This window comes from Acinonyx jubatus, chromosome C1 (assembly GCF_027475565.1).
Source record: "Acinonyx jubatus isolate Ajub_Pintada_27869175 chromosome C1, VMU_Ajub_asm_v1.0, whole genome shotgun sequence".
Lineage (NCBI taxonomy): Eukaryota > Metazoa > Chordata > Mammalia > Carnivora > Felidae > Acinonyx > Acinonyx jubatus.
This window is the reverse complement of record NC_069381.1, coordinates 13,281,006-13,422,037: the sequence shown is the minus strand read 5'-3', so window position 1 is coordinate 13,422,037 and position 141,032 is coordinate 13,281,006. Positions and strand designations below refer to the sequence as shown.

The window sequence follows — 141,032 nt, the reverse complement described above, 5'->3', positions numbered from 1 at the left end:
GTTCCTTCCCGGCTGCACGATCCTGGGAAAATCCCATCACCTCTGCAAGCCTGGGTTTTCTGATCTGTCAAATGGGGATCCAAACAGAACCCACCTCACGGTGTGGTCGTGCAGACGGCTTGACCCGGTGCTCCTTGCAAACTAAGATCTGGACTGATGTCTCTGGCTGGGTCGGTTTTCACTGTTTTTATCGAGCCTTGGAAGGGAACAAAGGATTGGGGATTGGTATGCACGAAGCAGCAGACCCACAGGAGGAAAGGGGCGGGAGGGAGAGCAAAGGCAGAGCCGTGAACGGGGCTGGTCATCGCCCTGGCCACCCAAGGGGGTTGGCACCCAGGTTGGGCTTGGTGTGGAGGGTGTGACCGGGCTGGGGGCAGATGAGGGCCAGGGAGACCCTGAAGGCCAGCAGCCCTGTCCCTTCTCCTGTCCCCATACCTGCCCCTCGGTACCCCTCTCATCCAGTCCAGTGCGCCTCTGGTTCCCGGGCCCTGCTGCGTCCCAGCCCACCATGGCCATGGCCATGGCCACGGCCACGCTGTGGAATTTCCAATTTTCAGCTAATGTGCGGGTCGTGACAGAGGCTCAGAGGCCCTGGTCGGACATAATGGCAGAAGAATTGTAAATGTCGCCCTGAGTGAATGGCAATGAGGACGGGCGGGGAGGGGACATTTTCCATCGGCCTCGTGGCAGAGCCCGGGAATACATTTTCTCTCGGAGTGTGTCGCATTAGATTTCCAGAGGTGCTCAGGCTCCAGGTACATGTCATTAGTAACAGTTTGGGCGATAATGAATCCTCTTATTTCTTTCCTCACAGCTCATGAATACATAACGAGGCCCCGCTCAGGCGCATCTGGCCTGGGCCCGAGCCTCCTGCCACCTAATCTCGTCCTGCTCCAATATCCAGGCGACCCAGCTGGGGCCTGCCTTAAAGGAGCCGCCTGCCCTTTCCTGCCTGGGGATTTGGGCCGGCCGTGGCTGCCGGCCGGGGGTCGGGCACCACTGAGACCCAGGACGTGAAGGGGTCCCCAGATCCCGACTCAGTGGTGAATACACACAGTGTATTCAGCAGGCGCTCAGCAGTGCAGCTTGGCGAACGGTGACGGCCTGGCAGGGGGAGGGCTGTGTGAAGGCTTTCCGAGACTACCTCGCTGAGTCTGGCCGGCCCCTCCATCAGGTGGGATTGTGAGGCAGTGACCCCATTTGACAGCAGAAGAGACTGGGGCCTAGACGTGTGGGGGCTTCGTCTCGGGCTCGGTAAGGCAGGCCGAGGCAGAACCCAGCTCCTCCCCGGCTGGCCGGCGCCTCGGGAGGCGGCCAGGAAGGACATTTTTCAAGTGGTTCTTGGCTTTACAAAATGTTTCCTCTGGAGAATTCAGTTTCTACCTTCACTGTGAATCTGTGCGCCTCTATTGTTTTACTGAGCAAATGCTTAGTGGAAGAACGGAGGGGTGAGTTTGTTTGTTTTAATGTTTTTTAATGTTTATCTATTATCGAGAGACAGCGAGAGACAGACCGTGAGCAGGAGAGGGGCAGAGAGAGAGGGAGACCCAGAATCCGAAGCAGGCTCCAGGCTCCGAGCCGTCAGCACAGAGCGCGACGCGGGGCTCGAACTCACGAACCGCGAGATCGTGACCTCAGCCGAAGTCGGACGCTTCACCGACTGAGCCACCCAGGCGCCCCACAGAGGGGTGAGTTTTTACAGATTGCTTTCCTAGATGTCTACCACCTTCCCTCCTTCCTCCTCACCCTTTTGACCCTCTTTATTTTTCTTTAGGTTCCTGCTGGGTCCTCCCGGCCTCGATTATATCTCACGTCAGGTTACAGTTGTTGACCGTCCGCCTGGGAGGTGAGCTCTGTCAGAGCAGGGACTTTGTTCTCGGCTGGATCTCCAGGGCCAGGGATGAGGCGGGTGGTCGGCAAGCAGGTGCGGAATGACGAAGAAGTTTCCTGGCAGGAGGAGTGAGGATTTCAGACACTGGGATGGCAGCCCCTTTGCTGATGGCCCGGGTCTCGACTCTCCGAGGGGGGTCTGCCCCAGCCGGGTGGCACCTGCCTCTCAGAGCCAAGGTCCTGGTATTGGAAGGCCACTCTGATGCTGGGACCAAGCCCGGGACGTCCCTATTGCATGCCTTGCCCTTCTCCGGGCAACACTACAAGCACATTAAAACATTTAAACAGTTAAACGTTAGGGGCGCCTCGGTGGCTCAGTCGGTTGAGCGGCCGACTTCGGCTCAGGTCACGATCTCGCGGTCCGTGAGTTCGAGCCCCGCGTCGGGCTCTGGGCTGGCGGCTCGGAGCCTGGAGCCCACTTCGGATTCTGGGTCTCCCTCTCTCTCTGCCCCTCCCCCGTTCATGCTCTCTCTCTCTCTCTCTCTCTCTCAAAAATAAATAAAAATGTTTAAAAAAAAGTTTTAAAAAGCATGATGGGGCTGGGGGTGGGACTCAGGTTAGGGCTCCGCCATGGCCTCATCATCACCTTTCATCACCTCTTACCCCCCACACTGTCCTCACCTGCACCACTCTCAAGGTCACCCCCACCCCCATCATTGTATTCTCTGTCCAGTCCCCAGGAAGCATAGACCTGGGACCCGATGCAGGGGCCTGGGATACCTACAGCCCCATCTGGCCGAGGCCATGGCCCATGCCTGCCTTGGATGTGCCGACCCCACTCCACGCCACCAGGAATGTCGAGCTGTGCGGGACTCAGGCTGGCTGGGGTCACCCACAGAGTTACATGCTCAATGGGGTCAGTCCCCAGGCGCTAACCTGATGATTATTGAATACCTACCGTGTGCCAAGTCCCAGGGCTAAGTACTTTGCATTTATTGCCTCATGTGATGCTTGCAAAAACCCTGAGAGGAAGGCCTCATTAGTCCTGATAATATAGACGAGGAAACTGGGGCCCAGAGAAGTTAAGTAACTTGCCCAAGATCACACAGCAGGTAGGAGGAGAGCCTGGACTCAAACCTGGGTCTGTCTGACCCCAAAGCCCATGATCTTAACCCCTGCCTTCCCTCCACCCGCCCACCACTGCCTCCTGTTTCTGGACTTCCACCGCAGCCAAGAAGCCTTCCGAGATTGAAGGACAGAGGAGGAATGAATGTTCCTTGTCCCCTGGCCATCATCCAAATCCAGTTGTTTGTGGTCCAAGGCGTGTCTTACATAGACTAGGTGCAAGGCTTATCTCGGGGGTGTGCCTTCGAGCTGCGTGCCTGGAGGGCGGGTGGGAGCTGAGTGTCAGTGCCTCCGTGTCCAGCCCCGCCCCCTGAGGCGCCAGCACCCTTGGCCTAGAACTCACCATCCCTGGCTTTGCAATCTGCACTGCGTGCTTTGGGGGAAGAGGCGTGATCCAGGGAAAGTGCACCCTTGAGGGAACAAAAAGGCCCTGATCCCAGCCCCCGCTCGGCCGCTTATTAGCTCTGCGACCTTCTGCGACTCAGTTTCCTCGTTTATAAAAAGGGCGTAATAATGCTGTTTTTTCCTGTGCTCAAAACCGTGCCGGACCCTGGAAAGTTCTCAGGAAGCATCAAGCTGGAAGTCTAATAAGGCTGATGGCATTCCCTTCTCCTCACGCCGTTGTCGGTCCTGTAGTCTATTCCCTCTGGGCCCTGCCAATATCGTCCTTGCTGCCTGCCTCGCTGTGTGTGCCCTTTTGTCTCTCTAGCCCGTTTGATGAGAGCCGCCCCGACGTTTCCTCTGATGGCACATCTCTGATCGTGTCAATGCTATCCCCAGGGACCTTCAATAGCTCCCTACTGCCTCCAAGACAAAGACCGAACCACTTGCCCTGGCATTCGAAGCCCTTCACAAACAGTCCTCAACCTCCCTGTGCGGTCTGGTTGGTACGTGGCCCTCCCCGCAAACCCTCCGCTCCCCTGCAGGCCCCCACGCCCACACGAGGGTGGGCCTGCCTGCTGGGTTTGCCCTTGCTTCTCCCCTGCCTGGAGTGCCTTCTCGACCTTTCTCAGCCTCACTTGTCTTCTAGTGTGAGTTTTGTCTCCTCCAGGAAGCGGGCCCTTTGTCTTCCCTCTCTGAGCCTCCGTTTCCTCATCTGTTTAGTGGACATTCACCGTGCCAGCTTTGTGGAGCCTCCATGAGAAAAGAATGTTCTCCGAGCACTTACGGGGGTCACCGTGGGATCTCTGCTCTCGGCCCGGCCCTCCCCCAGTGCCCCGGCACACATCAGGGTCTGCCGAACAGCAGCCTGAGCAGCAGTGGCGCCCCCGTGCTGAGAACCCCCACCCATGCCCTGCACAACCCCACCGGCCTCGCTGTTGAATTTGGCACTCGGCCCTCACCTGGGCTGCCGTGACCGGCCTGGAATTTCAAGCTGAATTTGATTTGACCTGTTCCGCGGGGCTGGCCCCTAAACCAAACCATATTCCCGCCGAGCCCTCGGTGCCCAGTATCCCCCTGAGACGAGGGGACGGAGCCTGGCTGGGCCACCGCCTGGGGCCACCTTCGCCAACCCTTGGCCAGCGCTGCCTCCTGAACTAATTCCCTAATCCCGCCTCCTGCCTGGCCCCCGGCGGCTCAGGAAGGGTTCTCAGGCCTGCTCTGATCCCACCTTCCTGCTGAGCGGGGACCTGCAGCCCCTCGGCCCCTCACCCCGCCACGCCAGGGCCCTGCTGAGGCTCTGAAACTCATTTAGGCCCTGTGCTGGGCTGCCTCGGCACCCCCCGCCCCCAGACCCCCAGCTAGGCCGTGTAACAGGATCCAGATGTTCCCTCCCTTGTCCCCAGGCGCCCTGGGATAATCCGTGACAGTTGGGGGGCCAGAGGGAGCAACAGAGCTGGAGGCACTGTTGGGGTAGAGGACGGGGAAGGGGCATGAGGCCCGGCGTGCAGGGTCAGTGGAGGGACGCCCGAACACGCTCCGGGGCGGGCTTCCCTGTCCGGGCAGCTCCACCCTCCCCCAGAGAGTCTCCCCAGGTGAGGGTGGAAGTTCCCGGGCTTGCTGGCTGTGTGACCTTGGGTGGACTGCGGGCCTCTCTGTGCTCATCTTCCTCCTCCGTTGAATCAGCTATAACCCCCTGGCATTTGCTCCAAGACCACGTAGGTGAAGGGCCGATTTGGCACAGGAGTCTGGCACATAGTAGGAGTTCACCAAAGAGTCTTGGATGAGTCATCCCATCCCTTGGACCGACAAAATGGAGATAGGAGTGCCTATCTTTCAGGGTTTCAGGGAGAACGGGCACATAGTAGGAGTTCAACTCCTGGCAGGTGCTTTTCTCCTGCCTTCCAGCGTCTCTGCCTGCACTTATGTGGCCGAAGGAGGGGTGATGAGCCTCCCGGAGCGTGCTTCGGAAGGCCTGAACCGGCTCGGGGAGCCCCTCAGCCCCTGGGGAACTCAGGACAGACACCGGGTGCACATCTAGGCCAGTCCCTTCTGCTGCTGGGCACCAGGTTTCCGTCTGAAACGTAAATCTCTTCCAACCTGAAACACAGTGGATGCTCAATAAATACCTGCTAAATGATACTCGGAGTGCCACCCCCCCTCCCGCCACCGTCTTCTTCCTTCCTTCCTCCCTTCCACGCTCTCTGGCCTCCTCCTTCCCCTTGCTCCTCCCCTGGTGCTCCTCCCCCACCCCAGATGGTGGAGGGCCCCTTGGGCTGACTCCTTCTCTCACAGGCACCCCCTTCAGTGCTGACACTCAGCAGAGGAGGGCCTGAGGACCAGGTGATGGCCGGAGGGAGGCCCCAAAAGAGCCGCCTGGCCTCCTGGGGGCCCTGCAGGTGTCGCTGGGGACACAGTGGAAGATGGTGAGCCTTGGTGTGGTGGGGGTCTCAAAAAGTCACCCAGCGTCTCTGCGTCTTAAATTCCTCCCTGGAAATAGGCTAAGACTAGCTACCAAGTGCTGCAAGCTTCACGGGGCATCAGGCTCCGGGTTAAGGTCTTTACTACAGCTTTCCTCCCTTAACCCCATCAGGGAATCTCAAAGCGGTCCCCAGGCGGCAGCTTGTTAGAAATGCAAATTATCCTGCTCCATCCGGGCCCTGCTGAAGCCGAAACTCTGGGGTCTGGGTCCAGGGTCTGTGTGGCCAGCCCTCCTGGTGATGTTGGGAACTCGAGCGTGAGAACCACAGCTCCTCATCCTCTTGACCCCAGGCCGCCGGAGACGGGCCCTGAGTGGGTCCCTTCCCCTCCCCCACGGGCCCCCAGGGAGCTCCCCCCACCCACCCCCCACCGCTTCCCAGTGTCCCCTTCCCTGGTCTGGAAGCAGCAGCTTTCTGCCAAACACCTGTGATGCCTGCCTGTCCCCTAGCACGTCACCGGGCCACGTGGACCCCAGTCCCTGTGACGCGTCAGGTGCCAGCCCAGCTCCTTTGTAAGTGGAGGAGCGCCTGGCAGCCATCCAGGACACTGTCCCGTGCCACCCTCTACTTAGTGACCGGGCGAAATGAGGTGATTTCAAGCACTGATAGCCTGGGTACGAGTCCTGAGTCTTCTACTTCCTGGCTGTGTGCCCTCAGATACGTTTCTTAACCTCTCTGTGCCTGTTTCTCATCTTTAGCACAGAGATAACAATTCTGTTCTGCACACAAATATTCTGATCCGTCCTCCAAGCCTTCAGTCTCGGGGTGCTCAAATGCCCGGTTGGACGTCTGCCTCCTCTCCGAGGGTGTCAGCTCCCTGAAAGCAGGGTCTGACTCTTATCTCCGTATCTTGGGTCTGGCTTTTGGTGGGTGCTTAATAAATGTTCACAGAGTTGAAATGAGGAGTGGATTATAAAAAAACAAAGGAATTAAAGTGACAGGGGCTGACAAAGATCTAGATACAGTGAGTAAAGCTTCGAAATGGCAGGAAAAATACACACGGTATGGTCCCAGGTACTCACCTCCCGTAAACTGCATCTCTGTATACATGTTGAACACATGGAAAGGAGTCTGGACATGTAAATGGCAAAGTGCTAGCAGGCATGGTCTTGGGTGGGGAGACTAATTTCAGTGGTAGCTGAGGACAGCCCTGTCACCTCGTTGAATTCTTACAAAGAGAATGAATCGAAGTGTTAGCTGTGTGTTAAAAACAAATAAAATGGTTCTCGTCCTCCTGTTAAAGGTTTGATATGGAACCCTTTCCTCACTGCTCCAGACTCACATAGAAAGTGTGTGTCCACCACAGGGCCTTTGCACTGACTGTTCTCCGTGTCCGAGTGCACAGAATTCCCCAGCTTCTAGGTGGCTGCTTCCTCCACACCGTTCAGGTTTCTACGTCAAGATAGCCTCCCGGAGGCATCTAACTTCAGCGCCATCACCCCGTGGCAGAGCCTCACTCCTGCTTAGCCCAACTGCCTTATTATTTTCAGTCTTTCTTTGTTCAGTTGCTTGCTCTGTCTCCCCTTCCCAGAGTGAGAGCACTCTGAAGTCAGGAACTGTGGCCATGTGGTTCCCTGCTGCACCCCAGTGCCCAACACAGCTCCGGCATCAGTAAGTGCTCATGTAATATTTGTTGAATGAATAAATTCCTATTTAACTGCCTTTTTTTCTTGTTCTTTTTTGGCCCAGTGTTCCTGAGCTTCTCTCTCTCTCTCTTTCTCTCTTTAGCTTCTCTAGTTTAAATCTTAAAAAAAATTTGTTTAATGTTTATTTCTTGAGAGAGAGAGAGCACGAGCAGGGGAGAAACAGAGAGAGAGAGGGAGACACAGAATCGGAAGCAGGCTCCAGGCTCCGAGCCGTCAGCACAGAGCCCGACGCGGGGCTCGAACTCCCAGACCGTGAGATCATGACCTGAGCCCAAGTCGGACGTTCAACCGACCGAGCCCCCCGGGGCTCTCCTGTAGTTTAGATCTTAGCCATCAAATACACCCCTGCCCTTGGAACCCTGTAGCTCTCCCTAACCCAGGCTCCCTTAAAAGAATTGTCTGATGGTGCAAAAGAGCTTCTCAGACGACAGACGAGAAAGGCAAGTCAAACCCTGTGAAACCCAAAAGCTACTCAGGAGAGGTGGCTCAGAGCTCGTGGCTGGGGATGGCCGCCTGCCTGCGCATGCTTTCAAGACCAGTGTTTTCTTTGTTTTCCCTTACATTTCAAAAGATGCAAAGTTTTGTTTATTTAACATCATAATCCATGTGATTCAGAATTCAAAGGACAAAGGCGGCTCTCTCTGCCCCGCTCTCTGGAGGTAACCAATGTAACCGGCTTCTCATACAGTCTGCAAAGGTTTTTCATGCCTATACAAGCAAATGCACGGCATATATCTTTTCCTCTTTAATACACAAATGTGGTCCACCATGCCCACAGTTCTGCACTTTATTACTATTTGTGTCACCTCCCTGGATATCTTGGAGATCTTTCCATGCTTTCTTTCCGTGCTTTCTTCCATGGAGTGCCTAGTGAGCTGTCCTTGGTGGTGGCGAAGGTCAGAGAAACCCAGGCTTGGATCCCCGGTTCCGCACTGGCCCCTGAGGGAGCCACTTAACCGGAAGAACCTCAGAGTGCACACCTCCAAAGGGGGACAGTCCCAGCCCCTGCCTCGTGAGCTGTCGCCAGGGTTAAATAACGTGACGCATGTTGGAGTCTCAGCTCTTTACATATGAGGCGCTCGATAAATGGTGGCCGCCATGGTGAGTATTTTAAATGATAAAAATAGGCATTATCGCTCAGTCCCTATGGCTCAGCCAGGTGAGGGTTGTGGGAGGCTATGACGCTAAATGTCCTGTTGACACTGGACCCTCTGTTTAGAATTAGCGGTAGTGATGGCTCGTCAATGGTGGGCTTGGCACGTTTGTGCAGAGAGGGGTAGGGGAGGCGGGGGTCGCCGAATGAACCCATGCACCCTCCCTGTGCACCGTGGGGACAGACGCAGGGAGAGCTTTTCTCTGCTGTGTGAGTCACTGGTTCTTAGTCACTGGACGCACTCAGGCTCGAAGCTTTGGGGATTTTGTTAAATTCCTCGCATCCCTTTCCTTTCTCTGGCCTGGGGCCATTTCTGCTTTCCTTGGACAGCCGTCATTAATAGAGGTGACGGCCAGCCCAGGCCATTTTCCGTCTCGTCTTCCTGCTCACGCTTATTCCTTGTCTGCCTCTACTGCCTGTGTTGGTTGGTTTTATGAATGGCTACTTATCGGAGTAATAGAGGGTTCTCTTGGAGCATTAAAGGAGAGTCAGGACAACGCCCTTCTCAGTGGTGGGCCCTTGAACGTTCACCCTGCCCCTTCTGGTCTACCTTCTGGGAATGCTAATGCGCTTGAGATCATATCACAAAGTCAGTTTTCCGTCCTAAGTTATTTGGGCCATCACTGGAGTATCAGCCTTCCCCTAGGTAGTGAAAGATGTTGTAAATGTCCATTAAAACGGCTGCAAAGCAGCTTATAGAGTGGAGATAACATATTCTCCTTAACCATCCCTCTGTCGTTGGACTTTGACTTGTTCTCATTTTATCTCACTCTCTGGGCATCCTCGTGGAGAGAGCTCTGCCCCCGTCAGAGGCTTTTCCCCTGAGGCTTGGATTCCCCAGACTAGAGAGCCTTGGCCAACAACTATGAAGATGTTTAAGGATCTCTATCCCCCCCCCCACCTGCCCCCATCACCGCCACTCAGCTTTGTTTTAATATGTGGCTTAGCAAATCTCCCTCTTCTGACAGCGTTCTGACACAATTTCATTAAAAAAAAATTTTTTTTTAACATTTATTCAGTCCTGAGAGACAAAGAGAGACAGAGCGTGAGCAGGGGAGGGGCAGAGAGAGAGGGAGACACAGAGTCCGAAGCAGGCTCCAGGCTCTGAGCTGTCAGCACAGAGTCTGACGTGGGGCTCGAACTCACAAACCGTGAGATCATGACCCGAGCCGAAGTTGGCTGCTCAACCAACTGTGCCACCCAAGCGCCCCTGACACAAATTTCACATTCCCCCTCTCCACCCCCCAAAGCATCTCTGAGGTTCCTGAAACCAAGGCCATCAGGACCTGGAACGAGCGACTTTCCAAGGCATCCAGGGTGGCCCTGCGAGGCTGTTGAAACGGCACCGCGGAGCCCGGAGAACCCTGCCACGTGCCACAGACCTGCTCTCAGCCGTTCCCATCCACCACTCTGTCCTTGTCGCTTTGTAGCTCTGTGACCTTTCAGAATATCTGAGGTGCTCTGAGCATCGGTGAGCTTTAAAAATAGGGCTAACCCTGCACTCATCTGAATGTTGGCTGATGGTTTCTGAAGCCTGGGACAGTAGACTATCCATTCACTCCCTCGTTTACAATAAGCATTTAATTAACGCAGTGTCCGGCTCTGGGTCCGATTCTTCCCTCTCTGTGATTCCATCCATACTCACTGGTGCAACAGAGTGAAGAGCTGGGGCCAGACAGTCATGGGCTAGAGCCCTGCCTCTCTCAGTCACGAGCAGTGGGAACTGGGCACGTCACTTGGGGATGTCAGCGCATCTATCCAAGCCTCTGTTTTCTCTTCTGTAGTTTAGGAACACGAACAGCAGCCCATAAGGTGCTTTGTGAAGCTTGAACCACATGGTGCACGTAGAATACTTAGTAAGCACTCAGCAAATGTTAGCTGTAATAATAATTCCATTACCTACAACGTCTTTATTTTTTTAAATTGTTTTTAATCTTTATTTATTTTTAAGAGTGAGAGAGTCACAGTGCAAGCAGGGGAGGAGCAGAGAGAGAGAGAGACACACAGAATCAGGAGCAGGCTCCAGGCTCCGAGCTGTCAGCACAGACCCCCCTGACACGGGGCTCCAACCCACGAACCACGAGATCATGACCTGAGCCCGAGTTGGATGCTTAACCAACTGAGCCCCCCAGGCGCCCCACATTACATACGACTTCTAAGGGGATCATTTTGCCCCCACTACCAGGATGACCAAATGCGTTCATTGCATTAAGTTGCAACGGCTGTGAAGGTAGGGGACAGGCTGATCTGCGTGCCTGCAGGAAGTTTCACGGGGCCCACTTGTGCTCCCAGGGGCAAGGAGGCCACCGGGGTCGGAGCACCTTTCTGCCCATGACTCAGAACCAGACACCGGGAACAGATGAACCGAACACTCGTGGTCCTTGAACGTTGGAGCGAGGCAGTGCCCAAGCGTTAGAATAATGTCATAATCAAGAGTGACGATGTCATACCGTTACGATGTTAAAACGATTCAGTGTTGGAATGTGTGGCTATTATAATAATAGAATGTGATACCCGAAGAACTTTGGCTTTGGGAGGGCAATTACAGAGGATGTGGTCTTGTGCTGAATCGGCAGGCGTGCAAGGCCACAGGAACAAAAACGTAGTAGAACATTCCTGGGGGTTGGCGATGGTGGTTTTCGACAGAATTCTAAGAGGGAAGATTCAGAGCTGAGCTGGCACCATTTTTATGTTATGTGTTTTATAATTGTAAATCTATAAATATGTTACAGATATGTAAATAGGTATATATTATGTAATTATGGCTTTTATAGGATAGCATGCACTTGGGAGCAGAATGTAAATTTAGGACGCATTTTGGAGAGAAGACGACGAAAGTCTGACGGTTTCAACGAATGTTGGTTTGGGGTGGGCCATTTGGGGTCATTTGCCCACCCGGAGAACCCCTGGGCATCGGCTCTCACAGGCCCCTTTCTCCTTCCTTGGGAGCCTCGTGGAAACATGTGCAGACTGCTGATTTCAGATAAGTCCCTTCATTCTATAGGTGAAGATGCTCAGGCCGGGGACAGCAAGTGATCTAACCAAGCCACGTGGGGGGCGTTGTGGAACCATGAGTGGGATCAGACCTCCTGACTATGACTTCCCCATCCCCTCTCCCACTAGAATTCATCAGTGAGTTCTGTTTGGGAGTAAAGCTAATTGTGTGCACATCATACTCAACCCATTAGCCATTGACACGCCTTTGGTTCCAAGGTTCTAGCTTATTTATGCCTTTTCACTGAGAAAATAAATAGTTGGGGGCAACCAAGTGGCTCAGTCGGTTGAGCATCTGACTTCAGCTCAGGCCATGATCTCACGGTTCCTGAGTTCAAGCCCCGACTCAGGCTCCCTGTTGTTAGCACGGAGCCCACTTTGGATCCTCTGCCGCCCCCCTCTCTCTGTTCCTCCCCTGCCCACTCTCTCCCCAGAATAAATAAACATTAAAAAAGAAAAGAAAAGAAATACTTAGGAAAAGGTGGTCCTCTGCTCTGCCTTGGACACTTAGCACAGTTTTTAAGGGCCAAGAAGCTTGGGTTCAAATCCCAGCTGTGTGATCTTGGGCCAATGACATAACTTCTCTGTGACTGGGTTCTTCCATTTGGTAAGTGGGGTTGATAGTAACCTTGTAATATTGTTGTGGAGATTACATGAGATAAAGACCCTTAGCACAATGCCTGTAACTGAGTAGGTGCTCATCAACACGATGTTTACAAGAGTACTTACTCTGTAGCAATAAACTCTCCTTCCTGCCTCCACTCCACTCTCTCCCTGGTTCCTCACACACGAATCTTTCAATACCCTGGAGTCTATGCCAGGCACAAAACTTGACTCACCCCCAAGTACCAACAATTTTCTTTTTTTCTTCCTTTTTTTTTTTTTAACGTTTATTCATTTATTTTTGAGAAAGAGAGAGAGAGAGAGGGAAAAAAGAAACCCAAGCAGACTCCATACTGTCAGCATAGAGCCTGATGTGGGCTCAAACTCACAAACTTTGAGATCAGAACCTGAGCCAAAATCACGAGCCAGGCACTGGGGCACCTGGGTGGCTCAGTCAGTTAAGCGTCCGACTTTGGCTCAGGTCCTGATCTCACGGTTTGTGGGTTCGAGCCCCACGTCGGGGTCTGTGCTGATGGCTCAGAGCCTGGAGCCTGCTTTGGATTCTGTGTCTCCTTCTCTCTCTGCCCCTCCGCCAACTTGTGCTCTGTCTCTCTCTGTCTCTCAAAAATAAATGTAAAAAAATTTTTTTTTAATAAAAAAAAAAATGAGTCAGACGCTTAACCAACTGAGCCACCCAGGCTCCCCACAACGATTTCCTAAGTGGTAGACATTTTGGAGCTTAGATTCTATTCTTGATGAACTAGAAAGATTTTTTTTTTTTAATATCTCAAAATCCCTTAGCAAGTTGGAGCCACAGCACAAGAGGGGGAAGTTCATAGCTGCTGAAGGCCTGCCCTGTGCTCTCAAAGTTAATTCTCACGGCTTCCATGCAGAAGTATCCTTATTTCCATCCTACAGATGAGAAATGAAGGCAGAGTCCAATCAGATCGGCCAAGGTCAGAGAGCAAAAAGGGTGGAGACGAGATTCTGCAACACCAAATGGTTGATCTTAAAACCCATTCTCTTTCCACCAATTCATCCGGTTTTGCTTTCGGAGCTGAAGAATGACCCAGTCTTCATCTGGCCCTGGGGTCAGGAAGGGGGTGGGAGGGCAGTGCATAAGGTAGGAGTGGTTCAAGTCCACAAAGGCCCGTGAAGCACCTTCCGCTGGTCTGGAATTGATGATGCCCTGCGTTGGTCTGGAATATCTGGTCACTTCCTCTGTAGAATGTTGAGTTTCTCCCTGGTGAGGGAGGTCCTCCGCACAAGGCAGCAGCAAGATGGGACTGAGCCAAAGCAGGTGGGAATGCTTCGACACAAAAGCCCACAGGCAAAGTATAAAGCAAGGGGCTCTGCATTCTGCTTTTTATCATATATTTTCTCCTTAGGCTTGGGAACATCTCAAAAAGAGAGTTGGGAGGGTGATCCTGCCGAACGGAAGAGGGACCTCTCAGCTAACCCAGGCCGGGCTGAGGGAGAGAAGTGGGACCACACAACAGAGTGGAACCAAGTCCCGAGGGTGGCAGTTGAGGAGGGCGTGGGGTAGGGGCCGGGAGAGGTGAAACCCGCCCAGGAAGCTCAGAATCAAGACCAAGAACCAAGAGGGAGGTCAAAGCTGCTTTTAGGTGGTCTGGATGTAGATTTAATGGCTCAAGAGGTCCACCCAAAGCTCAGAGCAAAGGGATGGGTCATTCATGATGGTGGGCTTACAGACACAGGGAAGAGACGGATTCGTCTAGGAACGACCTTCATCAAAGTCACCCAGCTTGGGCAGTGGGCAGAGACCCCCGCCCCGGGAGCTGAGACCCGCTGGCCACCTCCCCGGTCCACTCCTGCCGAACCTCAAAGTTTCTCATCCAGCCCACGGGGCCGGAGCGGGCCCCAGGCAACGCCTGCTCATCCTTCCATCTCCAGCCATAAAGAGACAACAGAATGGAAAAATAATTAAAAAATAAGAGTGGAGGGGGGGGGGCGTGTTGGTAGGGGGAGAGCGCTGGGGAAGCGATTTCCAGAGAAGAGACGGGTGGAGGGTTGGAGTGGCTGCCGTTGAGATAACCAACAGATGTGATTCTTCAGATAAGCGTAGCAATTTAGATAAATCTCGGGCTTTGGAGCTGGTCGCCTGCGTCCCTCTCCTCCGTCTGCCTTTTTTCAATTTTATCTCCGAGCCAAGGGAGGGGGTGGGGGAGGGCAGGGAGCTCCTAGGGGTGAGGAGATGGGAGGAGGGGAGGGCAGGGAGGGGGGCCAACTTCATCTTCGGAGACTTTGGCTTTTCTTTTTAATGTGTTTTTCCCAGAAGGTGGGAAATGCCAACACACACTCCGAGACCTAGAAGGCGGCCTATGTTTTTTAAAGAGCGGCGGACAAAAATCAAAATATTTGAAAATGTATTTCATGGTAATTATGTCATATTTCATGGGCTGGTGCCACTACTGAAAGAGAGGCTGAATGCCTTAATTTGTATAGAAATTGTAATCATTTGTTCATTTCAAGGTGAAAATTGCATTTTTTAATTTAAATTGTATCCTGCATGATAGTCTATTATCTAGTAAAATTGTCTCCATGTCTGAATGCCTTATATGCAGCTGCAATGCTTGTTACAAATCCACTTATATTCATAAAAGCAGGTGGACATCTCAGGAAATGGAAGCCGTCGTGTGTGCGTGCGTGTGCGTGCGTGTGGATGCGGGGACCCCTCTTACTCCCGCCTGCCGCCTGCCGCCCCCCGCCTCTGACTCTCATGTCAGCGTTCCAGACGTACTTAACAAATGATAATTAGTTGGAAGAAATGAGGAAGCTGTACAGTGTGGAAGAGGAAGCCCCGGACTGGGTCCTGGGTCCTGGGTCTGGGGTCCGGGGTCCGGGGCCCTGGGTCCGGGGTCCTGGGTCCGGGGCCCGGGCAGGACGTCCCTCCCCCTTGCTGGGTGTCCTTCCGCGGACAACTCGCCGCCTCCATCCCTACTGCTCGACTCTGAATCCTGGTTCTGCCCCTGCCTAGCTGTGGGGCCTTATACAGATCCCTAAACTGCTCTGGGACTTAATTTCTTCATCTTTAAAATGGGGTAACGACACAATCCACTTCTGGTTATCGTCAGCAAGCCACGGCCAACGGGCCAAATCCACCTGCCACTGTCTAAACAGTCTGCTGGCTGAGAGTGGCTTTTACGTTTCTTAATGGTTGAAATATAAATCAAAAGAAATTGTATGAGGGGCGCCTGGGAGGTTCCATCGGTTAAGCGGCTGACTTCGGCTCAGGTCGTGACCTCGCGGTTTGTGGGTTCGAGTCCCGCGTCGGGCTCTGTGCTGACAGCTCGGAGCCTGGATCCTGTTCCGGATTCGGTGTCTCCCTCTCTCTGACCCTCCCCCGTTCATGTTCTGTCTCTGTCTCTCAAAAAATGAATAAACGTTAAAGAAAAAAGAACTTATATGAAATCACATGAAATTCAAATTTCAGTGTTTATAAATAAAGTTTTAGTGGAACAGACAAGCTCATGTCTGCATACGTGTCTGCTCTCACACCACATCAGAGCTGAGTAGTTGTGACAGAGACCCTATGGCCCGCAAAGCAAAAAATATGTCTTTATAGACAAAGTTTGCCCATTCTCGAAATAACATAAGCGCTTAGCCCAGTGTCTGGCATGCCATAGACCTTCATCCTCTTTAGCAGTCACTGCAGGCGGGGGGACTTCAGGACGTTGGAGCATCCAGAAGGAAAGCATCCAAGGAGGGTTTCTGCGGCAACAGCTTATACCTGTTATGTGCTGGTCACAGATACAGAGTTTCTCCTTGCGGCAAAAACTAGAAATGGTGACCTTGCTTTCGCAGAGGAATTTCATCCAGAGTTTTCTCAACACTTCGATGACTTTTTAAAATTTTTATTTTTTTAATGTTTATTTATTTTTGAGAGAGAGAGACAGAGCGTGAGCAGGCGAGGGGCAGAGAGAGGGGGAGACACAGAATCCGAAGCAGGCTCCAGGCTCTGAGCTGTCAGCACAGAGCCCGACGTGGGGCTCGAACTCACAGACTGCGAGATCATGACCTGAGCCGAGTCACTTAACCGACTGAGCCACCCAGGTGCCCCTCTATGGCTTTTCTTAAACCCTGGGATGTCAGAAGGGGTTCTGGACCAACAGTTAGATACTCTATCCATCCACCTACTCTCGGGCTTAGTTTCTTCCCTGTAAAATGGGTCCCTTCCAGCGAAAGGGCCAGCTCCAAGTGACTCACGCCAGATGTAAAGGTCTAGCGTGTTCTTGGCAGCTGCCTGGATGATTCATTTCTTCCTCTCCTTTCACTGGGGTAGATTCCATAGTCCCTGCAGGACCCTGTTCAGGAGCACTGACTACACATCTTTTAGTCTGTCTGTCCATCCATCCATCCATCCATCTCTCTCGCTCTCAATTCCAGGCTCCCTAGAGCAAAGGAAAAAGGAAATCTGCATTTAAACACAAGCTGGGTGTCATTTGGTGAGTGACTTCATCTCTGAGCCTCATTTCCCCAGTCAGAAACTAGTTGCCCTCTCCGTCACAGCGTTATGGGGGAGTGTTCAGAGAGGGTGTCAGTCAAAATGCCTCGGAAGCTGTAGAGAGCCATGCAGTTGTTATTTAAGGATTTACCTTCCCCAGGAATCAGGTCGGGGATGACTTGCCCAAGGCCACACTGGAGAAGAAGGAACCCAGCTGAGTTGAAGGCCAGTGCTTGGTGTTACAGGTTGTTTATGTCCCACCCAGCCCCCCCCCCCCCGAGTTCTTATGTTGAAGCCCTAACCCCACTGTGATGGTATCTGGAGATGGAGACTTTGGGAGGTAATCCGGGTTAGATGGGGTTGTTAAGGGTGGGTCCCTCGTGATGGGATTAGTGCCCTTATAAGAAGTGAAAAGGCAGGGGCGCCTGGGTGGCGCAGTCGGTTAAGCGTCCGACTTCAGCCAGGTCACGATCTCGCGGTCCGTGAGTTCGAGCCCCGCGTCAGGCTCTGGGCTGATGGCTCAGAGCCTGGAGCCTGTTTCCGATTCTGTGTCTCCCTCTCTCTCTGCCCCTCCCCCGTTCATGCTCTGTCTCTCTCTGTCCCAAAAATAAATAAACGTTGAAAAAAAAAATTTAAAAAAAAAAAAAAAGAAGTGAAAAGACAGACGAGTCCTCTGGCTCTCTCCATACACACACTCCAGGGAAAGGCCACATGAGCACAGAGCAGGAAATAGCCATCATCTGCAAGCCAGGCCAAGGTGTTTGCACCAGAACCCCAGAGTGCTGGCACCCCGATCTTGGCCTTCCAGCCTCCAGGACTGGGAGACAGAATCATTTATGCTTTAAGGTAAAATCTGTTACAGAGCCCAAGCCGACTAAGATGCCCAGGTTCTTAGCCACCCAGTCTACTCCCTCCCTGGATGTATTTTACGAAGGGAAGAGAATGCCAGCCTTGTGGTAGCCCAGAGGAATCTGGGGTAGGAGAGAGTCAGGAATGAGGCTCTGGGGCCTCAGTTTCCCCACTGGTTGTCAATACCAGTTGTGCGACAGAATCAACCAGGGAGCTAAAATAATGTGACAATAAACATGCCTGATGCCCTTCTCAGAGGTTCTCCTCTACGGGTCTGGGAGGGGCCTGGACCTCAGTGTGTTTAGTCCCATGAGTCTGAGACCATCTCAGCCCTGCCTGTGAGCCCAAGGGTAGCGGACAGGAAGGGTTCACATGGTGTGTCCGCCCCTGCTTCATCCCCAGCCAGAATTCCTGCAGGGCTCCCAACATTCTACGTCAGCTCCGGAGAGAGTCTGAGAACATGGGGCTCATTCAGCCAGAATAGATCCTGGGGCTGGGGAGCTGGAACCTCCGGGGCCCCGAGTTTACAGGTCTTCCCTAGGAGCATTTGCACTGTTCCAGAACAGTCTGCAGGTGGGGAGTTTCCTGGCAACCTTCCAGGCACGGTTCAGCCTTCATAGTGACATTTACCACTTCCTGCGGATCTACTATGTTCTAGACGCTTGCCTCCGTCCCTTCACTGTCCCACCAGCCCCCACCCCTCCCCCCAGTCGCTCCCTCTTCCTGGCTTCCAGTGCTTGCCCAAGGCCACACTGGAGAAGAAGGAACCCAGTTGAGTTGAAGGCCGGTGCTTGTTCCCTCCTGACTTCCGGTGCCATGTTCCCTGCTTTCCTCTCGTCCCCTCCACTCCTTTGCATGTTCCTTCACTGGGTTCCCTTTAAACTCTGAAGCCTGGAGTGCCCGCGTGGCCCAGTCCTGGCTTGCTTTTTTTCTTCTGTCTCTACCTCACTCGCTCCCTAAGTGGTCCTCTCCTCCACGGTCCTCGGTCTCCAGGCGGTGCAGTCTCCACACGGGGCCCCGAGGCAGTTCTCAGCTCCCACGTGGCTGAACACACCTGCGGAACCCCTGCCCTGCCCTTGACTGGCTCCCCCCCAGCCTCCCCATCTCCTACCCCAAATGAATGACTGATTGGCTGCCTGAATGAGCAAACGGATGAATGAATATCCTGAGAAGAACCTGGGCCGAGCACTGAGAGGCATGAACACAAGCCACGGGTTCCTTCTGGAACTTTGGACAGTTCCCCCTGTCCTCTCTGGGCCTCGCTCTCAATATTTGTTGCAATAAATTCTCCTGTGAAGTGGGGTCTGTTACACCCATTTCATAGATGGAAAAGAGGGGTCTTGGAGGGGTTCAGTCCCATGCCACGGTCACCCGCTGGTAACTGACGGGTAGGATTGGAACATGGGTCCCTGTGGTTCCAAAGCCCACACGCTTCCCGCTGTGCTTCTGCTCTGATTTCGTCCATCCCCCTCCGCAGACTCCTCCCCTTGTCTCCAGGTTGGGGCCAGAGCCACATCCTGCTGCTGCTGGCCCTGCATTCTGCCTGGGCAGGGGAGCCCCTCACTCGGCACAACCGTGCATCCCCCAGGACCTGGCCACTCCCAGGCCTGCTGCACAGGCGTGGAGAGGACACTTCATAAACCATGTCCAGCTGTCTTCCGGAAAGACCAGCTCAAATGCGACTCTGGTGAAGGTGAAGAAAGTTCTGCTAACTTGGCGAGTCTGGAGGCAGCGGAGGCTGGCCGAGGCCTCTGTGCAACGGAGCTGAGCCCTCCTGATTATTTTCCAACCCAGAGTCTCTCGACCTCGGCACTGTTGACATTTCGGGTCAGATACCTCTTCGTCGGGGGCGGCCCTGTGCACTGTAGGAGTTTAGCAGCATCCCTGGCCCCTACTCACTAGGTGCCCGGAGCCAGCCACCCATCCAGTTGTGACAACCACAGCGATCGCCAGCCTGCCAAACCTCCTGGGGCACCAAACCGCCCCTGGTAGGGAAACACCACTCTAATCTTAGACGTAGCCTGGCCCCTCCCTGTGCCGGCTTACAAGATAGTACCCATTATCCTGGCTGGTACTTTGCCACGCGGCAGGCGTCTCACGCTGAGTGACTTATATCGAGCCCCTGCTCAGTGCCAGGCGTGAAACACCAACACAGACGAACTCACTCACTCCTCACGGCAGCCCTCTGCGGTAACTGTTATTATGACCCCATTTTACAGATGAAGAGCCGTAGGCACAGAGACACTGGCCGAGTCACCGACTGAGCTCGGATCCTGCAGACGCCGGGGGCCCACATCCACGTTCTCGCTCCATCCTGGCGCCCTGGCGACTCACGGTGTTTCTGTCGCTCAAATTCCAGAGGAGAAAACCTCAGGTCGTGTGGCTGCACCCCACGAGCTCACCTGGTGCCCCACAGCCACGGCATTTGGCTGAGTCGGAGCTTGGCCCCCAACCTTATGGTAAAGCCCATTGTCTTCCCACGGCTCCTGGCTGCCTTCTAGACTCCTAAACATGCTTCCAGCTTGACAGGCGCTTGGAGATCGTTCATTTATTCAACAGATACTTATTTTTTCCTTTTTTAAAAAAGCTTATTTATTTATTTCGAGAGAGGGAGAAAGAGAGTGCGAGCATGACGGAGGGAGGGGCAGAGAGAGAGTGGGAGAGAGAGAATCCCAAGAAGGCTCTCTGCCGTCCACACAGAGCCCAACGCGGGGCTTGAACCCACGAACCGTGAGATCGTGACCTGAGCTGAAATCAAGAGTCGGACACTCACTGGGCTGAGCCAGCCAGACGCCCCTCAACATGTATTGACATTGACTCCACACCAGGCCTAAGAATGTGGGTTCTTCCTTATCCTTTAGAGACACGTGCTGAAATTGCTAAGGATGAAATGACGTGGATCTGGAATTTTCTCCAAAGTAGCCCAGGATGTGCTGGGGAGGTTGCCGAGGGTATGGATGAAATGAGCTGGGTGGGGAGCTGATGATTAGTGCAGTGGGGATGGCCGTGTCTTGTGATCTGCTCTCATGGAATTTTCCGTCATATAATGCCTTTAGCAGTGTGGACGCTGATTCCCTCTTTGGGTTCAAATCCCAGTCTCACTACCTATGGGATAATCTTGGGTAATTCTTTTTTGCCTCTCTAGACCTCGGTTTCCTCACCTGTGAAGTGAGGGGACAATAATTTGGGGCTTGCAGGGTCTTGGTGAGGATTTTAAATGAGGTAACACAGGGGTGCCCGGGTAGCTTATTTGGTTAAGCATCTGACTCTTGATTTCGGCTCAGGTCATGATCTCACGGTTCATGGGATCGAGCCCTGAGTTGGGCTCCATGCTGACAGCATGGAACCTGCTTAGGGTTCTCTCTCTCCCTCTCTCTCTTCCCCTCCCCAGATCACGCTCTAAATAAATAAACATTAAAAAAAAACCAAACCCACAAGGTAACACAGAGCCTGCCTGCCAGCTTCTGCCCTGAGCAGGGTCCTGGTCAATAGCAGGGATCCCTGGGAGCCCCCCACTCACTGTCTTCAAGGGGACAGTGGAGAGCCAGTCCCATCACAGAGCTCATCCTAGTGGTGTCCTTGTCCCTCCACCAGCCTGGGTCACCAGGGAAGCCCCAAGCTCTGTGATGGCCCTGGAAGGACCGTACCCCCAGAGTTACCCAGAGAGTGAGGCAAAGACAAAGCTCCTAATCCCCTTGAAGAACCCTGACTCTGTGTAAGTCAGTCTCCTTTGGTCCCAGCATGAGGAAGCCTCATCTGGAATTCTTGGTGGCCCAGGTGTCACCCTGGCATCCATCCAGGCCTCTGCCCTTGCTTCCTCTGTCCTCCCTGGGGGCTGGCCTCCTTCCCTTGACAGCTCTCTGGGCTTCCTGGATTATCCCTGTGTTCCCAGACTCTCTGGAGTTGGCGTGGAGCACCGGGATTCCTCCAGGAATTCTGGCTGGGGCTGGGGCACGGGCAGGCACACCACGTGAATTGCTCCCCTCGGGGCCCGTCTGCCTCCCCTGCGGCCGGCCCATGCTTGTGGTGCTGCTGCTTGGGAAACGAGGCCCTCACCCAGCAAGTATTCATGAATTGCCTTACGTTTCCCAGAAGGCCTTGCACTAGTAAGTTGGAGCCCTGTGGCCAATTCCGTGCGAGAAAATGACAGCGCAACCTCTGTTTTTTTAAGTGACTTTTTTTTTTTAATTTTTTTTTTCAACTTTTTTTTTTATTTATTTTTGGGACAGAGAGAGACAGAGCATGAACGGGGGAGGGGCAGAGAGAGAGGGAGACACAGAATCGGAAACAGGCTCCAGGCTCCGAGCCATCAGCCCAGAGCCTGACGCGGGGCTGGAACTCACGGACCGCGAGATCATGACCTGGCTGAAGTCGGACACTTAACCGACTGCGCCACCCAGGCGCCCCTTTAAGTGACTTTTTAAAAAAGTGTTTATTTATTTATTTTGAGAGATGTGGGGAGAGGCAGAGAGAGAGGAGCGAGAGAATCCAGAGCAGGCTCTTGCTGTCAGCGTGGAGTGGATGTGGGGTTCGAACCTACCAACTGTGAGATCGTGACCTGAGCCGAAATCAAGAGTCAGACGCTTAACTGACTGAACCACTCAGGCGCCCCTATTTTTTAATTAAAAAAAAACTTTTTATTTATTTAAAAAAGCTTATTTATTTATTTGTGAGAGAGAGAGAGAGAGCAAGGGAGGGGATAAGAGAGAGGAGAGAGAGAATCCCAAGCAGGCTCCTCACTGTCAGCGCAGAGCCTGATGCGGGGCTCGATCTCGTGAAATCCAAGATTATGACCTGAGCCGAAATCAAGAGTGAGATGCTTAACCAATGGAGTCACCCAGGTGCCCCGGAAATGACCGTGTGACTTCTGAGCCCAGGCAGCTAAGACCAGTGTGCCCCAGCCACCCTTCTCTTCCCCAGCCATGCATTCCAAATCGTGTAGGAGCACAAAGGAGAAACCAAACCTTTACTGTGCCAGACCACCGAGATTCGGGGTTTGTCTGTCTCTGCAGCGGAGCCAAACCTCACCTGACTAACACAACACGGTCTTTAAAAGGGTCAGCGTCAGGGGCACCTGGGTGGGTCAGTCTGTTGAGCGTCCAACTTCAGCTCAGGTCACGATCTCACAGTTCGTGGTTTCGATCCCTGCGTCGGACTCTGTGCTGACAGCTCAGAGGCTGGAGCCTGATTCCGATTCTGTGTCTTCCTCTCTCTCTCTGCCCTTCCCCCTGCTTGCAACCTGCCTCTCTCTCTCTCTCTCTCTCTCTTTCAAAAATAAATAAACATTAAAAAAACTTAAAGGGGTCAGCCCCACCTCCAGAGGGTCTGGAGACTAAAAGTGAGCCACGTGGACAACCGGACATGTCTCCCCAATAAAATCTGTGCACACCGAGGTTCAGATGAGCTTTTCTGGCTAGCGATATTCTGTGTGCATTGGCACACCTCGTTGCCAACAGGAGTTATCGCTGGCTTTGACTCCACAGGGCCAGGGGCTCTGTGTTTGGAGCCTCCCAGGATTCCACCATACATGTCTTCCCAGGGCGGATTTCCTTCTGCATCCTTGTGCTGCCCTAAACCATTGCCCTGGGTATGACAGCTTTCAGTGAGCTCTGTGAGTCCTTCTAGCAAAGTAGCAAACCTGAGGGTGGTTTTGGGGACCGCCGAACCCTGAAAGAAAGGAGTGTCAGAAGTGAGGGTGGTCTTGGGGACCGCACCTCCCCCTCCGACGTCACACTGCCTTTGCCTTCTTCTGTCGTCAAAGAACTATACCCGAATGTGGCACCAGGTGAATGGACCTGTGTACCCCGGAGATGTGATTCACGGGCCAGTCTGTCTTCTGGGGACACAATCACAGGTGAGGAAAGTGGTGATGGAGGTCACCTCTCGGGAGCACGGTGTCATCCAACAGGGCCTGATGCCCTCACCGATGTCCCGCCCGTTGTGGGAGTGGAGACAGAGGCGACATCTGATGGAATGGTACATAGCGCACAGAGGTGATGCTCAAATATAGTCACATGGAGGAAGTTCAGCGCCACCTGAACACGAGAAGGAGCAGAAGCAAATCTACAGCACCAAGATTTTTATGGAAATTCATCACGCGCACACAGGTATTTTTCAGGAATCTGAGGATGTACATTCAACATGGAGGATGCTAATAGATAAAGATGATACACAAAGTAAGACCATGACAATTGCATTTTATTAGAGGTTACAGAGCTGCGGGAGGGCATCAGAGATTATAAAATTACTCGCAGAACTGGGCCCCCCTTGTCTTGTCTCTTTTGGGAGGCCTTTGCCTCGTGCTGTCCCCTTTTCTGGCCTTCACTTGGAGCCGCTTTACCTGCCAGCATTGATTTTGATGAACTTCCTTTTGTTTCTTGTGCCTCATGTCTCCCACATGCCTTCAGTACCCCACAAGCCCAGGTGGATGGGCAGATAGATCTTGACGCCTCCTTCCAGAGAGCCCAGGAGTCTCAGCCCTCATTGCAGCTTAGAATCACTTGGGATGCTTAAAAGATTACCCACACCCCCTGCGCCATGATGCTGGTTCAGTCGGCCGGGGTGGGGTCTGGTGTTGGCCCTTTAAGTGGCCCCGGATTGCGCCCATGGATGGTAACCACTGGGGCGGATGTCCCTCGTGCAAGCTTCCCTCTGTCCGAGCCTGCTCACATGCCACTGACATCATCCGCCTGACTCTCCCAGACTCAGCTCTTTCTAAAATACCTCGAACAGGACTTGGCACAGCCTGGCCTCTCAGAAGAATGTTTCTTTGAGATGAAGTGGTTTCAAACTGTTCAAACAGATGAGTCACACACGTTTTATTCCGTTCAGCCTGGTGCTGCAATCATAGGATGTTTTTCAGCTGCTCCCCAGTTCAGCCCCTAATTCCTACCTGGATCCTAGAACTCTCACTTACAGAGGAAAACATGGTCTTCTTTTTTTTATTTTTGAAGTTTTAAACAGCTGGGATCACCCCTTCCCAGTGGGCTCAACTGCTTTATCTGGAGCCCATGGGTTTGAGGCAGGAAGCCCAGCAAGTAAGGACAGGCTCTGGGGTCATTTGGGCCTGGGCTTGGTGCTGATCTACTACTCCCCTGGTGTGAGATCCAGAGCAGGATACCAACTGCTCGTCATAAAATGGGCTGACTTGAGAGTGGAGAGAGATTGTATATGCAGAATGCTTAGTGCACTGCCTAGCACCCATAAGATGTATCATTAATAGAAAACTATTCTTAGCATTTGCTTTGGGTGATGTTAAACACCTCTAAGCATTAAGGCCACCTGCAGAACCAGGGGCCCAAGAAGTCACAGAAGCTTGGGGCCAGTAGGCAGAGAGTTTATGGGTAACTCCAAGAGCCAGTGGTCATATGGAGCCCATTTACCTGCCGGTGGGACAGATCCAAAACCTTGTCTTTCTGGCCACAGGATCAGGGGAAAAGGTTCCTGTGAGCCAGAGAGTGTCGGAAATCTCTGGGATTTTAAAAATTGCTTTTTTAACCTCTGCCCTGCCCCCTGAGACCAACCACTGTGGTGGAGCTACACTGAGATGATGGCACTGGTGGTCACCGGGCATCTAGGAACCAGAGAAAAAACCTGTCCATCTGGATAGAAGAAGGGGCCCGATGCTTTGAAGAGTGTGGAAGAAGTTCCACAGTTGTTGTTGTTTTTTAAATATTTATTTCCTATGTCTTCTCCCTGAAGGCAGGTCCAGTCACACGCAGCTGTGACAGTCTGGGAACCTAAACACTAATAGAACCTTGTCTTTCTGGCCAGAAGGACCAGAAGTAGGGGCCCCTGGGAGCCAGGGGATATAGGGGAAATCTCCAAGAGGAAAGAGAGGGAGAAGAGGAATCCCTAATTCTTGCTTTGAATGGACACAAGTACTTATCTTCAGCCTGCGAGGCACAGAACACACATTAAAACACAGAATAAGATGTAGCAAAGGTTTTGAGGGCTGAAAGATACTCTAAACCACTGCCCGAGTCCCAGACCCACACTTAAGTGGCAGATGAGTGCCACAGACCCAAACACCAGAGCAAAGTCTTTGAAAACTGGACTGAAGTTGAAATTCTTGTTCCCGAAGGCAAGTCAGACCTCGAGATCTGAACTCAAATGGGTTGATTGTCTGCTAAATTTAAACAGCAGCAAAATAAACAAAACCCCCATTCTCCAAAGGATTTTAACAGGACCTAGAGTCTAACAACATGATGTTTTAAAAGCCCCAAATTACTTGGTGTATCGAGAACCAGCAAACTCAACCAATTCTCAAGGGAAAAAGCAATCAATAGATGCTAACCCTGAAATGACCCCTGTATTGGAATTCCTAAAGATTTTAATGTGGCTTTTAGAACTACACTCCATGAGGTAGGTTGAACAGTCTTGAAATAAATGGAATTATAGAAATTCACGACAGTGAAATAGAAACTACAAAAAAGAACTAAATAAACATTTTATAAGTGAAGCATACAATATCAGAAAAATTATAAAAATCATAGGTGTGTTTAATAGCAAGATGGGGATAACAGAGAAAATAGTCACTGAATTTGAGAACAGAGCAATAAAAATTATTCAATTTGAAGAACAGAGAAAAAAAAGATTGAAAAAACATGAACAGAGCTTCAGAGACTGTGGGACAATAATAAAAGATCTAACATTTCTATCATTGAAATCCCTGAATAAGGGGAGTAAGAGATAGATACAGGAAAAAAAATATTAAATAAAAAATTATGGCTGAAGATGTCCCAAATGTAAGTGAAAAAAACCATAAGTGAACAGATTCAAGAGGTCAGTGAGTCCCAAAGAGGATAAGCGCAAAGAAAACTATGCCTAAATGTAATCTAATCAAACTTCTGCAAATAAAAGATAAAGAAAAGGCTTTAAAGCAGTCAGATAGAAACTACATGTACACAAAAGAGAGCAACAGTTCAAGTAACTGTGGACGTTTCATCAGCAACCTTTGGGGCCAGAAGACACTGGAACGTCTCTTGTGGAAGAAAATAAACCATAGACTCAGAATTCCATACCTAGCAAAAAAAAAAAATCCTTTTGAAGGCTAAGAGAATTCTTAACCAGCAGACATCTCTAAAAGAAAGGGCAAAAGAAGTTCTGGCTGAAGGTATCAGCTCTGAACTGATACCAGAGGCAACTTTGGAACTTCGGGAATAGAGAAAAGGCAACAGAAGTGAGAGATATCTGGGAAAATATAACAGACGATTTTTCTCCCCTTAAGATCTTTAAAATATATGATTGTTCAAAGGAAAAAATATAATATTATTTGGGAGTGTTCAATGTATGTACATGTATACTTATGTCAGCTATAATATCAAGGGTTTTAAGCCTTCTGTATTTTATTTGAAACTGTAAAATATTAACTTAAGTAGAATGGTAGGTATATAATAATCTCTAGACCAATCACAGAAAAATAATATAAAAATATATGCCAAAAGGCCAACAGATAAACTCAAATGAAATAGATTAAAACAATCCAAAAGAAGGCAACAAGAAAGAAAAGAGAAATTTAAAAAGGAGGTTACAAAGAAATAATGATACAGTAGACCTAAATCCAATTACATCAATCATTATATTAAATGCAAAAGGTCTAAACATAGATCTTAAGGACAGAGATTGTCAGACTTCCACAATGCCATCTATAAGAAACATGATTCAGCATCTATATAATCATACTCTGAAAATTCTCCAGGATGTTTATTGCCCAGTTATTTTCCATTTAATATTTATCAAAAGTTCCATTGGGAAAAAAGTCATGTGAAGTGTGATTTTTTTTGATAGGCTTACTCTTCCTCTTTAGATATTCCAAAAATGATCTTGGATCAAGTGCAGTCATCAGGGAACCCAGTATCTAGATCATATCCTGTTCTTATCTCTCCCCACCTCCCACCAGGGTTATTTTTACTGAATTACTAACAACCTGTATTGAATAACTTTATAAGAATTATCCCTTGCAGCACATCTTTATATATTTCAGGAGTTTATTCTTGAGTTTGTATGTATTACATAATATGGTCCTATTCAGGAAGACACCAGGGAGAACCATCCTTTAGCAAGTTTCTTATTTTCTCATTGACATAAGTACTCGGTAACTCATTGGTTTTCTTATTTTCCATTGGCTGCTAGGAAACTCCAGGCATCTCTCTATAATGTTAATAAGGATTCTTACAACAAAAGACCTGGGGCACCTAGGTGGCTATGTCAGTTAAGTGTCCAACTCTTGATTTAGGCTTTGGTAATGATCTCATGATTCATGGGATTGAGCCCTGCATAGGGCTTTGTGCTGATAGCATAGAGCCTGCTTGAGATTGTCTCTCTCCCTCTCTCTCTTCACCTCCTTCTCTTTCTCTCAAAACAAATAAACTTAAAAAATTAAAAAAAAATAGCTCCCACTCCCCCAAATTATTCCCTGCTTAAAAAAATCCAATAGTCACATAAGTTTGTGAAACAGGGCTAAAGAAAGTGACATTGGTTTCTTTATTATGTGATCTCATGCAATCTTCACAATTGCCTTGGAGGTTGGTACTATCATTATGCCAGTTTTATAGATGATGAGAAAACTGGGTCCTCAGAGACTACTTGCCCAAGGTTAGCTAGTAGTGGTGTTAGGATTGGAACATAGGCTGTTTGACTTCAATATGCTCTCTTAAAACCATAGACAAGTCATGTGTATAAATTACCTGGCACCAAGGACATGTGCATCCATATGACATGGGCAGCTAATGGGCTGGCCTTAATGGCTAGCTTCACAAGAAGATGGAGTTCTGTAGGGTCAGGTGGGTGTGATCCAGCTCAAAGAATCAAGGAATCCAGCTACCCATACCACAATGCTTACCTAAGCCCATCTGCCTGGGAGTGGTCCTGTTCATGTCAATTTTACTGAAAGCTCCTCCTGTAACCCACAAACCTCACAGTGGCACCTGCTCTTCACCCTGACTTCTCCTGGTTCCCACTTTCCTCTCTTAGAAGCCTACTCTCTATGGATCAATTTGACAGGGCTAGGGAAGGGGGTTTCATGGACTTCAAATATACCATGGAGGTAAATGCTTATTGGTCAACTGTGTACTGATGGGCATGGAGGGAGGTAGAACCAGATGGAGGTTTGTTTGTTTGTTGCTAAATTTCCTGAGTAATGTATCCTAATTCTTAAACCCCCCTGTAACAGACATCCAAAATTTTTCCATGCTTCAAGGTGGGTGGAATGGACTTCCTTATACCTTGATCTTGGTCTTGACCATGAGACTTGCCTTGGCCAATCGGATGTTAGTGGATCTGACAAGAGAAGAAACTTGAAATGGGGCTTGAAATGGAAAATGCCCTTTGAACACTGGTGATCTGGTGATCTACACTCATGGTCCTGTAGCTGCCTTCTTCATAGACCCGCCCCCCCGGAATAAATATCATCAGACCTAGAGACTGAAGTCTTCCTGCCCATCTGTATTAGTTTTCTATTGCTGCATAACCATTTACTACAAACTTGGTGGCTTAACACAACCCCCCTCCCTTTATTATCTCGCAGTTTCTGTAGGTCAAGAGTCTGGACACAGCATAACTGAGCCTTCTGCTCAGGATTTCATCAGGCTGAAATCAAGGTGTCAGCAAGGGCTGTGACTTCATCAGAAGGCTCAACTGTGGAAGAATCTATTCCCAAACCCATTTAGAGTGTTGGTAGAATTCAGTTCCTTGGGTAGGACTTAAGTCTCCACTTTTTTGCTGGCTGTTGCATAGATTACTGTAAGCTCCTGAAGGGTGCCCTAATCTCCTAGCAATAGCCTTCTCATGGCATAGCAGCTGACTTCTTAAAAACCACAGGAGAACCTCACTCCAGTCTGCTGTGATGGAGCCTTGTGTAATGTAATGTAATCACAAGACTGACTGTATTCCCACCTTTGCCAGACAGTGTAACCATGTTGAGGTTGTGACCATCCCACCATATTCACAGACCCCTCCCACACTCAAGAACATGTATACCAGGTGGCCTGGTATACCAGGTATACATCTTGGTGGCCATCCTACAGGTGGTCTGCCTACCATACTTTAACCCAAGCCTAGATTAGCCAAACCAGAGAAACCATGGGTGACCTACAAACCTGGTTAAGTGAGAATTCATATTTGTTGTAAGCCAGAGCTTTGATGTGGCTTATTATGCAGCATTACTCTGGCAACTGACTGATACACTTCAAAACGCATTGTCCTCCTAGTTCATGCAATGTCCTATCTGCACTTAGGGAGCAGCCTGCTATGATGGACAGGACACTGGGATGAGTCATGGGTTTGAATCTCTACTCCTCCACCTTGTGGTTGGGGGCTTGGAACCAGCTGCCTCACTTCTCTGGGTCCATTTCCTCATGTGTATATGAGGGCCCACAATGCTTACCATATGCAGATGTTGGGAGTGTTAACTAAAACAATGGATGAGAATCACCCGGCACACAGTAGGAAGCATACACGTTAGGGTCTATTCTCTCTAAAGCTCATATTTCTATCCAACATGCCCTTGTCTTCCAAGAATGAATGCGGTACGAATTCTGGGAGGGGTCATTGCAGTGCTGATATCTGTGGATATCTGATGGTATCTCCTCATCAGATGATGGCAGTGACCTACAGGGCTCTCTGCCCCTGAGCCAGACTGTGGAAGACAGCCATCGGCATCCACCCTCAGACAAGGCCCCTCCTCCACGTCTCCGGCACTCCAATATTGGAACGTGACACGGAAGTCTTCTTTTTAAAAAAATTTTTTTAACGTTTATTTATTTTTGAGACAGAGAGAGACAGAGCATGAACGGGGGAGGGGCAGAGAGAGAGGGAGACACAGAATCGGAAACAGGCTCCAGGCTCTGAGCCATCAGCCCAGAGCCTGACGCGGGGCTCGAACTCCCGGACCGCGAGATCGTGACCTGAGCTGAAGTCGGACGCTCAACCGACTGAGCCACCCAGGCGCCCCAAGGAAGTCTTCTTTTGAAGAGCTCAGTCCCTATCAGTTACTAGCCGTGTGAGAGCGGGCAAATGACTCTAACTTTCTGACTCTTGGCTTCCTTTCCTATATATTAATGGTGAAATTCCCACCTCACAATGTTGTTATGCGCATAAGACAAAAAGTGCACGCATGGGCACATTGCAGGAGCCTCGTAGTTAGTGTTGCCTTTCCCTCAGAGAAGAGGCCATCTTTGTGGTTCTTTTAGTGTCACTCCCTGCCCAGCCTCACCTCCCACGGCAGGGCCCACCACGGCAGGGAGCATAGAGCAGGTCCTTAAAGAGATGCTTGCTTTCACATCAGTTTTTCTCACTTGGTCCTCATGAAATTCCCTTGCGTAGGTGGGTGTGGCAGCCCCAAGTGCTGTTCCCGATAGCCCAGCCTCCCATCTCCCAGGCACAAGATGGACTATGTTTCCTTTGAAGGTCAGTGTGGCCATATGAATTGCTTTGGCCAATGGAACCTGAGCAGAAATGTCCCACACCAGCCACTTCAGGTGGATGCTTTAAGAACCAGTGTACAATTTACATCTCTCTCTCCTTCTGGTACCAGCGGCCAGCAGTGCTCGAGATGATGCCCATTCTCTATCAAGATGACCATGATGGGCCACAGTCACAAATATGAGCAAGAAAAAAATTAAACCTTTCGTGTTTTAAGCCAGGAGATTTGAAGTTGTTGGTCATTGTTTTCTATTCTCATTTGAAGGATTGGGGGAAGTGGCTTTTCTACAGTCACACAGAGGGTACCTGGGACCAAATACAAGGCTTGACATGAGGGAGCATTTTCTTTACAGGGGAGAGAGCAGAGGTGCCTGGAGCTCTGAATGTACTCTCCCTGGTGCCTCTGAGAAGTGAGTCCCTGATCCTTGCAACAGGTATTTATATCCTTAGAGCCAGGAGGATGAATTCTCTGCTCAGAGAAAGTCAGTGGCAATCTGGGGAAGGGAAGGAGTGGGGTTCTAGAAACTGTGCTCTCAGGAGGACCAGGTATTCATAGACTCCACAACAGATGAAATTATACAGAAGCCTCATCTCTCTGTCCTGTGTGTCCCTCCGCATCTCAGGGCTCCTGTGTCTTCTCTCTTTCCTTCACTAGTAAATTTTACTCCAGGAAAGATTGTGAAACTTGTTCATATAAGATGTGCACGGGCAATGAGACCAGAAACAGAGGCTACTATGTTACAAAGCATTACAGTGGCAAAATCTGACTGATACACTCTTCCATCCAATAGCCATTCTTCCTTTTTCCTTTAGACAGAAACCTGGTTTTATTCTGGGCAGTAGTGTGCCTGAAAGAAGATTAAATTTCTCAGCTTTCCTTGGTCTGTAAACAAAGATTGTTGGATGGGACTCTTAGGAAAGCTCCCTTAGAGGGGGTCAGAGAGCTCTCTGAGGGCCCTCAAGGGCAGATCTGTGTCTGGGAGCAGCTTGGCATCACTCAGCACCCAGCACTGAGTGTTGCTTTCCCAGCACTGGTAGCGGACAGCTCTGAACCATCGGGGTACTCTCTGGGCCACCTTCCAGAACAGCTATTGGCTCAGTTTATTGTTAGGGTAACCTAGAAGATTCTTAGGGATTATCTAGGCTGCTTTTTAAAGAATATATAGAAATAGGGTCTGAGAAGGGAAGAAAATTATCTCAGGACCCACATAGAGTCACATGCAAAGCTAAGAGCAGAACTTGACCAGCTCTTGATTCTCCCCCATATCTTCCTGACTTCCAATCTCCTGTAGTCCTAACCTGGAACACTTGGCTGGGTTAGATGGGCTCAGGTCCATAAAACACTTTACTGATCCTCCATATACAATATCTCCCAGCAACCCCTTCATCTCGCCCCTCTCCTGTTCAGATCATCCCAGTAAACCCATACACTGGAATGACACAGGCAACCCAATTTAGAGCCAGGGGAACATATGTGGAGTAGAAGCTGCTGTTCCTTGCCCAGATCCCTTTCACTGAGCCAGTGCACCTGTACCCTAACGGATGTGTTGTCGCTGCTATGGGTACATCTTTGCACCTTTCTCTGCAGAACTGCCCCCAGCCCACAGGATGCACTTGGGCCAGAGTTGCTTGGGTACATTAGCCTTTACCCACATATCCACATACCCACATTCCCTAGGAACACCAGCAGCCAATGAATGCCAGTTTAGCACAAGAGGCCAGTCCTCCAGTCGCAAGATGAGACTAGCTCTGTGCTATTCATGCTCGAGAGTCCCCGGCACTATCAGGTTGAAACTAGACTCCAGTTAAAAGCTCCTCCTGCTTAGCTCCCTCCCTGTCCTGTGTTGCTTCCTTCACTCATTTATGCATTTCTCTTGAGGGCTCCCCCTCCATAAATCCACCTGCTCATGAATCCCCATATCAGGTTCTGCTCCTTAAGGAAACATGGAAGCTTCTGAGCTCTCTCCTACCTTCCAAATTCTATGTCCTAGGAAAGGGACACTGAGGGCTCTAAGCTTAGCAGCAGGAAGTCTGTCCTGGTGAACAGAACTGAAATTTCATCAGAGAGATGCTTAAACAACAGCATTCCATTGGTCAAATACTGATTAAGCATCCACTACCTGTCTAACAGCTGCTTGGCACTGAGGGGCCCGGCGGTCCTATTCTGAACCTCTAAATTAGGTCAAAGAGCTTCTCAGCCACCCCTCGGTCCCTTTTAGGGCAGCTGCCTAATGACAGTCAATTAAGGACACAGAACCTTGGAAATGCTTTAATTTCTTTTAATGTATAACAGTTACGCCTGAGTTACAGAGGAAGCGCTCACAAGCAGGTAGTTAAAGCAAATGCCAGTTTCTCTTTCTAATCTACTACTCCATATAGCTGAATAAATTATGGTGCGATTATATTTAAACACACACCCTTGCACCCACAAGCCCACTCACACGCCCCACTCACACTCTCAAGCACACACACTCACTTCCACATGGAGGAACATGGCTGTGAGTCAAACACGAAAGCAATCGAGTTGCAATTACTAGGAAGAAGGAATGATCTAGAGTGCTATGTGGACACGTCCCAGGTGGGGGATTGGCCGTGTTAGAGCTGACAGAAAGAGTCCCCAGTACACAGCTGCCTCTGAGCATTTCAAGATGGCGGCCGGAGTACCCCCATTTTGGTCTCGGTTCGGTGCCTTTGCAGGAGAGAGCGGACAACCCCAAAAAGCATCTAGTAGTGAAGGGAACATCGGGAGCTGGGCGAGAACATCAACCTGAGAGAGGCCCCAGAGAATGTCTTTTTCGGGCAATCATGGAATTTCACCAAGTTCCAGGATCCAAATCTCAGCATGCTTCAAAAGCTCCATCTGAAACAACGTTGGATCTCCGTGGAGTCTGGGCCAAGTCTCGGACCTGCTCTGCTCTCAAGCCATAGTCAGATTGGAAATCTGACCTTCTCATTCGTCTTCTGGGCAAACCCCCCTCTTCATCCTTCTTTCCTTCTGTCTCATTCCTCTATCTCTCTTCTTCATGTTCTTCTGGCAAAAGAATGGCAAAGGTAAATCAAGTAAAAAATAAGAGTGTGAAGCATAGCTTGGTTCTTACACGTCACTTCTTTCTTTTTTCATAGCAAGAGAGAAACAGCAAATGAAAAAAACAAAGCAATAAAAATGAAAGAACCCAACAGAGACTGGAATGTATAATTTGAAACACACAATATGCAGATATATCCCTACAGATGGTCTCTGGCCACTAGCACGACACACACTGTGGGGGTTTTCTTTCCTTTTTTAGTATATATATATATATATGTATATATATATATATTTATATAAAAGTCGACTTCCTATAAACGAACAACACATCACCACATTTCCAACTAATGTACAATGAGCTCAGAAGAGGGACCTCCCCCCCCCATAGGTAGGACCAACAGCTACTTGTGGTAAGTTGGAGGAAACATCTCTTATTTTGCTATGGATTCTATTTACAGGAATGGATGGGGATTGCTTCTGGGCTGACCTGGCCACGGGGATTCAGGCCTTCTTTCTTAGGCTGTGGTCAACCCTCAAGAGTTTGAAGCCTTGTACCTCTTGTCCCACATCATCTGTCCGGTGAGGTTGTGAGCTGCCAGCCCAAGATGGAGTTTTATGGACTGAGCTGGCTAGACACATTAATACACAGGATTTTAGGGAAATTTTGCCAGGTGGGGGTGGGGCTCCAGGGAGAATAAGTCCCATTTTCTACCAAGATGGTGGCTTGGGAGAACTCCAGAGAAATTGGACATAAAGAGAAATCACTTGGTTTATTCCCATTTCATCATGGTGGTGGGGGCGGGGAGATTTGAGATTGGTCCTAGCATGGGAATGTCACCTCTTGGGAGTGAGGCTGGGTGGTTTTGATGTCCCCTGCCTGAGAGCTCTGCTCCTGGGTATGTAAGGGGATTCAAGATGATTTCTGAGCCAGGCCTCCAGGGGGGAGGACTGACCATTCAAGGAATGTGGATGAAGACTGTGGTTGATCTTAAGAGCTGCTTCCTGGCTGTGATGGTTACGAACACAGGGACTGGGTCACCAAGGGACAACACAGTCTTCCTTTCTGTCCGGAGCTTGAAGAACCAAAAGTCTCCCGCAGTAAATGCCCCAGTTGAAAACTGGGCTGACCTCCATGGGCCACACGTCCAGGTATCTGCTGCTACCAAAGAGTCTGTTTGTCTCCGTGTATCCATAGGTTCCTCTAAACCAGAGATACGAGCCACCCTGGCCGTGGTCTAGGACAGGCTTGATGTTACCAAGTCTGAAGATGAGAAAACAGGTGAGCATTTGTCACAGAAGCGGCATCCACGCAGGAAAGTGTCCTAGCATCTTGCCAGCCCAGTTCCCCAGGAGGGAGGTACTCGGGTTGACTGAATCCCAAAGCAGCAGCCCTTCCCTCTGGGAATGTCTTGTTGGCTGAGAGCAAGCGGCATGGGTTGAGCAAAGAGGTGGCCTCATGTGCCCAGCTGTCACAAGTGCCTCTAACCTAGCAGCACTTGATAAAGGTGATCCAAGTATAGATGATAACAATGGTGAGGGTGGAGACGAATATAATTTTGATAAATAGGTGAAGGTAGTAAAAAGTTCCAAGGGAGGCAAAGTGAGGGGCTCGAACCATTCCCCAAAGATTTCAACTTTTAAAGAGAAGGGATATGAAGAAGCCACCAGTGTGGCCAAGGAAGGCGCCTTTCCCCTAGTCTCTGGAACCTTGGGCAACCCCCACCTGTCTAGGAGCGGTGGCCTGAACACTGGCCACATCTGCCCCCACTTAGCTGTGCTGGATGAGTAGACAGGGCCCTCTCGACCTAGAGTGGATCAACACTGAAAGGTGCCACTGTCAGTGGGACAATGACATGCCCCCTCCACTGCCCCCCCCCCGCCCCCCGCCACCAAATGTCAAGGGGAGTCTGTGGTTTTGCCTGTGGACAAGCAGTCCCTGCTGGTCCCATAACCCTCCTCCAGAGCTCCAAGGGAAGCCCTCTGCTCCCCAGCAGCTTAAGGGGCAGATGAAGGTGCCCTTACCAGAGGGCCAGGCACGGAGGGGACAGGCTCAGGTCTCCAAGGGAGGCTCTGTGAGAAATTGCAGCAACAGGGGTTGTGGACTTGAAGGCACAGCACTAAAGCCTCTGGCAACAAAGGGCTGCTGTCCACAAGCACAAGAACCCCAGCTAAGCAACGCCCTTCTGAGCCTGCCCTCTGCCCTCTGCCTCTCGATACACGACTTGCTCCCTTCCCCCTCCCGCCTGATTCAGAGAATGGGAAACTGAAGAGCCCGTGGGCTCCCTAGGCCCCGCACGGGGTGAGCAAGGCTGGAACGCGGACTTCAGTCTAGGAGCCTGCTGCCTTGGGGTGCCTGGGTTGGGTCTTTGGCTGCTGGCTGCCCACTGCTGATGAGCCCCTCTCCCTGGGTAAGCCTCTGCCTGGTCCTTCTGGCGCCCCCACCTGGGCTAGATTCCCACCCCCTACACCCAGCAGAGGTGTGTGGGGAGGGTCCTGGAGTCCTCAGAATTCCTGGGTGATTCCCCTGGGAAGACCCCAGGACTAGGGTCCCCTCTCTGCTGGCGTCCCAGCATCCAGAGGAGGAATGGGCTGTGGTTCGGGCCCTGGGCCAGAGACCCACCTGGGAGGAGAGGGCTGGCTCCCAGCACTTCCAGCTGGGAGGGACCCTGTGAGCTCCACCCCCACCTCTGGCCGGGGTACTCACTGGAGTCGGGTCCAAAGGGCCCCAGTACCTCATCCCAGATACCATCCTCCTTTGGGTGCCCAGGTTGCTCTATTCGGGGTGAGCTTCCACCTCTGTGCCTGAGATAGCACAGAGGCCATGACAGGATTTGACCGGGGGAATGGCTGCAGGCTGACAGAAACCCTCCTGGAGAGACAGTGGAGGGGCAGACTCCAAGGGGGTTGCTCTGGGTTCCTAAACATAGGTGAACGGTAGACTGGCTGCACATCTCCAGAGGGCTGGCTACGAGAAGGGAATGGGCTCCTTTCCTGGCCTCCTGAGACCCCAGGGTAATGAAAGGGCTGAGGCTGGGAGGCTCAGGGATCAGTAAGGATTGGGCTGGGACTTGGTCTGGGGCAAGTCGCCCCAGGGTCCCTAGTAGGCCTGGCCAGTTTCCACAGGCAGGAGTCCCAGCACAGCAGAATGTTCCCCAAGCTTCATGCGACGCTGTGTGGAGAGGCTCACATTTTTGGCCAGGTAATCAACAGCAGCTGGAAAAAAAAAGAGAAGCTCCTAGAAATTAAGGTCCTTTTGCCTATTGGTCCATCTGCCCCGTATCCATCATCCATCCATCCATCCATCCATCCATCCATCCATCCATCCACACTTCTGTCCATCTATCCACCTGTTCTTCCATCCATCCACCCACCCATCCATCCATCCACCCACCCTTCTGTCCATCTATCCACCTGTTTTTCCATCCATCCATCCACCCTTCTGTCCATCTATCCACCTGTTCTTCCATCCATCCATCCATCCATCCAACCATCCATCCATCTGTCCACCCTTCTGTCCATCTATACACCTGTTCATCCAACCATCCATCCATCCATCCATCCATCCATCCTTCCATCTATCCATCCATCCATCCATCCATCCATCCTCTGTCCATCTATCCACCTGTTCTTCCATCCATCCATCCATCCATCCAACCATCCATCTATCCATCCATCCATCCATCCATCCATCCATCCATCCATCTCTTCATGAAGCTCATTCTCTTACCTCCTCTCTAACCATTAAGCAAATATTTACTTAACACTTTTATTTGCCCAGCTCTCTCATAGGTTCTGTAGGAAAGTACAAAAGATTCCACATCGTTGAGAGAAGAATTAGTTTCCTTTCCAATACACCTGTACATATGCCTGCTATGGGGGATGTCCGGTGAATCCCACAGAGCCTGGGTAGTAATGAGGAAAAGATCCTTCTTTTTTCTCTGGAGCCTGAGCCCAGCTCATGGGTGAGACAGAGCAACATCCCTTACATCCCTTACTCAAAGTTGAGCCAAGAGATCCATGCAGAACAAGGAGCCAGGACCTTGATATGCTGGGAGCTGAGACCTTTAGCCTTGAAGTTCTAGCCATCCAGAGGGATGAGAGTCAGAGGGGGTGTGCTTGTGTGTGTGAACAGCGGAAACAACAATCTCTGCATAGTAACAGGCACTAACATGAATGCTCACCCATGAACAATGCTCACGCATGTACATGTGGACAGATGTGGATGAGCTGTATGTACCTGTGTGAGTAGAGCAGGGGGAATGCCCACGCATGCCCAGGTAACCGTGTCCAGGTGAGTTGCACCTAAGCCAGGTACGCATGTCGGTGTACGTGTGTGTGCACGCGTTCTGTCTCGACTCTGCTGTGTCCGCCTGAGGCTACAGCAGAGATCAGCTCTGACCAAATGATGTGACTGGCATGGGACCGAGGCCTCTTGAGGCACAGAGATGCTACCTCCCAACCTGGAATCCATGGCCGAGGCCAAGGCGAGAGGAAATATAACGACTACTGCCCTGGACTCACGAGGCCTGACCCGATACTCTCCTTGTCACCTGCCCGCTGAGGGGCCCTATAGCACTCCACATGCCTCCCCAAAGTCGAGGGTCCCTGCCTACGGCAGGTGGGTAGAGCCAGGTGTGGGCACAGCCAGAGACAAGGCCCAGGGAGGTGAGTTGGGAAGTATTAATAATTGAGACCATATTCTTTAGGGATTCAAATCCTGCACCTGCCAACTTTTAGTGTGTGATCTGGGGCATACCAACCATCTCACCTATACAAGCCTCAGTTTCCTTGTCTGTAAACATGGGGATAATGACAGCGCCTAGGTGGAAGAATTGTGGGGAGAAAGTGAGAAAATGCATATAAAGAGGTTAGCACTGTGCCTGGTACATGGTGAGCTCAGAGGCCTTGGGCTCTCACAGGACTGGGATTTAGGAAGCAGGTGTGACCTTTGATAGAGGCAAGAAGGAAAGGAACAGTGAATGGGGCAATCTGGAGTCCCAACTATCTCCGGTGCATGTGGCTTTGGGCAAATCATGTTGCCTCTCCAGGACTGTCTTCCGGTCTGTAAAATGGGGAGAGCAGATCCCGGCCTCCTCAAGGGCTGTTATGAAGATCAAATGAGATGATGTGCTTTGAGATGCTGGGCACAGAAGGCTCAGGGACTGTACCGATTCCTAAAGGATATGCAAATGTCCTGAGGTTTCTGGAGTGTCTGGGCTCTGTGTTCCTTAGCTTCCAGGCTCTAGGGCCTGAACTGAGGCCCTGGGTGCTGTCCCTGACATCACTCAGCCTCCAGGCTCCCAGCTGGTAACACAGAAGGGGTGGTGGCCTGTCTTACCCCTCACTCCACGGTGGGGGCTAGGGGCAGATGGAAGAAACTTCAATCTCTGGATCTCTGGCCTCAGGGGCAGCCTGCAACTCAGGCATCTCGTCTCTGCTCCTTGGAGCAAGTCTTATCTGGGCCCCAGGGCCTGACCTTGAGGAAGCTAGTCTGCAGAGCCACAGCAGGAAGAGGAGGAGGAGCTACAGGAAGAGAGGGAGGAGCTACCCACAGACCGAGCTCATTCTCCGCCCACCGTGCGCTATGCCCCTCACGCATGCGCGATCTCGCTTAATGCTCACCACTGCCAGGCTGCTAGTTCCGCTGTCCCATTTTACAGGTGGTGGAGCCAAGGCCCTGCCCTAAGAGACTGTGTAACTGGGAAGGTCACGTGGCCCTCAGGCTGTGGACCCAGGCGGTCTGTTGCCAGCTCCGAACCACCCCCACGCGCTTCGCCCGCAGCGTCCTGGGTGTGTGCGCTTTAGAGGGTACGGAGCACTCGACACCCTAAATCCTGCGTGGGCCCCAGTTTCGACTCCAGGAAGTGTGGGTGGCTTCCCAGGGCACGCGGCCAAGTCAGGCGACCTCTCCTGACTCACCGAACGCCTCTGCCTGTTCCCCCTTATTCCACCTGACGTCACACTCTGTGCCAGCCTGTGCGGCTGTCCCCGGGGGGGTGGGGTGGGAAGGCCCGGCTCTGGAGAACAGTCAGAACAACAATGCTCGATCCCTCACATACGGAACGCTTACCACGGGGCGAGGCGGACACGGTGTCCTTTAATTTCTCACCAACCCCATGGTTTAGGCACAGCTGTTCCCATTTTACAAAGGTGGAGACTGAGACACAGAAAGATTGCTGACTCACGGTCAGGCACTGTATGTGAGAGGGAGGAACCCGAATCTGTCCTGCTTATGCCTCTGGTCACTCTGTGTCCTCCTTTTTCGCCTCTCCTGGCTGCCAGCCAGGGTTCAGCCCACAGGACTTTCCCCAGGCCCTGCCAAGGTGGGCGATTTGACCCCAAGAAGGCCAACTTTACTAATGACCAGCCAACTTCAAGGGCACTCTCCGTGCACAGAGCCCGCCTCTCCCTGGGGTTGAGCCAGGGGCCGGCGAGGGCAGGGCTGTGACATTTCTCATTACAGCCTCTGTCAGCGGCCCTCCCTGTCCCTCTGTCTCTCCGCGTCCCCTCTCCTCTGCCTTGTGCCCGCGCCTGGGCTCTGAACATCTCAAATTAGATTAATCGGGAGTTGGCAGGAGATGCCAACCAGTAAACAAATCTCAGCCGTCAGCGCCTCGTCAGCCCACGGCCCCAGAGGAGGACCCTTCTAGACACAAATTCTTATTAGACTTGTCAGATCTATTAAAATTCTTTTCACACTTCTGCGTTCTATCAGCCCCATCATTAGTACGGCCCTGGCCTCTGGGAACACCAGGGCCATATTAATCTGCCGTGTGCCCCGTCCCTGCCCCCTGCCCCCACCCCCTCCAGGGACAGGAGAGACAGACAGATGGACAGATAATGGCTGGGAATGAGAAAAAGTGTGGAGGTGTCCCTGGGAAGACAAGAGGCCCAGGGAGAGGAGTGGACTCTCTGGCTGAAGAGTTTAGCCACGTGCACCCTCCACGCACACCTACACCTGCGAGGGAGGCTCTCTGAGGTCAGGGCCGTAGGTGTGGCGGTGTTCGCATCGATGCCGGATCTCAGGCAAATACCCTCTCTGGGATCCATTTCCTCGCCTGTCTGCACGCCATACAAAGCAGCCGTGAGTGCCAGGCCCCATAGTAGATGCTCACTAAAGGGTTATCTATCCTTCCTTTACACGCATCTATTTTGCATAATTATACCTCGAAGCCAGGTACATATAAAGTCATGAACGTGAATCGACACAAAGGTGGGTCGAGGGCTGTGTCACTACTGATGACACAAGTTGGCGGTTTGGCCAAAAGAGAACCGGGTTGGAAGTTCAGGGGACCTGGAGTTCGCCATTCACCTACTGTGTGACCTTGGGAAAGTCCTTGGCTCTCGCGTCTATAGCCTGAGGACACATAACACCTACTCTGGGTAGGGTTTTGAACACGGCAGGAAATGAATACGCGATCTGCCCAGTGCCTGGTGGGCTAAACTCCTGCGTGGGACAGATGTGAGCAGGTGACAGGTGGACCTGGGCATACACAGGGGCTGTTTGGGACGTGCACACTCTTGCACGTGGACTGGGAGCCCCGCCATAGGCGTATTCAGTCACCCGTAAACACAGGGCAGGCGGTCAGTGGGAACACAACGGGTCCCTGTCCCTGGCTGCCCCAGAATGTCAAAGGTGAGGAAGACAGAACAATGGAAAAACGTTGGGGGTCTAATCCCTCGACTCCCATTTCCCGGATGGCAAAACTGAGGCAGGGTGACTTGGTGGCAGACTTAGTGATGTTGGGGCCAACACTCCCCCAGGCCCCTCCCAGCCCAGACTGGAATCTTGGTGGGGTGGGGTGGGGTCTGCCCTGGGATTCCCTCTGGGTAGGGCTGGAAAATACGGCTAGGCTCGGGAGGATCCGGGGTTGGGAGGGGAGGGGGGCAGGGGCTGGAGCTAGATGGGGCGAGTGGGGAGGGTGGAGGGGAGGGGAAATCGCCCTGGCCTGGCCGGCCTCTTCCCTTCTCGCCTCCTGGGCCCTTTCCCTTTTGATCCCCCCTCCCCGGTGGCCCCCATGCTGACTCTGGGGTTAATTTTATTTCCGACTTGGGCAGGCCCCCTGCAGCAGGGCACGGGGCTCCGGGGGTGACTAACGCCTGCCCCAGGCCGGGGCTGCTGCCTCCACGGAGCGGCTCTAAACTCTTTATCAAGAGCATGTGTGTCCGCTCTGCCTGGGAACGCAGGGCCGGGGCCGGGGCTCGCCTCGGGCCCCTCTGGAAACACTCGCATGCATGTGTGTGCGCCCCGCTCTCCACCGTCCCTGCGCACGGGTTCCACCCCCTCTCGCACTTCCTCCTCGTGCACGCAAACCCACACGGGCGCAGCTGCACACGCAGGCCACACGCGTACCCGCCCGGATGCACAGGGACACACAGCCACACCTGCGTGCACACCTTAGCGTGCACACACCCGTGTTTACACACTGCACACACAGTGTACGTGTCCGTGCTCCAAAATATATACACACCCACGGACACATTCAAGCCTCCGTGCACGTCTGGGTGCACACGTGTTGCATGCACGGATAACCACACACCCCTGCACACTCTCTCACACGTCTATTCACGTGCGTACCTGTTTGGTACACATGCCATGAAGTGACACAGCATCACATGTGCAAATACACAGACAGACACGTGGACGCTTGGTCACACGGATGCACCTGAAGTGCACTGAAACCCATGTGTGCGTCTTACGGACACACATACCCACATGACCAAATGTGTGCACCTGTACACTCACACACAAACTCACATGCACACCGTGTGGACACAATATGCTCATTGAAAGTCAGATATGCGAGGGGCGCCTGGTGGCTCGGTCGGTTAAGCGTCCGACTTCGGCTCAGGTCACGATCTTGTGGTCTATGAGTTCGAGCCCCGCCTCAGGCCCTATGCCGACAGCTCAGAGCCTGGAGCCTGCTTCGGATTCTGTGTCTCCCTCTCTCTCTCCCCCTCCCCTGCTTGCGCTCTGTCTCTGCCTCTCTCTCAAAAATAAATAAACATTGGGGCGCCTGGGTGGCTCAGTTGGTTAAGCATCCGACTTCAGCTCAGGTCATGATCTCACAGTCCGTGGGTTTGAGCCCCACGTCGGGCTCTGTGCTGACAGCTCAGAGCCTGGAGCCTGCTTCGGATTCTGGGTCTCTCTCTCTCTGTCCCTCCTCTGCTTGCACTCTCTCTCTCTCTCTCAAAATAAATAAATAAACATTTTAAAAAATCCATTAATTTGGGGCGCCTGGATGGCTCAGTCGGTTAAGCGGCCAGCTTTGGCTCGGGTCATGGTCTCGTGGTCTGAGAGTTCAAGCTCCGCATCGGGCTCTGTACTGACAGCTCAGAGCCTGGAGCCTGTTTCAGATTCTGTGTCTCCCTCTCTCTGACCCTCCCCTGCTCACACTCTGTCTCTCTCTGTCTCAAAAATAAATAAATGTTAAAAAAAATTTTTTTAAAGAAAAATAAACGTTAAAAAATTTTTATTTAAAAAGCAGGGGGGCGCCTGAGTGCTCAGTCAGTTAAGCGCCTGGCTTCTGCTCAGGTCATGATCTCATGGTTCGTGAGTTTGAGCCCTGCATGGGGCTCTGTGCTGACAGCTCAGAGCCTGGAGCCTGCTTCGCATTCTGTGTCTCCTTCTCTATCTGCCCTGCCCCAACTTGCTCTCTTTCTCTCTCTATCTCAAAAAATAAACATTAAAAGTTGAACCATTGGGGCGCCTGAGTGGCTCAGTGGGTTGAGCGTCCCACTTCAACTTAGGTCATGATCTCACAGTTCGTGGGTTCGAGCCCCGCGTCGGGCTCTGTGCTGACAGCTCAGAGCCTGGAGCCTGTTTCAGATTCTGTGTCTCCCTCTCTCTGACCCTCTCCCATTCATGCTCTGTCTCTCTCTGTCTCAAAAATAAATAAACGTTAAAAAAAAACTAAAAATAAATTCAGATATGCGAATAGGCACGTATACATACACTCACACATTCACACACACAAACGCACATCTACACACAAAAAGAGGCGTGCACGAACACACGTATGCTGAAATACACGATACACACACACACATCACACGTATCTATGAGGCGTGTTTTCACGCTCACACGCATACATACATGCACATACACATATCGAACACACACGTACATGGGGCAGGGGCCATGAACACAGCCAGGAGGTGGAGACGGGCACAGCTGGCCCTCATTTAGCTGTGGAGGCCAAGGCCGTGTGGGGAGGAAGCAGAGGTCAGTGAGGCCGGGCGGGGGTGCCCTCGGGCTGGGACCTCAGCCTCTCACCACACGCCCTTCTGATTAGTTTGACACCAGCAGGTGAGGCCTTGGCCGGGAGGGGGGCAGGAGGGGAGCCCGGTGACCTCGGCTCTCTGTGCCTCTCCACTTGCCCTGGGGGCGGCGACCGGGCCTGCCTTCTGCAGCCTTCGGTCCGAGGGTCTGGTGCCCACCGCCTCCGGGCAAGATGCCGGCGGTGGGGGGAGGGGGGAAGGTGGCTGGGGAGGGCATGTGAGACCAGCTCTGAGTGGGGGGCAGTCAGGGCTGAGGACGGGGTGGGGGGTACAGGAGAGAGATCAAAATACAGCTGTCCCCCCTACCCAGGGGGCAGAAAGGGGCAGGGTCTCTAGCATCACACCAGCTTCATGTGGCCATCGAGCCCCTGAAATGTGGCCACAGGCAACTGAGGGACCGAATTTTACATCGTAATTTAATTTGATCTAATGTAAACGTTAAAACTGCAATGTGATTTAGCTTCGTGGTTGGGAAACTTTATAGCGTACTTGGAACAATCTGCTTCTCCGTTGTGATTTTATGAAACTTAAAGACAGACCAAACAGTTTTCCAATGAAAACTTGGTGTCTGAATTCACATGGGCTGGATTTCAAAGACGCAGCATGAAGAAAAAGAACGTGAAACATCCCATTCATAACTTTGTACGGCTTATGTGGCAAAATGATCATCACTTCAGATATGCTGGGTCAAACAAAATATGCCGGGAAGAAGACCTGCGCTCGTTTCTTCTGGCGTTTTAATCTGCGGCTACTGGGAAATTTGAAACGCCACGTGTGGCTCATATTAACGTTTCTACGGGGCGACACTGCTCGAAGGCCACGAAAGTCGCCTGAGTGCAGGGGCCTGGCTCAGCATCACCTGAGGACAACGGTCCATCCTGTCCGGACCTCGATTTCCTCGCCTGTGGAATGGGCGCCCCCACCCCAACTCCACCTTGCAGCTCTCTGCAAATAAACAGAACGTCCTCGGAGCGGGGCAGGGAGGGGGAAGAGGAGGTCTAGGGCGCCGGGCACTCACTCTGGCCGTACTGGCCGTACTGGTAGCCAGCCACGGGGTCCACGCTGTAGCCGGTGGTGCTGTAGGTGGGCGGGCAGTAGGACTGGGAGGTGGGCAGGCTGTCTCCCGGCTTGATAGAGTCGGCCCGCTGGCTGCAGCTGGCCGAGATGGAGGTGGCCGAGTCCAGACCGCCGTGCAGCGGGGAGATGGAGAAGTCGGCCTGCGGCTGCGGTGGCACGGCGCTGGGGTTGCTCAGAATGCTCATCACCTGCAGGGGAGAGACCATCAGTGCGGCCCGAGCAGCAGGCGTGGTGGGGGGAGGGGGGGTGTGGGCTCGGAGGACGGACCCCACAAACGCGTGTGTCTGTGTGTGTGGGGGGGGGCGGGGGTGGGGACGATGCCAGGCGGGCCCCAGACAGGCCTTTGCTCCCTTAAGATCGCTGCAAGGCACCGAGATCTTCAGTTGACTCGGCCTGCTTGCCCTTGTGGGTAAGACGGTTAGTGGTTTCTCCTGGTCAGGTTCTGACCTACGGGATCTCCCCTGGCTGAGAGCTCCAGGCAGCTGGGCAGGGCTTCGTTTGCCTCTGGGATATCCCCATGGCCTGGCTCTAAGGGACACCTTGTGCCTATCCGATGAATGAATGAATGAATGAATGAACGAATGAAAGAACGAACGAATGAATGAACTAGCTATGTCTCTCCCATCCGACGGGGGCTTCCCTCGGACGGGAAACTGCGCGTCCCATCAGATGGGGATGCCCCCATCTTCTGACACAAAGGTTAGAGAAGGACTCTGGGTCTGTCTGGCTTCCCCATGGTAGGCCTGCTATGCTCTTGACTTGGAGACCCTTGGAGATCCTACAACACCAACACCCATGGCCAATGCTTCCAGATAGTGTCGCAGGCAACCTTCTTTAACTCTGGTAGCTCTCAGCTGTCTGTGACCATCACCCCTTCCCTGCTTGGCCCATACAGCAAACGGGAAGTCACCATCGGTGCTGGCAACCCAGACAGGCAGGGGTGAGGCTCGTCTCTGTAAACTCAGCTTAAAGAACTTGGTGCTGGCTCCCTGGTGTGTCCACTTACTCATTCAACAAACATGCATGGATGGTGACTGCGGCCCCAGGATTTCAGAGGAGGAAGAGCCATGGTCCCTGTCCTCGGCAGGAGGGTGTCTGGGGCTGGTGGGGGGAGGCAGCTGAGAGCACAGCATCTCTGCTATGACTTGGTGAGGGGCATGACAGAGGCAGCTCTCAGGGGGCTCTGGGAGCCCAGGGAAGGGGACTCAGCCAGTGTGGTAGTCCAGGAAAGCTTCTGGGGGAGGTGACAGTGGCTGTCTGGCTCTCCAGGAGAGAGAGTGGGGAAAGGCAGGGCAGACAGCTGTGTGGGGGCACGGGAGCACGGGTGTCCCGCTCAGTCCAGGGAGGCAATGGCAAGGCAGGTCCTTGTGAGCTGACCTGCAGGGCCCAGGCCCCTGGTGGTGACACCCCTTATAGGAATGAGGCCGCCGGGCCAGGAGGGGAGCCTTGCTGGTGGAGGGTGGCAGGGGGGATAAGGTGGGGTCTGTGTGCAGAGGGCTTTGCACCCGCCCAGCACTCCAGAATCAGGACCCCGGCTCCCCTAAGCCTCGTCTTCCCTTTCTCCTTCTTTTCCTTCCTCCTGGCATGAACTCAGGTGACCCTCCCAATCCAGAGCCCTGCAGAGATGTGTGAGGCGAGCTATGAGGCCCCCTCCCCAGACGAAGTAACCGAGGTCTTCAAAAGCCTGTGGCTTCTTCAGACCTCACGGCAACTCTTTGGAGAGCAGCTCGGAGTCCAGAGGCCAGAACCCACCTGCCCGACAGGGTCAGGACTGACCGTCAAGGATGAGTGTGGGCATCTGACCTCTTCAGAGGTAGGTCCTCACCCCAGGGGCTGGCAGCCTCTGGCGGGGGCGAGTGGGGCTGGGGTCCCAGGGGCTGGGGCATGAGCACAGCCTCTCCGTGACCCTTCCCTCCATGCTCCCAACACAATCCCCTCACCCTGGGCTCACTCTCCTCAGTCTTTTTGCTGTCCACCCCCTGAGCCCGAGTCAAGGGCACTGGGCCTCGGGGGCTGGTCTTGGCCTTCTCCGCAGCCGGCAGGGCTCAGATGGGACTTAATGGTTCATCAGCCCCATCGACCTGGCGAACGCACGGGGACGGGAGCGGGAGAGTCTAGGCGGGTGCCCGTGGAATCTCCCAAACTCACCCTCTTTCAGGGGAGGGTCCACATAGGGTACAGGGGTGATGGCAAGAGGGACCCCGTGAAGGGGGGGCTGTGTGAGGACGGCTGACACCATTGGACTGTGTTTGTTGCTTTCTGACTGTGGAGACAGGTTCTCCCGGGTCGAGGAGTTTGTGGATCGCAGGGCATCTGGCACTCGCCAGGGAATTAGGAGACCCGATTATCTTCCAGGCTGCCTGTCAGGTTCCCACTCGAGGCCTTACCTTCCACCTAAGAAAATTAGGAAAATTGCCACCCATCCCATCGCCCCCCTATAAACATTAGCCTCGCTATCCCTTCCAAGGAGGCCTGGACTCCGAGAATAGACTCAGGGGCTCAGGGAAAACACACAGGCCTCGTTTCCCTTCCTTCAGGAGGATAATTGTAGGGGGCGGGGAGACTCTCGGGAGGGTTTGTCAGCTCTGGTGAGACCCCGGTTTAATCCTCCCCTCCCGCACACCACCAAGACGCCAAGCTCACAAGAGACAATGGACGGGGGGGAGGGGAGGGCTGGGCGAGGGGAGGAATGGGGGAGGGGAGGGAAAGGGGGAGGGAAAGGGGGAGGGGTTAGGAAGAGGACAGGCATGTTTTGGGATGGGCTGGGAGCCACGCACACAGACAGTACTCATCCTGCAAGACAGAGACCGGCAGAGAATTACCACGAGTCTGACCACAGCACTCAAGAATTATCAATGGCTCCCCATTACCTCCCAGATAAACAGGACAAAATCTTCTTGTGATCAGACCGCTGCCTGCCTGTCCCAGCTTCTCCCCCTCTTCCTGCCTGACACGTCATATCCCCGATACACCAAACAATCCGGTGTCTCCCAAAGACATCCGCCATTCATTCATTTATTCACTCAGCAAACATCATAGAGTGCTACCATGTGCCAGGCCGCAAAGAGGGCTGGGCTGTGAGCTCTTTGAGGACAGGATAGAACCATGGCTCATCTACCTTTGCAGCCCCAGCACCTACATTGTACCTGCTACATACTAGAAAAACCCTGTTGAATTCATGGGTATCACTTAACGAATACTTAGTGAGCACCTAAGTGCTCACCTTAGTGAGCCAGACACTGAGCTGGGCCCCGAGCATCAGCGACTCAATGCCCTCCTGGGGCCACCAGTCTAACGAAGGAGACAGACAACAAACAAATTATATAAATTCCTGATACCGAGAAGTGCTACAGAGGAAAAATAAAGGGGGGATGTGGAATAGGCAGGCAAGACCTCCCCAAAGAGGTGATATCCAGCAAGACCTAAAAGGGCCAGCCATGGGAGGGTATAGCAGAAGAGCCTTCCGGGCAGACCAGTCAGCAAGTGCAAAGGCCCTGAGGTGGGAACACACCCAGCAGGTTTAAGAAAGGGCAAGGAGGTCAATGCTGAGTGAAATCCCGAGAGTTGCAAGGCCTCCTGGGGCCTCTGTCAAAAAGGGCTTGCGTGGTGCCCAGTGGCTTGGGAGGCCTTGGACCCTGGGCCATTAACAGACAGCTCAGAATCAGCTCAGGCCCAGGGAGATTTTCCTGTAATGGGATTTGTTCAATGGGATTTGCCCTGGAACATCAAATCAAATCCACATCTGGGATAGGTGTGAATAGGGATGTGCTCACTCTCTCCCAGAGTCCCTGGCAGGCTCTCTCCATTTCATCTAACCCCCTGACTCTAGGCATGGCAGTTTCCAAGCTATTATCTCCCCTATTTTGCGGATGGGGAAACTGAGGCACAGAGAGGCGAAATCACAGAGATCACACAGCCAGTAAGTGGCAGCGCTGTGATTTGAACCCGGGTCTCCCTGCCCTCTAGCTGTGTTCCTTCCCAACAGGCTGTGCTGGAGACCGTGGGGGAGGAGAGGCCCTTGGCGACCCTGACGAGCGGGTCCTGTGGACCCAAGTGGCCCTCCATGCCCCCCAGTTGGCCCGGGGACCCCTGGGAGCAGAAGCAGGGCCCGCAGAAGCAGGAAGCGTTTGCCCAGGGTTAGGGGCCCAGCTGAGAGGTCTGGGGCCTGCAAACTTTTGAACTTGAGGAAGTCCCAGTCTGATGCGGTAATCCACCCCCCTCAAGAATGCTAAGGCCTCTCCCCCGGTGGGTTTTACTTTTTTCCCCGGTGACCTTGCTTTCGCTAATGTATTACTTCTTGGTACGTTACCGTTACTAACTCAAAATCAATACCGACCTCCACATCTGTAAGGTTTTATCTGAAGGCAAAGCTCCGGGCTGTCCGTCAGGCTGAGTGACAGCCATCCCTTCCTCTGCCCCCACCCGCCGTGGCCCCCGCCCGCCCCCAGCCCCTTCCTCTCCCTCAGCTCTAAATCAGTCCCAGCCTCCACCAGACTAAATCAATAAGGGGCAGCCTCAGCCCCCTTCCGCCCGCTGGGGAGAGGCTGGCTCGCCGGTTTGGGGGTGGGGGCTGCGGGAGCCCCGCGCCAGCCCTCCTTCCACATCCTCCGCTCGCCACCCCCACCCCCCCCCCACCCCCCGGGATGCGGTGGCGCGCTCCGGTCCTTTAAAAGAAGGGGATGGGAAAAATGTAATTAATTCCCTCCGCTCCTGAGCTGGCCCCAGGGCCTGGGACCGAGGAGGCAGAGCGGTGGGATCTGCACCCTCTGTGATAACCGAGCGCGCTTCGGGAGCGAGGCTGCAATTAGAAAGGGGATCGCCATCACTCGGGCTCCGTGGCAGGGTGCGGGGTGGGCGGAGGGGGCCGCGGAGGGACACACGGGAGGGGGGGGCGGGGATCAAGCCTGGAGAGGTCAAGGCAGTGGGACCCGGAGATGGGACCGGGGCTGGAAGGAGGCCAAGGACCACCTGGACCCGTGGGCGGGTCAGGGAGCCCCACCCTGGCACGGACAGAGGGGACCCCGAGCCCCCGGAGGGACAGCCGTTTCTCACACACACACACACACACACACACACACACACACCCCACTCAGCCATCAGGGCTCCCAGGAGCTTCCCTGCAGCACCGGGGACCAGAATATCTGCACTAACATTCATGCTCAGCCCGGGGTGAGCTGTGAACCCTGGGCAGTTTCTTTAGCCTTCTATGTCTCAGTTTTCTCATCTGTATAATGGGACCGGCAATAACTGTAGCTACCCATAGGGTCCCTTTAAGAATTAAACGGGTCCGTGCAGGCTGAATGCTTAAGACAGTGCCAGGCACACGTCTGTTCTCCGCGCATGCTAGCTGCCCCTCCCCTTCCACCTGGATCAGAAGGGACTGAGCTTGAAAGCCACCCTTGAGGGCGGACTCAGGGAGCTCCTCCCTGTGTCTTTTTCACCCCCTCCTCCCCATGGGGCCTGGCACACAGTGGGCGCTTTCTGAGTGGGGAATCTCTGCTCCCCCCCGCCCCCGCCCCACAAAAGCTGGGGCCTGCACCCTGAGAAGGGAGCCAGGTGTGAGTCAGCGGGCCAAGGCACACCTTCACGAGGACACCCCACCTGAGTCCAGGGAGGCGAGGCGGCCCCCAAAGCCTCTGTCTGGATCACCCAATAGCTTCCGGGACACTTGCCCCCACACCCGCTGACACGGAAGTGCACGTAAATACATACAAACCCGGGAGACTGCCACGTGTTCACAGGTGGGGAAACTGAGGCCCAAAGGGGGCAGTGACTTCCACTCCAGGAGAGTGGCACCACAAACTGATGGGAGTATAGCCCATCCCTGGGCTTACAGCCGCTCCCGCCTGCCCTCAGCCTCGGGTTTGGCTCCAAAAGGACCGGCTGGTGGGGCCCACTGAACGCTTTTATCTCCGACGACAGCCCTGGTCCCCCGTCTCACTAATTCATTCTCCCGACTTCCAGAAGAGGTGAGGGGGGCACGTTTGGGGGGAGGGCTGCCGATTGCCCACTGTCAGGAGAGAAGGCAAGGGTATGGAACACAATGCTTGAACTTTGTGACATCTGTCCCTGGGGACTGAGGGACTACCGGGGGCAGGCCCGCTCATGACTTGCCCTGGTCCCTAAGGGTCTGGGGCCTGGAGTCCCTCACCGGGTCCAGATGGAGCTCCTGGGGGCATGCCCGGCTGAGGGTCAAGGCTGCGCCACTGGGGTCTGTCTGCTCAGCTCTGTCTCCGCCTTGGTCGCCCACTGGAATCAGCGGGGGAGTCTCGTGAAATGCTGGTCCCAGGATCTCACACCCCCGCAGGCTCCCAGGAGTCGGTCTGAGGCTCTGGGCATCAGGAGGGTTTAAAGCCCGCTCCCCCGGTGATTCTAACGTGCAGCCAAGTCGGCAAACCGCGGCGCCCAAGTCACTGCCGTTGTTGCGACCCACGCGTAATAACGGGCGCCAATCCGCACCCACGCGGATGGACACGTGGGCACGCACGCAAAACACGCTGACGCGCGTGCTGACTGCACGCAGCGTGATGCAGACAGGCCAACGCGAACACGCACAGAATGATACGCACGGGAAAGTGCACATACGCACGCGGCCAGGCCGCGCGGCGTCACACGCTTCGCGGATGCACACGCAGGCAGACACGCTTACACGGTCATGGACACCGCAGTCTCACAACCCCACGGTCGCCGGCTCCCGACGGATACGCAGACACACTTCACGCCAACACCCCCCCCCACCCCCCGCCCGTCCCACTGCCTGTCCCCCAGCTGCACACTGGGATTACTGCAAGCGAGAAATCACCCACCCAGGCAGCCGAGCACCCCCCGCTCCCCCTCTCTCCTGCTCGCGTCTTGCTAAGAGGATCGGGGCCCCCTCCCCTCTCCCTGCCCCCTGTGGACAGCGGTAATGGGCTTCGGGTGCTGACTTTGAGGTTCCAAACAAGATTTCCTGCACGTCTCCCTGTCCCTGCCCCCCCCCCCCCCTTCGCCATCCATCTCTCTGCTCACGGGCCTCACCCTCCCTCCGCCATCCGCATCTCAACAAGGAGAGCCGGTGCTCAGCCTGGCCTGCAAGGTCCCCCCCCCTCCTCCGCCCCCCCACCCCCACCCCAGCCCCTCTCAGATCCTTTTCTAAGCCCAGCTACTGCCATTCTCTTGCCCAGCACAGTCCCTGACAGTTTCCACAGCACTTCCCTTCAAGCCTCACACCTCTTCTACGGAGCAGTCACCCCACTTTCCAGATGAGGCACAGGCTTAGGGGCTCACCCAGAGTCACCTGGCGAATGAGTGGCAATCCTCTACCCCCGACTCCTAGTCCGGTGCGCTTGTCCTGCCCCTGACTGTGGTCTTCGTGTACCATATACGGCCCTGGGTCATTCTCAGGTTGATGTGTGCATGCGTGCGTAATGTGTGGGTGCAGGTGGGAGGACCACACGTGGGAATACTGCATGTGTGTGCACGTTCGTGAGTCTGCATGCACATGCCAGTGTGGCTTATGTGTGGGTACGTGTCCCGTCTGCCCCTCTAGCTGACCTCCCCAAGGGCACACCCTGGGGCCGGGGGGCCATCTGGTCACTGACTGCTCTCTCTGACCCGAGGGGGATTTGCCATCCCCAGACTCCTTCGGATTTTCTCTCCCTTCCACGTCCAACACAGCAGACCTCAAAAGACTCAGGGGGGCAGGCTCTGTCTGGTTGGGGAGGAAGGCAGGCAGGATAATTTCTGCAGAGAACGGCTTCAGCCTAGATGGGGAAGAAGACTCGGGAAGGCTAAGCCGGGATGAGGCCTTGGGCTCAGGCCTCACCCAGAGGACGCTTTCAGCCTTTCTGTGGCCCTGCCTTCTGCCCTGGGCACAGCCTGACCCTGACCCTGGATTTGGCCTATTGCCGAATAGGCTTGCTGTCCTATTCCCAGTGCCTGGCACATAGTAGGTGTCCAACAAATATTAGTTGAATGAATGAATGAATGAATGAATGAATGAATGAATTTATCTGTTATCCCCAGCATAGGGCCTGGCATAGGGGAGGGTGAATGAAAAGAATATACAGAGGGGTCTTGTGGCATACTCACACCAGCCCCTCAACTCAACAGAGCCCCCTCCCCACCCCAGAGGTCCTTGGAGGCCTAGCCAAAGACGCCCCGGGGGAGTGGGGGAGCTGGACAGAATGACTCCCCACTGGTTGTCTAAGAAGTCAAAGATATTCTCTCTCTCTCTCACAAACGCACACACCCATTTCCAATGTTTGCTCCGTGAGATGCCAGGCTCCAAAATCCGGAAACATCTAGAAATATCTGGAAGCACCGGAGGGGGGCTGGCCTTGGCGTCCCCTCCCTGGGTGGTTCCCGGGTTCGATGGTGTCCACACCAGGACAAGGCCCAGGACTCCCGGCCCCCAGCAGGGGCTGGGGCTAGCAGGGTGCGGTGGGATTCAGGGACCATCTCTGATGGCGCGATAATGGCGGAGGGGGATTAGAGCGAGCGCTCTGAGCGGCGGCCGGGTTGGAGAAGGAAGGGGCCGATCGCCGGGAAAGATATGACTATTTAAAGATAATGATTGCATAAATTTAATTAGCACACTTTCACGCGGCAAATGGCCGTTTTGTAATTAATGTATCTGGCATGAAAGATCCCATCTCCTCCCCCTCCCCTCCCGCTCCCCCTCCTCTGTGGCCCTAATGAAAGACAGAGAGCAAGTGACAGAAACAGTTTGTCAGTGGCTCCAGGTGTCAGGGGCCTAATTGGCTGAGCTGAGGGGAGGGAAGGGGTGGGAGGGCTGAGAGGGGGGCGGAGGGGGGCCTCCTGGACTTTGGGCCCAGGTTGGGAGAACAGGAGGGTGGGGAGGCCTAGGCTCTCAGCCTCCCTGGCGTGGGGGGTGCTCCCCCTCGGTAATTGCCGGAGACGAGGACGCAGAATGGCAGTGACAGGGAGTGAGTGGGGGCAGGGAGGCCTCGTTAGTACCTGGGCAGACAAGCTGGCTCATATCACAATGCGTTAAGGGCTCACAGCCATGATAGCTCAGGCCCGCTTCCCCTCTCTAAGAAGCAGAGTCCCTCAAGCAGACAGAATGCGTGAATGAATGAATGGGCCTCGGTTTCCTTTCCTAGAAAATGGCCCTCGGTTATGGAGAGTCTCAAAGGGAAAAGTGATCAAAGGTGTCATTATTAAGCACCTACTGTGCATGCCAAGGACCTACTGTGGGCAGGCAGCACTGCCCTTCACGCCTTAGAACGGCGGTCCGAAGGGCGGGTGCTTTAGTCTTCCCGAGATCGGAACGCATTTTACCGTCATCCATGATGCCTGGCTGCGGCTGCGGCTGCGGCCAGATAGCATCAAAGTCGGGCAGCAATGGTGACAGAGCCGTGGCTGGTGCTTTTGTTGACCTCTTCCGGTAAGGTCAAGGGTGGGCCAGCATCAAACCGTCTTAGATTCGAGGAAATATGGGTATTGGCTGTTCCACGTTACAGGTCGGGAAACTGAGGCTCGGGGAAGCTAAGTGATTCGCCCCAGTCTACACAGTAAGTGGGGGGCTGGGATCTGAACTCAGAAGGTCTAATCTCCCTTCAGCTTCTCCCTCCAGCATTTACCTAAGGGACCCACTGCAGGGCCAGCTCAGCACCTTTCCTGCCCCCAGGATGCCATGCCCTGCCATGCCGGGTAAGACGCTTGACTGACTCCAGAGAGGAAAGCCTCTTTGTTAGGTGGGGACATCTGTCCTGCAAAGTCAGAGTGGCCTGGTTTTCCCGTAGGATAATCAGGTAGCAGAAGCGAGAGGGTGGGCAACGGCGATGCCCAACCTTTGCGCCCTGGCCGCCTTGGGGCGTGTGCACACCCGCCTCTCCGACAGTGCCCGTCCACCGTCTTCACCAGCTGCCCTCTGCCGGCCCCTGCCCTGGCCCCTGCCCGGTTTTCTCCGAGGGAGGCGGGGCAGGGAGGCCTGGAGCCAGCCTAGGCCCGGTGGAGCAGGGCCCAGCCAGCCCTCTCCTGGACCAAATTCAATTTCAAAGCTTAATGAGTTTGCACAGGAGCCGGGTGAGCTCGCTGACGCTACTCCTTGCCGGCTGGGTGGTTCCCGGCCGGGCCACCGAGCGCTCAGCGGCCCGAGCAGGGAGAGCCCTGGGCTCCATCGAGAGCGGCGGGGGCACCGAGCGAGTGAAAAATGTCAGAGCAAATTGGTCTTGACAGCGTTAATATCTGCACCTCATAGCAATAATTACATGTAAATAAATAGCAAAATCACACTCAGCTGGAGGCAGCTTGGGGAGGACGGACGCTGCTAAGGACCAGCTGGGGACCCAAATGCTTCGCTCCATCCTTTTCTTTCCTTCTGAGAGTCTCTGCTCCCCCCTCGCCCTCAACCAGATTCTTCTTGCTGCACAGGACAGGGACCTCGAGCTTCCGGCCGCTCATAGTAAACATGGGAGGGAAGACGAAAACATTTGGGTACCCCCCACGCCCCGCTCCCATCCAGCTGTGGGGCAACAGCTGGAACGAGCATCTGCCCGCCTCTGTCTCCTCCCTCCCTGAGCGTAATATTCCACCTGCGGGTCTTACAGAAACCCACATCTCGGCCCTGCCCTCCATCCTGGGCACCCTCCCGGCTGCCTCCTGGCCTTGACCTCCGTCCGCACGGCCACCCCCCGATCCAGGTGGCCGGGCCAGCATCCTCTCAGTCGCCCAGGCCCTGGGCAGCCCGGTCGTCTTCACCACCCCCCCCCCCCGATGGGTCCCAACACCCACAGTGCCGTGCAACATCACGTGCTGGTGCAGAGTCGCCGGCCGAACGTGGTGCAACTTCCCGGGGAGCCAACCTGACACGATGCTCCTCGATTGTGTTGCCGTGAGCGACAAATACGGCTGCACCGTGCCCAAGAATACAAAATGTGCATGCGTGTTTGTAGGGGAAAGTTTGAGAGGCCCAGTGTGCAACCAGAGTCCCCTCTTGCTACATGTTCGGGGGCCCATGGGTTTGCTTTTGTTTTTTGTCTGCAAGAGCGAGGGCCATGTCCTGCCCACGTCTGGATTCACAGGACTTAGGCAAAAGGCCTCTGGGGGTGTTTGAGGGAGGAAGAGAGGAAAAGGCAGCGGAGGGCTAGAAGGAGAGAGGAGGACGGAAGGGGAAGGTGTAGGGAAGGAGGAGGCAGGGAGAAGGCAGCTGCTGTCCAGGCAGGCGATAGTCTTCAGATGGGCCCAGGGTGTCCTGAAGTGGCTGGATCGAATAAAGGCTCCGTTCATTCCCCTCTCCCCAGAGGGACCCAGGGGCCCTGTCTTCCGGGGACCCAGCCTCCCTCCCACTTCCTGTCTGCACGGTGCAGAGTTCCCACGACTCGGGGCTCCGCTGCCCCAGGAGGAGTGTGGAGGGCCCTCCAGCTACTTCGCTGCCCGGCCTGCCTTGCCTGCACAGGGCAGGGAACGCAGACTCCATTCTTCGCGAAACAAATATCTTCTCCAGAGCAGCCCCCGCGTCCCACACCGTCTTATTTAGTTCACCGACTAATCCACTTATCGAGGATAAAGCGCCTGTGAATCCCCATTTGATAAAGGCAGTCACAAAATTAGCAAAAATGTGCCCACGGCTCCCGCGTACCAAACAAACAAGAGGCTGGGGACGGCTGCGGAGAGATGTTGTCTCTCTCTAGTCCCCGGGGCCCCCGAGAGATTCGGGAAGAGATACAGCAGCTCTCTCACTGGCGCTGAGGGCTGGGAAGGCGATGCCGGGGGTTATTCGGGGAAGGGGGTTGGGCAAGGTGGGGAAAGGAGCCGGAATGGAGTCCCTGCCTCATCCCACACGGCACGCACCCCAACGCCAGCCCGGGTCCCTGGCTCCCGTCACGACCCAGCTCCACGACCCTGTGCCTGCGACACCTCCACACGTTCATCCACGACATGCATCATCCTTCAGCCCTGGCTCCGTGCCAGGCAGCGTTCCAAGCAAACTCGTTTGCTGCTCATGACGACCCTGTGAACTAGCCACCACTGTCATCCACGCGTTATAGGAACAGAGAGGTCGAGTCACTTGCTGAAGATCACACAGCTAGTAGCCACTGCCCCCAACTGGAGGGTTATTATCGACAACTCTCCCGTTCAACCCTGGCCGATTCAAACTCCACCTGCGTCTCCAACCACGGTCCCCAACCCTGACAGCAGTCCCCCAGCCCCCTGCTCTACCCCCCACTACTCGCGGCCCCTCCTCTGCCACCGCACAGAGCCTTCAGGTTGCCGAAGCCTGTATGCCCCCTCCACAATCTCACGACTGTCAAGTTCACACCTTCCGGTGCTCCTGTCAGAGCCAAAGTTATTCTCCTGTGCCCCACCTCCACCATTAGGGGCTGTGGTATCAGGGCTGGGGGGTGTCCTCCTCGCGGAGCCCAGAGGTCTCCCTATTTTACCCCAGAGGGCTCCGGGCACCTGGCTGACACCTTGTCCTGATCATGGCGGCAGGGCTATTAATGCCATCACACGGATGGGAAAACACAGACTGGAATAAAAACTCAGCCAGAGGTCAACCGGCTCATCCGGAGGGTGGTTCTGAGGAAGAGGGAGGGACCAGGAGGGGATTCTGGAAGGCTCGGTCCCTGTGCTGCCCACACGGCCACCAGCTTGGCTTGGGAAGGAGGGGCTGGTCTCAGGCCTCGGGGGTGGGGACATTAATCACAGGGAGCACCTGTCAGGGTGGCCTCTGGAACTAAAGGGAAACACTTGTCAGAAGGGCAGCACGTCTCACCCCGGGCTCCCCGGTCTCTGTGACTAACCACTGCCCCTCCAGGAGGCCATGGCTGGGAGCAGGGCATCTGGGGTTCAGGCCCGGGCAGCCCCCTTGGCTTGGGCAAAGGCCCTCCACAGACACCTGGACCGTAGGTGGGAGGAAGGAGCAGGGAGTAGCAGAGGGAAGGAACCAAGGGCAGGAGCCAGGGGAGGGGCGGGACTGGGATTCACGGCCAGCCGCAGAGCCCCTGCCCTCTCCAGCTTTGGGGCCGCCCTCCTGTCTCAGCCCCCTGTCCCGCCTCATTTCTATAAGTTCGTGTCCCTGAGTCCCCAGCACGCCTTGATCCCTGCTGGTCTCCTGTGTTTGCCCTTTGTCTTCCCGTTCCTGTTCCCGTCCCTGCCTGTGCACCCCTCTCTCTGTCTCTCGTTCTTTCCTTCTCTCTCTTCCTGTTTCTATCCCTCCGAGTGCTTCGCCCCCCCCCCCCAGACTCTCCTTATCTCCCCCTGTCTCTCTCCCTCTCTCCCCCTGCCCCTGCTGCTTCCTCTCCCTGACCTCTCCGCCAGCATCTTAACACCGTTTCTCTCTACGGTCCGTCCGTCTGTCCGGGCACTTCCCTGCCTTTCTGCCCATCACTCCTGCATACCTCCAGCAGGAGGTGCCTCTGGAATCACTCTGGACCTTCTCGCACCAGAGCTGAGCCCGCCAGGCCGGGTGCCAGGCTCACGCCCTGGTCCAGCTGGGGGTCACCATAGCATGGGACCGCGGGACCGGGGTAACCCTCAGCCTACCTCCCCTGCTCCCCCTCTGGGCCTTCCCTCCGAGGCCCCTTCCGTTCTCCGCCCTCTGCCTTCAAGGGTGGTCCACCGAGTCACTGCAGGGAGCTTCTGGGGCATCTGAAAACTGGGCGGTCAGAAAGGACCCCTCACCCAGTGCTTCTCAGACTCTCCCGAACACGTGAATCCCCTGGGAACTTCAAGTGCAGACCAGACCCAGAGCCGCCAGGGTCCAGGCCAGCCTCTGTCTGATCTGGCAGCCCAGCACGGAGGAGAGTTGAATCTCTGCCAGCGGGCAGACCTGGGTTTTGGATTCCGACGCTGTCCCTTGCCGCTGACCTTGAGCTTTGCCTCTCTGAGTCTGCAAAATGGACATGACGATTCTAGGCCCTCAGGACGTGGCGACGATCAGATCACAAACAGGGCAAAAGTGCCTCATGGACCCCCACGTTCTAAACAAATCAAGGAGGTCACTGCCATTATTATGGACAGTATCGGTGCTCAAGGAACAACTCTGCTCCTTTTCCTTTACTCCCCAGCTGGGACAGCTGCTTCCTCCTCACGGGGGCAATATGGAATCAGCTGGGGTTGAGATCAGCACCCAGGGGGCTCGGGGAAGAACATGGGGAGCTGGGGGGGTGGGGGGGGCGCATTCTCTGTGGTGGGGAAAGGAAGGCAGGCCCCGTGGGAGGCTCAGGAACTTCTACCCTGGGCATCACCTCCCAGTTTCAGGCTGGGTGTGCCCTTTGTGTAAGACACCTGACAGGGCCCTCACAGGACCTTAATCCTGTGACTTCCGAAGGTCAGACCCACTGTCTGGAGCGAAGGTTGAGGGTCTGGTCAGTCGCTTGCTGAGCCCTCATGCTCTCTGCAGGGGGGGAGAGGGGAGGCAAGAGACCAGCAGGGTGCCAGGGACAGGGGCAGGGGTGGGGCTTCCTCAGGGGCCCCCTCTTCTGCTGGATGCTTGACAAGATTCCCCGGGGCTTTGCTGGCAAAGCGGGGACTGCCCACACCACTGCGGGCAGAGGCGGAGATGAAGGTAAAGGCTGCTGCCATACCCACTCGTGCCCTCGGCAAAGCCCTGCTAATCCCGGAGTCCTTCTCGGCGGTGGAAAGCATGCAGGGCCATTGTGGGTGTCTTTCTTAGCAAAAAGAGGCAATGGGTTAAATGAACTATTCCTAGGATGAACTATTTCTGGCTTGGACGTTGCTGGAAAAGGGATCTCAGTTCAATTCAAACAGACCCTCCTCTGAGGCCTCCCCTGAGGTCACTTCCTAAAGAAAGCAGAGGTCAAGGTGCTCATGCGAGGCTGACAAGGTGAAAGCTTGCTAATCCGGTGCTTTGATAATCCCAGGTCGCCTCACACGGGCGTCTTCCTTAACATTTATTTATTTATTTATTTATTTATTTATTTATTTATTTATTTATTTTTGAGACAGAGAGAGACAGAGCATGAACAGGGGAGGAGCAGAGAAAGAGGGAGACACAGAATCCGAAACAGGCTCCAGGCTCTGACCTGTCAGCACAGAGCCCGACGCGGGGCTCAAACTCACAGACCGTGAGATCATGACCTGAGCCGAAGTCAAACGCTTAACCGACCAAGCCACCCAGGCGCCCCCGGGCGTCTTCCTTAAAATATGGATTCTCCTGGTCCCCGTGCAGACCTAGGGCACCGGCCAGTCAGGGTGGAGCCTGGGATTTAGATCTTTAACAGGCATTCCAGATCATTCTGATGCACAGGTTTGGGAGCCACAGTCTCTCCTGAAGCCTCCACACTGCAAAGAACCCACTCTCCAACAGTCCTGACAAAACCGGATTCTGCTTGCACGCCCCCCCCCCCCCCCCCAGAAACAGGATGCTCCGTGCTTTACAAGGCCACCCCTTCCCTGTACAGCCGGCCTGGACGTGCACCGCCCTTCCCCTTCATGTCCTGAGCTGAATTCTGCCGCCTCCCCGTGACTCCCACACCCTGCCTCCAATGGGACCACCCTGGCGGTCTCTGTGCCCCCGACAGACAGCTCTGAGGTTTCTGGGGGGGATTGCAAAGGTCTCCTTTTGAACTTACTTTACAATATCTGACCTCCTGAACCCCCAAATCGCAGTATTGCTTGCCAAGGGAGATGGTTACCACATACAGTGGGACTTCCCAGTGGTCCGTCCAGCCCAGCCAGGCCAGCCCCGGGGAAGGTGTTTCCTTCCTCATTGGAGGATTCTGGGGGTCACGGGTACCCCCCTGCCCCCATCCCTCCCCTCGTCTGGGATATCGCCTCTTCTCTGGAGGCTTTGCTTGCTTGTCTCTGACGGAACTAACTGGAAGGAAGGTCCTCGAAGGCAGGTGCACGGGGCTGGGCAGAGAATGAATGTTCACGGTGTCCAGCTGTGCCCACGGCAGTTTACTGGCTCCCTACTGTGTGCTAGGCTTTGCGGCGGAGTCATGGGCCACTAGGGTAACCTAGCCCTTGCTTTAGGGGGAGACAGCGGTATCCAGAAAGTTAGAATTCAGAGCCCCAACTGCTACCCTGGGAGGCAGTGTGCCCACCCAGACTGGACGGTTGGTCTGGGAAGACTTCTCGGAGGAAGCGGCCTCTGCGCTGACACCAGAGAGATGAATGGGGCTTGGCTAAGTGAAGAGAGGGAGGATGCCAATGTTTCAGGCTCAGGGATGGGCATGTGCATTGGTGGAGGGGGAGGGAATGAAGGGGAGTGGGGGTGGAGCCCTGACACTGCCTCGGAAGTGAGTTCCTGCCGGCTTCCCAGGGATGGCTGGCCCTCGTCCCATCCGCCCCGCCACCAGGCCACCACCTTGCGTGCATCGGCGGGCCGGCTGGGCCGGCAGGGCGGGCAGCGTGTTCCGGGGGCCGCCAGGCTCGCGCTGCTCCCCGATCCCGGGCCCGGGCAGCAGGAATTAAGCAGGCCGCCGAGCCCGAGCGCGTCCTTATCTCGGGGAGACAGTTGTTGGGAATCACTTTGACTGAGTGGTTTTGTCTCCCCGCATTTTCCACTGTCAGGCGGCCTCGGGCCATGGATCAAAGGCGCGCGGAGGAGCGCAGGGAGGGGCGGGAGTGGGGATCCGGTCCCCTCCCCCGGTCCCCTCCCCCCCATGCCACCCCCGCCCCCGCCCCGACCCAGCTCTCCCACCCCCCACCCAGAACCGCGCCCAGCCCCCGCCCTGAGAGTGGGCAGATTGAGGGGGGGAGGACGGAGGGGGGCGGGGGGCTGGAGAAATCGGGAAATTGAGAAGGAGTGGAGAAGAATGAGAGATTAGGGGAAAGAGAGTGGGGACGAGGGCTGGGTTTGCGGAGAGAAGGAGGGAGGGCGGAAAGGGGTCTGAGAGCAGGCTGGGTGCAAATGGGGTGAGGGACAAGGGGCGGGGAGAACTGGGGCACTTGGAGGGGAGGGCGTGGGTTAAGGAGAGAAGCGGGAAGCAGAGGAGGGCACGGGGAAGAAATCACAGCTGGGACCCAGAGAAAGTTCTGGGCTGAGGGGCAGGACATGGAGGCAAGACAGGCTGGAGGGGAAGGAAGGTTGGGGGGCATGCCTGGCTGGGCTGGGGGGTGCCAGAGAGTCTGTCCTCCCTCTGAAGAAAGTGCTGGCCTTCATCACTCTGGAGGAAACAGGTGCCGGGTGGAAGTGACTGGCCAAGGCCACACGGGAGTGGGGGAGGCCCTCAGGCCTGACCTTCCAGAACAACGGCCCTGGAGACACCGGCTGAGATCTCAGATGCTCCCTGAAGCCCCAGGGGGAGGAAGGTCCTCTGCCTGTTTCCTCCACATCAGCTGTTATCCTGCAACAACACTCCCTGGGGTGGCTCAGAACACCTGTCCCCACTCCCAAAGGTGTTGGAGAAACGTTCACAGCTGGGGAAAGGGCCAGGAGAGAGGAGGGGCTGGAGAGAGGACAGCCCTGGGGCTGAGGCTGGGGCAGGGCAGACACCTAGACCAGGAGGCAGGAAGGAGCAGGGGACCTCAGGGACCCTGGGGAAAATTAATTCTGCAATAGGAGGTCTGGGGCCTGGCCCTGCCCCCAACTCACGTGTGGCCTTGGAGCCCCTGTCTGCAAACAGCTCCCCTGAAGTGTGCCGGAGGCCAACATGCCTCACGTATCTCAACATGCTTGTTCCTCAGCTTACTCTAGGAGATGGAACCTACTGCTAGCCCCAATTTACAGAGGGGTAAACTGAGGCAGAGAAGAACCTCTCTGGAATCGCACAGGCAGGACGTGACAGTACTGGTGATTGGAACCAGGCTCAGGGACCCCAGAGCCCACGTCTTGGTACCCCTTGCTCTGTTGCCCCTGAGGGCACTGGGAGTAGCTGAGATCAGAGTCACGTGTGGGGCCTCCCATATCCTACCAGCAAGTGGGCCACAGACCATTCTCGCGACAGATGCTGGGTGAGAGCATGGGCTCTGGGAGCAGGCAGGCTGTTCAAGTCCAGGGCCAGCCACTTGTTAGCGATTTATCTCAGGCCAATTATGTATACTGCTGGGTTCCTCTGTCCCCCCATTTGCGAGACAGATATAATTGAGGTCCTCCCCTTCCAAAGGGGATCGTGTGAAGATTAAATGAGATCATCCATGTGATGGGCTTAGCACAGCATCTGGCCTGTGATAAGTGCTCAAAAAAAAGAGAACGTTATTCTTAGGTAATATCTGCCTAGTAATACAAGTACTTTTAACACACTGATACGATGTGATAAATGCACAGGGAAAGCACAGCTAACCCAGCACGAGGGGGTGAGCGAAGTCTTCCCGGAAGGCGGCCAAGTCCTAAGGAGTAAGCAGGAGTGGTTTTGAGATGGGGACAGGGTGGCGGACAAGGAGTCCCAGCCGAGAGAGCAGCAGGCACAACACCTTGGAGGCAGGGAAGAGCGTGACTCTTTGGGGTCCCTCAAAGTCACCCTCCCTCTCCTACCCGGGGTGCCACCGGCCTCCCAGGTCCTGTGGCTGGCCATCCCGGCGGCCTCCCTCCCGCTGGGGACCCCAGGGACCAGCCTGTGCCGCTCCGAGTCTGCCCGCCGTATTAATTGCTAATCTCCCTCATTTTCTTCCCCTCTATCTGCCGGGACTGTCTCATTCCAAGCCCCCGTACTAATCAGAAAGAAGGACAAATCCGCTATTTGCATTCTTTCCCACCAAACCAGGCAGCTCTGGAAGGCTAAACCCCTGGCCTGCTGGGAAGCCCAGAAGGCCCAGGCTGGGGCCCACGAGCCTGAGGGGGGGGGGGGGTGGCAGGCTGGAGAGGAGGGCCAGTCCCTGCCCACAGATCTAGAGACTGTGACTCATGTGCTTGTACAAAGAACCCACAGAAATCTCAGACTCTGAGCAGGAAGGTGCCTTACGAACAGACTGATTCATCTCTTTCATTGCACAGATAGGGAAACTGAGGCCCGGGGGGGGCATGTACCAAGGTCACACAGAGGGTGAGAAGCGGAGCGGAGGGAGCTCAGATGTCCTGCCTTTCCAATCGGTGACCAGGCATGGCCTGGGCTAAGCCAGACCTCCAGTCCCAAAAAGGAAATGGCCAGAGAAAGGACATCACTCATTCAATTTCTAATCAGGGCAAGGAGAAGCAGAGACCGGAAGACTGTCACTTATTAGGCGCTTGCTATATGCCCAGCCTGGTACTACGTGTTTCACATGAACAAAGTCTCATTATTTGTCATAATTCTGCACGACGAGTAGTATCAGCCCCGTCTTCCAGCTGAGGAAACTAGGCTCAGAGAGCTCATGTGACACAGCAAGTAAGTAGAGAACCCAATATCCGAACTCCCGTCCGTATGATCATTCCACTTGTCCCTGATGTATCTGCATTAGACATCGTTTTAGTATTTGCTTGATGATTTGCTGCTGTCCTGTCTACACCAACCTCCTTCCCTGAGGAGTAGCCGAGGTCCTAGCCCTTCCCTGATTGTCCCCTGAGCAAACCCCACCTCCCCGCTGAGACTCCTCCAGGGAGCCTTCCGTGACCATCCCCTTCCTTCCCCAGACCCCTCTGCACTTCCTATCCTCGCCAACCGGAAATCCCACTAAATTGTCCACGACAGTTTTGGTGGGGAGGCGGCCCCTGAAATATGCGAGGTTAGAGAGGGACAGCCAAGTACATGTCTTTTTCGAGGCTCCCTAGACGCTGTGTGAATAACAGGAGTTAGGTAAATGGAGGGCATTGTAAGTAATGACATTCAAATACAGACTGAACGATCGGCTGCCTCCAACACCTGTTGGGAGCAGAGCGTAGCTGCAGACGCAGGGGATTCACCACGCGTGGCTGATGGCCTACTGCGTGCCAGACGCCGGGTTCCGTGTGGTACCAACATGAGTCATCAGGCACTGGGTACTGCCTGTGGTCCCACTGAGGAGCGCAGGGGTGCATGGAGCATCCGGGCCCCCCTCCCCACCTTACTCTGCCCCATGGGAAGCTCCCGCCCACACCTCTCCAAGGTGTGCCGTCCAGATTCCTGCACACAATTTGGTGGTGGGCAAAAAAAAGTCCCAGAGCGGCCCATGTCTCTTGTCCAGACTCAGGGATGTGGACTTAAGATGCTATCTTCCCAGAATCCTACCTAGTCCTCTAAGAAAGGAGAACAGGTCAGGGTCACCCTCCTACTTCTCTCTCTCGAAGATTAAAAAAAGAGCCTAAAGTCACCCGGAAGCAATAAACCGCAACCCCCCCCACCCCCCCACCCCCCCAGTTCCTGTACACAGGCATGACCTGACTCTCTCAACAGCAGTCTGGAAAGTTCCTGATCCCAGTCTTGCCTTCCCACACGCCCGGCACAGCCCGGGCCCCTCCACCCAGGAAAAGGGGTGAGAAAGGCAGGGAAATAAACAAGGGTCTGTGTTCACAGGAGGCGGGGCTCTGTCCAGGCCTCTCCCTCTGGGCTGGAGCTGAGCCCTTGACTGACGGGAGCAGGTGGTTTTGTTTGGAGCTTCCAGCGGGGAAATAGCTCAGCTTTTCCCACTGAGGTAGGTTCACTGTGGACAAAGGCAAAGCTGGATGTGAGGCCGGATCTTGGCAGCGTGCGTCCCTCCGGGGGATGGCGGGGCTCGCAGATGCCCGGGGCCCCGTGGCCGATTCTCTGAGCATGGTAGCTCGTCCCTGCCCCAGGGCTGGGCTGGCCAGGAGTCAGGGGGAGAGGGCACTTGGGGCGTGGGGTTGCCTGATGGACTGAGAAGACAGTACCCGCGGCCCCCCGCCTGGTACGCCTGACGGAGGCGGGCAGACGTGGCTTGTGGCAGAGGGTCTGTGGGAGCTGGGCTGTGCTGGGTATGGAGGAAGCCAGCCGGGGAGGCCAGATGCTGCCACATGGCCTTTGGCTTCGGGGCCAAGAAAATCTGGCCACAGACTGTGGCCCTTCCCACCAGCTGACCCCTGACCCCCCTCCCCCAACCATCATCGTTGGTCACGGTGAGAAATGGGTACGTGGGTGGGTGGGGTGACTCAGCTCTTCCCTAACCCTGGGGAAAACCACTCAGGATCAGAGCGTGTCCTTCCAACCTGAGCCAGTCACTTGTTCTGTCCTTGCTCATCCTTTCCCAAGGCCCGAGCGGAGCGGGGAAAGCATCCTGTGTGTTCAGCAGAAAAGGGTGCTTCCCGCACCCGGCATTCTTTCCCCCCAGGACTGGGCTCAGGGGAACACACACACCATGTGGTCCTGGACTGGAGCCCAACTCGGGCATTTTCCAACCAATGGAAGGGAGGGTAGGCGAGAGGGGAGGGAGAGGAAGGGGGTAAGGCAGAGCAGGAGGCCAGGGCACGGATGCAGGGCAGAGGGAGGAGGAGAAGTAAAGAATGGATTAGAATTTATTAAGCACCTATTATGTGCCAGGCACTTTCCTCGAATTCTCGCTTTATCCTCACAGCGCCCCCGGAGAGGCAGAGATTATCACTTCCCGTTTTCAGATGAGAAAAAATGAAGCCCAGAGAGGTTAAGCAAGCTGCCCCAGGGCCACACAGCAGCTCAGTAAATGGCAGAACCAGAACTCCAGCCCAGAGCTGTTTCTCTAGCCCCTGAGCTTCCTCCTACTCGGGGGTGGGGTGGGGTGCGGGGGCTTGTGGCAGAGACCCCTGGGAGAGCGAAAGCCTGGAGGAGATCCTGAGAAGGCAAAGGGAAGGAAGCCGGAGGCAGAAGAGGCGCCCAGAAAGGAGAAGAAGGAAGGGCTGGGCGGGGCACAGAGGCGCGCGCTCACTCGGCTGGGGGCTGGGGTTAAAGCCCCCGTGTTCCTACAACCCACTAAGCCGGAGAAATGAATTCTGATCCCTCCAAAACCCAACCTTGGAAAATGTGCGAGAGAAGGGTCTCCTTTCAGGGGAGCAAGAAATCCTCCGCACTCCTCCCGATGCCCCGGTAATGCCAGGATGTCCCCAATCTGCTTTGAGGAATGGAGAGATTAAGAATAATAAAAAAATTGCAATAAAATACGTGTGAAGGAGGGGGTAATTGTGGACAAACGCAGCATTCAAATTCATTTTTCAGGTCTTTTACACACCATTTCAATCTTATTTTCTGCTTGTTAATGAGATCTTGTTGCCTGGGCTAGGCAAAACCTTCCAATATCAGGACGTAATTGCACATAATTTTCTCTCCTACCAGTGATTTGCATCAGTTTTTAAAAAATTCTGGGCTATTTAACACCCCACCATCCCCCTCCCCGTCTTCCTGCCTACAAATCTCCCACTCCCTCCTCCTTCCTCGTCCCTGGTCCAGCAAGACTCATTTTAAATGCTTATTATAAACGCAGTGTCGCCAATAAAGAGAAAAGAAAAAAACACACAAGGAGGAAGTGAGAGGAAAAAGCAGCACACGGAGTTTCCAGGGCTCATCGCACGAGGGGCACCGCGGACTGATCCTGCTGAGGGGCACCGCGAGGCATGGCTCATGGGTCAGGCAGATCGGTGTCAGTGTCCCATCTCGGCCGCTCAGCTGCTCTGTGGCCTTCAGCAAGTCACTTAACCTCTCTGAGCCTGTTTCCCCAAGTAGAGCGTTTCTGCGGCGCTTGAATGACTTCACAGAGCCCACGCACTTCCGTGGGATCTGGCCCTCGGCAGGTATTCAGCGGATGGAGTGCCTTTCCTTGCTGGATTGGGTCCCCTGAGGCCCTCAAGTGATGCCAGGAGCAAAGTCTGCTGTGGCAAATCACTCAGGAGACCCCTTTTCATCAAGAAATTAAATAAAAGCCTTGAGGTTTAGTCCTGCCGGTTTTAGGAGGAAGGGGACGCTTCACATTGGATGATTTGGACCCTGAGCCTGACTATGCCCCGTGGCTGCAAACTTCAGCTTCACCAGATGGACCACAGGACAGACCTTGGGGGGTGGGGCTGGGGTGGGGGCGGGGGGGGGCAGCCAGAGACCACAGAATAGCACAGAGGGCTCTGGAGGCAGACCGTTCCAATTCCAGCTCTGTCACTTTCCAGAACCTATTGCAGAGCCTGGCACATGGCAGGCACACGGATGGATGGAGAGGTAGTTGACCCTGGACAAGTCAGTTTCCTCATCTGTGAAATGAAGGTCACAAGATAATGGCCAGGGTTCGGTGAGTGAAAGCTTAGCCAAAGCATTTGGCCCCGTCCGTGCCGGCCCTCCAGAAGCATCCACCCCACCTTGGCCGTCACAGGTAATTCTTAACGGGCCAAAGAGGGAAAGGAGAAGAGAACATCAAGGAGCCCAAAAGGACAAAAAGGCTTGTTTTACTGTGACTGCGGCCGTGTGATGAACCGCACACTCAGAGAATATTTTTCATTAGTTCAGTTGGGGGAAATCGTAAATATGTAAATCCCTTTTACAGGTTCCTTCCTGTGAAGCTCCAGCGAGGAGCAAAGGACACAATGAATGTGGGACATTATGAAGGAGCAAAATGAGCCACGGTGGCAAAAAAGAAACGCCCCCTTCCCGTGAAGCAGTGGCAGGAGCCCTCCGCTGGGGGTCTGGGGCTCTGGGGCCGGCCCTGCTGCTAAGCTAACCACGGTTTGGGGCAATTTTCTCCCCTGTCTGGGCTTTCCAGAAGTTTCCACTTCCAGCTCTGCTAGAATCTGCACTGAAAAAGCTTGGGGGAGAAGGAAGCTCAGGCCCAGGGCGCCCCACCCCCACCCCAGGGACACGCCCACAAGGGCCCTAAAGAAGCTGCCAGCACCAGACGCCCCGCCCGGAGCCTTTGGCCAGACGGGACTGTGTTCCTGATTCTTCGCTCAGGACTTCAGACCGCTCAGCGGCCATGAGTGACTTTCTGAGCCTGTCTCCCCTCACACCGGGAGGCCCCCGGGACAGCGCTGGCTTCTGCCATCACACCAGGGCATCTAAGGACGGGGGTTTTCCTCTTGTCTGACTGTGGGCTCCTCAGGATGGGCGAAGTCCTTCCTCGGCCAGACCAGGAGCCTCTCAAGGCAGTGGCTGCGTCTCCCCCATCAGACCGGGGAATTCTTAAGGGCAGGCATCCTAAGGGACCTACATATAGGTGTCCCTTTTATCTCCCTGCCCACTACCCCTGCCTCCCAGCGTGCCCTGTGTGCGATTCCTAGCCACGGCGGGCATCAGATTACTCACTGTAATTCATAACCACGAAAGGTTCCTCTTGTCCTAAGCTGTCCTGAGTTGTTTTCTAAGAGCTGTGTCCAAGGACCTCAGCCTGAGCTAAAGGGGCGAGAGCGGGCTTGGCGGGAGGGTCTGCAACAAGTCCCCAACAAGCCATCAGGGACGAGATCACACGGGCAGTACACTGACCCTTGCAGAGCACAGGTTTGAACGGCGTGGGTCCAGTTATACATGGAGGTTTTCGATAAATATAGCACAGCACTGCAAATGTATTTTCTCTTCCATAGGCTTTTCTTCATAACGTTTCCTTTCCTCTAGCTTGCTTTATTGTAAGGACACAGCGTCAAAGAAACAGAACGTATGGAGTAAGCAGTTAATGGACTGCGTATGTTCTCAGTAAGGTTTTGGATCAACAGGAAGTAGGCTGTTAGTAACATTTTAGGGGGAGTCAAAAGTTATATGTGAGTTTTCAATCGTGGGGTGGGGGGGCTCGGCACCCGTAATCCTCACATGGTCGAAGGGTCAAACTGTATTTGTTTTCCTGGTACCTCTTCAGGGGGACCCCGTGCACAAAGCTGGGGGTATCTTACCGAGTGCTGAGCCCCTGATCTTGTAAAGCTGAGCTTTGCACATGGCCGACGGGCTGGGCTCATTATTGTCTAAACCTCTCAGGAGGCCTCTGCCCGTGTGACTCAACTCTGCCCACTGGCCCCTAACCTGAGGTCCTGGCCTCAGTTTTCTCATCCGTGACATGGGCTGAATGAGCTTTCCCCTCTGCGGAGCTAAAGGGGACGGGATTTTTTTTTTACTGCCAGCCAATCTCCAAAAAAATAAAAGAGAGAGAGAGAGAGAGAGAGTGGGCCTCTCTGAGGCAGAGGGCAGTGTTAGTTATGTTCTCAGGCTCTAGAGATCAGGGCTGAAGCCTGGCTTTGCTACCCAGTATCTACCACGTAAGAAACTCTCAGGACAGAGTCTGAGTCACAGGGGCTGGCAAGTTAAGCTGTCCTTGTCAACAGCGTATCAGATACACCGCATGGCCTGCCGTTCTATTATGTATTGTCTGCCTGTCCTGTGACACTGTCACCTCCGCAAGGGCAGGGGTCTTCCTCCTCGACGCTCACTGATTCATCCGCAGTGCCTAGAACGGTGCCTGGCACGTAGTAGGCCCTCTGTAAGTATCTGCTAGCCTGAGAGCCAGGGTTCAGCACGGGGCTGCATAGATGGATTTCCCAGGGGATTTCGCCCAGGCAGTCCCTCCGTGGAGTCTCTGAGCCTTGACAAGCCCCCCTTCCCGGGATGGCTGGGAGACCAGGACCCGGGTCAGGCCCCGGGAGGGGACACTTCTCCAGCCAGCAGCAAACTGACCAGTGCAATGAGCAGGTGCTCCGCAGAGCCCCAACTTCACCCCCACCCCCACAACATAATAATTGCCTTGGGCTTTTGTGAGAACAAAGGCCAAGGCTACTGGGGGGCGGGGGCGTGGTAAGGACCTGCAGTCTCGGGTGAGGGGTGATGTCCCCAGCCCAGACAGACCCCATCCCATCCCTCTCACCCAGGGGAGCTCCGGGGAACCTCCCTGCTGGTGGCGAGGCAGGGCCTGGGAAGCGGGTCTGTCCTGGTGGGGAGTGTACCCCCCCCCACCCCTGCCAAGACCACGGAGGTGTGTGGCTGGCCTGCCCAGAGGGCGGAGGGAGCGTACGGGGAGTCACAAATACCAGCAGCTCTGGTACAGACCCAGACACCCCCCCTCGCTGTCCCCCTTCCGCAGGACGTGTTCGAAGCTTAACCCCGGCAGTTCACACGGACAGAAGCGCACCCGGACTGCCCTCCCGCCCACCCTGCGCACGGCCCCCTCTCCCCTGCCAGCAGCTGTTCACCTCCTGGTCCCCTCTGCCCCTGTCAGACCCTCCATCTGTCTTCACACCTTTGGTGGGAACCTCTGGGCAAGTCTCCGGAGTCAGCCCAATCCATCACGTCCTGACAGCCTCTCCGCCTGAGGAGTGGAGGAAAGCCTCCCGAGGGTCTCTGGGAGGAGAGGGGAGCGTCTAGCTCGGGCAGGGAGAAGGGTGGGCCACTGGCTGCTTACAGTAATGGCTGGGGTTTTTTTCTCGTCTTCGCTCCCTCCCCGAGGCTGGTCTCTGGGCCCAAACAGTGCATGAAACATCCTTGCTCTGTATCCCTCTCATCGCTGAATCGTGCTCCAGAAGCCAAGCGCCCCCTATTTGCTCGTCTCTCCTCTGCCCTGTGACAAAACTGCTACTTTGGGGAGAAACTTCAGCCCCGTGGGCCGCAAGGAGCAGTGGTCAGCCCCGGACTCTGGGCCCTGGCCCGGCCAACGCCTCCCGGGCCCTGTTGAGATGAATCGAGAAGACTGGCCTGCATAATCTCAACATCCCTCTTCAGATTTCCAAGTGAGGCTCCTCCAGCCTGTTTCATACCGCGAGGCCAGGCCTGGACCACATCCCCAGACGTGGACACCTTGGGTCTCTGCAGCCACGGCCGCCCAGCCAGCTCTGGGATCCTGTCTGCCTCTTGACTCTGGAAGGTCAGCTCAGCCGCTTTGTCCTCTGCACTAATGGCATGGAAGTCATGGCCTTGAGCGCCAAAGAGGCCAACGAGGTTCCACCGGGAAAGCATTCTGGTCTGCAGACTGCATCACCCCGGCCCCTAATGTGGGCCCCAAGAGGACCTCGGGCATCACTGTTAGGAGCTCTGGGTTCAGCGGCTCGCTCAACTCTGCCCCGGACTGGGGAAGACTTGGCACACATCAGCTCATCCCATCCTCAACAACCCTACCAGACAGAGGCTTAGCACCATCCCCATTTCACAGATGGGGAAAATTGAGGCACAGAGAGGGGAAGGGACCTTACCCATAAGTAAATGAGGAGACTAAAATGCAGTTAGCTCTCCACCACACTCACTAACGGAGGCACACAGCGACAGACCCAAAACCATGCAGAAAATTAAAACCTTGGGAAGGTTTTAGACCAGGGGTTGGCAATTTTTTTTTTCCCTATAAGGGCCACATAGCAAATATTTTTCACTTTGTGGGCCACGTGATCTGTTTTGAAACTTCTCAGCTCTGGCGTTACAGCCCCAAAGCAGCCAGAAATCTGTAAAGAAGTGGGCGTGGCTATGTTCCAATAAAGCTTTATTGACAACAGCAGGAAGCCAGATGGATGTGGCCTGGGGGCTGCAGCGGACCTTCCCTTTGGCCCCCTTTTTTCTTCAAGTAACAGGGTTCTCATACTGATTATATCGTCCTGGCAATTGTGGGGGGCGGGGGGTTGACACGAGGACGAATGTTCATTCGGCCCCTATGTTGTGCCAGGCTCTGAGCTAGGGTTTCAGCCAGTTAGCAAGCCGAGCACAAACAACACCCTTCTTAGGAGGTTAGCAACACCCTTTTTAATCACTTTTTAGGTCAACGCAGGCTAAAGTGAGGCTCAGAGATGCTAACTTCCCCGACGCCCTGAGCCGCGGAGCTGGGGTTTAACCCTCTTCCAGCCTTCGCCCTTCCTACCGAACCAGAGCCGTTCAGGAAAGCTTGCGCCACACTCAGAAGGTGGGAGGCAGGGCAAAACCAGCCTTGGATTTCCGCCTTTCCTCCGTGGATATTTGAGAACCCGCTGTGGCTACAGAAGGGAACCCATCAGCTCCTCAAAGCCACCAGGACGGCCAGCATCCCCGCGTCCTGCTCCCCAAACCACAAGCCACCACCAACAGCCTCAGCGATGCCTTCTGCACTGGATTGCAGGGTGGCCCCAACGACTTCCAACAGCCCCGGCAACGAGTGACGCAGCCAGCAACCAATCACACACGAGGGAACGAGCTCCAAGACCCAATGGGAGCAGGGCCCCCAATCTAGAACCCCAGCCGCGTTTCTCTCTACCAACAGGAGGAGGTCCTGCCTCTCATTCGGTGGTCACGCCTGGGGAAAGGCAAGAGATGGGTGGAGCACAGGATGGAATCCAGGAAGGACTCCTGGTTCGAGAACCAGGCCCCAAAACCACAGTCGGCATCCCACAGGAAACGGTACAAGGCTTCTGCCAACACGCTGCCTGAAAATGCCTGATTTTCGTGAACCGAACAGCCATGAGGTAGGCGGGGGGCCGGACTCACAAGCTCTGGGGGGGGCTGTTGGGCCACGAGCATGTCTCGAAGGCAACAGCTTTTTGTTTCTGGTGGCCAGGAGTGGGGAAACCCATTCTCCGTACCTGCCTGCAGAGTCACCCGGGCCTGCGGCTTGGAGATAAAGCCCAGGCAAAGGATCCCGGGGTCCTGACCAGCAAGGGTGGCGGGGCCGTCCCTGCTTCCCACTTTAACACTCTCTCTCTCTCTCCCTCTCGAGGTGCCCCGGAGCCCGCGGCTTCCCAGGGACCAGACTGGTGAGGCCACCTACCTGGGGAGACAGGCCGTTGCTGACGGGGTTCATGTGGTTAGAGGACGCCGCCGGGTTCATGAAGCTGTCTGAGTAGCTGGAGAAGCCGTGGCGGGCTCCGTAGGCAGAACCGGTGTCGGCGGCCGCGGCGGCCAGCCCCCCCTGGTGCATGGTGGACGGCGGGAGGGGCTGGGGCCGGTGCACGGTGCTGCCCCCGTCTGCGGAGAGACCCAGGAGAGGGCCTGAGCCATGGCCCCGGCCCAGATGGCGGGCGTCCCAGGGCAGGGAAAGAACCGTCCGCGTGGAAGGCGAGCCACGAGCCTCTTCCTCCTCGTCGCCATCCAGCGGACAGAGGGGACCTCCCCTCGCTACTCAGGATGGGACCAGCTGGCTTCTGGACAGGACGCCCGGGACTAGCCAAAGCTTGACTGACAGCTAACCGACGTTCCAGACAACCTCCAGGCATCTGCACTGGCCACACTGCACAGCGTTTGGCACACAGTCGGTGCTCAATCAGTCTTCTGGACTGAAAGTCAGACCTCACTGGGGACTCTCTTAATCTACCCGGGCCTGTCCCGACAGCATTTTGGGGGCACTGACCACCGGCCAGGTGCTTCTGCAAATACTGTCTAAGGGTGTGAAGCGGGCACAGGATTCCCATTTTACAGACGAGGAAACCGAGGCTCGGAGGGGCCGGGCACTCGTGCAAGGCGAAAAGGCCACTGAGTGATGGGGCCAGGGTCCGAGCTGCCATTTCTCTTCCTGGCTGCTGGGCTGCTGTTCTGCTCTGTCAGGGCCCCTCCACGCAGCCTTCCGGGGGATGAGACCATCATCGTCAATTTCTCATCAAGAATTACAGGGAGGGAGGGGCGCCTGGGTGGCGCAGTCGGTTAAGCGTCCGACTTCAGCCAGGTCACGATCTCGCGGTCCGGGAGCTCGAGCCCCGCGTCAGGCTCTGGGCTGATGGCTCGGAGCCTGGAGCCTGTTTCCGATTCTGTGTCTCCCTCTCTCTCTGCCCCTCCCCCGTTCATGCTCTGTCTCTCTCTGTCCCACAAATAAATAAACGTTGAAAAAAAAATTAAAAAAAAAAAAAGAATTACAGGGAGGGGAGAAAAAGAATCATAGGGAGGATCCCCTGCCTCTCTCCTCAGTTTCTAGAACTCCAGCCTGCCAGCCCTTTAAGAGGGAGCCCCAGGGGCGTCATGAGTCAGATGTCAGGTAGTAGGGCTCCCAACATGCGCCCCGGGGCGGGCGGGGGGGGGGGGAGAGAGAGGAGGGGGAAGACAGGATGGAGGGAGGGGTCCAGGGAGGGATAGTAGCCTTGTCTGTCACTTCTGCATTTTAATAAGACGGCAGCGGATGCATGTGACTTCACAGTTTGAGAAGCTCCGTTCTAAACGTGTGCAGGAAGGCTACCTGTTAACCCTCACCTGGATGCTCTGTGGCCTGTTGGCAAAACCAAGAAGTTCAAAGGCAGCAACTCACTGTTCCCGTGGTAATCGTCTGTCCACGTGCAACCAGACAAATGGCCATTAAAAAGAAAATGGCCCTTGGGGGCGGCTGGGTGGCTCGGTCGGCTGAGCATCCGACTTCGGCTCAGGTCATGATCTCACGGTCCGTGAGTTCGAGCTCCGCGTCGGGCTCTGTGCTGACAGCTCGGGGAGCCCGCTTCAGATCCTGCGTCCCCCTCCCCCCCGGCCCTCCCCTGCTTGTGCTTGTTCTCGACGATAAATAAACGTTAAAGAAATAAATAGCCCTTATCGTTCCTTCTAAGTTAAGGAAGGGAGGAATGGGGGGCAGGGCGCGGCTGAGGTGCCAGGACAATCTCGTGCGCTCACCTTGGGAGATGGTGGTGGTGGGGTAGGTGGAGTCCGGCAGCTGGTAGGGGGGCAGCGTGGGCATGCCGGTGGGCGGGAAGCCCCCTGGCAGAAGGTGGTTGAACGCTGCCAGCTGGTTGGCTCCTGCCTGCTTCCGCCAACGGGCGCGGCGATTACTGAACCAGACCTGGGAGGGTGGAGAGCAGAGAGCGGGGATCCCTCAGCCTGGCTCCTGGCGGAGAGCTGAGGCACGGCTACCACTGGTCCCCGAGCCGTCACCCTGTGTCCAGCTCGCGTCCAATCCCCGCCTTCCCGCGGCCGGGGATGGAGTGTAGCGCACTTGCGTGGGTGTGAGCCCATCGTGGCCTCACCACCACCCAGCGAAGGGATTATTATGGGATTATTATTGTTCTCCCCATTTTACGGATGAGCAAACTGAGGGGCAGAGGTAGTGAGTGACCTGTCCACGTAACGGGGCGGGTCGGGGACACAGCCACGTCTGGGTGACTCCATGCAACGTTCTCTCCACCGCAGCCGCTCGGGGGGGGCGACCATCCTTGTCTTAACACACGCTCCCTCCCACCCTCTGCGCCAGGCCCCCCCACCCCCACCCCGTGCTGGTGCTTCACGTCGGCCCAGTAGACCCAGGAGACGTGTACTCCTATTCCCATTTCACAGAAGAAGAAACTGAGGCTCACAGAGGTCAAAGAACTTGCCCGAGGCCACACAGCTATAGCTGAAACGAATCTGAGGTTCAAACTTCAATCAGTCTGACTTTCTAGAAGTCACTTGTCTGGATTTTGCAACGAGCTCTGGTCCAGAAAAGGAGGAAAAGGCTTATGGGAAAGCATATGGGCTTTGCATATGCCGTTCCCTCTAAGCCAGACACTCTTCCCGCAGCCAACTCCTGCATCTACACGGAATACTTGTTGAATGAATGAAGGAAGGAATGAACGGATGAACGAGAGAACGAGGAAATACAGAGCTTGCTCTGGTGTGTCTTTGCCAGGGCCGATGCGACAAAGCTCAGATGGGAGCCCCTCCTGGTGGGGTCCCCTCCAACCTTCAGCAGCACAGGATCACTTAAGACCCTCCCCCAACCTGTCCAGCCTCCGCTGAGTGGAGGGGTGCTTCTGTGCCCCTGGTGTCTTTTGTCTTTCAGATCCTTCGGAGGAGAGAAGCCGCGTTTAGCTTTCTGAGCTGGAGGAACAGCGCAGCCGGCTCTGATTCGTTTAGGGTGCACAGAGCAAGGAGACGAGGCAGTCCGGTCAGGAGCGACAACTGGCTCTGGAATGAAATTGCGGCCCCCGCTTCTCCCCACTCCCCAGGGCACGGAGGGCTTCCCCAGGGGCGTCCTGACCGAGGGGCTTCTGAACTGGCGCGGAATGGACACTGTTTCCTCGCTCCCTGCTTCTGGGAGAGGGTGTGGGGCACGTTTTTGTTCCCATTCAACGTTTCCTCCTTCTACAAGGGAGGGACATCCCAGATGGCAGTGACACAGACATTCAGTAACCCTGAGCCTCTCCACTCCTCCTCTGGGCCTTCTGGGCGTGTGGAAGACAAGGTCCGGGCTTGGTGCTAACTTATCCTCGGTGCCTCACTGACACCCGTGCTGAGCTTCCTCTTGAACACACAGAAAAGCGCTTCCGCAGCTGATGTTTCCCAGCAAGTCCCCCATCAATGTTGTTTAGTCTTCCCTGATGTGTGTTTCCAGCTGCCTGCCTTATGTGACAGTGAGAGACACTTTTATTTTCAAATATATTGACTTGGGGGCGCCGGGGTGGCTCAGTCAGTTAAGCGTCCGACTTCCGCTCAGGTCATGATCTTGCGGTTCGTGGGTTCGAGCCCCGCGTCGGGCTCTGTGCTGATGGCTCAGAGCCTGGAGCCTGCTTTGGATTCTGTGTCTCTCTCTGTCTCTCTTCCACTCACACTGTCTGTCCCTCTCTCTCAAAAATAAATAATCATTTGAAAAAATAACATACATTGATTTTATTTTAAAAGCAAATAGTGGGGTGCCTGGGTGGCTCAGTCAGTTAAGCGTCCGACTTCCGCTCAGGTCATGATCTCGCGGTTCGTGGGTTCGAGCCCCGCGTCGGGCTCTGTGCTGACAGCTCAGGGCCTGGAGCCTGCTTCTGATTCTGTGTCTCCCTCCCCTCAGCTCCTCCCCTGCTCACATTCTGTCTCTCTCTCAAAAAAAAATAAAGATGAAAAAAAATAATAAAATAAATAAAATAAAAACAAATAGCGATTTGGATGATACATATATGTAGCAAAAACCTTGAAGTCAGATGGGGAATGGACACGCCATTCCCGATTGGCACACCGCAGCTGCCTGTGGGTCATCCTTCCCTCGGATAAAGAATACCAAAGAGAGTTGGAAAAGTTCTTCCCCTTCCGTCCTTCCCTATCCTTTCCTTCTCTTTCCCTCCTTCCTTACTTCCCTCCTTCTCATCACGAACCTTTACTGGGACTGTGCTCTATGCCAAGCGAGATGTGAAGGATAGAGAGATGGACGGGACCGTCCTAGCCCTCAAGCTGCCCTGTGCCCCGGGCACACAACAGACAAGGCAGAGAACCACTGCCTCCCGGGACCTCAAGTGACTTAACACAGGCCAAGCGCTTAGAACAACATCTACAACTATCATTCTGGTGGCCGAGCTCTTAGCTGGCATCCAGTGTAAGCTGCCCATTCACAGAGGGGGGCCTGGAGGCTCCAGGAGGGACAGGGGTAAGCCCCATCACCCCTTCCGCCCTTCCTCCCCACACAGACACACCCCTGCACCAGAACCCCTGATCAGGGCTGAGTTCTTTGAAAGCAGACGCTGAGTTTTTTTTATCCACTTTTGATCCTTCCCACAACACCCAGCACTGGGAACACGATGCCATAGGAAGCAGCTGTTTACGGGGTGAACATTCCATCTGGTCCTTCTCTCCACGGAGCACAGAAGAAAAGAACATGACAGGCAGACTTGGGTTCAAGTCCCGACACTGCTGATTAACTGTCTAGGAAATTTCTTCCCTCGGGTTTTCTCAGCTGGAAATGGAGAGACTGATCATACCTGCCTCCTAACGTCACGGGGAGGATGACAGTGACCATGTACGTGGAACACTGAGCATCGTGCCCCGCAAATGAGAAGTGTCCGATAAGCGTTATGTACTGTTAGGGAAAGGTCCAGTCCAAGTTGTTAATTAGTGATGAGTCCCTCCAGTGCTTCTCAAATGGGATTCCTCTCAGGGAGGCTTCTGCTTCTGGGGGAAACACACAGGCTCAGAGATCTTGGTACTTGGGACACAGCGGATCTGTCCACCTCCGAGGAAGACGGATACAAGGTCGGGCTTGGCCCCTCGCTATTCAGGAGTGAAGGCTCCTCCAGAGAAAGGTTATGCGTCCTCCTGCCTGACGCCCCCTTTCCCACCCTTCCTGGTGGCTTTCCGCCAGCTGAGACACGGTGTCTCCCCCGGACACTAGGGAAGCCAAGTATCACCCTGCAGGCTTCAGAAGCAGGGCTGGAGCAGAGCCAGAGGGAGGCAACGCATTTGAGTTACTGGAACCCCGCCTGACACGTATACCTGTGTCCTTGTTCATGCAAGCGTCAGTTCCGTGACAGCGGTTTCTGTCTGCTGACTCCCCGGGGCCCGCAACAGCGTCGGCACAGAGTAGGTGCTCAATAAATGAGTGCCAGCTGAACGAACTGGGGGTTTCCAGGGTGGCCAGGATTGGAAAGAGCAGGTGGAGTTTTACTAAGAATGTACCCTACTTCTGGAGCTCCTGTGTGCCAGGCACCTCCAAATGCGGAGCGTGTGGTTTTTTACAGGTAAGCATTCGTCCTTAGAACAAGGTAGACTCTTCCTGTCACCTCCACTTTGCAGATAAGGAAACTGAGGCTGCAGGTGTAAGTGCTGGGGCTGGGATTCACACCTCAGCGTCTGGCTCTGAGCCCATTCGGGACCCCTTCACCATCTCCCCGGGCCACTGACACGAGATGTCTCAGGACTGCGGAATCCCAGAATCACAGACTTTTAGAATCCGACACCCGAGACCTCAGATCCATAGAGTCTCAGCGGTGCTCGGGAGGCTTGGAGGTCTCTGCCCCACCGTCCACAGCAGGAACCCTAGCAGAAACTAGGGTTTCTGGTTGATGGCACACCGTATTTTGCCTTACACACTTCCAGGAATGGGGATCTCATCACCTCACAAGGCAGCTCTGGTTGTCAATAAACAAAATTCCTAGGGGCGCCTGGGTGGCTCAGTCGGTCAAGGGTCCGACTTCGGCTCAAGTCACGACCTCACGGTTCGTGAGTTCAAGCCCCGTGTGCTGACAGCTCGGAGCCTGGAGCCTGCTTCGGAATCTGTGTCTCCCTCTGTCTCTCCTCCTCCCGTTTGCACCCTGTCTCTCTCGCTCTCTCTCAAAAATTAACAAAACATCAAAAGAAAATGAAAAAAAAAATAAGTGAGGATCCTAGAACTTTAGGAGCCGCAGTGACCATTTCGTTCCACTCCTTTATTTACAGATGAGAAACTAAGTCTCAAGAAAGGAAACAGATCTATTGAAGGTGATACAGAGACCAAGGGAAACCTAGGCCTGCGGTTCCCAGTCCCTGCAGACCTTTATGTAGGCCTGGGGACGTTCCCCGACTGGCCCTGGTCCCACCCTCCGGGTCCTCTTAGAGCAGCCCCGTCCTCCAGATCGCTTCTCCGGGCCAAATGTTCTATCATCCTGGTCTTGAGGTCTTTGGTCAGCTTTGGTCATTTGTTAAAAACCCAACGTATAATTGATCCCTCCTCTGCTGGGATCACGCTAAGTTCTCGGGCCAAGGTGGGGCACACTCACTGCCCTGGAGAAGCCCACAGGATGTTACGGGAGTCAGCATGTGCAGGAGGCTGCCTGGGCCCCCACACTGTGGGTCTGCCCGGCCTCTGGCTGCTCCCCCTGTTCCCAGCCCCCCTCCCTCCTTGGACCTTGAGTGACACCTGTTTCTGGGTCCCCTGGGCCAATAAAAGCACTGCCCTGACAGCCAGGAAATTTTACAAGGAGCGGTCAGGCTTCAAGGTGATGGGAAGCAGCCGCGGCCGCCAGACGTGGGAATGAGAAAGCACCCAGGAATGTGCCCAGCAGAACAGCTGCAGGACGATCAGAGTGGGGGGAGGGAGGCCCGGAGCCCAGGCCAGGCTCAGATATCACCCTGGAGAGGAGGGCAGAGAATGAGACAAGCTGGCTGCTGCCGCCTGCCCCCTTCCCCTCGGGGTCTCCCTCAAAGGCAGCCAAGGACCCCCCGCTCCAGCAGTGGGGGTGGGGAGGGCGGAGGGAGGTACACCGGTTCCTGGAGCGTTTAAGTGCCAGTTGCTTCTAGATCTTGCCCCACGGCTTTCAGGTCCCCGGCTCTGAGGCAGCTTCTTCCTTCCGCATGGAAAGACCTTGGCTTTGGTACCTGCCAGGCCCGAGTTCCGGCCCAGCTCAGCCCCAGCCGAGCTCTGTCGCTTCTCCAGGCCTGCTGCTTCTGCACCTGCGGCCCGCCTGGAGGTGACCTGCCTGACAAGGTGGCCTGACATTCTGCCGGGTCATGCGTGAGGAGGGCTGGGGCAAGGTGGGCGCCTAGCAAAGCCAGGTTCCCCGCTGGAAGTGTCCAGTGAGCAGTCTGGGGTGGCCCTTCCCGCAGACCCGCCTCCCCCATTTATGAGGAAGACAGGCCGGGAACGCATTCCCCCAGGAGCTGGCCATCATGACCCTCTCTCACTTCCTCCCCGACCTGGGGAGAGGAGGCCATTCCCTCCCCCGCCGGGGCCAGGTGGCAGGTGAGGGCCTGCGAGCCCAGGCAGGTGCTGCTTTCGCCGCCCTCCCTTCCCCCAGCCCTGCCGATGAGGACCCACCCTCTTGAGGGTGTGGATGGGGGCGTCCGAGGTCTGCCCATCCTTCCTCGGATGCTTCCAACCCACCAGGAACAAGCCTGCCCGGTGTGCTCACATGCTTCCTGTGACGGGAAACTCATTACCTGTCCTAAGAAGCCGGGCCCTTCAGAAAATTTCCTCCTAATCACTTCCTCCCCTCATTGGAGATTTGGAGACTTTTGTGCTTCCTGAGCCCTGTCCTCTGGCTCATCTCGGAAGGGATGACTGCTCTCCAGCAGGACCTCACTGCAGCTCCTGGCTGCCCAGGGCTGCCCACCGCTGGCCCAGCTGGTCAACCGATGCTTGCTGCCCGCTTAGTCTGCATCAAGTGCCAGGGGCATTCCTCGTCTACAAGGTCCCCGGACCACCTGCTGCAGAACCCCCTGGGGGCCCCCTAAACCCTGGGACCCCGGCCACACCTCCAACCCTCTCCGTTCCCGCCTCTTCGATATGCCCGCCAACACCCGAGGCGCCGCCTCACCTGGACACGCGCCTCCGTCAGCTTGGTCCTCTGCGCCAGCTCCTCGCGGGTGTAGATGTCCGGGTAGTGAGTCCTCTCGAAGGCCTTCTCCAGCTCTTCCAGCTGCTCGGCCGTGAATGTGGTCCGACTTCGGCGCTGCTTGCGCTTCAGAGGGAGGTCGGGTTCCGACTCCACGTCTGAGCCCTCGTCCAGCCGGTTCCCTGCAGGCAGGCGAGAGGGAGGGAGAGGGTGAGGGCCTAGTGAGACGGAGGAGCGCCACGTGCCCGCCTTCCGACCCCTGCCGTGCGGACAGCCAGACCCCTCCTGAGTACAAGGGCAAGTATGTTCCCCGCAGCTCTGCTCATCACGGTGAAGGGGGGGAAGCAACCTCCGTGCCCAACCCGAGGGGATTGGTTAAATACCTCCTGGCACAACGAAAAAAAAAAATTTTTTTTAATCCCCTATCGTTGGGTATTTAGGTTAGTTCCACTGACAGAGAAGGATGTCTATGACCAAAGACTCAGGGTAGTTTCATGACGAAATACCTTTGCTGAAATTCCTAGAACGATACTCTCCAAAATGGGAGAAGTTGGCTGCGCGTTAGTGATACCTCCATACACCTGACTCTAAGAAAAAGGCGAGGCACCAACCGGCACGCAAAGACGGATCCCGCTTTCGGAAAAAGCGCGCATGACACATTCCGGAACACCATGCTCAAAAGATTAACAAACGTTAACCTTCAGGGTGACGGAGCTTTTGTTTGTTTGTTTTTTCTTTACACTTATAGTTAGTATTTTTAAAATGATGACCATTTAGGGGCGCCCGGGTGGCTCCGTCAGTGGAGCGTCCGACTTCGGCTCAGGTCATGATCTCACAGCTCGTGAGTTCGAGCCCCGCGTCGGGCTCTGGGCTGACGGCTCGGAGCCTGGAGCCTGCTTCGGATTCGGTGGCTCCCTCTCTCTGCCCCTAACCCATTCGCATTCTGTCTCTGTCTCTCTCAAAAATAAATAAAATATAAATAAATAAATAAATAAATAAATAAATAAATAAATAAGTAAGTAAATAAATAAACAAAACAAAATAAAATAATGACCATTTAAGCAGCAATGCTATTGTTTTCAAGGAAAATACTGCAAAAACGAAAGGAGGAGGGCCAGGAGAAAGGGAGGGTGGGAGACAGAGCAAATGCACGTGCTTAGGGCTGGCAGTCAGGCAGCTTAGATTCCATACTTGGTTCTGCCCCTAAACGCCCAGAACCGTGACCCTAAGAGGGCTACCTTCCCTCCTTGGGCCTCAGTTTCCCCCATTTATAACATGAAGTGTTTGGACTAGGTGACTCCTGTACCCAGGCCCTTCCTGGGTTGCTTCAGGATCTCTGAGTAACCCTCCAGGCTGGAAGAGACCTTACCTGATGACCTTGGTTGTGACCATGGCCCCTACCTGAGAGTCCCCACTGATTTCCACCCAAGAGCCTGGGGATGGAGAAAAGCCTTTGCTTCCTGTGCAGAGAGAGCCCAGGAGTCTGCGGCCAGCTTACTTCTCATCCCTGGACGGGGCTATCAGGCCAGCAATCTGCCTACCCCAGGTCCAGGCTAGAGAGGTTGCAGGCAGGGGCTGGTCAAGCTCCTTGGCCTCAGAGCTGAAGACACCCTGGGGACTGAATTGGCTTCCCGACTCCATCAGTCCTGTGCCTCTTGCCCATCTTGGTCCAGCAGAGGGAATGCCAGCAAGGAGTGGCCTGGCCGGGGCTCTGGAGCTGCACCCTCCGTGGACCCTGGGGGACTATGGGGAGCACAGAGGAGGGCCAGAAGAGGAGACCAAGGAAGGGAGAGGGAAAGAGGAAGTAGGCGGTCAGTGGTGACCTTCCTCCCACGATGGGGGAAACTGAGTCACCGAGCAGCAGCGTGACCTGCCCAGAGTCTCTCAGGAAAGGGGCACACCGGCCTCCTGCTCTCCTGTTGCCCGCCCCCACGCCGTCCTTGCTCAACTGCTTTAAATGTCTGTTATCCGAATAGGGGTAGGCCTCGCCCACAAGGGACACCCTCCTTCTTCCCCCAAACACCGCATATGGCCTCTTAGATTTAGGTGAGGGGACAGGCATCCCAGGCCGCGGGAAGAGCACGTACAAAAGCCTGGCACGGCAAAGTGCACGATGGGCAACGTTGTCATGGGGCTCCATCCACAGCTGGGACGTCATCCGGTCTTGAGCAATGCTCCTCTGCCCCAGGTCCCCTCCCCTCCATCCTGCTCTCTTGGCCATTGGGCAGTTGTCTGTGCTTTTGATTGGTCACTGCCAGGTTGCCTTTGATCGTGACGCCACAGGACAAGGGAACCAGTGGCAGGGAAGCCCTCCCTTCATTACTCATCCCTAAAGGCAGAGACCTGGGGTCAGATCTAACCCCCTCCTCTCTCCTTTCCCGGCTGCCCAGCTTCCCGTCACTGAGAGGAGGCTGTGGGGGCACAGTAGGCATCCTGGGGCACCTTCCCCAGCACAGCTGGGGCTCAGAGCCAAATACACCCAGTCCCAGGGATTCAATCCCAAAATGCACTGCATAACCCAGAGGGGCACGGGGAAGGGGGCCACGTGGGCAGAGTGGAGGTGAAGCACGTTCATTAGACACAGGCTGGATTTGGAGTGGGGGTGGGAGGGGCAGCCTCCTGGCCAGCAGCAGCTCCCGCCCTCTCCCCCCACACAGCTGTGAGATGGAAAGGTCCCGAAGGGGGTGGGACAGAGCCGGTACCGGTGTGGGGACAGCCCCAAGACAAAGGGATATGGCGACGGGCCTTCTCTCTGGGTTCCTGGTTTCTGCTCAGGGACGTGGGGAGTCCAATTCCGAGCAGGGAAGAAACAGCCCCACCTCCCAATCTTCTGGGGGAAAAACAGCCTCTGTCTTAGGAAGCTCCCAATCTGATGGAGGAGGTACCATCCCTATTCTGGGAATTTCTCAGTCTACTGAAGGAAACCCTGCTTCCGTAGGAACTGGGGCCAGGACAGGCACAGAACACAAGACAGCGACAGGACTTGAAAGAGCCTCAGAGCCCCCTGAGAACAGAATGAATGAGGGACAGGAAGGGTGACAGGAGCCATCTGGTTTGTCAAAGCTTAAGGGTGGGCAGGACTGAGGTCCGCTCAGGACAGAGGCCAGCCTAGGCGAGGTGGATGGACGTGGGTAGAGAGTCACTGGGGAGCATCTTCCACGGCTTCTCCTTCAGCCTCTGCCTCTCCTTCCAAGCTTGCCATCTCCCACGGCGGATGACTCCGGAAGCCTCAGCAAGGCCAGTGAGGCGCCCTCCCCCAAGCCCCCCACTGTCAGCCCTGCCCACGTGCTCAGGCCCACCCTGTCACTCCACGAGGTTCCCTGGCCAGCTCTTGGCACCCTTAAATGGCCAAGCTGGGGCCGTCTCAGACCTCCACGCCTTTGACTTTGACCGTGAGCTTCCTCTACCTGGAACACCACACCCCCTTCCACTGGGCTCGCTCCTGCTTACCCAGCACAACGCAATTCACGAGTAGCCTCCCCTGCTCCCTGAGCATGTCCAGGCTGGTCTGCACGCCCACTCTCGGGCTCTCAAAGCTCATCAGGGGACACCCAACCTGCCTGTCTATGGGTCTCTCGGTCGGACTGGACTGGGAGATCCCTGCGTGGAGCAGAGCCTGCGCCTGGGACACAGCAGGTGTTCAATAAGGGCGTCTTAGACGAACAGGGCCTGGCAGTACAAGTACAAAGTTCCTTTGGCCCCCGACACACGGCAGCGGTCACCACCCTACGTGTGTGTGCCACACCCTACAGTTTCCAAGCTCTTGTCACTGTCCCCACTCCAGACTCTCCCAATAACCGTGGAGGGCCCAGCAGGCAGTATCAGCCCCATTTTCAGATGGTCAGTGGAGCCCAGGGGCAGGGAGGCTGCAAAGAAAACCCAGGACTCGGGACTCGCAGCCTAGCGAGAGCCAGCTTTGCAACAGAGAACTCCCAGGCGATGGAGAATTCCATTTCTGAGCGCGAAAGCCAACGCGGCTTGCTCTCTACCCTCACCCCCAAACATTCCCTGCTGTCCCTTCTGCCAGAGGAAAAGACGGGAAATGAGATGGTCACGATTGCTACACCTACTGACTTTCTCAGGGGAGCTGACCGTCTGCAGGTCCCTGTCATCTAGATTCGAGGAAGCCAGCAGTGGCCTTGAGGTCGGGGGTCCTTCTCTCAGCTCCCCCCGACCCCCTCCCCCGACCCAGAGACGCCCTCCCACCCTTGCTCCTTGCCCCCCCCCCCCCCCGCTGCCTCCAAACTCAGCCTTTATTACAGTTTTAACATAGGCCTGGCTCGAGCTGCGGCAGAGAAACGAATCACATAATAGTTGATATGCGTTTTAATCAAGTAATTCGGGCAGAGCCGAGAGCTGGCGAGTGTGGGCCCGGCATCCCTGAATACCAAACAGGCCTGGGCGCAGGTCTCGGAAAATGGAAAAGTCATTTACAGCTCAGCTGGGGGCCCGGCGAGCCAGGGCCATGGTGGGAGCCCTCCCGGCCCCTCCGCAGAACTGCTCAGCTGTAACCGGCGTGCCGTGCGGTGCGTGAGGCTGGGAACGTCTGCGGGAGCCCGGCCGCACACAAGGGCCGGGCAACCCGGCTGGGCCGAGGGGCAGGGCTCGCTCGGACCCCGCGTGAAAGCTCCCCGGAAGTGAGCCCCTCCTGTCCACCACGAGTGCCCCAACTTGTCTCAGGTGCCCATCCAGCACTGCCACCCAGGTGTCCGGATCGAAGGCATGGCCCTCTTCCTCCACACCCTCTTCCTCTGTCAGCAACGCCTCCCATGCAACCAGCCCAGCACCAGGGCCGGGGCCATCAGAATCCCTGTTGGCTCCGAACCCACCCTGCCCCGCCCCTGTATGCCCTCTTCCTCATTCCCTGGACTCCAGCAACCATCTCCTGCTCCAGCAACCACAGGCCTTTGCATAGGCTGTGACCTCTGCTTGCAGCACCCTCCCCATGCCCCCCCCCCCACCCCCGCAGCGAGCAGGTGTCCAGGCCAATGTAGAGTGGGCTATTTAAGAGCACAGGCTCCTGATGCAGTTTGCCTGGATTCTGTGGATTCCGCACATGTAAAATACGGATGATGTCAGGGACGCCCTCCCCCCTTCCTTGCTTTGTATTTTTCCACCACACCTATCACAATCAGATAGGCTAACTCTTCTATTTTATGGCCCTCCCCACATTGTCCTGGCCGTAATTAGAGCTCCTTGAGGCTGGGTGGTTTCATCTTTCTTGTTCACTGATAAATACCCAGTGCTTGGCACAAAGTGGCCACCCAAGTATCTGTTGCATGAACGAACGAACGAGTACATAAATGAGCACACGAAGGCACAGGAAACCGTGTCAGGGACAGCAGTGCTCAGCCAATGCTAGCTGTCACTGCTCCTCGGCCTTTCTGATCAGCTTGGAAAGCCTTCCGAGCTCGCTCTCCGCCATCTGGCTCTGACACAGCCATCTCTGTGCGCTCATTGCTGGGGCTCCGCAAAACCATCCACGCTTCAGCCCTGCTTTCTGGGAGACCCCCTCGGAGGGGGGGTGGTGCTGGGAGGCACTGGAGAGGTGGGGGGTTTCCGTCTGACTCCACGTCCTCCGCTATTTCTCACCAACGAGTCAACGGGCCCAACTTCACTCTCCCAACTCTCCCTGTATTAGTGAGAGTTTAGGTTCACAACCTAAACCTGACAAAACATTTCTTTCTCCAGGAGCGTCCCTATCCGACCCCATCAGGCTGCTTTTTTTTTTTTTTAAACTTGAAACTGCAGGTATGTAATTTGCATTACAAAATGTGGGGCCCCTGTGGGGTGTTCTCTGATCACCGCTTCTCTGCTAACGGCCTGGTACTGTTCTCAGGCACTAGAGGGCACTCTTTATACATCCCTGCTAAGAAGGGGCCCATCAAGGAAAAAGGAAATAGTACTGTTTGAAACGGTACTGTGTAGTTAAGCTGCCAGAATTCAGAGCCACATTTTCTCATGATGGAACCACAACTCTTTCTGCATGGAACCGTGAACCAAGCACAAGTCACATGTGAGAGAGAAGGGAGGGTTTCTGGAGGGCTGCAACTATCTGGGTGCAGAGAATTCAAAAGTAAGGTGTCCCTGTTAAGGCAGGAGGTTGAAACTAACGACGTCACAAGGGTCCTTCCAACTCGGTCTCTTTAACCTGTTGGCGTCATATGCGGCAAATGGGGAGTTCTGGAAGGGGACAGCAGCTGTGGAGTGGGGGAGGGGAGAAGGCAGGACATTTTAAGGCACTTAGGAGGGTCTCAGCTCACCATCCCCTTTAACTCTCTTCCTGGGATTTGAAGACAATCTTGAAAATAATCACAGTTTTCCTGTATCTCTTCGTCGGGCTATTTCTGTCGTTTACTCACCAGCCTCCTGTAAGGCCAGGAAAAGCAATGCTTGGTGCTGAGCAGAGAACAGAGCTCACTAGATCGGAACCTTAAAGGAAGCCTAACAACTGGGTCCCATCTTTTTTTTTTTAATGTTTATTCATTTTTGAGAGAGAGAGACACAGAGAGAGAGCATGAGTGGGAGAGGGATAGAGAGAGGGAGACACAGAATCAGAAGCAGGCTCCAGGCTCTGAGCTGTCAGCACAGAGCCCGACGCGGGGCTCGAACTCACAAACCGCGAGATCATGACCTGGGCCAAAGTCGGACGCTCAACCGACTGAGCCACCCAGGTGCCCCAACTGGGTCCCACCTTACAGAGTGTGGCCAGGCAGCCACGGGCAGACACTGGCGGGCAGCCGGGACAGAAGCTGGGAGGTCGGAGGGGCCTGAGCTTGCGTTCGGGATCTGCCTCCAACAAGCTACAGGTGCTGGGCGTGTTGTTGAACATCGGAGCCTCACTTTCGTCATTGCTAAAATGCAACAGTGGTGGGATGCAGGGGCACCCGTCTGAGCAGCTGTACCTCCAGGCCCGGTCTCTCCTCTCATTCGGAGAGCCTGGGGCCCGGGGGCGGGGGGTGGGGTGGGGGTGGGCCTGGCCCTCCAGACTCACGCCTTGACCTGCGGTGTGACCCTGAGCATGTCACGTGTCCCCTTGGAATCTCCATCTCCCCGTCCAGCCCCGGGAATAAGAACTCTGTGCGCCTCTGCTCCTCAGGGTGCTGGTGTGGCTGCCCGCGTGGGAGCCTCAAAACATACCACGCGGTGCCTTTGTCCCAACGATCGCAGCCTGCTTCCCACACTAACTCAGGAAGGCCACGCCCCCTCCTCTGGGCCAGTTTCCTCATCTGTAAAGCGAGGAAAGTAGGAACAGAGGTGTCGGGCGTGAAGGTTACATGACTTGCCCCAAGACAAGGGTTTAAAACGGTGCCAGGTATACAGTAAGTGCTCAATGAACGCGAGCTGTTATTGTCGCTATCGTGGCTGTCATCACGGGCGTCTGCAAACGACGAGAACTTCATCTACCTCCGTACCCTCCAGAGGCAAGCACTTTTGCGTGGCACGAAACACAAAGGCAAGGAAGGAATGCGTGTATGAACCAACGACTGCGTGAAAGGCGGTCCCTCCCTTGTTCCCTTCCTTGTTCTCCTATGGCGAGCGCTCCGCACAAACCCCAGCAGGCCCACAGACCGCCCGCACCCTCTTTCCCCAGGGGAGGCCGTCCCAGATGCCGGTGGTGCCCGCAGAGGAGAGGGGTGCAGCGGGCTCGGATACAAGGGCAGGCAGGCACGAAGGGCCAGCGAAGGAGACAGGCCCTCAGGAAGCTGGGCCCGGGGAGGCCCGGCTCGAGGGCTCAAGGTCAGCGAAGAGGAAACAGCAGCTGGGGCCCCGGCAAGGAAAAGGCAGGCAGGCCACCCGTCGGCGCCCCACAAAGCCGCTGTGAAAGGGCCATATGCCTGAGAAGTCAAGCCTGCCCCACCAGCCTTCTCTCCCCACCACCCCCTCACCCCTCCTCACTGCTGGAACTCTGGGAGGCACAGAGGGGTTGCAGACAGTTGCAAAGTCATCAAAGGAGGCAGAGATGGTAAATGGCTCAGGACCCCCGGCCCCTGCCCCCCTTCATCCATCGAACCACCCCCCCCCCCCGCCTCCAGATTCAGCCGTGAGGAAGGGCTTCAACCTGGGGCTCGCTGGACCCTAAGACGGGGCTCTGAGGTCACACAAAGTCTCCTGCCACAGGACTGGGGACGAAGGATGCAGGAGAATTAACCTACACGTGGCTGATGTGTTTCGGGCACACTATGTGCCTTTAGCGCTGTGAATCACAGAGTAAGGGCTGTTATCAGCCCCGTTTTATAGGCGAGGAAAATGAGGCTCAAACAGGGTAGACCAGCCCATGGCACAGCGACAGTGAAACCCAGGCAGCTGGCCCCGGAGGCCCACCGGAGCCTGGCATCCGAGGTCCTTGCCCTGACCTGGGCACGCCTTGCCCTGTGGGCTCCTTCCAGACCTTCGTACCTCGCTGCCGCCCGGCATGATGCTCTAAACCACTTCCTAGTCCCCCCATCCTGCAAAGCCGCACCTGACGTCCCCCTAGACCACGAAGCTCTCCGTGACCGCTACACCCAGGCAGCTCTCCCTGAATGCCCGTGCTATCTGCTGCCCACGCCACCCTCCCGGCACCTGGCATCGACTCCTGACAGAGACCAACCATTAACTTGTAACGCACATGTTCTGTTTACCAAATACACCATATCAAAGGGCTTGCAAGAGGGTTATCTGAACTTCTTGAGTGTGACAGCTGGGCCTCCCCCCATCAAACTGGGGACACCCTCAGAGAGACTGTGCCTTCGCTAAGAGTATCTTGAGGGTAGAAACTCTGTTTCTCTGTTATAACTGGGTGTTACCCTGCCCTGTGGTTCCTATCATTCTAGAATGTTCTTTTTTTTTTAAGTGTATTTATCTATTTTGAGAGGGGGGAGGGGCAGGGAGACAGAGGGAGACAGAGAATCCCAAGCTGATAGCAGAGACCCTGACGTGGGGCTCAATCCCACGAACCCGTGAGATCATGACCTGAGCTGAAAACAAGAGTCGGATGCTTAACCGACTGAGCCACCCAGGCGCCCCATCATTCTAGAGTGTTCTTTTTAAATTTTCTAGAATGTTCTTAATGACAGTCTTTGGTAGGAACTGCAGCCACCCGTTTAACAAAGAAACCATGCGCCTTGTCATCCCAGGCACAATCGGAAGCTGTGATTCAAGCTTCCCCAGAGTCACAGATTCTCTCTCAGGACCCTGTGCTGAGTCATTTCTATCCACCCAACTCCCGACTCTTCCCTCCTCCACCTTTCTTTAAATAGGCCTCCCAGAAAATTCTATAAAACCCAATGTTCTGTTGCACGTCAAGGAGCACAGAGGAGCGTGGGCCCAACAGGTATTTATCAGTCCCCTCCTGGGTGCCCCACAGACCCACGCTGATAAAAGCGACAGCAGTGAATGTTCACCATAACGGAAACCAGCAGACACGTCGGAATCCTGCTTTTAGAGACAGAACCACTCTCTTAAAGGTGGGCAGTGGTGTGGGCTGAGCCTAGAACACGAGTATGAAGGAAGAACGGGGTCACTGGAAATGCAAGCCAGGACTGCGGGGTCACTGGGGCGAGTCACTCTAAGGGAGGCCAGCCTCACTCCTTAGAAAGGAAAAGCTTTACCTGGGAGGCTCACCTAATAAAACAGACTTCCCCTCTGTGGCCCAACAGGAAAGCCATCAGCCTGAGTTACTTCTCCACCAGAAATGCCAGGTTCGGATGCAAAATGTTCACGCAGAAGTGCCCTCCACCCCGGCTACAGGCACCCAGTGCCCCGGCCAGATGAGGCAATGATCACCTGTCCCAGAGACGGCTCCCCAGGGAGACCATGGGCTGGCTGGAGAGACTGGGGGCTCTGGATTGCAGCCCTGAAGTTTGCTCCTGGCTTTGCCTTCAACTTCCTGTGTGGCCTCTGGCAAGTCTAAACCCCTCTCTGAGCACCATTTGCCCTATCCCTAAAAACCAGAGGTCCTCCTGGATCTTTAAGAACAGCCTTGAGAAGGGGACGTTGGGTCTATCTGATTTATTCACCACTTTCTACTCCCAGAGCTTAATACAGTTGCTGGTGCACAGTAGGGCTTTCAGTAAATGCCTGTCGCTGGATAAAGAATGATCAATCGATGGCAGTAGGGGCGAGGTCCAGAGGGACTGGGATTCTAAGTTGGGGGTGCAGTGTGGGGCACAGGACACCCTGAGATCCTCTGATTCTTGTGAGGGCAGGGAAGGACAGATTTCATGACCCTTATATTCAGTTTCTCAATAGTCCTCAGGCCCTTCTTCTTCTCTTAGAGGAAGGGGTTAGGGAAGGTTTATCCCTCCCCTCCCCTCCCCTCCCCTCCTCAGGCCAGTCCTGGGCCCCTTGTGTCTCAGGCCGGCAGCCAGAGGCCTTTCATGGCGCATTCTCGCATTCTCGGCTGCCCCTCCCCACCCTCTCTCCCCAGCAACCCCACCCTGTCATGCTCCCATCAATCTGTGGCAGCCCAGCCTCTCCAGCTGGCCTGGCTGGGCTGTTCCCAGGCGGAGCAGGTCCACAGTGGAAGGTGGTGGAAAAATGTGGACAAATTTCTGATTTGCAACACTCTGGGAAAGAGTTTATTGCCATTGTTTGAGGACGAATGTATAAATAAAGCAAGGCGAAGATTGCAGGGGGAGGCTGATGAAAGGCAGAAAACGAGAAATTTTATGGCCATAAGGAGCGTACTCTAATGGTGATTTCTGAGGCACTGGACCATGGTAGTTACTTAGCCAAATGATCACTGTGAGGCTGGGCAAGGCGGCTTATTTCTTAATTACTGTTACGTATTATGTCAGGCAGATACCCCAACCCTGGAAAACTTGGTCCCGGAGCGGACACCAGCTCAGAGTCAGGTCCCAGTGCTGGACTGATGGCAGGCTGATGGGAGGCACCCACCGAGAGCAGGGGGCCCCCTGGGCCTGCTGCCCTCTCTCCCTGCCCAGGTTCCCGCCTCCAGATGTTAATCGGTCCACTTCAACCTAGGTGTTGGGCATGTGCAGGTTGCGGCTGATAATGGCACAGAGTCTGGCTTCCAAAGACAGTTGCAAAAAGCAGCCAGGGGCTCATTTGGGACTCCTCGCTGTGAGTGTCTGCGCAAGATAACTCAGGACGGGACAGAAGGTGGAAGGAGACAGGCCGGGTGGGTGGTCAGAAGGGGGCTGGTGAGGGGAGGAGGGCGGCTGTGACACATGCCCTCTGTTTCTTCACCTGTAAATAAAGGGGCGGAACCAAATCACCCCCTTTTGGGTCGTGATGCCAAGATGCTGTGATTCTCTTGATCTCAGAGTTGCTGAGGCTGAATTTTCAAAGGTAACCAGCACCTGCCCCACGGAACGCTTTTCTCTTACTGGTTCACCCCTGTCGAGTAACGCACACAAGGATCAAGGGGTTACGGTTTACCGAGGGGGTCCTGTGTGCCAGGAGCTCAGTGTGTGTTATGTCCTCTCATGGAATCCTCTCGGCCATCTCAGGGGCCAGTGCTCCTGGGTAAACGCTTCCGAAAGGGGTGGAGACTTTCTCAGATGCGAAGTGCTAAAGCCTCCTTTTCGACCCAGGTGGGTGCCCAGAGTCACCAAATACATTTTCAAGGAAATCAAGCCACCTCCCTAGCATCTTCTAAACCAACCATTCCCAAGCTCGGGGCATCAGGACCCCCTGGAGGGCTCACTGGAACCCATACTCTGCTGGGCCCTCGGTGGGAGTTTCTGATTCAGCAGATGAAGCCGGAAGATAGATTTCCACTGACTTTTTCTGTGGCGCTCATGCTGCTGGTGGGGGCCATGCTCTGAGAAGCACTGTTCTCCAGAAATTCAGAGAAAAATAGCAAACAAACCCAAACCATGCTGCTGTGGGCAAAGGGAGAACCATGCGACTTCTTACCTATCTATTATCGGAATGGAAATGGAGGCACCGAAACAGCCTGCCTCTCGGTCCCCCCTCCCCCCGGCCCCCAAAGCCCGCATGTTCTTCACACATGGCGTTGGTGGGGAGGAGACACTCGGCCCAAGGTGAGCCCAGCCCAGGGGGCACACTTGGCAGGTGGACTTTCTTCTCTGTGGTCCCTGCTTCTGCCACTTGCCATGGCGTCTGGGTTATCAGATTCTTGACAGGCCACAGCCCGGGGTGCCTGAAGCCCTAACCAGGGCCGAGCCTGTCCCAGCCCACCTCAGCCTCCGGATGCACCTGTTTCCACCCCTTCTCTCCGCCCTGGTTCCATACTTAGGTCCTCTTTTCCCTTCCCCCACTGCGTCCACCAATCAGATTCCGTCACTTGTATTAACAAGGGGAAAGAGTTGTCACAGCATCAGGGGACCGAGCTTTACAAGGCTCACCTCAGGGACTACACCTGACCCCTGCTTCCTCTGTGACCCACCTTCCAGCCTTCTAGTTTGAACGGTTGGCAGGGGCAATATTTCTGCTCCGGAAGGATGATGATTTTTCTTTTTTAATCTGTTTTGTTCATTGCTTTATTCTCAGCGCCCAGGAGAGGGCTCGGCCCACGGAGAGGGCTCAACACACGTTTGTCGAATGGATGAACGAATGAGTGAGAGGGGGAATGAATGCATGGCCTCCTCCTACATGCCCAGATCCATGCAATAACTTGCAATGTTCCCACAGACGCCTGTGACTGTTTGCTCTTCAAGCTAACGTGATTACCGGTGAGTATGTTAGGGTCACCCTGCACAACCGTCTCATTAGAGATGTATTTATGCAACACCAGACACCTGGCCCCACGCTGAGAGCCCCAGCTAGCCAGCTGAACCGTTCCAAGAGGTCTGGGGGATGGACGCTCTGTAAACCAACACACGGGTACCCCGCTGGATCCCCCCCCACCCCGTCTACATCCGGATGTTTGGTCCACTCAGAGGTGGCCCAGATGCAAATGTGGCACCTTAACGAAGGCTGCAAAACAGCCCCCACTGCCGTGGGAATGATCCCCCAGCCACCCTGGACTGCAAGCATCTCGCTGCAGAGTCAGACGGCTCTGGAAGCAGGTGAACCAGTTTTTAGAGGAGTTAAAATCCAATTTGATCCCTCTGCTTACGCCTTTTCTAGTTTGATGTGTTTTTGATAAAAAAATTTTTTTTTCTTTTGATCAATAAAAATAAAATCTGTTACTCGCACCCTGGGGCAAATTATCGCCTCGGGCCCCGTTTGCTGAATCTTGATGGAATAAATGATGTTATTTTTTTTCCAAAATGGGGCCGGCCACAGGTTAGTTATGTTAACCTGCAACAATCTGGTTAATCTGCAAACGATCTGGTTCTCAGCGGGGGCAAGCGGGGTGAGGGATGGGGCTCCCCAGTTCTGAAGAATGAGAGGTCCACCCCACAGGGCTAAAACAGGGATAAAGGGCGTCCATGATGCTCTCACCCGGTGCCAGGTACTGTGTTTGGCACACATAAGTGGCATCACCCCACAACACTCAGCCCCGGGCACTGATTATCAGGGCAGTTCCACGGAGAAGCCTCAGAGAAGGGCAATGATTTACCCAAGGCCACACGGCTGTATGCGGCCACGTCAGGACTGGAATTCAGGTCCATCAGGAGGCTGAGGTCATGTGCAGACCCCCTGCCTTTCATTTCTCTGAGTGAGGGCAGTGAAGAGGCCTTGGGAACCGGCGAACATCCCCACTCCAACGCTTCTCTCCGACCGTCCCTTGCGTCCCCCCCTTCTCGCCGAGTGCCATCCCGCCCCGATCGGGGCAGCTGGAAAGACCGGCACCCTCCGGCCCGGGGCTGCATGTGCTGGGAGACGACGCAGCATTTGAGATACGGACGCGGTCATCACGGGAGGGTGCGGGGTCCGGCGCTTTTCCGACTGTACGCGGAAGGACACACGTCTACGGTCGGCCGTGGTCCTGTTGTGTTCACGCGCGTGTGCACACGTGCTTCCGATTGCAGGCACTTCTGCCTTCTGTTATAGATTTCGGAACGGCGGCGACGACGACAAAATAGGATCGCTCATTGGAAGAATCCTCTGGATCCCGCAAGAGGCCGGGTGGGGTGGGGTGGGGTGCGGTGGGGGTGGGGGTGGCTGGATGGCCTCACAGGCTGCACCAGATGTGTGATACGAGGCTAGGGGACCCGGTGACTAGATTCGGAGGGTCGGGGCTGAAAGAGGGGGAGATTCTGAGCCAGGGGAATGCTGAAGGGGGCCTGGGGATGAGGGAGGGGTTCATGTTGGAAGCATGGAGGGTGGTAACCATTGTGGCGGCCGCAGGACAGGAACAAGCAAGCGCCGAGCGCCCAGTGTGTGTCGGGACCTATTTATACACTCCCTCGTTCCCCCCCCACCCCGCGACGTCGGCAGCGTGAAAGCGTCACATTCTTCCCGTTCTAAAATTCAGAAGCAGAGCCTCCCGTTAGGCCACCAACTCGAAGTTACACAGCAGAGCGGAGACGCAGGATTCGAACCCAAGCCAGCAGAACCTCCCGTGAGGCGGGGAGGGGAAATGCCTCCCCAAAGCCCAGGGTTTGCCCTCCCAGCCCCCTCCCGCGCAGCCACGGGGGCCCCCCGGCCCAACCTCCAGCTTCTAGCGCTCTCAGGCTCGGCTGCCTGCCCGCTAATTAGATTCCCCTGGAAATAAGAGTGCATTGTACAGTTCCGCTAAAGGCAAACTGATTTCACAATTTCTTTTCTTTCCTTCTCTTAATAACTCGCAATGTCTCAAGGAGGTTTTACTTACAGCCTGCACACTGGAAAATTATTCTGTCTCTCATGCACTCATTTTTCTCTTAAGGAAAATTGAAAACTGAATTTCTCCGGCATCACCGCCGCCCCCCCCCCCCGCCCCGCCTGTCTTACGCCCAGACTGTTCTAGTCCTTGGCCCCTCTCTACCTCGAAAGCAAGGCCCCCTGCCTTCCTGCCCCACAGCCTGGAAAGGCTGGCAGGCCCAACTGATCTTGGGAACAGCAAAGACTTTCAAAAGTTGAGAGAGGGGCCGGGGGTGGGGGGGAGGGAGGCGGAGGGAGGCCTGCGGTGGGGGGGGGGGGTGCAGAGGGGTCCCCTCCACTGCGGGCTGCATTTGCCTTCAGAGAACTGAACTGACTCCAGCACTTTTGAGGGAGGAGCTGGGTGATGAGGGGCCTTCATTGGTCCCATCGGGTTCCCGTTAAGTGTCAGGGAGTAAATTATAAACAAATGGGTCCCATTTCCATTTCTGAGGGCATCTCCAGCCCTGCCTTCGCCCTCCACATTTAAGGGTACATCCCCTTAAGTGGTGCCTGATGGGGCAAGGAGCCAGGTGGAGGGTGGCACGCAGACGGGGCTTGTCCCCACACCCCGCAGCCCCTGCCGGCCGCCTGGCACCCACTCCCTGGGCCCTGGGGCCAGACCAGCGAGTGACGTGAGACGGACAGATGGATGGACAGAGGGACGGACATGCCGGGGCGGGGACTGTGGATCTGGGCCGTAAGTCAGTTAGGGTTCACGAAACGGGTTTGAGAGCCCCCGAGGGGAAGCAAGAGGGTGACGAGGGTGCTTGCTGGAGAACGAGGCCAGGGCCAGAGCGGCCACAGCCACGGGCTGGAGCCTGGGAGGGACGCCAAACGTGTCCCACCCAAAGCCACCCACCCTGCCGCCACTTCTGCCCGCTTCCCGGCTTCTGCTGCCTCTGGTCCCAGGATGACAGCTGGAAGTAGGAGAAAGATCCAGCCACACCCGTGCAAACAACAGGGCAACAGTAACGGGGATCATCTGCCAGGCACCGAGGCCCCGGGGCACTTAGGAGCTCACTGAATCCTGGCAACAGCGCCCCCACAAGGGCTCTGGAGTGCAGACCTCATCACCAGGGCTCACCATAGCTCACAGGAAGCACGTCCTAAGTGCTCTTGTTCCATTTACAGATCAGGAATCCGAGGCTCAGAGAGGGAGAGGGCGAGGTTGATCTCAGGTCGGGTGCAGAGGCACCCGCCTCCCTGTTCAGGATGGTTTCTCCGGTTGGACTTGGTCTCTAGTGTTCGAGACCTCCTTTCTATGTCAGCAGAGTCCGGAGGTTCAAACTAGAAGCAACCTGAAAGGTACTTCGGCCCCAACTCATTGTCCTACAGATGAGAAAACTGAGCCCAGAGAGGGCATGCGACTTGCCAGAGGTCACACAGCAGGTCAGTGAAAGAGCTCATACTGCTGTCAGGTGTCAGGCCACCCCTCTCGTCCCAGAGACCCACAGACACTCTCAGGATATGTCAGCAAAGGGTGGAGGGGTGGCCAGCAGCAGGCTGCCCCATCTAGGGGTGCCGATAACTCCGTTTTGCCAAGTCCTGGGGCCACTGACTCAGGACAGGCTCTGGAGCTCTAAACAGGTTCTGGATTCCTCCTGGCCTCCCCTGCCAGGCCGGAAGCAATGCCACGAACTGCCAGCCCCAGTCTGGGGTGGCTCCAGACCTGAGAGGAGAACCAAGGAGAAGGCAGAGTGAGGAGGCCAAGTGCTAGGAACTGAGTCACGTCCAGCCAGACTGGGGATCCAGAAACATCATTCCTTTGCTCCCGAAGGGGAACTCTCGGCTGCCAGTGGCACAGTGGGGCTTTGGAGGCCAAGCACTGGGTGGGGGGAGTCTGAATCCTGGGTGACCTCAAGCTGGACACTTAGCCTCTCTGAGCCCAAAGCATCTAGGAGGCGGGAGGGTGCTCGGGTAAAGCAAGTATCTGAAGAAGGGAAAGCAAAAGAGAGGCCCCTATCCTGTGGCCCCTCATCCCTCCAAGGGCCCCAAAGAAAACTGGCACGGTTACTTGCTATATCCTCGTGGGCCCTGACCTGTTGCAGGAAGAAACCTGAAGACGGGCCTGGCCTGGGAAGGGACTTGGCTAAGGCTGAGTCACTGTTTGCCGAAGGTTACCCAAGATGTGTCCACACAAGAACCAGCCAGGGTCCTCCTCCAGGGCCTCCAGACACACCAGCCTGCCCAAAACCAGGGCAGAAGCAACCCTCCTTCTGGGGAAAGACTTGCCAAGCCAGGAATCAACAGGGAGGAAAGCTGATGTAAATGAATGCAAAATACCTGGATGGCAACCATTATTTACTCTAACAAGCATTTAATGAGCACCTACTAGGTACCAGGTGCTTTCTCACACACGGTGGCCCCTCTATCCGCCTCACTGCTCTCTGACAGGGTTCTGTGGTTCTTGGTGTTTGTAGGTGAGGACATCGAAGCTGGGAGGGTGTGGCTCAGGGATCCCCGTGGCTGCAACACCCACAGCTCTGACTCTGGGCGAGGGGTTCTCAACCAGGGCTGTTCATTGGAATCACGGAATAATGGTCTGGGGTGCAGCTTGGGCACTGGAATATTTTTAAAAAACTTTTTTTTAATGTTTATTCATTTTTGAGAGACAGAGCACGGGCGGAGGAGAGGCAGAGAGAGAGGGAGACAGAGAATCCAAAGCAGGTTCCGAGCTGTCGGCACAGAGCCTGACGTGGGGCTCGATCCCACGAACTGAGAGATCACGACCTGAGCCGAAATCAAGAGACAGACGTTCAACCGACTGAGCCACCCAGGCGCCCCGGCTTCTACCATATTCTTAGAGCAAATTCCACCCCTGCCCCCCGCCACTGCCAATCTCCCCCCTCACTCCCTGACTCATGACTTGAGGAGACTATAGGTACGTATTTCCTTAAATCTACCCTCAGACGCCTCCGACTGCACATCCTCCAGAATACATCTGCTGGGGTTCGTCTGCCTTGTGCGGCCTCGTTGTGGGAGGACGTGGCTTCTTGGGACAAGGTCTCCCTTTACGGGGCTGTGTGCGGACTGAAGCATCCCTGCTCCCCCTGCAGCTCTCTGAAGGATGTAGGCGAAGCCCAGCCACAGGACAAACTCCCCCCCAACGCTTTCCCTCTCTGTAGGATTTCACACTTGACCAAGAACCTCAGAATGTTATTAATCTCCCCATTTTACAGATGGGGAACAGGCATACGGCGGAAAGTGGCTGGCCCGACGGCACGCACACCTAGCAGTGGGAGGGTCAGGCCTCGAACCCGGCGCCTTCTCGAACCTGGCCAGGGGCAAGCCGCTGAGGTCACACCATCTTCCCAATCGGCAGCAGGAGGGAAGGAAGTCAGATTAAAGGAAGGACTGCTTGCCCTCAGGTGTCTGAGCCCTAGAGCCAGCTGCTTGGGAGAAGCCACAGGATGTCTCAGGGGCCTCTCCCGATGACCCCAGAGGACCCCTGCCCCCTTAAGCGGGCTGCTAGAGTCAAGCTCCCAGATGCCCCCACCACCAAGCAGTCTGAATTTTTCCCCAGGTGAGTGGGAGGGGAAATTCAATCCTGTTTCCTTTTCTTCAAACGTGCCAAAAACTTGTTTGCTCTGAGAGGGCTGTGAGGCCTTGGCTTCCCTGGTTTCAAATAATTGACTTTCAAAGCCTGTCTTCAGGTGGAACGCAGCCACACAGCACCTGGGCGAAGGTCTGAACCCCCGAGGACCTGGCCAGGGAGTGAATGGGGAGGTGTCTGGGCTCCAGGAGTGGCCAGACGCCTTCAGTCACCTCTGCCCCCACCGGCCCCTTCCCCCACCCCACAGCCTGTCCCACAGTCACCGGCCGGCGCTGGGGGCTCTTACTGGGCGGCTATTAGAGAGAATGCGGTATGGGTAGGTACGTTCACCTGGGCCACTTCTGGGGCTTGAGGCACAGAGCAAGCCCCGCCCCCTGCCCCTTCTTCTGCCCCCCAACAGCTTCTTCCCTGGAGAGCCCATGAGGTCCCCACAGGCCAGAGCACTCAGGGTCTCCCCTAGAACTGGGCCACTGTGCACAGAAGGGGGGTGGGGAGAGGCTTGAGGTTTGGGGTGCAGAGCTGGGTGCTTCCCACCCCCAAAACACACACCGAATCACTTTGAAATAGGATGAGTTGACTTGGCATCGTCTCGTTCCTCGGCCGGAGACAATGAAGGACGCATGGTACAGGGTGTTGTCAAGGCCACCGGGGTCGAGAGCCGGGTCAGTCTCAACCCCTCTCAGTCTGCCCTGACTGCAAACACGATAAGCCGCCACGTTTATCGAGCACCCATGGTAACGAGGCTGTCGTTCTGTCGTCTCACAGCCACTCTGTATGGAGCCCCATTTGCACCTGAGGAAGCCGAGGCCCAGAGAGGGGAGGTGGTTTTCCCGGGGACACACAGCAGAGTCAGGATGGGGGTCCGGGTCTAGCTGACTGGGGCACCTGGGAGCTTAGCTGCCTTCCTGCCCTGCTGTGTTTAGACACTAGAACCAGAGGGTGGCGTCTCTGGCCAGGCCTCATCAAATGCTCCCTGGGAAAGGGACTGCATTATCCTGCTTCTCCACAGGAGCAGGGGTTCACCGGACATGTGTCTACGGGGACAGCATGTGTCGGAGGAACAGATCCCAGAATAGGGAGCCCTTGGCTCCCCCCCTCCTCTGGGCCTCACCTTCCTCATCTATACAATGGGGGCATCAAAGTAGACAGTCCAGACCTCTCCCCTCCTCCAGGTCTGACACTCTGTGTGCCTCTGAGCTACTGGTGTCACCCTTTGGGCCTCAGTTTCCCCATGACTCAAATGGGGGTGACAAGGCTACTTTGCAGAGACACTGTGGGGATCACAGTCTTGGGAGGGCTTCGTAAGCTGTAGGGTGCTGGCCAAGCGGGACGGCTGTGATAACTTTGTAAACGGACTTCCAGCCCGGCTGCCTCAACCTCACCCCCGGGGCAGCCTCTCTCCCCTGCCCACAGCCACCCCCCTCACCCCATCCCAGGCTTTGTCTTCCTTCTACCAGGTCACCAGCTCCCCATTTGTTATGCCTCCTGGCCTCCTCCGGGTTCAGAAGATTCTCAACAGTTGGGAAGGAAAAACCCAGATGTGGCTATAGGCAGCGTGGGGGCCAGAAGAGAGGTCACCACTGCCTCAGAGGAGTAAGATCATCTTTCCAGCAGGATGGAATCTGTCTAGGCCCTGCCACTAATTAGCTGTGTGACCTTGGGCAAGTCACTTAACCTTTCTGGGGCCCCTGCCCCTCCCTCTGTGAAAGCGAGAGGGTCAGACTAGATGCTTCCAGAACTGACACTGGAGGAGGCTCTGATGGAGGAGGAGCTTCTTTTCTGCTCCAAATCCCAGCCCTCGTACAGCGACTGGGGGGAGCTGTGAGTTTCAAGACCCCCCAGATCAGGAGAGAGAATTATACCCCATGTTCTTGCTGCCCGTGGGTGAGGCGCAGGCTTTCCAAGTCTCCCTGTCTCTCTGTTCTCTCTCGGGAGTCGGGGTGGGGGGAAGGACCCGTCCTGGATGGGCTGGTAACCGCTGGCCTGCGCTTCAAGTTGACGTGAAAGCCACCTGCTTAATGGCTCCTGGCCTGTTGGGAGAATGTTGGTGCTGCTAGTTTCTCACCTCAAGGCCAGGCTGCCGATCTTACCTGAAGTCCGTCCTCTGTGGTTGTATCTTAGGATAGAGCCAACTCCTCCACACTCCCCCAGAATATTCCAGAGTTAGAATCAGAAAACTCAGATTCAACTTCCAGCCAGCTATGTTCTAGCAGGAGGCCTGAGGTGACCATTCCAATCCCCTGAGCCTCAGTCTTATCCTCTATAAAACAGGGACAACGGGGCGCCTGGGTGACTTATGGGTTAAGCACCCGACTCTTGGTGTCGGCTCAGGTCACGATCTCATGGTTTGTGAGATTGAGTCCCGCGTCGGGCTCTGTGCTGACAGCTCGGGGCCAGCTTTGAATTGTCTCTCTTCCTCCCTTTCTCTCTGCCCCTCCCCTGCTCGCACTGTCTCTGTCTCAAAGTAAATAAATAAACATTTTTTAAAAATAGCATTAAAAAAAAAAACAGGACAGCAATGGCTCCTTGAATTAACAGGTGAACCTGACAGGCACAAGTCAGGCACACCTGTCCTCACGTGTCAGACTGACAGCGACTAAAACAACTCATAAAACCCATAGCCGGTGAGGCATCAAGAAGAGGCCGCCTCTTGCCCCAGCCTCCGGAAAACAACGTCCCTGACGTGTCGTCAACTATGTGGGTCCAGAAGAGTGTGTGTTGCAAAGCCCGTTTTGCCAAAATAAACAATGCGTGTGTGCGCGCACGCATTTCCCTGCGGAGAAATACCTAGAAGATCAGATTCCTAAATGATTCACAATATTTAACACTGGGGGCCGGGTGGGGGGTGGTGGGGGGCTTGACAAACTTTTTGCTCTCTATTACCCTTCCAGCATTTGACTTTTTTTCCCCACGATAAGCACGTCCTTCTTGCATAATAAAGAACGAATGTTAGAAACCAGCTTTCTTTTTTTCGAATTCCGAGCAGAAGCCTGACCCGAAGCTGCGGTCTCTCTCACAGGGCAAGAGCCTAAGCGATTGCGTGAATGAATGAATGAATGAATGAACAAACGAACTAAAGAAGGAACAAAGGAGCAAATGCCACGGCTTCCCAGAGGTTACCCGGTGTTACCACACCACTGGACGTCACTTAGCACATCCCTCGAGGTTGTGGGGCAGAGGTCATCATCCTCGGGCCCCTATGGAAGACAAGATCACTGACGCTCAGAGAGAGGAGGCGAGCCGTGACTTGGCGGGGGCCCGGTCACAGACTTCGTGCCTTGGGAAGCCAGAGTCCCCTCCCCCCGCCCCAATTCACGGTCCTCCCCCCCCCCCCGCCCACCCCCGCCCCTGAATGCCGGCCCTGTCCCTGGCAAAGCGCCAACCCCTGTTGTCCAGCCCCGGAGCAGACCTGTGAGGACCAGTCTGTGCTCAACCAGGGACCAAAAAATAAATAACACCGCTGCTCTCTGGGCTCCAGGAGGCTGGCTTCCACCCCCTCCTTGGAAACGTTCTTTGATTTCAAAACAGGCTGGAGTGTAAAACCAATAAAGCTTCCTGGGCCCATAAACAAACAGGCAGCCGCTTAACCTCCCCCCTCCCGGTGCCCTCCGCCCACCCCAGCCCACCCCCTGCCACTCGAAGGCGAGGACAGAGGGCAGGGCTGAGCACCATTGTCCCGGGGTAATTAATTGCGGTAATAAGGAGCTGTACTAAGCTTCAAAGGCCAGGCCTGGCAGCAGGAGCTGGAGCCCTGGTTCCCGTGTTGCAGCCAGAAGCCAGCCTGGGCTCCAGGCCCACCTCTGGCACCCGCACCCATGCTCTGAGGACCTACTATGTGCGGACCCGGCATCAGGCGCTTGGTTTTTTCCAGCACTGAGCTGAATGTCATTCGCCTGTTTTCCGGACGAGAAGAGCGAGGCTCAGAGGGGTCGTCTCTTGCCTGAATTACAGAGCAAAGGCAGGAGCTGAGTGGACACGGAACCCAGGCCCACGTGGGAGAGCCGGGACCGACCATGACCCTTCCCCAGCCCCTGCCTTCCCATCAGGAAGATGAGGGGAGAACGACAGGCTCACCAGGTTTGGGCAAGAGCGGTAGGTGGGAGCAGAGGTCAGAAAGTTTCTGGAAAGATGCACAGGAAACGTGAGCTTGAAGAAATAAAGACAGATGCATTTTCATCTCATGAGCCCCAAAGCCCGAATCTCCCACGGCCTCTGGGCCCCACCCTAAGCTCCCCTCACAATGAATATGGGGGGGCTATATATTTTCCTGTCTGCTTCCCCCACCAAACGGGGGGCCCCCAAGGGCAAGGACGTTCCCGGGCCGCTGCCCACCTCGGCCAGCGCCTGGCGTATAGTTAGTGCTCAAAAAAGACGGACTGATCTCAACCTACTGAAATCCTCAAGTGCCCCCCTAGGGTGTGGCCCCCGCTGATCACATTTTTCCTGTCATCTTTCCCCCCCTGGCACTGCTGAGCCCCTGGCACGCTCCAGGCTCTAGGGGAGTGGTGGTCACCCACATCAATTCACCAAATGCTTGCAAAAACCCTATGGGGACAGTCTCTCTGGCTCCATTTTACAGGTGAGAAAACAGGGCCAGAGAGAGGAAATCCACCCCTATCTGGGGGGTAGGCTGCCCCTTCTCCCCCAATCCCTTCCACCTCCCTGATCGTCCTCCCGCCCGCGCCCACCCCCTCCTCGGCCATGTGCTCACAGGCCAGGCCAGGCCCCATCTCTGGCTCCCTTCTGGTTTTTCGCTCAGGATTCCTGAGCCCAAGGAGCCCCACTTGTTTATAGCCCTGCCTGCCTGGTTGCCTTGGTCCCAGCTCAGGTCAGCTCTCTGGGGCTAGTAGGGGCTTTTGAACGTGCTAACTACAGGTTACGGGGGTCAGGGGTCATAGCCCTTCCTTGGGGGAAGTTCGACTTGAATCATCCATGAAACAGCAACTCTTATCTGGGGGGAGGGAGGAGAGGCAGATTTCTTAAATTATGGTGATTCTTAAGCAGCCTCCCCCCCCCCCATGCCTCACTCACCCCCCCACCCCCGCCCCGCTTTGGTCTCTCTGGATAGATTCCGCATCTGGATTTCCCGTTTCCTTCCCTCTAATTCTGTCCACAAGCCAGAAAAAAATAAGGGGTCTGGGGGATGAGCAGAGTGGGAGCGAAGGCAGGGGTGTAGTATCTGCTAGAGGCCCACTTGGTCCCGAGCAGAGCCAGATCTGGATGGCATCACTTTCCTGTCCCAGGCCAGGGAACAACTGTGCCTAAACTGCCTGGCCAGCAAGTGGCAGATGCAAACCTGGAGCTCGGTTAGCCAAGCTCCCTCTGCCCTTCCCCTGCCAGGCTCCCCTCGGCTCCAGCCCGGGCTCCGCTTCCAGCCACGCAGGACCCCCCACCCCCACCCTGCAGCCGCCCCAGCTGCCCGGTACAAGGCTTCCCTCCTAGAGAGAAACCCTCCAAGCACCCGGCACCACCCCCCCGCCCCCCCCCGCTTCTCAAAGTCCCTCTGCCAGCCCTTCTCCCTGCCCACCCAGCCTTTTAACAAAGCTGGGACGAGGCTGGGATGTCCCCAACTCGGAGGTGACAGACCTGAGCCTCGAGGTCAAAGGGCCTGTCTTCGCACACCAGAGAAGAGAATGACCAACCACCCAGTTTGCCCAGGACCGAGGGGATCCCAGGACACGGCACTCTCAGTGCTAAAACCGGGACAGTCCCAGGTAGGCGGGGACACTGGGCCACCCCACTGGAGCGGCCAAGGCCAGGCTCCCACCTCTGGGGCAGAAGTGATTCTCCTTCTACCTGCTACTTGCCTGAGCCCCCTCCCCTTTCTCTCCATCCCTTTCCCCAGGGAGAAGCCACCGGGGAGGATGGCTGCAAACACCCTCTGGGCATTGCTGTGAGGCAAGCAGTTCAGAAGGTGAAGGTAAATGAAGGCAAATGGGGCATCCAGTTCTCCAACTGAGGTCATTAGGGACACTCCCTTTTCAGGCCTCCTCCAAGCGCAAATTCAGACAGGTGTGGGGGTGGGGGAGAGGGAGGGGGAGAAGGGGAAGGGGAGGCGAGGGAGGGGCTAGGCCTCACGCCTCACAGAGGCCTGGTTGTCCCTCTCCCCTCCGCTGCTCATGTGTCTCAGGAAAGTTCTGGATTTATGGAGTGCTCATGGAGCACCTACTCTGCTTACGGTATCGTGCCGGGCAGAACGCCCCCAAAGAACATTCCAGTCTGCCACTCGGAGACGCAACCTTGCAAGTGCACGCACATGCACACACATGCACACCTACTCTACACACACATTCACACATGCATGCACGCAGGTGCACACACTCACGGCCACACACTCACAGGCACACACATACATACATTGCTCATCTACTCTACACACACTTTCACACATGCTTGCAAACAGGTGCACACACTCACGGGCGTGCACACATACATGCACGCACACTAGACACCTATACACACACTCACACGTGCTTGCACACGCTACACACCTACCCTACACGCGCATTCACAAATGCTTGCCCACACGTGCATGCACACTCACGTGCACGCACACATACGTGCACACACATAACAACCTCTATACGCACATTCACAAATGGCTTGCACACATATGTACACGCTCGCATGCAGGCACACATGCACACACATACTATGCACCTCCACTACACACACATTTACACACGCTTGTGCACATTTGCACGCACACACTCACACACACGGGCACGCACACTCTCCATCTCAGTTAGAAGGCAGGCACGGGGGCTTACTGGAGCCACGGCGCGTGCCTTCTCCTTCAGCCGTGATCGACAAGAAAGGACCGTCCCAGGGACACTTCAGATCTCTCTTGACCTCGCGCGCTCAGCATGCTGGGGGCCAGGCCCCTCCCAGACAACCTCCCTCTCGGAACGGAACACGTGGATCCTCCCTGAGCCCATCGAGCCACAGCCAGCCGGTCCGGAAGCCTCCATACAACCAGGGCTGACATATATGTCCTGCCTCAACCTGTTCTGAACGAAGCCACCGACGCACAGGGGGAGGCCTCAAGAGTGAGTTGAGCCCATCGTCACTCCCCAACTCAGGCACGCTCGTCCCACCTTGCTGTCCCATCATAACTTTCTGGGAAATAACACCCACCTTGCTGGAAAAGCCCACATGGGCGATGACACACATATGGTCCTCCTCCAGCCCCAGGACACAGTGAGTGCTCAGTAAGCGTGCTTCTTACTAAGAGGACAGACGGGAAGGGACAGAGGCTCGAGAACCCCATTCTCTGCTCTTCTCCAGAAACACCCACCCCGGGGTCCCTCAAAGACACAGCAGGCTGCGCTCACAACATATGGCTGCAGGGCCGCTGGGTGAGGGGGCGGGGCGGGAAGGGGGGGAGGGAGGGGCAGGTGGGGGCAGGGAAGAGGAGGAGGAAGGGTGTATTTAGGAAAAAGAAAAACCCACACAAAACCGACAGAATTCCAGCCGATTATTCCTCCCGCTGCTGCAGATGTACATTAATGCAGGAGGAGTGGGGGACGGAGCTCCGGGCTGGGGAAAGAGAAACAGCTCGAAGTTCCTTTTAACAAGCCCTTGTCTGGCTTGATCTTGTCACTCTAAAGAGGGCCATTGAGAGGTATTCATGCGTCGGCCCTGGGGGGACAAAAGGGCCCAGTATATATACTGACTGTTCAGTTGCCGGCAGGCCTGGGGGCTTTTGTCTAACCTTCCCTTAATAAACTTTTGGGAAGAGTTCATCAATCCGCTTCAATAGCTGATGTTCTCATTTTCAGAGAGAGAAGGAAAATAGCAGAAGGCCGGCGTGGGGTTTTTTTTTTTTTCTTTTTTTCTTTTTCTTTTTCTTTTCTCTTTTTTTAAGGAGGCATTCTCAATAAGAAGGTGAATGGGAGAGAGAAAGGGAGAAAGCCTGTGGACACCCCACTTTAAAGGCAAAAAGAACACATCACAAGTACAGCCACAAATCCTAAATGGGGGCCCAGACAAAACCGCTATTCATCGGGGCTCTGGAGCAGGCCTCCGGCCGCCGCCGAGCAACAATCTCTGGGCCCTCTGGAGCCCCGTCCCCTCGGCAGAGGTGGGGAAGACTCAGCCCCAGCTGTAGGGAGCGGGAGAGAGAAGGAATTTCTCAGAAGGAAAGTGTGTATTAGAACCAGCAGCAGGCAGGAGCCTGCCCTCCAGCTTCTGTTTTAGATCTGGGGTCACCTGGTTGCCTTCCCATCAGGCGTTTTTGTTTGTTTGTTTTAACCGGTGGTGTTTTTCTTTATTGAGAGCAAGGTGGGTGTGGTTTTTGCTTCTGCCTCTAAGGTCACGGGGACCTCTACCCTCAGGTGGGGTGGGCTTACATCCCTGGCCTCTCCTGGAAGCCTGTATCTCCTCCCGCCCCCCCCCCCCCCGGCCCCACACAAACCCTGGCTTTGCTTTGGGTGATAGGAAAGTGCTCCCATGGTCCTCACCAAAGGAGGGAGCTCTGGAATGCCCCCCACATTCTTCGCTGCATGGTAGGGGGCGGGGCATGTGGGGTGAACGGGGAGTCCCTACCCCAGGGAAGGAAGGGCGTCTCTCACATCCCCACAATCCCGGGCACCGCGCTAGCTCTGACTCTGGATGTCACTTCTCACCATAAGCGCATGTTCTAACACACCTTTTCCTCAGCGATCCCTTACATTTGAAGGGATTCTTAATAATAATAGCTAAAAAGACTCCTGCGACTACTACCAATAATAACAGCCACCAGCGGGAGTGCTCCTAGCAGGTGCCAGACATTGCTACGAGCCCCGTGAGGTGGGGGCCTAATTAAAACGCCCATTTTCCAGAAGGGGGAGACTGAGGCACAGAGGATAAGGGACTGGCCCACGTCGGACAGGCAGGAGGGGCCAAAGCAGATCCCAACTGACTCCAGGCTGAGTCTGGAACCGTGCCTTGACCCCCACACCGTTCCGCCCTGGATGAAAGGAACCCGCAGGAGGAAGGAAGTGGATGAACAAATGAATGACTTCTGCCCCTGCCAAGCCTCAGAGGTGGGTCTCCCAGGGCCCAGTTCGGCTTTGCAGTGCGTGCTCTCAGTCGCACACACACACACACACACACACACACACACCCTCTGCAAGTCTCCCCAGCGGCTCTAGTTCAATGTTTTACAGGCTTAATGAGTGTTGACAAGTTTAATGAGTTTGTTTTAAAGAGGGGAGGGGGAACCTGGTCAATTTGAGATTTCCGAGTCAAATGAATTAGTGGAGACCGCCAGACTTCAGCTGACAGGTCTGGAAACCCTCCCGCCGATAGCAGCCTTGGGCCACGGACCCTGGCTCCCCTCGCTGGGAGCCGGGCCCCACGCCAGATACTGGGGGCTCCGGGGGCCTTTGAGCGGCCCTCGGGTGCCCAGGTCCCAGCCGAAGCCCAGCTCCTCATCCTGCAGCCCCCTCCCCTGCCAGCCCACCCCTGATGGGCCCCCCCCCTTCTGCTGGACTCTCCTCCCCCACTGGGTCCCCAATGAGAAATTTGATTCAAACCCAGTTTGGCACTTGTTTGCATATTGATTGCGTGGTAATTAAGTGGCTTCATCTGCGGAGGGGATGCGCCACCTGCATTTCTAAGCTTCCCAGGCTTGGGCTGGGACCGGCCGCAGCCCTTGCCTCTAACCGTGGAAACCGGAATCCAGGGAGACCAGCTTCTGGCCGCAGGAAGGGAGTACGTCGTCTTTGTTTAACACAGTATTTGGTTTTTGCAGAGAGATGAACTACGGGGGAGTTTGCACACACCCGACCAGCTCCCGATGAAATAGCGGAATGAAAATTAAATCATAGAAGTTATGCCAAAGCTAAAGGGATACCTATGCGCTTCTGGCCTAGGAGCTGATGTCGCTTTGGCACGGTAGGCACTTGCAAAGCTAGATTAGTTCTCACCTTGACTGGCCCCTCCTGAGCCACCCGGGGGCTGACATGAGTCCTGGACCCAAAGCAGGAGGGGCCCGGTTCAAACTCCTTCTGCCTCTTTCTCCAGTCCCAACCTTGGGAACCCTGAGCCTCAGTTCCCTCATCTGTAAAATGGGATTAGCAAGATCTGTGACTGTGGGGCTTACGGGGGATGTGCTCCTCCCACGGTAAGTCCTCCACAATCCCGAGGTGGCTTTCCAGAGCTGCCTCCCAGCTGAAAGTGAGCACGATCTCTTCATCTCTAATGATCACAGCCTTGCAAATGAGCCCCCCCCCCCCGATGTTGGCTGGTGTTTTCCCCCCTCCGCTAGCCCGGAGAAGCCAGTGACATTCTCAGGCACCTTGCCACTCACCAGGAGGAAGTGGGTGAGTGGAGACTCGGGAAAGAAAAAGACACCCCGTCCCCATGCGTTGGTTTTACTTATTTGATCATGTCGTGTCATCCGTTCAGGAGAACAGAGTCGGAGGCGACGCATCTCAGGCTGGGTCACGGTGTCCGAGTAGGATTCCAGCTGCACCCCCTCCAGCTCTCTCGCTCTCTCTCACGCACACACACGTGTAATTGTTTATTGGCTATTTCCCCCTGGGATCGGGCACCCCTCTCCTTCTTTAAGTTTCCCCTAACCTCTGGTCCAAGGTGATGGACCTGTAAGAAGTGATCTTTCCAGGAAGAATTTCTTTACCGACTCTGTTTTCCCTTTGCAGCTGGGCGCACGGGGCTGGGGTGGGGCGAGGGGTCACTCCAAGTCAAGTGGGCAGACCCTGTGAGCCGCCCCTCTGGACAGGGCTGTCGTGCCTCTCCGGCTATTTCTTCACTTCCTAGCTCTCGCCATTGTTCAAGTCTGCAGCCAGCTGCAGTGTTAATCTTTGACGTATTTGCAATCCCAGGAAAGAAAGGCCCGCATGCGACAGGGCTGGGCTGGGGGCCCCGGGGAACAGGCAGAGGCCGAGAGACACCAGAAGGAGGAGGGGGACGTGCATGTGACTACCCATGCGTCCGCCCGGCTCACCCTGGCATTTAAACCTTTTTGTCTGCCACTTAAACCTTTCCTGGGGAGCAGTGGAAAAAGGCTGGACTGAGAAGGCAGTCCTGGTGTCCCTTCCTGGCTCAGACACTTACTGGCTGGTGACTTCTGCCTTCCCCAAGCCTCAGTTTCCCATCTGCAAAATGGGGGCAGATGCATTGAAAACACACTGACCTGCACCTGTTCCTGGTGGAACCAACACAGCCCCACGAGAACACGGATTCCTTAGTCTCCAGTGACAGCCCCGGGGACATTCCACCGCACAGCACCGACAGAGGCACACTCGTATCGACGCAAACCACACACCCCTGAACACGTTCACCCCCAGCCGTCACACTTCAAGTCACAAGGACCTACCCACACGTGCCATCAAATGAAGACAAAGCCCCCCCCCAACCCCATCTATCCAAGACCCACTCTCTTCCTTCCCGACTCCTAAAATAGTGCCCACCAGCAGCCGTGCATACATAGTAAACAACAAAATACACACACAGGCAAGAACACTCCCTCAACAGAGTCCCAGCGTTTACCTTCCGACACACTCACCCCCAAGGCCAACTGGGATTTCTCAGTTCAGAATCCCAAACACAAGTCATGTATGTGGGCAGGGCCCTCGCGAGCGAAAATGCGTCAGCAAGCCCTCCTGCTGAATCTTCTGTTAATGACAAGCCCTCTGCTCCAGAGATAGGGAAGCCACTTCCCAGGGACACAGCATGCTGTGAATTAGTGGAGGGCAGCCCAAGGTCAGATGCCTGCCAAGAAGCTGGGGTGACAGCAGGAAGCATTTGTGGCACCCGAATTCAGGGCCTGGTTCTGCCACTTGCCGAACCCTAGGGAACTGGGCAAACCTCTCTGAATTCTTACTTTCATCGGCAAAATTGGGATACTAGGTCCCTGTGGGGCAGGGCTGGGGTTGAGGCGGGTAGTGACGGGAGGGGAACAGAGCGCCTGGCCGGGCTCCTGACCTATAGTAGCAGGAGGTGAGCAGGTTGAGAGCACAGGCTACCAGTGAGATGCACCTGCCCATCTGGGCTCACGGAGCCTAGGCACCTCCTTCTGTCTATAAATGGGCATCTTAATAAATAAGCCCTTCCTTAAGGTACTCTTGGCAGGATATCACGAATGCACAAAGGTGCTTAACCCAGGGCGTGGCACACAGTCAGCGGCCGGCCGACGTGCTATTCTCCTAAGTAGTAGATGTTCAATAAACGGCTGTTGCTTTCCAGCCCCCCAGGTCTCCCATCAAATATCACCTCCCTGGGGAGGGGCTCCGTGATCACCCATCACCTCCCCAGGCAGCCACTTCCTACTGCTCTGCTTTATATTCTCCGAGTCCTTGTCCACCTTCCCAAAGTCTTCCCCGATTCATGGACCTGTTCATTGCCTCCCTGCCCCCAGGGCGAAAGCTCCAGGACCTCGTGCATCTCCAGGCTGTACTTCCAGCCCCTAGAACAGTGCCTGGTGCCTGGCACGTAGTGGGCACATTGCTGCTGTGGGAATAAACGGTGTTGTATCTCCACCTTCCCGGGGCACTAGGGGTGGGGGGGGGGAGGATGGTGGAGGGGGCCTCCCGTCTCCTCCCACTCCCTGCCCTCCCTGTGCGCGCGCGCGCGCGCACACACACACACACACACACACACACACACACACACACACGCTCTGTCTGTCGCCTCCCTTGGGAATGTGATTCCCAGCTGCTGGCCCAGCCTTTCCACTGCGGGCGGGATTCCCTTGCTGCCTCCTGCCAAGGGGCCCGGTGAGCCTTGATGGGTTTACCTGGGTGTTAATCCCCCCCAACAATCCCCTCTGGCCTGACCAGACAGCCAGCCTCTATTCTTGTCCTGGGTCTAATTAAGTGCCTGAAATGCCACTTCCCCTTTCAGAGATGAGGCAGGTAAAGCCTAGCCTGCCTGGAGCTCTGCTTTGAAGCAGAGGAGGCCGGAAGCCAGGGCAGGTGCACAAGAGGAAGGAGGAGGCGAGAGGCACTGAGGGGGCCAAGGGGAGTGGGGGGGCGGGGGGGACTTCTGCTGCCCTTCCTTAAAGAGGACAGACACCTGCAAATCTCCTACCTCAAGATGCTTAACCTTTTGGGGACCCCGAGCCCTAGAGACCCAGGAAAACGAAGGATCCCTCGCTGGGGAAACGTACACGTACCCACAACCGGGATTCAATTCTAGGGTCTCACGCTCACCTCCAAAGCCTCTAACAGTCCCCAGCTTAAGTTGCTACGATGCCATTTTAACTATATATATCTAGGTCTAGATGGAAGGACGGAGGCATAGATACAGATACAGATGTAGAGACATAAATCCCGACAGCTATACCCCCAAACTCAACAAGACCATCTCCGGAGGAGGAAAAGATTCTCCGTCTTAATTGTATCTGCTTTTTCTATCATTTGAACTTGGGCAAGCACATGCTACTTTTGTAATAAATCTTTATGAAAAAATACGCACATGTATTTTAGAGGCTTCCCCTCCCCATAAAACAACCTGCATTTGACTTGGGAAATTCTTATCTGAGAAATCTCCACGGGTCATCTGTCCTGCACGAGTCGCTTTCAGGTTTTCCACCGCATTGTGAACACACACTCCCTACGTGCCGGCCACGTTTTCTGTGTTTCGACCTGCGCCCCTGTTGTGGTTTCTAGCCCCACCAGACGGGTGAGAAGACCAAGGCTCAGAGATGTGAGCAGCTCATCCGGGGGGGGATGGGAGGCCACGCTCATGCTCGAGGTGTGGGCAGGAGGACGGCACAGCAGGACAGGCAGGGGGCTCGTCCTGACAGTCCCCTTCTTCCTAGCCTGGTGCCCTTACTGATCAAGACCCTCAGCAGGGGCAGGTGACAGTAATAAAAAGTGAGGGACCCAGTGGCTTTGGATGAATGTTCCATTCATGGTGCCTGGTTTGAAAGTCTGGAGATCGGGGTCCCTGTTCTGACTCTTTCCTGATTTGCTGTGCAACAAGGAACAAGTGTCTTCCCCTCCCTGGGCCTCAGTTTCTCCATCTATAAAACACAGTGCGGCAGCAGACCAGTGACTCTCAACTAGGGTGGCCAGCAGACCGACCAGAGCCGCCTACCCAAAAAGCCACGCCCCTCGATGCCCCAAACCAAGGAAGTGCCCCTGTGTGCACACTTTGCAAAAGCCCCCGGGGGGCTCTGCCACACAGCCCTCCGCCTTCCTGCCTCATCGGATCTTTCCGTCTCCCACACTCTGCACTGAATCCTCCCTCCAGGGCCACGCCAGGACGGCACTGCAGTCTGGCCCCGCCACGGGTACCCCTCCCCAGTGAAGCACAGAGAGGGTAACTGCCCCCCCCCACCCCCGGTCACACAGCAAGCTGGGCAAGCACTCAAAAGGTAGACCCCAGTGTCTGGAGACCGGCCATGCCTGTTCTCCCAAAGAGACCTCCCGGCCAGGAGAGAAAGTTCCCTAATCAAGGGAATAGAAGAGGAGTGAAATCATTTGTCACCAGATAAGCAATATCAGCTTATCTCTGAAGACCAATAACCACAGCCCCGGGCTCTGATTCCAGGCGGCGTAAACACAGCTTCTCTCGCCCTCCCCCTCCTCCAGAGTAGCCTCCATTGGAGGTAGGCCCCCCGCTCCCCGCCCTGGGACAAAGCCCTGCCTCATCAGAGTTTCCTCCTTCAATGAGGAACACATTGGTTTTTTACTTCCTCCCCTCCAGTGCCTATGTGCTCAGAGTATCAGAGCTCAAAGGGTCCCCGCCGGCCATATCACCCCTGAAGCTCTTGCTAGGAACCCCAAGTCTCCACGGAACTCACTTTGAAAACCACTAGGCTGATCCTGCCTTGCCATTGTTCAGACAAAGGGGGAAGGACCAGAGAAATTAAGTGGCTCCTTCAGGGTTACGTGGCAGTTAGTGCCAAAGCCCGGGCCTGTCCGTGGGGGCCATTCACACGGGATCTGAGTTCCAACCCCAGCCGCCACATTGCAGTTACTTTCTGTCTTTCTCCAAGTCATTTATTTGTCCTTGCTACTCAAGGGACTCTTCCCAAGGAAGATGGCCAAGTCTGTGACATCTGTCAAGTCTCAAGATCCCAGTAGGTGCTCATGGGTGCTGGGACTGTGGGTGGTAGTGGGGGGTACTGGCTGGAGCCATAGTCTCCCCTGGGCCAGCCTCCCCTGGGCCGGGCTCCTGAAGAATGGAAGGGAGGGGCTGGGGGCTTGCAATTATCCCAATGGGACAAGAGTAGCCAGACTTGTGCCCTTCAGGCGTCTGGGGGTAACGGTCTCAAGGTCCTATAGACCGTACTAGGAGAACGGTCTTCCTTTCCCTCCTTCCTTGAGCTAATATCTCGGAGCCTCAGTGTCCCCCTCTGTGAAATGGAGCTTAAAAAAAAAAAACAGTATCACACATTAAACACAAAGGGTAGGGGCGCCTGGGTGGCTCAGTCGGTTAAGCGTCTGACTTCGGCTCAGGTCATGATCTCGCGGTTTGTGAGTTCGAGCCCCGCATCGGGCTCTGGGCTGACAGCTCGGGGCCTGGAGCCTGTTTCGGATTCTGTGTCTCCCTCTTTCTCTGACCCTCCCCCGTTCGTGCTCTGTCTCTCCCTGTCTCAAAAAAAAATAAAAATAAAAAAATAAAAGTAAATAAAAAATAAACACAAAGGGTGACGAACTGCAGGGATGGAAAAGGGCCAGATTCCCCAGGCCCTCACCCCTGGCCTTCCTGGAAGCAAGACTTCAACTCGCTTCTTTGGCTGTTCTGCGGGTGAAGCTGCCAGAAAACAAATGTTCCCTTCCCCTCCTTTGGCCTCAACTCATGCCACGCTCTCTGGACCTCAGCTTTTCCATCTAGAAAATGACCAGATGAGCTCTAAGGCCTGTTCAACTCCGGCTCACCCTTTGGGACCCCAGCCCGGTCCCTGTCATTGTCCTGGGAGCCAGCCACAGGCTCAGCACTCCCTGCTGAAGTCCCTTCCTTGGCTCCCCGCTGCTCTTGGAACAAGTCCCAGCTTCTTAGCTCAGCCTGGAGAAGCCCCACCACCTGGGCTGGGCTGGGGGGGGGGGGCGGCATAACCCCCCCCCCCAGCCCAGCCCACAGGAAGTAAGGCTTAACAGACCGTCGTGATGAATGGATGAAGAGTCTAGATGCCTTCAGGTCACTTCCAAGTCACTCGAGTCAGTGTACAGACCTCCCCTATTTCAAGAGAACTGGGGGGGGGGGCAGCTATTCTAGGGGAGAAGGTGTGATTGGGGGACTGTGTCATATACCCTCACCTGCTTCCTCTACGCCGCCCCCGCCGGGAGGATGTTTCTACTATCTCCTTCAAGTCACCAAATAGGGCTCACCTTGACTCTCCCAACCCTGCCCACCAAAGCTGGGAGGTCCCCGTTTGTTTGTTTCTGCCTTCTTCACCCTCCATCCCCCGCCTTCTGTTGAATGAGCTGCCTCCAAGCCCCACTTATTTCTTCTAGATCAGGGAGGATGCCACTCATTTGCACATGGCTCAGCACCTGCCCCGACCCCAGCCCGGTCAAACGCGGTGATCACTTACAGATTTACAGTCCCTATTCTTTCTCAAGTCATAGGGGAGTGGCCTTGGAGGACAGGAGGAGGTGGAAGGGACTGGAGAGTTCTGTTTATTTGGTCTCCTAATCTACCCTCCAGTTTCTATAATTATATCACCGACTCTTCTGCAGTTGACATCCATGGGACAGTTTTGCAGATGGGGACTCTGAGGCTCCAGGGGCACCTCACTCAAAGTTACCCAGATCTTTCAGTCAGGGGACGGGGCTTTTCTTTGTCCTTCATCCCCCTCCTCGCTGAGGCCCCAGCTCAGGCACCTTTCCTAGAGCATATCAGGAGTGGCCTCTGCCCACCAGATGTCCCTGATCACAGAACCACAGGTGGCCACAGCAGGGGACGACTTTTGGAGACCTCTGGACCCAGCTCCCCAGGTTCATGGAGGAAGGGAAGGGCTGCGAGCCAGAGCCTGGAGCCCAAGCCACCGCAGCCCTTAGGGACAGACACACCAGCCTCGCCGGGGGATCTTTCTCCTCTCCGCCAGCATCCCCTCCCAAGAAAGCCACCGACCGCCTGGCAGACGGGCCTTAACTCCTTTGCCCCGCACCCCGCTCCGTGGGTCGCCCGCCCGGGGCAGCTGACCCAGCAGAAGCCCAGGGACCAAGCCCTCCACCGCCAGCTTCCCTCGCCCGAAGCTTAGTTTTTGTTGTGGGGTTTTGTGCGTCCTGTTTTGTTCCGTCTCTCCGCCCCTTCCCCCGCGCGGCCGATCCCCTCGCTCCCCTCCTCCCTCCTCCTCCCCCCCTCCCCCCCAGGGCTCCCAGCGTGCCCGCTCTTGACTTCATCCACTAAGTCAATAGCCCGGGCGCGGGCAGCCCGCTCCCCCAGCTCCCCCCGCCCCGCGCCGCCCCCGGTTTTCTTCTCGGGATAATGGGGGCTCTTTGTGGCCTAATCAGCCTCCTGAGGGGCCGGGAGGCCCGGAGCGCTTCCCCCGCGGCCGTCGGTGAAAATGAAAGCGGGATTAGGCCGGGGCCTCGGCCCACACCATAGTAAAGCGCCACCAGGCATTCGCCCCTTCAAAGCCCCTTTCGGGGGTTTGGTTACTTTATTTCTAAAGTTGTTTGTATTTCTAAAGTGGCCATTGAGGCGCGAGCGGGGACTGCGCCGAGTGGGGGGGGGGGGCCTGCGGTCAGCCCGGGGAAGGAGAAACCCCTGGAGCCTGCCCCTCCCCCTCCTCGGACCCGCTGACCAGTTTCTGAGGCGCTTTCCCGGCCCTTATTTCCTCCTGCCCCAGGAGGTGGAGAGGGGCTGACAAGCCCACTAATCGGATGGGGAAACTGAGGCTGGCCACTGCAAGTCACTGAGGCAGGGCTCCGCAACAGAAGAGCTACCAGCATTCAAACCTACCACCAGCCAGGAGGGGAGAAGGGTGTGTGTGTGTGTGTGTGTGTGTGTGTGTTTGGCAGGGAGACGCAAGGGTGCAATTAGGGGGGTAATCGCCCCTGCCGCGCTCAGCCCTGAGGGCACCAGCTACACCTCCGTGGTGTCAGCTGCACCAGCTATGGAAGGGAAAGTCCCAATCCAGAAACCATCCGACCCTCAAGGGAGGAAAGGAGGTTCCAGAGCCTCTTTGCTTAGGGTTCACTCCCAGCACCTCCAGTAAACCCTAAAAATGCCAACGCAATAATTCAGAACCTTCCCCATCACCCAAGATGGGAGGGGCGGCATTCGCAGGCGGCTGGAGGGACCATAATAGAAGAAGAGAACGGAGGGGGCAAAAAGCAGTAGAAGAAAGCAGACGGGCGTCTCCTAGCTTTTTCTCGCGGGGGCGCACACACACACACACACACACACACACACACACTGGAATTTCTTTTTTTCTATCGGACTTCTCATTCTCCCGAGAGTGAATCTAAGACCCAGAAGACCAGGTGTGGAGAAAAACTTGCAAAGAGGAGGAACGGGGGTGGGGGTGGGGAGGGGATTAGTACAAAATCAGTCCCGAAAGTCCTGGGTTCCTCCTTCTGCCGCTGGACCAGCAGTTGGGGTTGGTTCTGTGGTTACAAGAGACTGCAGGAGACAGGAGGTCTTCTGCAGGCTTCCGCTGGGAATGACAGAGTTCCAGAAGGTTCCTTAGAACTCCCCCTGACCCCTACCAACCCCAAAGTTGATGCTCTGGAGATGAACTCTGAGCCTGATTTTTGTGCAGCCCAGATAAACCTGATGCAGACCGTAGGACAAGTTTCCAGAGAACTGGAGCGCGCTTGATTCCAGACGCACAATCTCTGCGCAAAAGTATACGCAACACAGGACATCCCACGAAACTTCCCCAAATGTTACCTTCTCTCCACTTTCCCCAGGCACCTACAGACCCACAACTGTAATTTGAACCCACGTCCAAGAGTGGACCCTCTCCACCTGTTTCCCCACAGAGGCTGGGGACCCGGGGAGGATCCTGCAGAAAGGTAGCTGCCCATTCCACTGGGGCCCCGCTGGGTCTGCGTCCCGTGAAAAGACCCCAGAAAAGTTCAGGCTGGAGTTTTCCAAGCTGCTTCTCCGGAGGACGCCCCACGCCTTTTTCTGTCCTGTCCTAGGGGCTGTTTGATCTTTTTTTTTCAGTGGCAAAGAGCACAGGGAAGGCGCTTGGGAGCTCAGGCCCCAGGCCGCCCCTCCCTCCTCCTCTTAGCTGGAACCCTGGGCGCTTCCCGTGTCCTGTCTTCCAGGCCTGTGACCCCCCAAGTCAGGTTGGGGGCTGCCTGCCAAATCCAGCCCGGGCCCCAAACACATTCTGTTGTTGCGTGCAGTCATGCGCACACAGACATACAGACAACACTCACAAACACCAAAACACACAGGCAGCCTGGCAAGGGGGCGAGGCGCACTCAGAGATCCAGGTAAACATGCACACAAACAGGCGCTGGGGCACATCTCTTCATCGTAGGCTTGTTCATTTTCTGTCTCAACCACCTGGCTCAAAAGTCTCTGAAGGCAGAGACCTTCTTGGTGTCTCAGGTGCTCCTGGGCACTTATCACAATGCCTGGCACAATGCATAGTAGGTGCTCAACAAAATTTTACAGATTGAAGAAATTCGCCCTCTGAAACAATTCTTTCTTTTCTTTTCTTTATTTCTTTTCTTCCTTCCTCCCTTTCTCTCTTCTCCTTTCTTTTCTTTTCCTTCCCTCTTTCCCTTCCCTTCCCCCCTTCCTTCCTTTCTCTCTCTCTCTCTCTCCCTCCCTCCCTCTTTCTTTGACAAAAAAGGGGAACACCACATTTGTGCTTAGTTCAACCTCAGAAAGGACCCTTCCAACAACCAAATGGGGGTGACTGGGTGGATACTGCTGCATGCTTTGGAAAGGGGTGGCAGCAGCAAGGGCCAGATAGAGGGCAGGCTTCCGGCCTCAACACCCCTCCTCCAATTCCAGATCCTCATCCCGGGCTCTCTCATCCAGGAGTGTCTGGAGAGACACTCCCTCGAGAATATTGGAGTCACCAGGAAATCTGCCTGTGTGAAGTTCCCAATGGGGCATGGCCTCCAGAGGCCCAGAGACCCCTTTATACGCTCCCCGAAATTCTGTCTGTACGAACTTGTGTGGTTGGCCAGTTTGTTGGGTGTTATCCAATTCCCAAAGGGGTCTAAGGTCCCCCCAAGGAGGACAAGAATCTTTGACCTAGTCCAGGGCTCTGGCTTTCATAGGAGGAGACCGAGAGCCAGAGACACTGAGCAAGTTGTCCAAGATCACACTCTAGTGAGTTGGGGACAGGACCGGCACTGGCACCCTTCCTTCCCAGGCCCACCACGATGCCCTCTGCCCCCCCCTGATTCCTCCTGCCTGGCACAGCTGGGATCGTTTGGGGACAGGGCAAGCCGCAGGAGGGGGGAATCTGACCCTCCGGCCGCTGGTAACCTGTGGGTGTGAACTGGGCCCAGAGCAGCACGAAGCCTTCAGCTCTCCAGCCGTGTAACGTCACCCTTACTCACCCTCTCACCCTCCAGTCTGCGGCGTGGGAAGCCAGGGAGTGGGGATGCCGGCCTGCGCCATTTCTTCCCCAAAGCCGAGAACTTAGAAGGGGCGGCTGCGAACATCCCGAAGGCGGGGAGCCTCACTCTCCTGGCTGTGAAACCCCGACAGGCCCGTTTAAGGAGCAGCGCTCCGAATGAGGGCCCCACCCCCACCCCCCGCCCTGGCTCCCGGTCCCGGCTGGACCAGGCTCTCGGGCCGGCCCCTGCTCAGCGCCCCGGGTCGGAGCGCGGCGCCCAGGCCCCCGCCTCGGGCTCGGCCTCCCTCCCGCTCCGCCGGCCGCGACTCGCTCGCCTCTAATTAAGCGGCGGGATCGCAGCGAGCCGCCGGGCCGCGCTGTAATATGATGAACTGCCTTTGTGCCAGTGTCACCGAAAGCGCTTCTGATAAGGGGAAGCCGCGGAGGATCAAAAGGACGACAGCGGCTCGCCCGCCTCCCGCCGCCGCCGGCTCCGCGCGCCCGCGCTCTCCCGCGGGCTGCCTCGGGGGCCTACGGCTTCTCCCGACCCGCCCGTCCCCGGCCAGCCTTTCGGGGACTCGGTGTCCCTTTGTCTTCCTTCCTGCGGCTCCGCGCCTCCCGCGGCCCCTCCGCATTTCTCGGCGCCCTCCAACGCTCCGGGCAGGTTCTCTACCCCCCGCGCTCGGCCTTTCTCGCGCCAGTTTTCCAGCGCGCAGCGTTCTCTCTCTCTTCCCCTCCCCCTGTTGCTGTTCTCCTCCGCTCTGCCTCTCTCTCGTACCCCCTCTGTGCCTCTGTGTCTCCCCGGTCTCTGCTCACCCCTCCCTTGGGCTCGACCTGGGCGCAGGCCCCCAGCGCACAGCCAGGGCCCGGGCGCCCAAATCTTGGACCATTTAGCTGACCCGCAGTCTCGGAGAAACCGTGCGGACCCTTCCGCAGCAAGCTTGCGGGGCTCTGCGGCTCCTGGAGGTGCCCAACTGAGGGCCAGGCTGGAGCGCCCAGGCGCCTTGGGATGCCCTAGGGGCTTCATGGAAGCACGGCTTGGGGCGCACACAACACCCCCCCCCCATCCCTCCCCAGGCTGCAGCGCCGCGAAGCCTTGCCTCTCCCCGGGGGCTGAAGTTCCAAGTGCAGCCGACCCCCCTCTGGCATATCATATCCCCTTTCCCACACCCCTTCCTTTGGCCCCCACCTCCCCTCTGCCCTAGACCCTTTCTCTTCCTCCTCCGGGCCCCTCCCCTTCGCAGGCTCCCGGTCCCCCCTGAGCTGCCTGCGGACCCCTTCCCCGCCTGGCCTCTGCCTACCCAGCTTCACCGTTCCCTTCCCCCCACCCCCACCCCACTTTGTTTGAAGTTTGGGAGAGATCTATCTACTAATGGCGACGTTTCCCCCTTAGGTCACCGTTCTGCCTTGATTCGATTTGGGAAGGCAAGTTCCCTCCCTCCCCCTGCCCGACCCCAGCCGGGGCCAATCGCTCCAGAGCGGGTCAGAAAGCGCTGACCCCATTTCCACCTTTTCCTCTTTCAGCCAGAGTTGGGGGGAGGGGGGGGAAGAGGGAAGGCCTAGGACAGTAAAAACTGAGGGGGGCATCCCCACCTTCCAATCTCCTCTTATCCCCATCCCCAACCGGGTTTCCTAATTACCTCATTAGTCTGGGATGGGAGAAGGAGACGAGCTATTTTTCCTGGAATTCCTGGAATGTGCCCCCCCCCCTTAGTCATGGCCTTCAAGGCCCCAAAGCCCCTGGAGAATCTCCCCTTTGGGGTTTCTCTTCTGTGCTCTTAACAGTTGGAAGGCTTCTCCTCACCAGGCACTTCTGTGCCCCTTCTGTGGTGTGAACTCTGGCTTTAGGTGATTGTACATTTCATGTTTCTTTAGATGCCCATTAGGAGCGAGGCCTCATCAACGTTGCTGATGATGACAAACAGAAAGTCCCAAGAGGCAACCTGGAAGGAGATCTCCTTTGCTCAACTCTCTCTCTATGTATAAAAAATATATATGCTTTTATATCGTATTATTTACATAAGATGTAATGTGTGACAACTATCATTTTCAGAAAGGCATTCTTTAAAAAAAAAAAAAAGCCCAAATAATCACCTTACTGCTTTAAGGCTACTGTTATATGTGCTTTTAAATCCTTCCATGTAAATTCCAGTGAAAAATTTGGAAAGCTGTGAAAGGGGAGGGGGCGGCGGGGGTGGGGGGAGGTTAATCCGGGTTTAACGCTGCGATGCCGTCTTAGGACCAGGGTTATAGCCTGATTGCGTTATCTCTTCCCAACATTTGAGACGCCCATATTTCACCCAGCCAAATAGCTCCAAGAGCCGCGCAGATGGCTGCCGTGGTCGCGCCTCAGGAAAATGTGTTATTAATATCTAAATAACTTCCCAATACTGTCTGGTAAATCTCCCCTCCACCATTCCAAATGATGAATTCGTTTGAAGTCTTCCCCCAGCCAGCCTCGTCTTTTCAATGTCTCTCTCTCTCTCTCTCTCTCTTCTCTCTTCTTCTTAGCCAGGCTTATTTCAAACTGGTAAATATCTAATTCCTTTCACGGCTGCGCCGCGCACACGAGTCTTTTAGGTACAAACGCCTCGAAACAGCCGGTGTGTGTGGCGGTGCGTGCCCGGAGGTGAACATAAAACCCGCACGCCTCCGCGGCGGGGGACCCCCACCCCGTGTAGAAATGCGTCCGGGAGGCTGGAGCCGCGCGGGAACCTCAATCTGGGAGCCGAGCCCTTCCCCTGCGCGCCCTGGGGACCCTGGCCCGGTTCCCCGTGGAGACCCAAAGGCCTTCCCCTGCGCGCCCTGGGGACCCTGGCCCCGTTCCCCGTGGAGTCCCAAAGGCCTCTCGCCTCCCCGTCTCCCCAACACGCCCCACCCCCGCGGCTCCGGCCCCCCCCCCCCCCCGCACCCCCAGCCCTCCGAAGGCTTCCCTCGCTCTCTGGGGCGGATAATTACCCTCCGCTCCCCTGTTCTTGTCTCAAGTTTGTTTGCTAAATGTCTTCTATTAGATTATGCTCGTTCATTCCCCCTCCAACCTTATCTCCTTCTGTCTCGACTCTCCTTGCCCGTCACACTCGATTTAGGCACGAGTTTATCTGGCAAACAGTTTGCCGACTTTGTTTATTTACCGCGGGTTCCGGGGCTGCGAGCGCGCGCGAGCGCCAGTGTTTGCCTTTGTAATAGTTAGATCTCATTGTTGTTCTCCGTGAGTCTCCGCTCCCTCCTTCCCCTCTCGCGGCTTCGGTTGGGGGGGATGCAGGGAAGAAAGGGGGAGTCTTGTCAGCCCAGTGTGGGCTCGCCCCTCGCCGGGAGCCCCCCTCCTGCGGGATATTCCCCCACCCCGCCCCGCACGCCCCCTCTCCGCTCACCCCATCCCCCCACCACCCGGGCGCGGCGGAGGCCTCGCCCCCCTCCCTCTCTCCCTCTGGTCTCACCACGGAGCTCAGCCTAAAGCCGGGGAATTGCCTGACACCCTCCCATCTTCCTCCGAGCCCCCATTATGCGAAGCTGATCCCCACTCTGAACAGCCTCAAATCCCGCCTGGACTCTGTTTGATTAGATTGCCAACCCGGGGTAATCCTTTGATTTGGTAGAGTGTCAATTACCTTTCTCTAAACACACATTTACAGAGGAGGGAACTTGTTGGTTTAAATCAATGCAGATTGTTTCTTGATAAATGGACTATCTCCGTCCCCTCCCCGGCTCTCCCGCTCCCAAGGCCCCGCTCCCTCCGCGCCGCCTCCCTTTGCCTCGGCCGCTCTCGCCTATGCGGTAAACAATGCCCCTTCCAGGTGTGAAGCCGGGGGAAGGGAAAAAAGAAAAAAAAAAAAACGGTGTGGGCTGAGGGGAGCCGAGCCCCCCCTTCCCCTATTCATGCGCTCCCCCGGAGCCTAATTAAATTTAGCAGGTCCTTGTACACACAATCAAAACAGCTTCCTCCAGTGTAGCGAACGACCGAAAACCGCATTAGCAGCTATCCGCGCTGCCAAATTAAATTGTTTCCCACCTCCTTTTACAAGTGTCTAAAACCGACACTTCGGGGCTCTCCTCTCCCTTCCGATCCTCCTCCGTCATTTGCCACTCCACACCTGTACGTTCGCGGCTTTAAAAATGCATTAAGGAAAGAGGGAAAGAAACACAGATCTGCCTTACACAGCACCCCCCTCGGCCCCCACCTCGGTCGGTCTTCCCGACCCGGGGAAGTCAGCAAAGTCTCCGCCCGGCTGTGACCATGGCACTCTCCCCCACAGAGGAAAATGCACCCTCTTCTTTTCAGTTTGTGAGTCCCCCCTCTCCCTCCTTATTTCGTATTAATCGTGACCTCTCTGGGCGCCATACCCCAGAGGCCCAGATGGAGCCCCACGTCTGATCTGGTCAGTTTCAGCCTACATTTGTGCAATGTCAGAGGCATGAGGTTTGGGGGTGCTGATTACTGCTGATATTGCTCCCCCCCATTTCTTTACACTGGCCCCCTTAGTTCCCCCAGAGAGATGGCTCGACTTTTTGCAAACCCCTATCAAATTTCCCAGCAGAGTCTCTCTGGGCTCAGGCTAGGCAAATCTTTTTCTTCTCTGTCCCTCCTCCAGTCCTTTCCCACTTGGGTCTCCGGCCTGTCTCTCCCCTGGTCCTCGGAGCAGGGCTGAGGGGAAGAGGGTCCAAGTGGATGAGGGCAAGAACTGTCCATGTCCCTCTCCAGGTGAGCAGAGCGTGGCCGGAGCCCCTCTCCGCAGCGGTCTGAAATTCTCACCACCAACAATCCTAATAACTCGGTCTTAACAAGGATAAGAGCAAAAAAAAAAAAAAAAAAAAATACGAACAGCCTCATGAATATCAGCCCAAGGGGAGCAGGAGTGAGCTGTTCAGAGATGAAAGTGCACAGAAATAAAAGCTCAATTTAATCTGCTTTAAAACCCTTCAACTTAACGTTTGTGCTTCAAACTCTGAGAGTGAGGACTGATTGCGGATAAATAGTTTCTTACCATGCCTGGAAGCTATTACACCCCTCTCCAACACAGTTTCCTATTCAGGAGTCCCAGTTTTCATTACCAGCTCTAATAAGTCTTAACATTATTAAATGCCAAGCGGACGATAGGGAAAAACGGACTCAGGGAGGGATCTCTCTTTAGCGCTTAAAGAGGAGAGCTCTTAAACCCCTTCTTCCAAGGCTCCCCGCCACGAGAGGGGCAACCCCCAGAGAAAGCGTTCGTCAAGAGCAAGAAACCAAAACAAAGTTCGTGGGCGCACACCCCTCCCGTTGCTCTGCGCTTTGAGGGGTCTCTGCCTCTCCCCACCTGGCCGGCTTGGGTGGAGGTTAAGGGGTCTTTTCACCTCTAACTTGGCCGTGAAGCTGATGGCCGGGGCCTAGGAGGGAGAGGAGAGGTTCCCACTGGGGGGGGGGGGTGGTCGCCTGGGATGCCTGCCCAGGTACTCAGGGGGCTGATGTGACTTGTCACCAGATGGACAGGCAACCCTCACTCATCCCCACGGTCGCTCTGCCCATTCACACCCACGTACGACCACCCTGCACAGCCCCACGGAACCGCGGTTGCACAGAATACAGCCCCACGGCACCACGATCCAGAGGGCCACGGGCAAAGAGCCACACGGAGAGTCACATGTGCTGACACAGCCACCCAGCCCACACTCCCGGCGCCCAACATGCCCACTGTCACTCAGAAAACTGCTGGGCTTTCTGGATACCAGACCCACGGGTGCCATTTCATTTCTGCAGCTCCTCTCCAGACTCAGCCCCTGTGCTCTCTGCCTCCTCCCCGCAAACCCCTGGAGAACCGGAGCTTCCTGGTTGTGCTGCAGGGAAACCCTCCCTGCAGCGAAGTTGCCTGTTAGCTGGTTTCGTAAGCCCTGACCAACACCAGAAGCGCAGGACCTCCCTGGAGGCGGAGGGCTCCCCAAAGCCCACCCTTTCTATCCCCTTCCCTTCCTTCTTTCTCAGGACAGACCGAACTGGACAAACCCCAGCCACACACACGCACACCTAAAGTCTCTCCAAATAAAACCAAACCTCCTTCCGCCTCTCCCCCGGTACCTCCCAGAAACGGCGTCCGCCGTGTCATAAGGCACCAGAAAAGAGCCCTTCAAGTTCAATGTGCCCCACCCCACAAAAAAAGGAAGTGCCCCTAAGCCCCTTTCTGCTACAAACTGAAGTAAGGAGTGGGTCCCCCCACAGGGGGTCGCAGGGCTCAGGGCCGCCTGGGCCAAGCCAGAGGCGCTCCTTGGCGGCACAGGACCCCTTCCCACTGCAGACCTGAGGCCGTCCGACAGGCCCGGCGCAGCGGGGTGCCAGGCGCGGCTCCCTCCCTTTCTTCCCTCGCCCTTTTGTCCCTGGCGGGACTGGGCTCCACTTGGGGCCCTGAATGTCAATAGCCCGCCCCTTCCCCAGCTCTAGGCTGCTCTCAAAGGGGCTGCCCCTGCCCCTCCTCCCACCTTCCCCCTCCACCAGGCCAGTGGGGGCTGGGCCTCCCTGGGCGTTGTCTTTGGAAGCGGGCTTTGTCTCTGAAGTTCATCTTCAAGGTTGGGAGAGCCTGCTGAAAACTGGGGAGAGACCCGGGCTGGGAGTTCGCAGGACGCAAGGAGGGAGGTACCTCGAGAAACCTCTGCAAAGAAATTCCAGCCAAATGTGCTCCTTCCAAGTTCCCAGGTTCGGGGCGCTTCCCCACTTTCCACAAAGCTACTGTTTTGCTGGTTCACAGGAGCACTGTCTTTGCTGTCTGCCTGCCTGCAGCCCCCCACCCCTGCCCCGGCCCCGCATGCCTGCTGGGGGGCTTGCTTCTTCTCCCCAGCCAGCCTCCCCGGCTCTGGCTCTTGTCTTTCTGTCTCTCCTCCATGCCCCCACGGAAGACGCAGTCTCAGAGAGAACTCCGAGGGGAGGGGGTAGTGAGAAAGACTTCCCCTTCTCCCGAAACTTCCCCCGCACCCCCCGTCAATAAACAAAAGCACGCCCCCCTTTCCCGGGGCGTGCAGGCGCTTGAAAGATAAATGCCTTCCCTAGCAGATCCGGGGAAAAAGCCGGGCGCCAGGCTCAGACTCCCGGCAGCGGCCCAGCCGCGCTGAAAAGTGGGGAGAGTGCGAGGAGCGTCCGAATCTTTCTCCTCGCCGGAGACCTCCCCACCCCGGGCCTCTGGGAACTTGGCCCCTGCCTCGTGCGCCCGTCTGCACCCACTCGGCGCTGCCTCGGTCCGCGCGCCCTGACAACGCGAGGCTGAGGGTTCGGCGGCGGCCCACGCGGCCCTCGCTAATTTTTATTGATTGCAGCGGTCAGTCAACTGTCAGGCAGGGTTTCAAGGGACCGTTTAGAGAGCGTGTGCGGGTCTGGTTAACAAATTCATTTAGGGAGCCGCGGGCCGGCTCCTCCTTCCTCGCCCCCCCCCCCCCGCCCTTGCCCAAGTTTCCTATAAATAATAGATCCACGCCGGGACCAGCCGCCAAAACGCCAGCGCCGGAGGACACACGCGCCGGAGGGCTTGGCGAGGCCCTGCGCGCGGGGCTCGCGCACTCGGCGGCGCGCAGTACACCAACCTGCCGCCGGCTCCCCGGGGAGGCGGGGTCCGTCTGCGCCCCGGCTCCGCGCCCTGCCCTGGCCCCGGGCGCGCCGAGGGGGCGCTCTCGGCAACCCTCGAGGGGGCTCCCGGCTGCCCCCCCCCCGCCCCCACCCCCGGAGGCTGCGAGTCCTCCCGCTGAAGTTCGGTCGCCAGCCTTGGGCGGCGGAAGCGCAGCACCGGCCCGCACGCTGGCGGGTGGGGACGCGCGGCTCAGCCGTGGCGTCCCTGGGGAGGCTCCCTACCTTTGTCTCCCAGGATGCCGTCGATGCTGTGCTTGGCTTTCTTCTCGCCGTCCTCCTCCTTCTTGTCCGCTTCATCCTCCTCCTCTTTCTTCCCGAACTTGATTCTGAGCACGCGGCTAATCGAACTCACTAAACCTCAGAAATTCAAAGGCAAAAGAGCGAGTATAAGTCGTTGGGGCAGCGGAGCCCGGCGCGACCTGGGCCCCTGGGAGAAAGCCGCGCAGCCCCTCCCCCCCCAACACGCGGCAATGAGATTCACACCCGCTGCCCCCCTCCCTGGTTAAGCGTCTCTACCTAAGGACAGTCACTCGCTAGGGAAGCTGACCCACCTGGGGCATCTCACAGCGGCTTTCCTATACACATCCTTGCACACACTTGTGCCCTACACCCGCGCATCCCCTAGATACACTCACACCCACACCCACTTCCCCAGGGCCTTCCCAGAGGCCCTCCAGCCCCTGTGCTGCGGTCTCCACACTCAGGTGTGCGGCCCAGCCCTGCGTGCCTGGCCGCCCCTGCACACGTGCCCCTGCACACGGACATCCCAGGCCGCTTTCTGTCTCGCAAGGCAGGATGCTGGAAGGCCTCCACATTTGGGGCCCATTGCTGGCTGGTGGCACTAACGAAACAGAAATTGTGACTTGGGGAAAGGGGTCCAGGGAGCCCACCCGAGATCAACCCTCCTAGGATAGACCCATCTCTCTAGGCCACTTCCCGCAGAAAGTGCCCAGGGAGCTCCTGTTATCACCCAGCCTTATAGGATTAACTTTTTGCCCCTTCCGACCCTCCTTCCGTTCTGTCCATCCATCCCTCCTTCTCTCCTTCCTCCTCCTCTTCTCTCTTTCTGAACTTTCTTCTCCTTCCTTCTTCCCTCGCTTCATCTTCCTTTCGGTTTTGAGTCCCTCCTGTGCCCCAACTCTCTCCACGCTCCTGTCCCCCTTGCTCCCCCCAACTTTCCTTCAAGCTCCGCGTCATTCAGCACCTCCTGTCCTCTTTCTTCCACCCCCAGCCCCGAACCCCAAGCCTGAACCAGACTCCGCCGGCTCAGCTGCCTTCTCACCTGAGGGCACCGTGCTGCGGTCACAGTGCCCATCCTTTAGCAGCCGGTCTCGGATCTCCCAGCTGAACATGCCTGGGTTTTCCCTCTTGTACTCCTCGATCTTTTTCTCCACATCCGGAGTCGCCACCTGCTTCAGAGGTGGAGGTGGGAGAGCAGGAGTGGAAAGATGGGGTGGGGGGAGGGAGATACTTTTAATATCAACCTCCCAAGAGCCCCAGGCCAGGCTGGTGGCTCTGGTTCCCATCCCCCCCCCCACCACCACCACCGCCCCCTTCTGAGATTGGCCTTATCCCTTCACAAAACCTGAGCCTGGTTCCCAGGAAGGCAGCTGACTGAGGGCCCAGGGAAGTGATAGGTAATAAAATAAAAAGCTAATTAGGACTCCTAGGATCTCCCTTTCACTATTTCAGGCAAGACAGAGGGGAGATTTTTCCCTGGTCTGGGATGATGATAGGGGATGGGGCAGACATAGGGACGGCCCAGGGATGACTCATGGGCCCCCAAGTCTTGGGCAACCTGGAACCTCAGTTATCTCCATCCACTAGAAATTCAAGTAAGGAGGGAGCTATCCGGGGGTGAGGACACTCTCCTCCCGTACTTCCACAGGAAGGGTACGGACTCCCCAGTGATACTGGATGATGGAGGGCATTGAGAGGGGCTACGGCCAGGATCCCCCAACCGTGGGAAGGCCGACTGTCGGCTCGCAGCAAAGACACTCACTCTGGGCTTGCTGCCTCCGATGGCCCCAGGCCGGATGGACCCGGTCTCCTGGTAGCGGCAGAGAATCTTGGAGACACAGCCATGGGAGACACGCAGCTGGCGGGAGATGACACAGGGCCGGATGCCATGGTGGGCCATCTCCACTATCTTGTGGCGGATGTGGTTAGGCAGGGGTCGCCCGTTGATGAAGACCCCGCCAAGCTGATTGACCCGGCCTTGGCCAAGTGGTGTGGACACTGGAGAAGGGAGGGCAGATGGGGAAGGAGAAAGGCACAGGGTAAGGATGGGGAGGAGACACTGAGCACACCTCCCTGGCTCGTCTCATTTGAGCCCCAAGACCCCTGACAGAGGATCCCTGAACCCCCCCCCCCCCACACACACACATTTGGAGCCCAGGTAGTTACAGAGGTCAGGCGAAAACCGTCATAAAGGTGAGAGAAGGTCCTGCAAGGATGGAGGGGGGAGTCACGGCTGGCTGCTACAGTCCCCCAGACGCCGCGTGCCCCTGCTCCTGTCACACCATGGGGAATGAGGACGAGGGATCTGATGCTTCTGAGGACGGGAGGGAGGGGACAGAGCCAAGAGGCTGATGGAGTCTTGGAATCTCTGGGACCAATGTCCCCCGGGATGCAGTTTGGGCCACAGGTCTGCCTGCCTCTTAGAGAGGCCACTAGCGGGTGAGATGTGGCCCCTCTGGTCCGCTCCGTGCCCTAGGTGGTCAAGACTGATCCATTTTGGAGGGAGCCAGAAGGCGCTGGTTAATTACCAGTGTTTATTGCTCTGGCCTGGGCTGGCAGAGCCGTCCAACTTCTAACTGAACAGTCGAGGGACTGGTGACATGATGCCGTTGGTCCCTGCCTCTGGGGTCACCTGGCTGTCCCTCGAGGGACTCTCCTTGCTTCCAACCCCTCTCAAAGCTCTAATTTCGTTTTGGGGAGATCTGGGGAGATGCTCCAAGCTTCCAAATCAAATACTAGTTGGCTTCAGAAATCCATGAACTGTCCCTGCGGGCTCTGAGAAGCTGGTACACAGATGGGCCAGAGTCCCCCCCCCCCCCCGGGGTGTGGGTGACTTTGGGAACCTGGGAGACAGACATCCCCGGCGGTCAGCCCCTGCTGTATGCTGGGGAGGGGAGAGCTCCTCAGAAGCCTTAATGCAAAGTGTACACAATTTCCTCCCAGAAGGTTGGGGGACACCCGGTGCACTAATCCGGCCTCGATCCCCCCAATTTGGGGACTCGGCGGCTGCAGAGATCTGGCAGATTAGAACGATTTCACAGCCGCCGGAGTGGAGGGAGCTGCCGGTATAATTGGAAGGGAGGAGGCGAGAAGAGGCTCGGCTGTTCCTACCGCCTCCTTCCTCGCGCTCCCGGTCCCCCCCCCCCCACCTCTCTTTGCAAAAGTAGGAGTCTGAAGCCACCCTCGGATTTAATCAGAAATCGTGCGTCGCCAAGTCAGAGTCACTCGGTCTCCGTGGCGGGATATGCCATTAGCACTGGAGAGCTCTCGAGCGCCCAACTTTATATTCAAGAGCCTCTTTAGCGACCGGCGCTCGGCTCGCCTCAGTATTCTCCGTCATGTTGGGCAAATATTGTTCTAATCCGCTGCGCGTCCTCGGCCGCCTGTTTCACTTGCATTCGCTACAGGAGAGTGTTACGGCAAATCCCCGGGCTTGTGCGCTCTCCCGCCTGCGTGGCTGCTCGCGCGCACTTGATCACGGAGCCACTCTCTTCGCCTCTGTCTAATGCAGGGACCCGCGCCCGGCCCGCTGCCGGAGGGACCCCTCCCTCCCCAGATCGCAGGCTGCCTGCCCGTCCATCCCCTCCCCGCCTCCTTTCCCCTTCCTCGCGCACAAGGGGGCTCATACAATTACCAGAAGAGTAATTAAAAAATGAAAGTGGTGTCCCGTGTGACACCGTAGCTACCTGCCCCCAGAAGCCCAGCGATCCCTCGGTTGACAGGTTGAAGGCCTTCCATCCGTTTAGAAAGAAAGCAACACAACACAAAACCAAGCCAAAAAAAAAAAAACCCGCAGGAAAGGGTCTCGGCAGCCCGCTCGCACCCTTTTCTGGAGCCGGGAACCGTCCACGGTGCGTCCTTCCCTGCTCGCCCCGGCGCTGGATATTTCTTTAGGGAGGACGCATTGCAGAATCGCGCACTTTCCCCGTCCCGGGGTCCCCTCCCAGGAGAGTTCCAGAGTTCCGACGCCCAAGTGAAAAGTTGTGGGGGTGGGGCCGGGGGAAATCGTTGCTATCGATTATGTCGCATTAGTTTGTTTCCAGACCCCAAGAGCAGGAGTTTCTGACTGTTGCTTTGGAAGAAGCGGAGAACCTTCCTGGTTTGGACACACACACTATCCACATGCTGTCGGCATTTCGAAATAAAAGGGGTTTTGGAAGACCATCCCAGCAGTGGGGAAAACAAACAAACAAACAAGAACAATTCGGAACAAGGAGTAGGGGCGCTTGCAGGGGCGAACGCAGGAGAGATGCGAGAAACTACAGGGGGTGGGGGGGGGGAGGGCAGTATCTGAAAATAGTGGAACGAGCTGAAATTCACGAAGAGCTGGCTTTTCCTAGGGGCCGAAATCTGCCCCGGGTTCCGCCCGGCGGAGGAAGGCCAGGGCCCGCGCGACCTGTGAGGCCGGGCCGCTGGCCACCGAAAGCCACGCAGAAACGGACAAGTGTCGGCCCCGGAAACTTCCGGGGTCCAGCGCCCGGACTCCGTCCCAGATGAGACGGGGAGCGCGCCCCCCCTCCTCCCGCCCCGCGGCCGCTGGCGCCGCCGCCACCCCTGGAGATGGCTGCGTCTCCGCGGACCCCGGGCTCCCGGCGGAGGCGCGGAGGCGCTCTTACCTTCCAGAGGAAAGCCGGTGCGCGGGTAGTTCTGCCCGGGCGCCGGCCGCATCATCCTGGGGACGGTGCCGGGAAGGGCCGCCATTCTCGCGCACGCCGGGGACGAGTCCAGAGTCGGCAAAAATCGCTGCCAGTCCGCTCCCTTCACCCCCGCTGCGCTCTCTTTCTTTCCTTCTTCTGCCACTTCGCTTTTTTTAACCTCTTCCCCCTCCTCCCCTCTCCGCACGCGCTCCCTGCCCCCACCCCCACCCCCGGCTGCAGCCGTTCGCGTCCAGAAGCTGGGGAGGGGGGCGAGGTGGGGGGCGGAGGTTGGTGGAGGGGGGCGGTCGGGAGTGGGGGGGGGGGAAGGTGGCGACAGGGAAGTTCAAACAAACAAACACGCCAACCCCAAGTCCGCCTGTGCCCGCTCTGCTCGGCCAGAAGTTGTGCGGGCGGATGCGCCGGGCGGAACCGGGAGGCGAGGCCGGCGGCGGAGCGGGGCTGGGGTAGGGAGGGGGGAGCCGCGGCCGGAGGCAGGGCCCGGCCTCGGACGGGCGGCCGTGCGCGCTCACGCGCTCCGGGCCAAAGTTTCTGAGCCGAGAGGCTGCCGAGTGGGTTCTAGCCCGTATTTATTTATATATTTACTCCCGCACTCGCCCGCTCCCCCCCTGCGCTCCCCTCCACGCCTCGCTGCAGACCACACTCACGTCCCCCTCGCGCACCGGCTTTCGCCCCCCGCCCCCCACAAGGCTCGGGGAGGGGCCGAGGTGGCTCTGTCGGAGTTTCGGGGCTGGAGGGGAGGCGACTGGGGGTGACGGGGTTGGGAAGGCAAGAGGGGAAGCGAGGGGGCGAGCGATCCGCCGGGTAAGTTGTGCAAAAGTGCTCAGCTGGAGTACGAGGAGGAGTGGGGGGGACGGGGGTGGGGGCGGGGGGGGGAGGCAGCGAACGAGATCTGATAGGTTCGGACTTTTCTTTTATTCATGAGATGGAAAAGGGGGCCAGGGCGGAAGGGAGGCGAGAACCAATAACGAAAAGAAATCGCCAACGAATATTTTTTTCTCTCTCTCTTTTCTAATCCCCGGCTCGACCTGGTTTTTGGGGGAGAATTTGAACCGCCCGTTAACACAGAGGGAGCGAGGCCCCGGGGCTGGGGGAAGGGGGCAGAAGGGAAGGGGAGGGGGCCAACTTTGTGCAAGTGTCTTCTTTTGACGAATGGGCCACAGCGGCCGAGCGCCCGGCCCCCTGGTCGCCCACGGCCCCTCTCGGCGTCCCGGCTGCTTGGGAATGTCTGCTGCAGGGTTGGCGGCTCCGCTGAATTCTCGCCTTTTCTCTGGCCTCCCAGGGCCAGAGTGGGCTGATTGCGGATCTCCTCCATGTCTCTCACACGTTCTGAAATCTCCGCCAGTGGGGCCACTCGGGCGAGCGGCCTAGGGTGACTTCAGGAGAAGGGTTGATGACTTTCTCTGCGAAATAACGTCCGCGCCCCAGTGGCGGGTCCTCGCCCAGCCTTCCGCGGCTCCCAGCCGCCCAGAGTGCTTAGAAAACTGGGCGTGCCAAATATTAGGGACTGCGTCTTCTCCCCTCGTCTCCCCCTTCCCTTCACCCAGCTGCAGCCGGGTTTAAACTTGCCTTCCTCTTCAGGCACCCTGGCCACGACCCAGAACCTCTTTTCCGAGGGCAGTCTGGTGCCCGGAGGCTGACAGCGAGCGTGGTGCCCCGGATCTGGGGGGAGAGTCTTGGTGCCACGGGGAGCCCGTCAGTTCTGAGCTCCCCCCCCTCCGAATTTACAGGGGGGAGTGCCCCAATTAAACGGTCAGCAGTGGGGGTGGTGATTCCCCCCCCATCCCCGGCCGGAGTGGCCAGACGCCCCTGCCCCGGGACACGAGTCCTGGGGGCGAACCGCCCTCCCAGCGGGGCAGGACGCCAGGACAGCAGGCCTTTTGTCTCCCTCGGGAAAGAGTGTCTCCGGCCCAGCGCTGGAGGCAAAATACAATAAAATAAACCCAGCCCTCCAACTCGGCCCCCGCCCCGCAGCCCGCCCCCTGCCCGCCCTCTCCGGGTCCTGGGGTCAGCCTCGTCTTGGCCTGGGGGGCTCTCCTCGGGCTGGCCCTAGTGTGCCCCCTTCCCCTCCCCTTTTCCTCACCTGTGACCTTTGCCCCTCTCAGCATGTGACAGACTCCCTCCTCTCCCGTCTGTCCCAGCACTTGGGGGGAGGTGGGGGGGGGGTGGGGAGGGCTCATCAGGCTCTTGGTGGGGAGGCACTCTGGGAATGGGGGCCTACAGAAAACCTGTTAAACCCACACCTTCCAGTGGCTCCAGAATTGAGGAGGGGGAGGCCAGGTAGCTTTAGAATTGGAAAGGGGGAATCCAGGTTGCACTTGCCCAGGCCCGGGTACCAGGCTGGCCTGAGTTTTAGGGGCCCGGCAAGGTTTTCTGGGCTCTTTTCTTCGTTAGAGGTGCTACCCTGCTATATCCATTGCCCCTGAGGAGAGGGACTGAGAGATGAAGTTTGAGGCCACCGTGTACGTGTCTGGGGAAGTCCAGTTACACTTGGGGTCCCTTTACATCTTGTCTTGCTGGAAGGTCTGGCCCGGGACCTGCAGAAGTGACTGTATATTTTATGTATGCACGTATGCATGTGTGTACGGATATACACATACAGATATGCACACAATATACACTCATTCGTAGAGATACTTACAATATAGTGTACGTTCATTCATTCATTCATTCATTCATTCATTCATTAGTAGCTTCCATCCTGGCGAGGAAGGGTTTAAGGCACTGGTTCTCTACGTCTGTGGGTGGACCAAGGGGGTGTGTTTGTGTGTGAATTTAAGCCCCTGTGTGTCTCTAGGTGGAGGTCGGCTTGTGTGTAAGGCTCCTTGTAGGCTGGCGGGCCAGTCTGAGTACGCGAGTGCTTCTAAGTGAAGGTCTCTGTCTGTGTTTAGGTTTTAGAGTCGCTTCCATGCTGTGTCAGCTGTCAAGAAGGTGTGAATGTGTGTTTGGGTCGGTTCCCTGGGCGAAGAGAGGCCTCTGGGGCGCGCTGGCGTGGAGGCTGGAAGAGTCGGTCCCTCCTTGCTGACTTCACCGCCGGGCCACGCGCGCGTGCATCTCCTGGGGTCAGGGCCCACCAGCTGCGGCTGGGGACATCGAACTCGGGGTGCTCCATGGGGGGGCCACCTAACCTTTGGCACGGTCCCCGCCGTGCCATGCAGAGGACTGAGCTGTGGGCCCAGTCGCGAGGGAGGCCCCGAGCAGGCTCCCCGAAACCCCGTGCTAGCGGCACGAACCCTGAGTATTCGCAGCTTGGGGATTCCGTGGGCTCCCGCGGGGCAGGCGGAGGGGGAGGAAGGGGGGTGTCTGTCAGAATGAGCGTGGCCGTTCTCGCCTGTTGGAGACCAATTTCACAAATGATTTTTGCAACAATTAAGAAGTGTGGCGGGGTGAAATGGCAATTTCACATCCAGCAGGGGAAAGGGGGGTTCACCTGGGAACTGGGGCTGGCGGCTGCAGCTGGAGGTGGCGGGGGGGGGGGGATCTTTCCCTCTCCTCTCAGTTCCCCTGGCTCACCCGCTTGCCCAGATTCACTCCCCACACAGACATTAATCAACTGCAAAGACCGCCAGCCATTCTGCTGCTTCCAGCGCTGGGGGGCTCAGGTCTCCATTGTGTGGGTCAGGCTGGACTCTTGGCCTGGAAAGTTCCCGTTCAAGCCCTCACCCTAATCTGTCTCTCTCCCTGCTCCTTTCTCCCTCCCTCTTCTTCTCTCTTGGTCTTGATCTGCCTGTCTCTCTCTGTCTCTCCCTGTCTCTTACACACACACACACACACACACACACACACACACACACAGACTTTTCTGTCTCATGCGCCCCCTCTATCTCTCTTTTGTCACCACCCCCTTTCCTCCTTGCCTTTCTGACTTCTCCCCAGTGGGTTTCCTCTCTCAATCTGTTCATCCCGTCCCTGCCTCCCCCATCTCCATGGTGTGCTCAAGTATGTAGGGGCCTCCACTGTGCACCAGGCTATAACTCAGACCTGAATCCCTGGGGGAGCCCTTTGGTCCACGTGGGGTTGGGCAAAGACCTTCCAGAAGGGTCCCTCCTCTGCTTTGCATCTACCTCAGGCTGTCTCAAAACGGGCATCTCCAGGCTCAGCCCAACATGATTCTGGCACCCCCTCCCTCTAGAAATTCCTTGGGTCCTGGTGCTCTATGGCTTGGGTAAGTAACTGGCCCCTACCTCCATCTTCTCCCTGTCTGGTCTGAGTTCCTATCTGCCCCCCCCCCCCGCTTTGCCCCCAGCACCTCCTTTCTAAGAGCGACGACAAGGCACATGGAATTCCTCCTCTCAATTTCCCCAGATGAACCCTCCAAGTGGGAAAGAGGCCTAAGGATCTGGAGCAAGACCTCAGTGTGTCATCGGCCTGGGGAAGCTGGCCTTTCTCTGGCTGCTTCAGCCCCAGACTGTGAATTGATGGGTCCGACGCATGAGAGACTTAGGGCCACAACTGAGGCTTCCTTTTCGCTGCCGGCAGTGGCCAGGGATCCCTCCCCCCCAGCCCAAGGGAGAGGACACTCTTTTTATTTCAGATCCCTGTGTGATGAGCACTTTCTGAAAGCGATTACCCAAGGAATCTTCCTTTAAAGGGTGATAAATCCACCTTGAAAACCAGGGGTCCTGATTTCGGCAGGGCCTTTTGCATTTTCAGAGGCTCTGGCCAAAGACGTCAACAAATGGAATTATTCCGTCTTCAAATGTTTGATAATGAGAGAGGAGGGGGGTGGGCGTGGGGGTGGGGAGAGAAATAGAATATCCATGAACAAAGGACCTTCTGGAAGCTCGCTCCGGTTCCGGATGCCAGAATTCCTCAGTGCAGCTTGTGAAGGGGCACCCTTGAAAAAGAACACCTTTTCCCCCCACTCCCCCAACCTTCTGCTACTATTTTTCTCTCTTAAGTAGTAGCACTCTTAGAAGAGCGACCTTGAGATATCTGCTCCAACCGGGATAGGAAGGAGAGGGAAACTAGGATATTTTCCTGCTTGGCGTTTTCTCTTTTCCGAGCAAAAGAAAATAGTGTGGTTGGATTCCACTTCCCGAGGTAAATAACAGCAGTAATGGTAACAGTCAGACTTCTCCGAGGCAGACCGCTACATAGGATCTCCGTGATCCTTTTTCCTGGCCTTCCTCCACCCTCTCCCCTCCCCTCTCCACCTCCTCTCTTTGCCTCCTTTTCCACTTCCTTCTCTTTCCTCCTCTGGGCCTCTGCCTCTTGCTAACTGCTTTCCACTGGCTTCCAGAAAGGCAACCAAGGCCATCTTTGCAGCGTGTTCCCCGACATCCGTAGAAGCCTCCCCTCTGCCCAGCAACCCCTCTCTCCTTTGCACTCCTGGTGTGGGGCAAAGGGGCTTCCGTGGGACGGAGAGAAGGTTTCTTTTTGGGGTGGCCTCCCGGGGACGGCGTGAGACGGAGGGGACCGTGCGCGTGAGTGCGCATGCGGCCGTAGGTGAGGCCGAGAGCCCGTGTGTACTTGTGCAAGAGGCGAGGAGAGCCGGTGAGTGTGCGTGTCCACAGGTGTGCACGCGGGAGTGCACCGCGCACCTGCAGACAGGCGGGGCTGGAGGTGTGTGAGCAGCCGGCATTTCTGTTCCCTGCAACCGCAGGGCAGCCCGAGGACGGAGGTCTCCTCCCAAGCTCCCAGCTGCCCGAACAAAAGACCAAGTGCCCGATGGCTCTGGGCTGCCTGCGCTGGCCCCTTTAGATCACTACTCCAAGTTCAATTTGCAGGAGTCCAGCGTTAATGGGTTGTAGACTGCGCCCTTGCACAATTACCTTATCACAACCGAGCATCTATGGAACCGGCAAAGCATTTTCATTGAACAAATCAAAGGGGGGAGGGGTGCTGGCGCCCGGCTCCAGCTTGCCTGGAACTCCCAGCTGGCCACGAGTTCCAGGGGAAGCCCACAAGCCCAGACTAACTTTCCCTGCAGGCCCCCAGGCTTGTGGGGGCGGGGTGGGATGAGACTGAGGAAGAAAAGATCAAACGCTACCTGGTTCCCACCTCAGATGGCTCTTTGCTCGGGGGAGGCCGATGGGATGCTGCTCCTTTGGTCCCCAGGGCTCCTCCTGCCTTGTGTCCTTGGGAAGGCCCCTCCTCCATCATGGCCCACTCAGGGAGGGGTCTGTCCTTTCCTGGGTGCAGGATCATTTATTCTGTGCCTTCACTGTGGTAGCCTACGTTCCTTAGGAGATGCTCAGAGGACTCGTTGGGTGAATGAATGAATGAATGAATGAATGATTCTAGTACAAGCAGGATATGTGCACTTGGGGAAAGGTGGGGAGACCTGGGCTTGAATCTTGTGGGGATGGCGATCCACAGTGGTATTTATTGGACCTTCGTGCCGGGATTTCCTGGATCCCTCGGGGCATCGGGAGGGTGACCAGCCATAAGCACATGGTAAGAGATGCTTGGATGGAACTCGGGCACGGTCAGTCTGCACCGTCTTAGGGAGCAGTGATGAGAACTGGGTGAGCCTCTCAGGCTGCAGTCGGCACTCAGTACACACTGGCTTCCTCCCTTCCCGCTTCCTCTGTACTCAGTCGCTAGGACTTTTTTGTATCCATTTCTGCAGTTCTAGAGTGAGCTCAGTGTGGAAAGGAGCACAGAGGGTGCTTGATAAAGAGCTAAGTTGAACGATCATATTACTTTTTGCTCTTGGGCACCGATATTAATAACCAGGGTTTTTGAATGCCTCGCCTGTGCCGGGTATTGATTGAACAGCAAGCCTGTTTAATCTCCAGGCCCCTGTAGGTGGCGGATATCAGCCTCTCTGTTTTACAGAGGTGGGGGTGGGGGTGGGGGGGGTGGAAACTGAGACTTGGGGATGTCCAAGGTCAAACTGAGAGTGGTCCAAGGTCAAAGAGTTTCGGGTGGCAAGGAAGGGATTTTTAACTCAGGCTTCCTTGACTCCAAAGTCCGGTCTCTCTCTTGCTCCCATTTAGTCTCTTGCTGCCTCAGTTTCCCCTTTTGCAAACCAGATGATCCCCAGCACTGAGCGCAAAGACTGGAGCACGGCAGGTGCTCAGAGCTGCTGTGGAGTGAACGAATGAAGCTGACACATTCTGGTGACTGTAGGGTCCTGCCTCGGGAGTCCGTGGAGGTGGGGATGGGAGACTGGAGGACCAGAAAACTGTAGCTCTATGAGGGAGACGTTGAGATGACCTTGCCCAAGGACTTTTCTGCTTCAGGAGCCCACCTCCCTCCTGCAAGCTCTGGGGAGGCCAGAGGGGCTTTTACCACTGGCTAGAAAGTGCCTATAGCTAGAGGGAGGAGGTGGCCAGTCTGGGGGTGCCCCAGGTCCTCATTGAAACGTGTGGGTAGAAGGGAAGGCACTGCACATTTGTCTAGGTGAATTAAAAGCACAATCCCCATCTCCCAGAGGGAGAAGTTGGTTCATATTTATACATTTAGTCTTACAGGTGTAAAATAGGTTTCCTTTATGCTTGTATAATAATTTTTCATTTGAATTTCAAGGCTTTATTCCCTTCTTTGGATTCAAGTCCTCCACCTGAACCCGATTCTCTCCATAACCATTAATTCCTTCATCATAAAAATGAATTCCATCTAATTCTCTATAGTGGCCGTTAGAGCAGATCAAAAAGTGCCTTTGCAAAGGGGCTCCCCCCCCCCGCCCCTGCGTCTACCATTGTAGTTTTTAGCTCCCCTCTTCTCCCCGCCCCCTACCAAAGCTGAGTTTCAGAAACCAGGGCTGGAAGCAGAAAAACTTATTTCTCTCGCTCAGGAGGGTGCGTATGTGTGTGTGTGTATGTGTGCGTGCACGTACATGCATGTGTGCACATGCATGGGGGTGCTGTAGAAAATGCTGGGTTTCGGGAAGACGGCGACCATAGCAATGGCCATAATAATGGCAAGTCTGTACTTACGATGAGCCAGACGCTCGCTAGGCACTTTGCATACGGTATATTATTGAATTCTCGTA

General features: G+C 55.7%; 1 protein-coding gene across 3 annotated transcripts; it reads right to left on the bottom strand.

Annotated features, from left to right (window-relative positions):
- Nucleotides 1-35,863: 35,863 nt before the first annotated feature.
- Nucleotides 35,864-133,843, bottom strand: PAX7 (paired box 7). 3 transcript variants are annotated; one of them, XM_027060261.2, is made up of 9 exons: nucleotides 133,052-133,843; nucleotides 130,198-130,433; nucleotides 129,478-129,604; nucleotides 128,418-128,552; nucleotides 81,903-82,102; nucleotides 75,556-75,721; nucleotides 73,739-73,935; nucleotides 45,276-45,522; nucleotides 35,864-37,189 (listed from the first exon to the last, which is right to left on the bottom strand). In XM_027060261.2, the coding sequence occupies exons 1-9, from the start codon at nucleotides 133,134-133,136 to the stop codon at nucleotides 37,074-37,076; spliced, it is 1,509 nt and encodes a 502-aa protein (XP_026916062.1). In that variant the 5' UTR covers nucleotides 133,137-133,843; the 3' UTR covers nucleotides 35,864-37,073. The 3 variants fall into 3 exon arrangements, with proteins under 3 accessions (XP_026916062.1, XP_026916061.1, XP_026916063.1); XM_027060260.2 differs by having other exon boundaries at nucleotides 129,478-129,607; nucleotides 133,052-133,842; XM_027060262.2 differs by having other exon boundaries at nucleotides 128,418-128,546; nucleotides 129,478-129,607; nucleotides 133,052-133,842.
- Between the last annotated feature and the right edge of the window lie 7,189 nt (nucleotides 133,844-141,032).

What these genes read in the sequence shown, in the direction of transcription:
- PAX7 (XM_027060260.2), bottom strand. Translation starts at nt 133,136, where the DNA reads ATGGCGGCCCTTCCCGGCACCGTCCCCAGGATGATGCGGCCGGCGCCC. An exon ending in TGACGGAGGCGCGTGTCCAG is followed by an intron (nt 75,722 to 81,902) that starts GTGAGGCGGCGC and finishes CCACCCTCCCAG; the next exon opens with GTCTGGTTCAGTAATCGCCG. An exon ending in GCAACGGCCTGTCTCCCCAG is followed by an intron (nt 45,523 to 73,738) that starts GTAGGTGGCCTC and finishes TCTCCCCTGCAG; the next exon opens with GTGATGAGCATTCTGAGCAA.